The sequence below is a fragment of the Camelina sativa genome, chromosome 7 (assembly GCF_030686135.1).
Source record: "Camelina sativa cultivar CO46 ecotype springtype chromosome 7, ASM3068613v1".
NCBI lineage: Eukaryota > Viridiplantae > Streptophyta > Magnoliopsida > Brassicales > Brassicaceae > Camelina > Camelina sativa.
This window is the reverse complement of record NC_141886.1, coordinates 5,579,084-5,680,184: the sequence shown is the minus strand read 5'-3', so window position 1 is coordinate 5,680,184 and position 101,101 is coordinate 5,579,084. Positions and strand designations below refer to the sequence as shown.

General features: G+C 34.2%; 11 protein-coding genes and 2 pseudogenes across 26 annotated transcripts; 6 read left to right on the top strand and 7 right to left on the bottom strand.

The window, feature by feature from the left end:
• Positions 1-1,684: 1,684 nt before the first annotated feature.
• On the bottom strand, positions 1,685-5,327 carry LOC104700414 (putative 3-hydroxyisobutyryl-CoA hydrolase 3; annotated as a pseudogene). The gene is made up of 13 exons (XR_015562085.1): positions 5,135-5,327; positions 4,989-5,069; positions 4,763-4,895; positions 4,604-4,683; positions 4,437-4,520; positions 4,269-4,353; positions 3,780-3,865; positions 2,821-2,942; positions 2,672-2,732; positions 2,478-2,576; positions 2,310-2,411; positions 2,184-2,221; positions 1,685-2,063 (listed from the first exon to the last, which is right to left on the bottom strand). The product of XR_015562085.1 is annotated as a putative 3-hydroxyisobutyryl-CoA hydrolase 3 (transcript).
• A 9,744-nt stretch (positions 5,328-15,071) lies between these two features.
• Positions 15,072-16,978, top strand: LOC104704346 (callose synthase 2-like). The gene is made up of 7 exons (XM_087459552.1): positions 15,072-15,410; positions 15,550-15,677; positions 15,787-15,925; positions 16,131-16,212; positions 16,313-16,397; positions 16,483-16,596; positions 16,703-16,978. The coding sequence occupies exons 1-7, from the start codon at positions 15,281-15,283 to the stop codon at positions 16,742-16,744; spliced, it is 720 nt and encodes a 239-aa protein (XP_087315678.1). The 5' UTR covers positions 15,072-15,280; the 3' UTR covers positions 16,745-16,978.
• Positions 16,979-17,754: 776 nt separating this feature from the next.
• Positions 17,755-24,170, bottom strand: LOC104704344 (uncharacterized). 7 transcript variants are annotated; one of them, XR_015562431.1, is made up of 9 exons: positions 24,043-24,170; positions 23,755-23,851; positions 23,563-23,651; positions 23,409-23,452; positions 23,240-23,313; positions 23,009-23,117; positions 22,162-22,263; positions 21,665-21,806; positions 17,755-21,044 (listed from the first exon to the last, which is right to left on the bottom strand). XR_015562431.1 is itself a non-coding variant. In XM_087459553.1 (9 exons), exons 2-9 carry the CDS (start codon positions 23,884-23,886, stop codon positions 21,684-21,686), a joined length of 687 nt encoding a protein of 228 aa, XP_087315679.1. In that variant the 5' UTR covers positions 23,887-23,941; positions 24,043-24,157; the 3' UTR covers positions 21,543-21,683. The 7 variants fall into 7 exon arrangements, 1 of the variants encoding a protein (XP_087315679.1); XR_015562428.1 differs by having other exon boundaries at positions 23,755-23,941; positions 24,043-24,157; XR_015562429.1 differs by lacking the exon at positions 17,755-21,044 and adding an exon at positions 22,484-22,547 and having other exon boundaries at positions 21,543-21,806.
• Positions 17,799-21,538, top strand: LOC104704345 (putative myosin-binding protein 4). Of its 2 annotated transcripts, XM_087459548.1 has the most exons (3): positions 17,799-17,939; positions 18,064-19,116; positions 19,210-21,538. In XM_087459548.1, exons 2-3 carry the CDS (start codon positions 18,090-18,092, stop codon positions 20,913-20,915), a joined length of 2,733 nt encoding a protein of 910 aa, XP_087315674.1. In that variant the 5' UTR covers positions 17,799-17,939; positions 18,064-18,089; the 3' UTR covers positions 20,916-21,538. The 2 variants fall into 2 exon arrangements, with proteins under 2 accessions (XP_087315674.1, XP_087315673.1); XM_087459547.1 differs by lacking the exon at positions 17,799-17,939 and having other exon boundaries at positions 17,961-19,116.
• On the bottom strand, positions 24,043-30,191 carry LOC104700411 (putative GPI-anchored protein At1g61900). Of its 3 annotated transcripts, XM_087459549.1 has the most exons (7): positions 29,915-30,161; positions 28,021-28,875; positions 27,686-27,931; positions 27,546-27,563; positions 27,302-27,442; positions 27,166-27,213; positions 26,798-27,067 (listed from the first exon to the last, which is right to left on the bottom strand). In XM_087459549.1, the coding sequence occupies exons 1-7, from the start codon at positions 29,928-29,930 to the stop codon at positions 26,991-26,993; spliced, it is 1,401 nt and encodes a 466-aa protein (XP_087315675.1). In that variant the 5' UTR covers positions 29,931-30,161; the 3' UTR covers positions 26,798-26,990. The 3 variants fall into 3 exon arrangements, with proteins under 3 accessions (XP_087315676.1, XP_087315677.1, XP_087315675.1); XM_087459550.1 differs by lacking the exons at positions 26,798-27,067; positions 27,166-27,213; positions 27,302-27,442; positions 27,546-27,563 and adding an exon at positions 24,043-24,171; XM_087459551.1 differs by lacking the exons at positions 26,798-27,067; positions 27,166-27,213; positions 27,302-27,442; positions 27,546-27,563 and adding an exon at positions 26,646-26,702 and having other exon boundaries at positions 27,655-27,931; positions 29,915-30,191.
• Positions 30,192-30,794: 603 nt separating this feature from the next.
• Positions 30,795-34,109, bottom strand: LOC104700409 (GTPase-activating protein gyp1-like). 2 transcript variants are annotated; one of them, XM_010415926.3, is made up of 10 exons: positions 33,697-34,109; positions 33,440-33,584; positions 33,169-33,349; positions 33,015-33,085; positions 32,632-32,769; positions 32,455-32,546; positions 32,073-32,344; positions 31,536-31,621; positions 31,316-31,417; positions 30,795-31,212 (listed from the first exon to the last, which is right to left on the bottom strand). In XM_010415926.3, the coding sequence occupies exons 1-10, from the start codon at positions 33,768-33,770 to the stop codon at positions 31,051-31,053; spliced, it is 1,323 nt and encodes a 440-aa protein (XP_010414228.2). In that variant the 5' UTR covers positions 33,771-34,109; the 3' UTR covers positions 30,795-31,050. The 2 variants fall into 2 exon arrangements, with proteins under 2 accessions (XP_010414228.2, XP_087314113.1); XM_087457987.1 differs by lacking the exons at positions 33,169-33,349; positions 33,440-33,584; positions 33,697-34,109 and having other exon boundaries at positions 32,632-32,747.
• LOC104700410 (acyl-coenzyme A thioesterase 2, chloroplastic) lies at positions 34,101-36,662 on the bottom strand. The gene is made up of 5 exons (XM_010415929.2): positions 36,003-36,662; positions 35,661-35,832; positions 34,732-35,204; positions 34,497-34,625; positions 34,101-34,405 (listed from the first exon to the last, which is right to left on the bottom strand). The coding sequence occupies exons 1-5, from the start codon at positions 36,474-36,476 to the stop codon at positions 34,256-34,258; spliced, it is 1,398 nt and encodes a 465-aa protein (XP_010414231.2). The 5' UTR covers positions 36,477-36,662; the 3' UTR covers positions 34,101-34,255.
• A 3,335-nt stretch (positions 36,663-39,997) lies between these two features.
• On the top strand, positions 39,998-42,561 carry LOC104704343 (protein CYTOSOLIC ABA RECEPTOR KINASE 8-like). Its single transcript, XM_087457988.1, has 7 exons — positions 39,998-40,606; positions 40,852-41,081; positions 41,166-41,292; positions 41,390-41,663; positions 41,763-41,895; positions 41,966-42,052; positions 42,205-42,561. Exons 1-7 carry the CDS (start codon positions 40,522-40,524, stop codon positions 42,310-42,312), a joined length of 1,044 nt encoding a protein of 347 aa, XP_087314114.1. The 5' UTR covers positions 39,998-40,521; the 3' UTR covers positions 42,313-42,561.
• A 1,209-nt stretch (positions 42,562-43,770) lies between these two features.
• On the top strand, positions 43,771-47,057 carry LOC104700407 (protein CYTOSOLIC ABA RECEPTOR KINASE 8). Of its 4 annotated transcripts, none has more exons than XM_010415920.3 (8): positions 43,771-44,217; positions 44,899-45,023; positions 45,267-45,520; positions 45,605-45,731; positions 45,824-46,097; positions 46,189-46,321; positions 46,414-46,500; positions 46,646-47,057. In XM_010415920.3, the coding sequence occupies exons 2-8, from the start codon at positions 44,930-44,932 to the stop codon at positions 46,769-46,771; spliced, it is 1,095 nt and encodes a 364-aa protein (XP_010414222.2). In that variant the 5' UTR covers positions 43,771-44,217; positions 44,899-44,929; the 3' UTR covers positions 46,772-47,057. The 4 variants fall into 4 exon arrangements, with proteins under 4 accessions (XP_010414222.2, XP_010414223.2, XP_010414226.2 ...); XM_010415921.3 differs by having other exon boundaries at positions 43,862-44,181; XM_010415924.3 differs by lacking the exon at positions 43,771-44,217 and adding an exon at positions 44,251-44,375.
• Positions 47,058-47,585: 528 nt separating this feature from the next.
• LOC104704342 (cytochrome P450 71A12-like) lies at positions 47,586-49,838 on the bottom strand. Its single transcript, XM_087456464.1, has 4 exons — positions 49,256-49,838; positions 48,602-49,093; positions 48,234-48,518; positions 47,586-48,022 (listed from the first exon to the last, which is right to left on the bottom strand). The coding sequence occupies exons 1-4, from the start codon at positions 49,751-49,753 to the stop codon at positions 47,690-47,692; spliced, it is 1,608 nt and encodes a 535-aa protein (XP_087312590.1). The 5' UTR covers positions 49,754-49,838; the 3' UTR covers positions 47,586-47,689.
• A 26,002-nt stretch (positions 49,839-75,840) lies between these two features.
• Positions 75,841-79,458, top strand: LOC104700406 (uncharacterized; annotated as a pseudogene). Its single transcript, XR_015561123.1, has 11 exons — positions 75,841-75,932; positions 76,018-76,253; positions 76,471-76,516; positions 76,595-76,843; positions 77,021-77,251; positions 77,435-77,526; positions 78,037-78,265; positions 78,360-78,571; positions 78,830-78,974; positions 79,060-79,133; positions 79,215-79,458. The product of XR_015561123.1 is annotated as an uncharacterized LOC104700406 (transcript).
• A 9,893-nt stretch (positions 79,459-89,351) lies between these two features.
• Positions 89,352-89,768, top strand: LOC147940905 (uncharacterized). Its single transcript, XM_087456405.1, has one exon. It carries the CDS (start codon positions 89,424-89,426, stop codon positions 89,574-89,576), a length of 153 nt encoding a protein of 50 aa, XP_087312531.1. The 5' UTR covers positions 89,352-89,423; the 3' UTR covers positions 89,577-89,768.
• A 2,041-nt stretch (positions 89,769-91,809) lies between these two features.
• LOC104700401 (cytochrome P450 71A12-like) lies at positions 91,810-94,025 on the bottom strand. The gene is made up of 4 exons (XM_010415917.3): positions 93,509-94,025; positions 92,855-93,346; positions 92,487-92,771; positions 91,810-92,266 (listed from the first exon to the last, which is right to left on the bottom strand). The coding sequence occupies exons 1-4, from the start codon at positions 93,911-93,913 to the stop codon at positions 91,937-91,939; spliced, it is 1,512 nt and encodes a 503-aa protein (XP_010414219.2). The 5' UTR covers positions 93,914-94,025; the 3' UTR covers positions 91,810-91,936.
• Positions 94,026-101,101: the final 7,076 nt, after the last annotated feature.

The following is a 101,101-nucleotide window of genomic DNA, read 5'->3' as shown; positions in this document are numbered from 1 at the left end:
GGCGACTGTAGCAGAGGCAATTTGAATCGTCGTGGAGATTGTATCGGTGGCGATTTGAAGGAGAAGGCGATTCAATTGGAAGAAATTGGATCAATTTGATTGAGAAGGTAAGTTTCTCAGTACAATAGTATGATTAGGTAAATTGTTAGGTTAATGTGATCCAATTTGGTCTGTTTGTGTTCAGTTATTTGGTGTGTTTGTGTTCCGATTTGTTTGTTGGGCATTGATGTTAGCAAATTTATGGTTTACGGCTTTGTGTTGCTTAGTGTGTTGGATCAATAGATCATATGATGTTAAGGTTTTAGATAACGTTAGCTTATGAAATATATATTTTTCATAGGTTGTCTGGTAGCTGTGGAGATTTCTGTTTCTGGGTTTGTTTGTTTTGGGTTCTATCTAGTCATAGCTGAATGCATAGGTTCTTTTGAGTTTCTACTTGGAGTTTGCTACTGGTGAAAGCAGGGATGCATGACTTCATGAGTGTTATGTGTGTCTATTGTCTAGTGTCTTTCAATGTTTCTTATGAACTCTTGTCTGCGATCAAATTATGTAGGTATGGATCATGGTTCTGGTTCTATAGTCTCATTCTATCATTTAGATTTTGGTTATGGTTTTTGCAGCCTCATTTAGATTTTGGTTATGAGAAGAACTCTCATATATCAGTCTTGTACTTTGAACAAAAGTTACAAAACTCTGAATTTGTTCATCGGTTTTGCAGGAAACATTTAGGAGTTTAATTGAGGATGATGACATGGATATGGTACTAGAGGAGGAAAACAACATGTATGCCCTTATAGAAGAAATGTATGGACTGAGGGATGTTAATATTTGGTTCCTCTTTCTCTGTAAGTTGATAATGTTGGAAAGTTCATCTTTTAGCTTTATATGTTAAACACTTTGCTAGCTTGATGATGTTGCAAAGTTCAGCTTTTAGCTTGATTATGTGGAATCTGAATTTGGTTTCATATATTGTTGCAGGAACCGCCCTAAAAGCCAGTTATCATCGAGCCTTGTCTTATGGATTTTCTCTGCAGGCCTGGCTATCATCAATAAACTTGGCCGTTTGTAAGGTTTTTCTACAATTTATTTATTAGAATCCTATGATTTGTGTCAAGTTGAGGCTTTATCTTATGATCGAACTTCACTGCAGGCTATTGATCTGTTGGAAATGCTAAAGAGAGAAGAGGAAATGTTCTCTGCAATAAAGGCAAGACAGTTGAAGGTAGCTTACCTTGGTGTTAGTTCTTTTAAGTTTAAGCTGATTCACATTTTATTTGCTTCTACCACATTTTCTTGCAAGTTCTTTTTGTATGTTTACAAATTAATTAAATGCAATATTTTCCTATTTTTATAAAATCTTAAATGTTTACACATTTATACTACTTCTATTCTATTTAAAATTTTCAAATTTTAAAAATAAGAAACCCAAAATTAGAACTTACCATTGGAGGAGAAAATTTTAACTAAGAGATCATGAGTTCTTATTTACAAAACAATACACAATTAATTCTTAAAAAATTCAAACAGTATATAAGATCCTCAATATATGAACCCCTATTAATCTTGCTCTTAAACCTCTTAACTAAGAAGCACTTCTTACCAATATTCTGATTTTTTATTTAATTTTAATCACACAAAATCTAAGGTCCTGTAAAAGATGCCCTAAGAACAAGAGCACAAATACTTTACCTTTATTTTTGTTTTCTTTTCATTAAATAGGAAATTTAGAAGTACAAGTTCCTACATACATGAAAGAAAATTGCATATAACAAAGGAAGAAACAAGACACGTCTATTTTTTCTTTGCTAACCTAAGCCATAAAGAACTAATTAAAAAGAACAACAATTGTTCAGACACATAATCTTAATATTTCGGGTTGGTCATTGAAGTGGAAAAGAACATCAATCTGCTTTTCCACTTCACAGCTTTGCTGCAATTGCTGACGCACGCAAGTTGTTCCTTGGTGGTAACTTAAGATCCTTCCATTCCTCCTCTTCATCCATTCTCTCAAAATACTGATCTACCATGCTATCCTTCATGTCCTCTAGGCGTCTTGGCTCCCACTATAATTACAGCAATAGGACCTTATATTAACTGTCACTAGTATGACATGATATATATATATATATATATGTATATTTATGTATATATAGAAGAAAAGAAAATGAAGAGATTTGTTATACCTTTGGTTTCCTATGTCTATCAATATGGCTCAACACCCCTGCATAAGTAAGACATGCTGTTGTAGTAATGTCGACAACAACAAGGACAATTTATGAAGAATATACAATCGAGAAAGCTAAATAAACCTCCAAAAAGTCTTTACTGATTTCTCCCTTGAACACATGACATGCCATTCTATACTCACGGATAAGACACTGCCCCACCCCTTGCAATCTTCCTTCTCTTATCTGAAATAATTTATACACACAGTCAGCACTTTCCCATCATTGCATGTGACGCATTGTAGAACTAACCAATCTAAGAGATATTTTAAGGCTTCATGGTGAAGCCTCCTTCAATGCTCGAATGGTGGTTGAGATACAATCATTTGGTTCGTGAGTAGCCTCCCTTTCCTAACCAACATATACGATAGTAGAGTGCATTGTCAATTGTAACTTAGGTTCGTATAAACTCGTAGGTCCAATCTATTAATGAAAAAAACTTATACAAGTGCAGATATAATTTCTTCGACTGTTCTTCTCGAGAAGCACTTATTGATAACATCTAACCTGTTAAAAAAAACGAACGGAAAGAAAAGCAACAGCGGACACAAAGGTACAAGAAAGAGTAAAAGAGATTAAATCATATACACTTAACATGTGGTAAGCACTCTGCTATTTCAGGTGGGGATGCTGAGTGTATGAATTAATAATTGTTGAGACGACGTTTAGATCACTTGAACCAACTTTGCAAAGATCTGCTTCTAATGCACTCAACCTCTGTGAAAAGGACTAACCTTACTCAGTAACAATCCTTGGCGATGAAAACATTGGGCTTAATAGTAGTAGCTAGCTATATGAAAAATTTATAGTAAATAGTAAAAGACACGCAGAGAAACCTTAAACAAAAAGTTTAGCATTACCAGTTGTAGGGGTGATCAGTGATCATTGTACGGGAGGTTTTTTTTTTGGCCCTGGTTTCGGTTTCACTTTTACAAAAATTGAAACCAGATGAAAATCATATGTATCTCTGGTTTTATTTGGTTTCGGTTTGGTTCAAGTGTTTAAAATTATTATATATATATATATATGTAAGTAGACTTAAAATAGAAAAAATACATCAATCAATATGTTAAACATAATTCAAAGAATATAATCTAAATCTAGTTTTATGAAACCAAGTAATATAAACCCAAAAAAAACTAAAAGAATAGAATCCACAAAATATATTCAAATATTTGTAAGACAGTAAATAAAAATTTGAAGAACATTATTAAACACAATAAACTAAACAAATATAATTATTCCAAATTTTAAAGAAAACCCAAAAAAAAAAAGCATTCGGTTTTCTGGTTTTTAATACCTAAACCGAAAAAATTAATGAAAATGACAACTAAATGGGGTTTTAGGCTAAACATAACCAAACTAACTTATTTCTATATGTTTAGTTTGGTTCGGTTTTTGTGTTATGGTTTTTTACTCTCTTTTTTTTCACCCCTACCAGCTGTCACAGACCACTTGTTCCAAAAATAAAATTAAAAAGACATTTTTGTTTTACCATCTTGTTAAGTTGGGGAGTGGGGGGACACTAAATACGTAAGCAAAAGAATTTCTTACCATTGAAGGCACAAAATGAGTAGCAAGCCCACAAGTAAACATTTCCGCGCCATCTAACCTACCTCCTGTGAGGCCAACATACTCTCCTAAACAAGAAGACAAGACGACAAGAACGATGAGAGAGAGGGAGATAGGAACTTTTGTGGACATGCAAAAACCAGGGCCAGCCCTGAAGATAAAGTATCCTAGCTAATGCATTAAAAAAAGAAAGAAAAAAAAAACTTCAGAAACTCAGTAAGAAACAAAGTCAAACAAAAAAAAAACATTTTCCAAAAAATCTATGACATAATATTAGTTTATGTTTTAAGAAGTAGTATTAAAAATTTGACAAGTATTACACTTAAATTGAGGAATGCATTAAAAAATCTGTAGAACAATGTCTACAAACATGGATTTTTGCGAGCTGTCGGCAACGGCCAGCCTTTTGCCAGCTTTAGGCAACGGCCAGCCCTACAAATTATATAAAAACATATGGTTTAATATTGTTACCAAAAAATCCAGGAAGTCTTGACAAAAAGTAGTAGGCGCCTACATCTGGAAAGAGCCCCAAAGCTGTCTGAGGCATTGCAAAAACCTTGGGGAAACTCAAAAGATATATAAGCGTATTTAAAAGCTATCTCTATTTTTCATCCATGTACATGTATAAGAAAAGAATACAGTGTTCTCAGTTGCAATACGAAATCTACCATGGATGGAGAGACCAGCTCCACCTCCCATGACAATACCATTCAAAATTGATACCTATAATTTCAAAACGAACTAATTAACAAAATTGATACACTATGAGTAACTCATCACTAAGAGGACAGTAAATATGATGAGACCTGAGCTTTGCTATACGTTGCCATAACAAAGTTGAGAGTGTACTGATATACTATGAAATCAGCAGCGAGTATCCATTTGCCTAATCCACGCAAAGTTACAGAAATAATACGTAGAAGCTGAAACTCAGCAAAAGGAAAACAAAAAATATATTGATATACCTTGGACGATGTCACGAACAAGAGGTAGAACGTCGCCACCAGCACAAAAGGCTCTTCCCTGACCCTTGAGGATGACAAGTTTCACACTTGGGTCTTCCTCATATGCAAGGAACAGTCGCAGCAACCGAGAGATCTAAAGATGGTTGGTTCAAGCCAATTATGTAATTACTAGCTAGTACACAAAATGGATGAATAAACAAACAAGGGGAAGGATCGGATTCAATACCATGTTACAGGAGAGAGCATTCAGCTGCTTGGGTCTGTTTAATGTCAAGATTCTAACACTTGCTTTCTCTTCCACCAAAACCTGTAAAGTTCATTGAGAGAGAGAGAGAGAGAAGTGATGGTGGCAATAAAGAAGACAAAACAGACCTGTGGGTGAGAGGCCATCTCAACTGCTCTCGTCTCCTTCTTCTCTTTTTCTTCGCCTTTTAATCCTCCTGGGCATACATACAAACCTTAGACTGTGAGAGCATCGACAGGATCCATGGAAAGTTTTTTCAAAAAAAAAAATTTCTTCTCCTTAGTAAATTATTTTTTAGAATCAAAATAAATATATTTAGAATCAAAATAAATATATAAGATAAGCACATATATAAGCATTAAATAATTACTTTCATCCTCGGGAAAATATTGAGTTTTTTATTTTTCTTGACATCATTTAGTGTTTTTTTGGTTTGTCTCTTTTAAATAAATAAGTTAACTCTTGTAGTAAACAATGAACTAATAGTTAAACGTCTTTGAGTAGACCGACAAGTCAACCTTCATTTCTCCTCCGCCTCCGTCGCTAACAGTGGTAAAATCAATGAAGGCACCCTTGGCGTTGGATGCATCTCTCCTTAAAGAGTGGACAATACTAACTCTAATAAATGAATTCAGATAAATAATGTTATCTAATCATATTGTTGCACGAGTTATCTCCATGTAGAAAAAAAATTCTTTGAATATTTCTAGTTTAATCCTGTTTTTCCTTTTTCTTCCATTGAAATATAATATTATTAAAATAATAATAATAATAATAATAATAATATTATTTGGAAAAAAATATATGTTTTCGTCTCTTCAACTACTTAATTCTACATCTTTTTAAAAATTATTATTTAAATAATTAAGAAGTGTTTGCCCACGTCCATAGGCCGGAGCCAAAAAAATTTACATAATTTTTTTCTCAAGTACCAACTCGACTCAGTGGTCTTTAGACTTTGACTAATATAAAGTATACTTTATTAGATGAGTAACTTAATCTTACTACATCAAAAATGGAGACATTGGACCAGCCTTGATATCATGATAATAATTTCCTCGCATTCCGAGACATCTTTTAGACTTATAATTGATATGGGAGCAAAACAAAAGCAGGTAACTAGTTATGGATAATCATAGCTAATTCAAATAAATCAAAACACCAAACCTGAAACAAAACCCAAAACCAAAAGAAATAGACTTGAACGCTACATTACAACCGCACACAAGTCTCAGCTCAAGTCAAGCGTGTGGCTTATAGGAGAAACAATTGACAATGAGACCTCCATCAACACAAATATGAATCTTCTCCCTTTAAGTAGTACGATACATATTTAATAATTTCAAACTATTTGAGATCAAACACGTTTATATATGAATCTTTTCCATATATATTGTGCTTCCAAAGTTATATATCTATTCGAGTATATTTGCAGCAGTTTTTGCTCAAAAATCAGTTTTGAAAAGTTTTTACATTTAATGCATTAACTTTAATATTAGTTACTAAAAAATTCCAAATTATTTATAAGTAAGATTTAAAAAAAATAAGGAAATATTTCTACCTCATTAAAACATAAATATATGATTACTTTTCATTTTTATTTGAATTTATATTTAAATTATCTTGAAATATTCTATAATACATTTAGTTAATAAAAATTGTGATTTTTTCTGCATATGATGTAATATAAATTTTTAGAACAGACATATATTACTCAATTTACGGATACAATATCCCACAACGCCTAAAAAGTTGGGCAATGGTTCAGAGTCATACTATAAAAGAGATCAAAATGATTCATAATACAAAAAGCTTGATTTATTAGACATTCAAACTTAAAAAAAAATTATTTAGTATATTCCGATTCTTTATTAAAGATTTTAAAAATTTAAATATTATAAATATTTATATTTTATAAAAAGTAGAAATATTATAAATATTTCTATTTTTTAGAAAGTTAAACTTTATAAAATGTTAAAAATATTAATAATATTTTCACGTTTATGAAGTTTCAAATTTATAAAGTATAAATATTATAAATATTTCAACTTTTTAAAATATAGAAAACCTTTAAAATATTAGTAATATATTTAAACTTTTATGAAACTTCAAATATGAGAAATACTCAACCATTTTAAGAATTCTAAGTATTATAAATATTTAAACTTTATAAAAAGCGCCAGTTTTATAAAATTTAAATGGTTACAATCTAATAAATAACATATCAGCTCAAGCTAATATTTATAATATAAAACAATAAATATTAAAAACTAAGATGATATAATGCGAGTTAAAATATCTTGGGACGGATGAGTTTGTTGATATTTATATAAATTTAAAATATTATTAATTTGGTGTTACACGGGTAAAACATACTTTTATTATTTTGTTAACACTATCGGTATTAGAGAATAGACATATCTAATTAAATTGATTAGATAAATATTATGTAAAAAACAAATTATATTGTGGTATTATATGGTTTAAACTTTAAACCATATAATTAAAAATTATTATATAATTATATTATATTTAAACAACAAATACAATTTATAATTTAACTTTTTTAGTTATAAATAATTTGCCCCGCGGTACACCGCCGATCCTAGTGTATATATATATATATATAGATGTTTTTTAAAGAACTAAATACAATCTTTGTTTACTGTCTCAAAATGATTACTTTTCAAATCATCAAGATTTGCTCTTCATATGAGTAAATAAACTCATTTTGGGTGTGAACATAATCTCAAATTTGTTCCATCACCTCTTTATGTGGGATTCATGAATTCTCCCCCTCGAGATGATGACACTTCATGTCTATCAATCTCGATTTGAATCCCACTCTGTAATCAATAACATCCTCAAATTGGGTCATGTTTATATCTTAGACCTTTTTAACTTTGAGACTAATTTGGAGTTATAACACACTAATATCAAATTGTGTTCCCATAGACAATAGTATATATATACTCTTCAAGAGTTTTCAATACTTTTTCTACTACTTTTTAATATTATAGTAGAATAGTGTAAACCACTTCTAGCATAAAGTCATATTTACTTCAAAGAATAGACCAGCCCAATAGGATGTGATTCACATCAACATCTCATAATTTTACTCATTCACAAATAACAAGATTATAAAAATTTTAAAATATATTTTTCACTATATTGTGTCTACATGACAACAATATTTTGTGACTAATATAATGTATATATTATCTAATATCTTTTCATAAATGATAATATTTTCTATTATATAATCTTGGTATAATTGGAAAGAAATTAATTTGTATATATTCTCTTGTAGACTTTTAGTCATTTACTTTCTTTATATTATTCTACAATTTTATAATCAAATACTTTGATTTAAACCTCCTCATAAGTGATGGCAAGAAAATATAATCAAACTACATAGTTTATAAATGAAATAATTTAATAATCATCACTAATGACTTGGTAGTTCACGGTTTAAATTGGTTAGTTAACTAACCATTAATCTTTAGATTAATATACATGCAACACACATACACGTTTGACATGTATACATGTACAACTTGAATATACATATAATCCATTCAAAAGATGTTTACTATTTTTAAATTATCATTACATTAAACTAGATGTTTAATTAATCACAACATCATAAGTTTTTAATAAAAACGTCAATGATCAGAGATCAAACAATCGTCAAAACAATAAACTTAACTTAAATATTCAATAGTTTATTTGTATTAAGCCATTGAACTAGGTTCTTGATAAATTAATTCAGTTCACCAAACGAGATGAAAAAAAATAAATATAGTTTCAAATGTTGTGATGAAATTTAAACTATTAAACTTTTACTAGTAGCCAGTTAGATCTTAACTTCTTATAATCGGAGATTTTCGCATAGGACATCCAAAACAGAGATGAAGTGAACATCCGATGATAATAATTTGTTTGGTCCTCTAGATTATACTCCCTCCGTTTCAAAATATAGGATGCTTTAACTAAAACATGCAGATTAAGAAGTTTTTATTTTTAATAAGTTCAACCAATCAGAAACAATACTGCATAATATAAAATACTAAACTAATCTAAAAGTTGCATAGAAAATTGAAAACAACCTATATTATGAAACAAAAAATTTCTCTAAAACATTTTATATTTTGAAACGGAGGGAGTATATCATATTGAACGATAACTACAATATGTCACGAATGAACCAATCAAATATAATTAATATGGTGGAAAGAATAAACTTATCTTTATAATTTGAGAGATCATTAGAAGAGATCCAAAACAGAGATGAAGTAGTCGATTGTGACAATCACTTGCTCTGTTTGTCCATATCAAATCCAGAGACATGAGATGAGAAACGTGCGAGATCTGGAGAGACAAGACACGAGAGACGTCCGAGGCGGTGACGGCTGCTACTCAACTCGGCGGCTAGGGTTTATTTTTTTTTTTTTTCTTAAAACGGCTAGGGTTAGAGACTCGTGCTGATAACGTGTTATAACAAGAAGTTTAGGGAATTGTTCTCTTGTTATTATTAATCTATCCCATAGGATATAACATATATATAGTGATACAACTTTAGGGTTTAGGGTTTACACTAATGAGCCGATAACGGGCATCCACATAATACAATATATTTATAACAAAAAAAACTATATGTAGGGATATTTTTATGATCAAAACTATATGTAAAATTATTAAGATAAAAAATATATGTAAAATCATCAACTATGGGGGGGGGGGGTATTGAACTTGTATTTTAAGGAATTTGGTGGGATTTTAATATTTTAGGATTTTGCAAGATTCTATTGAGCTTTTAGAAGATTTTTGGTTATTTGTTAGAGTTTATATATATATCTTTAAAAAATACTTTGTGATTTGGATAGATTCTCGTTTCAGATTTTGGGAGATTTTAGGATACTTTATAACAAAAAAAAAATTGTCTTTAGAACTCTAATGACGATGATAGATGCTCTCGACTTCTCATCAATTTTTCATGAGACTGACCGTCATTCAATCATTAAATTCATCGCTTACCTTGTCTATTGGAAGAAGATGAAGTCTGTAAGAGCCTAAGAAGCAAATGTTAGAGAAAAACCAAGGTGGAAGTATCGAAACATAGGTAAATGATGGAGGTGTTGTCTTTTGTACGCATTGCTCTAGCTTCATTCAACAGACCGTTTGCTATCTTCTCTGCAACATTCTATGTCCCTCTTTCTCTTTCATCTGTTCCATTTGTTTTATACATAGACACTACATTAGATCCAGGTTCTAAGACATACTACTAACAAATGTATTGATGATTCAAAAAAAATTGTTTACCTGAAGTACAAGCTGCGCAGCTTTCTTCAGACTTACCACATCCCATAACCCATCACAACAGAATTTCTTTTTTTTTTGGTTTAATGTTAAATTCATCACTACAGATTTTTTTTCTTTCAGTTACTGAAATAAGCAAAAAATAATGAGAACAAGGGATGTGGTAAGTCTGAAGAAATTGATTGAAAGCAGAGTCATATATAAGCGTATTTGCCCATGCCTAAATGTTTTACCGTAATCACTTGTGAATCTCCGTAGGCGGAACGTACACAGAGACAAGGAGGTATGGTGATGTGTGCGTCTGTTCTTGTCATCGTCTGCTTCATCATGCTAGTACTCTTAATCCTAAAGGAAATTCTCTTGTGACCCAAGAAAAAATGTGATAATTCATCATTATCCTATGTTTTAATTCTTATTTGTTTTATACCAGCGATCACTTGCTACTGATCTCCAAAACCTTTCTATGGAGCTTCGCAAGAAATAGTCTACATATTTGAAACGCTTGAGACAGCAAAAAGAGGTATGTTATGACTCTCTGTACATTTCCTATGCTTGAGCGAGCCTTAACTATTTGTGACGCTGAAGTTGCTCATTTGTCGAGTCTCTTGTTCTATTCTTCACCTGCACTTTTGTTTATATGAACTTTATTATGCTCTTGTTAGTTAGGCATGAACACTTATTAATGTTAAACCCACGCTAAATACGCTTAAACATTTACGCATGAGCAAATACGCTTATAAACAAACTGAGCAAAACGTTTATGTGTTTAACTAGTCAACTGAGAAAATACGCTATATATGACTCTGCGAAGAGCTAGAAGATGTGTCGAAGTGAGACTTCAATTTTGATTTCCTAGGAAATACAGTTTTTTCTTTTTTATGAAATCCTGTAAAATTCTACTTTAAAGGGTATGATTTTGAGTGAGAGTATTTTTAACTAAAAAACAAATCAAAAATCTCCTAAAATCATTCAAAGTAGTAGTTTTTAAAAAAGTTGTGATATTTTGAATAACAAGTGATTTTAAGAATACTCTAAAATCTTCTAAAATACCAAGTTCAATACCCCTCCTATATGTAAATATTGTATTTCCAAAGTGTAATTAGATTTTTATTCTTAAAACAAGTATAAAATTTATTCTTAACATTTAATGAACAAAAACCATTAATTTAAGTGAAGACATATTTGGAGCCACTTGCTTTAATTCTTTTCTTCTTGTGTTTATATATTATCTAGCTATCACCGTATGTTATTTACGTTTTTGTTTTCTTATATCGTTCTTAGTGGTCTTCAAGGATACATGGGGAAACATCCATCTACTCTTGACTCCAAACCTCTTCAAGTAGCCCTTTCATCTTAATCAGTTGTGCATATTAGTTTTTTGGTGGTCTTGCCTATGATAATGGTGATTGGCCTTGAGAAGGGATTCCCTAGAGCATTGTTTGATGCAGAGCAACTGGTCGTGGTTTTCGTAAGAAATTATTTGTTGCATGTTAGATATTTCATAAGAAATTGGTAAGATTCGTAGGAATTAGACAATAATTCCCTACCATATTTCCAACTACAAACTTTTCAATTTCCTACAAATATTATACAATTATTGTTTAATATGTAATCTGAAGACATTTTTCCATCAACTTTTTTCCACATTATTTTCTTTCATTTTGCTTATGTTTTGCTTAGAAAATTTCCTACAATTTTTTATACCATTTTTATATGTTATTAATTCCTATTTCCTATGAACACTAATTTTTGTCAAAATTAAGTAGGTTTTTGGTAGGCAAATTTTCCTAACAAATCTTTCGTTTGACAATACATAGGAAAACATGATGTTTTAAGGAGCGTCAATCTCATTGTATTCCTTGTAGTTTTTGCAAGTCTCCTCACCATAACAGTTTTGAATGTACTAACTTTGAACACATCTTCATTTGCGTGAGTAAATTCATTTCAACTGGATAGGGAATCAACTTGTAAGTCCTCTAGTTTCTATCTCTTCTATACTTTTGAGAGTTTTATTGTATCTTGTTAAAAACCTATAATACATGTGTCTCTCATTCCTTGAAGATTGCACAAGTATGTAAGCCATTAAGTCAAATGACTAGGGCTCTGGTCATTCATGAGGACTCTTGTTTGCTTTGGTAGCTTTATTGGCATGGTTCTCGTTCATGTCTGAAATCCAAACAATGATACTCTTTAACCAAGACTTTAGCCGAGGTTTACAAATTTCTTACATCTTTGGTGGCCATACCCCTAGCGGAGTGTGAAAACTGATTCGCCACTTTTATTCACTGTGTTTATGTGTTTGTTTGACATATCGACAATTGCACGCTATATATTTGATACAAAGGTTATTATCATATTAATCTATTGCTTACGTATTATTATTGTTTTAATATTGGTACCTAAGGTTAGATAAAAGACTAATTATTAATTTGCGGTACCCTTCGAAACAAGTTATTCGTAACTAAAAAAAAAATTAACATGTATCTGTTTGCTTTGTTTAGTATTTAGTATTTAATATTGTATAATTATATTTTGATTGTTACATATATGATTAAATCCACAATATACTACAAAAAAATTTGTTTTTTTACATAATATTAATGTAATCAATTTAATTAGTTATATTTGTTACTCTAATATTGATACTATTCACAAAAGAAAAAATACTTAGGTTCACCCGTAGGGGTGAACCTTTGTATTCACCCTCTTCCTTCTCAACCAATTAGAATGTTTTATCTAATATCTTATTTAAAAAATAAATCATAACTAAATTAAAAAGCAAAACTAATTAAGGAAACAAATTCTGTATACTTTTTTTAAAGAAAGTTAAATATTGTCTTGGTTTAGATTTTACAATTAAACGAGGTTATATATCGGTTTGGGTTTATAAATGAGAATTAGGGTTTAGATTTTATAATTAAAATGAAATTATATGTCGGTTTGGGTTTACAAATGAGGTGGTTAGGGTTTAGATTTTACAATTAGAACAAAATTATATGTCGGTTTGGGTTTATAAATGAGATGGTTAGGGTTTAAATTTAACAATTAGAACGAAAGTATATGTCGGTTTGGGTTTACAAATGAGATGGTTTGGGTTTACAAATGAGATAGTTAGGGTTTAGATTTTACAATTACAACGAAATTATATATCGGTTTGGGTTTATAAAAGAGCATTTTAAATTTTTAATTTTATAACAAATGTGTACATATTTTATTTCCTTATTTTATAAGGAGGTGAATGAAGAGGTTCGCCTCTAGGGGTGAACCCAAGTATTACTCTTCACAAAATACTATTCACTACTAGATTTGGACCCGTGCTAGTGCACGGGTTGAAATTCCATTTATTTATATTATAATTTCAAAATAAAATATAATTTACAAAACGGTTTAGTATTGTAAACTGAGAAACGATTATTATTATTTTTTGTATGAATATGAGAGATGTATTTTGGTGAATGGGGATCTGAATGATTTATTTCAATGTTTTTTAACCATGACCGGACCGGCCGGTCGGTTCGATCCAACCACAACCAGATAGGTATTCCGGTCCAGGTAACCTCTATCTAACAAATAAAACCCGGCGGGTCGGACCGGGTTGTCGGTCTCAAATTAAAATATTTTATTTTGGTCACACTTTAAACTCAAACCAAATTAAAAATAAATGTCGTTATTTATAAAAGAATCAATTAGTTATTTTATCTAATCATTTAAAAGTTTAATTTTAGTTGTTTAGTACTTAACTATGTATGTTTTGTTCATATATTTATAGAAAAGTAAATGTTATATTCATAAAATGTAATCAAACTAATAAACCAATTGACCCTTAATTCAATATGTCCGACTTGTTGACCCAGTGACCCGAAAAATTTCTGGTTCACCTTCCGGTCCGGTTTTAAAGACATTGATTTATATTAAAAGCTTGGAAGGGTGTTAGATCAGAATTTATTTTGAAATCCACAATAAAATATCGGAAATCACGATTAACTGTGATTAATTGCCAAGATTTTATTTCTTCTTACGCCTAACACTATATTTTTATGCCTAACACTATATATGGTGTAACAATATATGGAATAATCAAGATGTTTTTTTGAAATTGTATAAATCATTGGAATATTATCTTTAAGAGGATTCTTTGAGATATTCTTAAGTGTATTCGTAATTTCATATAGCCCACGAATTTCATCTATAACTTTTTTTTGCAACCAACCTATATTTAATATATTATCTATTTTGTAACCAACTTATAAAAATTAATACTCTACAAAAAAAAGTTGTATAGTACCGTTTTATTATACCAAAAAAAAGTTGTGTACTTTCTTTTTATGATTGAGAGTATTTTTTTATCCCCTTTAATAATTTAGTTAACGTTGTGGTCTATCAATAAAATCTCAAGAAAATAAATTGGTAATATTGTGATTGTAAATTTTTGGAAACAACGTGATCTTCCGAAAATAAAGTTTGGAATATCTATGAACTATCAATTTAGAATACCCCGTTTAAGATTTTCTGTTACAATTAAGGTTTTATTTGTTACTATTAATATTTTAATATATGAGTTATGAACTTATAACCAATTAATATATGGATTAATCTATAACCTATGTATAACCTATTTGTAACCATTTATAACCATTTATTAAAATTATAAAGTCTACCAAAACAATGTTGTGTACTTCCCTTTTGTTAATAGAGGATTCTTGGTATGTAGATAATAAAGCTGCGGAGATTCATATATCAATTCCTAAGTCGAGAATATTTGACTTGTATCGTCAATGCAAATTATTTATAACATAACCGGATTCCGTGAGACACGAGAAGGAAGAACCCTCTTCCCTTTTCCCCCTTTTGCAAACCCTATGATCTAAACCTTAGATGGATTCTGTGAGAAGCACATATTAGAGAGAAACCCCCCGCCTTTCCCTTTTGCGAACCCTATTAGATCTAAAGCAAGGATGTCAACAGAGACGACGACTTGTCTTCCGCCGGATAGTGAGATGGTACCATCGTCTCATACCTCGTGTACTCCGATCCTTGACCTGGCCCATCGCTTCCATCTCACCCATCCTCGGATTGGTTATCTATGTGAGTTTGGAACATATCTCTCCAAGAGTACTGATATAATAGGCTTGCGCATGTTAAATCTCATATATATAAGATCATTAGTAAACACCCATATACAGTATTGTTTGTTTGATGAGATGGATGCCCTTCTATGATCAAGGTGTTCATGGTGCCCATGAGGAGTCACAAAGGCTTTACCCCACATCACGCATGAGTGACATATTACGTTTTCCTTCAGGTGGTGGTGTTCTAAAATTTAACTTTACCCTTACGTATTGGATCAGAAGGGTAAGTACACATATAATCTCTCTTCGTTTTTTTATATCATCCACCTTGTTGTTTTCTCAACATCTTTCTCTCTGTATTTATATTTTCATCATTTTCCTTTCTGACTTAGAATGATGAAACAAGTGAACAAGGGCAGTTTCAGCCTCATACCGATTTACCTCATTTGCAAAGTTTCTGTCTAGACTTTTACGAGAAAAACATCATAGCTGTGATCAAGATCATTGGCAACCAATATACATATTTGAAAGGTAAAGATTTATCTATTTTTGCATTGTCCCTTGATCATTTGGCAGGTCTAGGAATACTCTTATAATTCTCTTATTATTATATGATCTATATATATATATATATATATATAAAAAACAAATTAAGAATGTATCATCCTACAAGTTTATCATAAAAGCAATATGTGGAATCTTCTCTTAATGGTTTTCACTATGCTTTTTTCAACAGAAAATGATCATTCAAGAGGAGACGCTGCTTACCATGCCCTCAAGGCCGCCTTTCCCACTTATGAGTGTCGTAGATCTATCGAGTTTGTGCTTATTAATAATTTTACAAGTATCGTTTGTTCAAATTTCTCTAGCTTCTTCTTAAATTTCTTTCTCTTCTACTTTTTTTTTTTTTTTTTTTAGTCACATTACAGATGCATGTGAAACTGCTCGTGATCTCTTCAAAGTCTTGGAGCTTCTTTCCAAAGATATACAACTGCCTTCTGAGGTATTAGCATATATATACTGTCGCATAGATTACCAAAAATATATACTGCTTTTCAATAATTTGTCTTACTTTAATTTTGCTGTAGATTTTGGAAGCCCATACTGAAGTGAAACAACTAGCTAAATTCTTTAGGCCTTACAACATAATTCCATGCAATATTTTCTCAGATGACTACCCTTCAATAAAGAGACTACCTGAGGTTATTTTCAGAGACTTTAAGTTTGCTCTCTTTGTTTGGGTGTGAATTTCTCTTTTGTTTATATAATTTGAGTCTAAAGTGAACAAATATTTGTATAATTTTGCAGCTTCCAGCTGCTGTGACCGCACTAGCTGCATATGGATGGTGAAACAGGTTGATATAATATAACCCCAGCCCTGCCCGAAACACCGCGGAAAGTCCAAGCTTGCTGTGTACTAAAAACATAAGACTTCCGTTATGCCCAGATTATAATTATTATTTCTTTCTTCAGTACTATGTTTTCTTCTTTTCTTTTTTTTCAACATACGTATTGGTTGTAATTTTAGTTGTATAATAATTCTGCGCTTAATTTTGACGTGATTAAAAAGGTGTCGTTTAAACCTTTTTTCAGCATTGGTTGTATGACTGCAGAGTAGAGTGCCAAGAAAAGAAAAAAAACAGCATCTAGAAAGCATAACTAATCCACGAAGAGTAAACTCACATGTAACAAATATGAGATTCCTACCATCAAGTTTGAAACTCAAAAAGGTATCGTTTAACGACTATGTAAACCTTTTGTATGACTACAATTCAACGTCTCATATTATTTCAATAGGAAAACAGATTTGAGTGCCACCCAAAAACAGAGCATCAAGAAATTAAGAAGGACTCGCTCTCTTCCTTGATCCTATTATGAACTCATCATCCCTTACCCTTAGCCTATTCAGCTCCAGTGCATTCCCTTGTAATCCCACAATGAGATGCATAAGTCATGCACGAAGAGTTAAAACTCACATATGTTACAAATATGAGACTCCTATGTAACGTAACAAATAGGAGACTCCTATGAGACTCCTGCACTGCAGTACCAATCAATACATAAGTTTGAAATAGCAGTACTTGGTAAATAGAACAATAGAAAAAATAAATGAAAACTAAACATTTTAAGAAAAACATGTGGGCTTGAAAGCAACAATGACTCTTTTTTAATATTTTAGAGAATTTAGTTACATTTCCTTCCATAATAATTTGTTTGTATGTGAGGTAAGAAAATTACATTTCCATAATAATTTCCATTGTTAATCTTGACCTATAAAATAATAAAGCTCAAGTTTATGGTAATTCCATAAAATCTGGTCGACCTTTTTCCTCATAGGAAATATGAAAAAAAAAAAAAAACGTGGAGAAAGGTAACAATTATTTAGGCAAACTCATAACAAATCGTTGAACACTAATTTAGGCAAACTCAAAAACAAATCATTGAACGAGTTTTTGTTGATGTTACCGTGGAACAAGGAAGAGTCTTCATTTTCCCAGATTCATCCTCCTCTCTTCTCTCTTTTGACCAAACCTCCATTTCCCGGGTAAAACTTCTCTCAAGTTTTATGATACCTTCACGTTTTCGCTTCCATGCAAATCTCAGACGCAAGATTCTGAGTTTTGCCCACATTTGCTCCTTTTTTTTAGATGAGTTTCAATGTTTTTCAGGATTCATCATCATCACCAGTTTGAAGATGGATTCATATGTTATATTTGATCAAAAGGTCACAAACGGGTTCACGCCTGTGTTAACGTACGCAGCCTGCGAATGGTTTCTCATATTCCTCATGTTCATCGATGCTCTTCTCTCCTATCTTCTCGTCTGGTTCGCTCGTTACTGCAGATTGCAGATGCCATGTTTCCTCTGTTCCAAGCTTCTTCACCCTCTACATTGGAGATTCTTGCTCTGCAGAAACCACAGATCAGAGGTTTCATCTTACATGTCGTGTCAGAATCACGGCAACAACCTTGCTGATTGTCGAGGCATGTGCGACGATTGTCTCTTGTCGTTCACCAAAATGACTGGTCCGAATCCAGACATGAACAGATTGCTTCTTGGTAAATTAGGGTATGATCTGCTCTCTAAAAGCCATTTTGCTCACCCTAGATCATGTTCTTGTTGCAATAAACCATGGAGGACGAGGCATCATACACAGAGACTGATCCGGTTAGGATCTCGGGGAAGAAACTCCTCCGGTAAGCCTAACATTCCCGCTCCAAGGCATCTTAGTCGCCGAGGAAGCAGTGGAAGCTTGAAGAAGATGAGAGATCACAAGGCAACAAGTGGTGCTGAGTATGTTGATGTAGGAAGCCGCAGTGATGGCATGGCTCATGTGGGTTACTCAGAGCTGAAGATTTACTCGGACTCTGATTCCGAGTTCCTGTTTTCAGATGATGATGCATTCCTCCAAATAGCAGATTTCAATGCTGAGCCATCTGAGAAACGTGTTCACAACTCTCGATCTCGGAAATCGTTTGAAGACAAGAAGATGTCGTATCATAAACAGCCTGATTTGCGAGAAGACAACCAGGATAAGCACATAAGGAAGACATCTTCAATGCTTGAGCATAATCTGGTAAACAAGACTCGGCAGGAACGACCTGTTAAAGCAAAGAGGCATGATGATGCCCTCTCTGAGCTTATAAGTATGAGTGAAGCTCGTCCGTTTTTACTTGGTTCACCTAAAAAATTGTATGCTGTAGGAGCAGCACCACGATATGGTATGCTTATTATTTTGGCTTTGCACGAACGCTTATGTCTGAATATATGCAACGTTTTATATTGGTCTTTAATTTTGATCTTGTTTCTTACAGAAAATGAAGCCGAGGTAAGTGGCAAGTCATCTCCTGCTGGTGGGGAATTCTTGAGTCCTTCTGGAGATAACGGTACCTATCGTGAAATCCAGAATCAAGAGCACGATGATTCGGCAGATTTTGCTCAAAACATCCCCAGTTCAGCCGTGGAGACAGAAGAATTTGAGGCAGCTATGGATGTGTCTGGTTTTGTTGAAAATGAACCTTCTAGTGATGAGGAGAATGGAGTTGAAGGAGACTCCAAGACTTTGGCGTCGAATGACATGTCAGATTCTTTGGAACAGGAACAGTCAAGTGAGGAAGAAAATGAGGTTAAGGAAAACAATGTTGCAGAAGAATACTTCAGTAATGAAGGAGAGGATGAGGCCAGTGGGCATTTCGAGCCATTGACATCAAAAAATGTGTCTGTTTCATCTGTTGAAGAACAATCCAGTGACGAAGAAGGAGCAAGTGATGGCTATTCGAATGCAAAAGACCATTCTAGTATTGAAGAGGAGGTGGATAATGAAGAATCTGGGGTAGTGACATCAAACAATGTGACTGGTTCTGTCACAGACCAATCCAGTGAGGAAGAAGAAGCAAGTGATGGCTATTCGAATGCAAAAGACCATTCCAGTAAAGAGGACGTGGGTAATGAAGAATCTGAGCTAGTGACATCAGACAATGTGACTGGCTCTGTCACAGAACGCTCGGCTGAAGAAGAGCATGGAGATCGTAAAGAGACTGAACCTTTGACGTCACCAAAAATATCCAAAGAAGAATCTGAGCTAGCGACATCAGACAATGTGACTGGTTCTGTCACAGAACGCTCGGCTGAAGAAGAGCATGGAGATCATAAAGAGACTGAACCTTTGACGTCACCAAAAATATCCAAAGAAGAATCTGAGCTAGTGACATCAAACAATGTGACTGGTTCTGTCACAGACCGCTCGGCTGAAGAAGAACATGGATATCAGAAAGAGACTGAACCTTTGACGTCACCAAAGATATCCAAAGAAGAATCTGAGCTAGTGACATCAAACAATGTGACTGGTTCTGTCACAGAACGCTCGGCTGAAGAAGAGCATGGAGATCATAAAGAGACTGAGCCTTTGACGTCACCAAGAATATCCAAAGAAGAATCTTCATTAGAGCACAGTGATAGAGATTCCTCGAAGGTAACAGAGACTCGTAATACTTCAAATGAATCACCGGAACTAAAACACTCTGCCTCTGTAGAATCTTTTGTAAGCATCAGCAGTGACATCGAAGGCGAAAACCGTGTTAATTTGTTAAAGCAACAACTAGAACATGACAGGAAATGCCTAAGGGAAGTGACTAAAGAATTAGAGGAGGAGAGAAGTGCCTCAGCTATTGCTACAAACCAAGCAATGGCAATGATCACACGGTTGCAAGAGGAGAAAGCAGCTCTTCATATGGAAGCTTTACAGTACCTGAGAATGATGGATGAGCAAGCAGAGCACGACGTTGATGCACTTGAGAGGGCAAACGATGTCTTGGCTGATAGGGAAAAGGAGATACAAGATCTTGAGATGGAGTTAGAATATTATAGAGCAAAGTATCCAGATGAGCCAAGAGACGAAATTCTCGCTAGCATGGGAATTCTCGGTAATATAGAAGAAACAAGTGGCGCCTCAACTGATGAGACCAGCAATAAAGCTTCAGCAAACACCAAAATTACCGGTTCTCCCACGGCAGGAAATTAAGAAAGAATACACATTTCAGAAGCTACATCAACTTGCTGGAGGAAGGATACCCAAGAGTGCTGAAAATGGATTTCTCAGGCTTGAGAGGCCTTTAGTAGTTGATGGTCACAGGAGACCCAACAAAATAATCTGCAGAGGCACAAAGATGATATACCAGCATTACTGCGGAAACATATGGTGAAGAAAGCAATTCCCAACATGGAAAGTGATTCTTTTGAGCATAGTACTCACAGTAAGGGCAAGAATGAGTGGATTACCTTAGCAAATCAACGGTAGAGAAACATTTAGAGACACAAAAGACAGAGCTTGTGTTTGTAATAATAGGAAAATGAAAAGGGGTAGAGTTAGTTGAAAAGATAGCTTGGGGGGCTGCAGGAGTCACACAATCGTGGGATAGTAAGAAGATGATTGATTGCCTGATAGGCTGTTACCATGGAGTGCAGATGCGGTTGGAAAATTCTATCGTCTATGCAAGAAGAGAACTAAACATGATCCATGTTAGGAAGTGTAACCGAATCATTCATTAATCGTTTGTCGTTTTAGTTATATCATTTGTGTGGCTACCTTATTTTTTTGGAGAACCCACCAATCATATCATCAAAACTACAAGATTTTAGGAACAAGATATAACTGAAGTTTCAAACTTTTATTACCAGAAGCTTAATCCAAATGTGATTATCCTTTCCTACTCGACATGAAATCTAATTGATACCGGAGAAGGTAAAAAGACAAATCACAATGATAAGTACCTTAGGATCAACGCTTTCTTCAACTCACTTCTTGAAGCTTTATTATAGCATCGAAGCTGAAACTCTCACCAGGTTCAAATGTTTCTTCAAGATCTTCATAGCTTTGCTCAACAGTCAACTCTTTGCCAACCTTCAGGTCTTCCTACGAAAGCATCAGCAACCGCAATCAAACCTAAGGCTGTTAATGATGATTCCAATTCTAGTAGCTAAATCTGATTGTGAGGGGTGATCATTTCATATATTTACATTCCAAGGAATGTAGTCAAAACTAAGGCCTTACTTAACAGGTTGGCTTCAGATCAATCCTCATTCCTCAAACAGCATTAGATCTAGAGTGTTTCTAATTATGAAAAGTTCTTTAGGTTCACATTTCACTAAAAGAAAGCTCCAGCATTAAGCACCTAACCGATAATATTTAGACGAGAATTCTATTTATTGAATTTACAATGTTGCCATCTGAAATATAATCTACTGAGAAGCTTGAGCTTATGAAATACCTGTTTAACATAGTCTTCAATAGCAGAATTGATTAATCTCTTTATCACCTGCCTATAGACTTTAGAATATCCAAGGATCTCTAGCAAAATATCTCTGGGTATCTGCAAATATAAGGAAAGGGGGAACTTAAGCACAGGCCAAACAACAAATCAATGAATGTATTTAAAGTGAGTTTGCCAGCATATCATATCAATGCAAGAACTCCAAACCTACGAGTGTCACTACAGTGCGTCCGCATGATCTTTTGCAGATAAGTCCAATCCCATAGGATAAAAATACAGGTTCCATCGCCAAAACCACTTGATGGTTAAATTATTTTACCTTAATGCTAAACTAATGGGTTCTCTAAGATACACTGAAGCAAGATTTACATTTGGGGTTTTTCCTGGAGTTCCAAGGTTGATAAGCAGATGCAGGAGAGAAAAAAAAAGAAAACAGCAATAACAAAGAGTTAGATTAGCTACTAGTCATCAGTAACAAACCATATTAACTACAAAAAAAAAAAAAAAAAAAAAAAAAAAAAAAAGGAGATTTTCCAGAACTTTGTGTTATATCTATGAGCATTGTTATAACGTATATGTCCACCCTATTTATTGAAATCTTTCTAAAGCCAATAACGAAATTACAAAGTGCAGAGAGTTGAAAGAAACATGCAATCTAACTAACTCTATATCAAACAATTTGCACCCTCAGAGTAAGCTAGAAAGACACCAAAACATGTTTCAAAGCCTATAATCTATCCAGAATAAATGAAGTACGGATTGAGAGCCCCAACTTAGACAATAAAGTTTATCGAAAGTAAGTTTACAAGATCCCATAGCTAGTACGGTATTTGTGATGCCGTACCTCCTTTGACTCTTCGGAACCCTGGAATCGGCTGAGCTGCAGCAACCATTCTCTCAAATACATTATTGAATACAGTTTGAGTCTTCTCTCCTGATACTTGTACATGCACCTACACTCAGCCAACAAAGGAAACATAAAGTGGAAAGCATCAAAGTCTCAAACACACAGATTAAATCACCTTGTAGTTCCCACTAATCATACTTTTTTAGCGCAGAAACAACAAAAGCATACCTTAACTTCATTGATGTTTGTAGTCTCCACTTTCGTAATCAAAACTGATTCATCCTTAGAAGAAGTCTCTACATCTACGAAAAAGAAACCACATGTTCATGTCAAAGAAGCTAAAAAAAAAAAAAAAAAAAGTAGAGAATCATATTATTATAATTATAAAGTTAAGAACCTGATGGTGCTGCACAAACTGCGATAAACTGTTTATTGGTAGCTCTGTAAAATAATAGTTTGATTACAAAAACAGACATCAACAATTGAATATTGTATTAATCTCAATTAGGTCTGGAAAATTGTATAGTTGTTGAAAAATATAAACTTTTTACCTTGTACAGAGTTTGTGTTGCAGTGAATAAGTTGGAGGAGGAAGAGTAACAAAAGAAGAAACTTGAAATGTTGGCTTTGGATCAATCATCTGCAAAAATTAAACAAAAATGTTGGAACAAAATTACACAATTCCGAACTCAAAAAGAACAGTGGAAGAGATAGTATAAGAAGAAGAAGAAAGGGGGCTTAACGGTGGAGTTAATGCGACAAAACGAGAGATTGTGGATGATGATTGTCTGCATTATCGATTTAGCTTTGTTTGTTGCTTCTATCTGTCGTCTTTTTGCGCTAATAAGATTGAAGAAGAAGAAGAACAAACCCATTACGAAAGATTTGGTAAATTACTTGTTTTCTTTTGTTTGCCCGGAATTTTGAAAACTGCAGCGGAGGAGTTCGCCAGAAGTTTGTACAGAAGCGTAGAGTATAAAAAATTGATACGAGATTGAGAGAGAGAGAGAGAGAGATGAGAGAGAGATCACCTTTGTGTTGAGTGGAAAGCGAAACGCACAGTTCGTTCTTCTGAGAGACTTCGGAAGACGAAGATAATAATATAAACTCTCACTCAGGGAACGATGACGGAATAATTCTATCTTTTTCTTCATAAGCCCCTTTTGAGTTTTGAATAATTACGACTTTAGTCAAAAAAAAATAAAAAAACATAATATTCACCAAAAATCTATATAATAATAACAATCCGAATAAATGCGACTAACAGTTGTGTTTTTTCAATCACACATTTTGGATATTTTCTGAAAAGTCATGATTGATCATTGAAACGGTTATTTATGAAAAGTTACAACTGTTCACTGTAAAGTTATGTTGATTGGAACATTCATATCTTTTGAAATCTATATATATTTGTGTGTTTGAACTGTTTTCATTTTTTTCCATGACACAAAATCAACTAAAATTTCAATCTTAACGGTTTATATATTTTTCTAAATTATTTTCTAGCATTCATTTTTTTAAAAGTCAAGAACTCCTCTAATTCTTGATTTAACAAAAGATTTTTGGAATGATGAATCTAATTTACATCTTTTAGTTAATTTTAAATATAAAAGTTTAATGAAAATACCTAAAGTGTTTTTCCAAGAGTTAGATGGATTACATAGTGAGTTATTGGATTTGACTTTTCAATATGGTAACAATCCGAATAAATGCCACCAAAAATTGTGTTTTTCAATCGTACCTTTTGGATAATCTTCCAAAAAATCTGTAGAAAAATTTAAATTATGTGTTTAACAAAAAGTTGCGATTGTTCATTGTAACGTTTTTTTTGTAAAGTTGCAACTACTCATTGTAGAGCTGTGTCTATCCGAATATTCATATCTTTTGAAATATATATATTTGTCTGTTTGAACTGTTTTTATTTTTTTTGTCATGACACAAAATACTATAAAATTTCAATCTCAACGGTTTTTACAGATCTCTAGATTATTCTCTAGCATTCATTCTTTTAAAAGTAAGAAATTCCTCAAATTCTTGATTTAACAAAAGATTTTTGTAAATATGAATCTAATTTACAACTTTTAGTTAATTTTATATAAAAAATTAATGAAAATACCTATATATAATAACAATCCGAATAAATGTCACCAAAGTTGTGTTTTTTTCAATCGTACTTTTTGGATAATTTTCCAAAAAAAATCTATAGAAAATTTAAATTGTGTGTTTTACACAAAGTTGCGATTGTTCATTGTAACAATTTTTTTGTAAAATTGCAACGGTTCATTGTAGAGTTGTGTCTATTCGAATATTCGTATCTTTTGAAATATATATATATATATATATATTTGTTTGTTTGAACTGTTTTCATTTTTTTTGCCATGACACCAAATAATATAAAATTTCAATCTCAAGGGTTTTTACAGCTCTCTAAATTATTCTCTAGCATTCGTTCTTTTAACTTTCCGTTAAAAAAAATAATTTAATATTTAGAAATAATAATAACAATCTGAATAAATAAGAAAAACAATTGAGACTTTTCGTAGTACTTTTTTGTAAAAAAATTAGTTTTATTTGTTCTTTTTTAAAAACTCAAACAGTTATATTTGTTCATTGTAGAGTTTTGTCTTTTCACTATATTTTATTCATATTTTTTCATCACAATTTTTCGTTCTAATAGGTGTGTCTATTTAAATAGTCATATATTTTGAACTCTCTATATATTTGTCTCTTCATCAATAACTAACAAATCATTGTTGTTGAAACAATTTTTTCATTTTATGTTAAATCTAAATAAATTGAATATTAATATCTAATATTCAATGTTATTCTATAATCTAACTAAAATTTTAGAAATGATTATAGTAATATAGAAATTTAATAAAACTTAATATAGAATTTACAGTTGTGTCTATTTATCATCACTTTTCGATAAAAACTATTTTAATATTTAAAATTTATTTTATTTTGTTCCTAAGAGTTGTGTATTTTAATTTTAATTTTCCATTGATACCGTTTCACTCATTATTAGATATATATTTAATTATAGTTATTTAATAGAAAATTACATTACTCATTATAACCATTAGTTCAATATTCTCAGTAAGAATCACTTCGTCATAATGATTTTTTTTAGTTGTAGCTCTTTACCATAATTCTTTATAAAAATATCTTATATTTAAAATACTTTAAACAATATGTTTTGCAAAGTTGCATTCATTCTACATAATCTTTTTTGTTATAAGTTTTCATTTTGATGATTGTGTTTTTAGTAGCAGGTTATGTATTCAAACTATTCTATTACATTCAAATAATCTCATAATATTTTTAAATTTTAAATTTAAATTATTTTTTTTTCTAAAATACGTCTCCCGCGATTAAATTATTAATCGCGGAGGTCTGAGTCCTAGTATATATAGAGATTAAATTAGAAAAATCTGTATCACTCAAGAATATTTACTCAATTTTCTCTAAATTTTACTTGTATTTGGCTATTTATGTTTTGATTCCAATTTCAAGTTTGATGTTTGCTTAGATTTTTTTCTTTTTATTTTATCGTTTAATTTTGAATAAGGTTTTAAAACTTCAAATATCCATTTTGTTAGTCTCATCTGAGAAATTGACTAATAGGCTTTGGTTGGATTGGAATAGATTCATTGTTCTGTTTTTGCTACGTTTTTCTCAAAGGACAAAGCTTTTCGGCTTCGGATAGGTTCAGAATCTGATCTTCAATTCCAAAAGTGCAAATGAATAACCCAAACGCTTAAAAAGAAAAAAAAAACATAGAACTTTGGAGAAACAAAAGCAGAGAAATAAAAACTGCTACTATACATGAGACTGAGAAAAGATATTACTACTACATTACCCTTGCCCTATTAAGATTACATATACAGAAGAAAATTGAGCATGCCATTGTTTTTTTTATCCAAAGTTTCCTTACTGACTACCAAAAACAAAAAAACCCTCCTCCTAATTCTCAATTTTAATGTCTCATAACAGCATACAGTAGAAATACCAAACTAATGAGCCGCAACGCTCCAAACCCACCATCGCGACACCCTGCAAATTACGAGTAACAAATGCAGATCTTTGAGTCCTCTTCTTGAAATTTTTACTAGTAAGACTAGAGATTACACATCCAAGGAAACTACACATACCGTGATTTTTAAGAGTCTGGGATGTTGGCAAGGCAGGTAATGACATCTCTGCATATTTAAAAGCAATCTAATTTTTTAGTTTTCTGGTAGTTCCAACAATTGAGCAAGAAGAGAACAGGTAGAGAGAAATGATTACCAGGAGCACACAGAGACAAAGATGACATTGATGATGAAGATGGCCATGGAGCTGCAATGTTGTCTGTCAAATCACATGTAAAACTGTAGCCTGTTGTGTTGTCAAATATCAAGTCTGCAGGATAGCTTCTGAGAAGACAACCTATATTCACATTGTTATACAAAAAAGATCGTTAACACTTTTGCTTAATCTGGGGAAATAACTATCAAAACACCTTTGGAATATAAGATGAATCGATGCAAACCTTGTTGCATTCCATATGCTACTTATTTGCCCACAAGCATACCCAGAAACAGAAAAAGAGGGCAAATGTCAGGAAGGAATTCAATAAAAGGTAGAGGATTAGACGATACAGTTAACTTGGGAGTCTAAAACAAAAGTTACCTTGGACACTGAAATCTTTAAGATCGACATCACAAAGCTCATAGATATTTGTCATAACACCACCTTTCCGCAACATGGAACCAATGACTGTTGCACAGACTATGGCCTGCTTGTTTGTTATTAGCATTTGGTTCTGTATCCCAGAAATGTATGCATTCAACGAGCTACAGCAAGAAGGGCTTGGAGCAGCCACATTACGGCAAGCCTTGATTACTTCGGTTGGCTCCTTAAATTCCAACGGGCAAGCTGTAACCACAATGTACACTCAGAATAATTTCCAAGACTATCCAAGGAAGATCAATGTTAAAGATAATAGGATACAGTTAAGAAAGTACCTTTGTTAACTTTGCAGGACGATAAAATTCGAAATGCAGCGTTTGCTTTGTCTGCCGGAAGCTTCCTGGAAAGATATGAATAGACCACATTTTTGCAGTCATTAATTGCGTTGAGGTTACTTGATCCTCCTAAAGGGAGCTTATCACCAACTGTCATTTGGTGTCCCGAAATAAGAAGCGCAGCTTCCATAATTGCAGGTTGGCAAATTGGCCTACAACACTCCTTAAGAGGATCAACAGTGCGACATGCATCCAGTAATTTGCTACTGTTAACAACTTTCTCCAACGTTGTGACATCTGTTACTGGACAGGAACCTCCAGTTAGATTTGACGATGTTACAGAGCAAAGTGCAGGTATTGTCATGTTGGCTCTTCTGCTGACCAGGATACTAACGATATCTGAAAAACAATCTGTAGCAACTGCATCAGGAAGAACCAACTTATCTGACTTCACGTTGTGCTGTCCTTGGAAAATATGAAGTAAGCTTATAAACTGTGGACAACAGATCACGTTCCCAACAAGTGCAGCGAAAGGTTGGGAACAATCAGAAGCTGCTGTATCGATAACACTTGAAATTGCTTGAAAGTCTGTAGGACAATTGCCGGTTAACTTAGGTTCATATGTATCAGGAAAAGTAGGGTACATTGGTGGAGTCCAAGGTAGAGCAGGGGATGCATATTTGGGGATGACTGACGGCGATACTTGAATGGGACCAGATACTTCAATACCAGGTGGATTTGCCAACTCAGAAGTTGTCGATCTACTACTATGCTCATTAAGCTTATCATGCGCAGCTACATCTTGGAAGCTTGATAACCAGATAATAAATAACAAGAAGCGATAAACCAAATAGCCTGATAAGAGAAGCAAAGTAACCCATTAACAAACAGCTTTATACAGTATAATATTTACATACTCCAGGAACTCATTTACAAAACCACATTATTGCGATCACAGAGTTTGAATCAAGTTAGAGAAACGATCTCCCAAGCAACAAGAAATGTGTAGTGTTGTTGCTTTGGGAAAACATTGCCAACATAAAACTATCAAACTCATTCCACCAAGGCTGAAAAATATAATTAATCGTTATGGAAACCCAAAAAAAAACAGTTCGTGAACCTACTCTAATGATTCTTGTTAGCTGCTCAAAACATAAACTTTGTCTCACGACACAAACAAGAATCAAAACTCAACATGAAAGAAAATGAGAACTAAACTTAACCCCCCTTAAGCCAACAAACAGTTTCTAAAGAGTCCATAGCTAACTTGCCCCGCGGCATTATTTAGTATCATCAAAGGCACAATACAGTAGTCAGACAAAAGCCATGACCAGTACCAAGGCTAGCAAAAAAAAAACAACCTTCAGGAGAAAGAACAAACCCAAAAAAAAAAGTAAGTGACTTTCAATGAACCCATTCGAGACAATGAAACTAATGGACAATTGGACATATATACAAGGAATAGGCAAACCACATCACTCTATACACCTCTCTTCTTATTGATGATACCAACGAACATTTGGGGTCTTATAAAGTATTCCTCCAACTAGTAAAGAACATAAAAGAATCCAAACCCTCCAACATATAAAAATAACATAAAAAAGAATCTATAAATCTAGTCTTCTTCCACCAACTATTTTATTTTTATTTTTTGGCATCTAACAAACCATTTGCTCTTTTTGTATTCAAGATCCTAAGTTATTCCGATCCACCCAAAAAAAAAAAAAAAACTAAAAATTTCTGTACTACACAGGGAAAAAAAAACTTAAGACGCTCCAAATTTGACTACGAATTAGACCATTTCATGTAACGAAACTATAAAATTACTCGAATTGGCACTGATTTCAAATCCCTAATAGAAGAAAGCGATGGCTAAAGGAAGAAGAAACTATACCTGCAAATTTCACCATCTCTGAAAAAAAAATCAAACCATTTTTCTCTGAGCAAAAAGGTAGAGAAACTAAGTGGGTAAAAGGAGCTTTTTTCCCCCCCAGTAGAAACACTTCCTCGAGAAAACCGAAACGATGGCGAAGAAGAAGAAGGAGGAAGACTGAGAGATGATAAACCACACAAAAGGGAAAGCAAAAGAAAAGAAAAAAAACTTGAGAGTTCTTTCTTTACTTTACCTTTCTCTCTCTCTTAACCCTTTCTCCTCACTGTGTTTTTTATGTATTTTTTTTTTATTTCCTCAAAACTCCTTTTTTCATTTTACCGTAATTAGGCATGGGCTTAAAAAAAGTGATGACTCATCATCACAATATTTTTACGATTTTATTTCTCTGAATAGAATACTTTTACTATAAATAGTGAACATAATGCTCAAGTTTATATTGCGTAACATAACTTTTAAATTTACTAGAAATAATAAAGTACTCCTATATCTGGTTTTTTTTTGGGTGTGTTGTTTAGTTTGTTAGAAAATTATATTCCTTTGACAAAAAATAAAATAAAAAATTATATTCCTTATCAAATGTATAAAGACAATCATACCACAAAGGTTAAATAATAAAAAGATGCAAATAATCGACCAAAATTTTGATTGATGTTGACTTTAAAAAATATATATTATTATGCTTAGGAATCCAAGACAAAAGACATCATCTCTTTTTTTAAGTAGATTTGTTGACAACGTTGCTCATTGTCCACATTCTATGTTGAATTTTTAGCTTAATTAATCATTAATCTTTGTATTTATCTCCTCCTACACAAAATAAACAAATGCAAATTGCGAACGATATAATCGGGTCGGGCGGGTTGAGTCGGATTGGCATGGATGGATACAAAGCAAATAAATTAGTGAGAAAGCTACAAAAAAACATATTACAACACACACAAACTGATGACAGATTCAACAAGTGCGGCATGAAAACCATACATAAACTAATAACAATTAACAAGACAATAATGTTAGCATTTACCATGAAAAAAAAACACAAAAACACCAAACGCTGATTTCGACAAGAAGAAGAAGAAGAAGATAATATAACCAAGGAAAAAAACAGCATCGTCATGATGGAGGAAAAAGTCATTTCAGCTAGCCAAATGGTTTGGGGAATTATTGAACATACTATGCCACATGTAAGCTCTTGACAATACCATTTCGAGCTCTTGGTCTGACCAGCTATGTGTAGGAAGGTGTTGCAGGAACATTACCATTTCTTGAAAATCTAGCTTCTTCAGCTCATCAGACCACTGCAAAATGTTCACCAACACAACTTGCATTTGATTCTCACGGTGGAAAGAAGAAAACAATTCCAAAAATAACGAAACTTGTATTTGATTCAGTGTTTCTTACCGTCAAGAGAAAGCTAGCATATATATAAACTAGGAAGTCTGGCAACGCATCTCCTTCAGCAAGATAAGTGTCCCATAGGCGGTTGATGAGATTGAAAGTGATCTAGAAGGTTCAAAGGTTTTGTCAGTTACCCATAAATAAAATAAAACTCTGCCAAGAGTTAACCGGGATTTACGAATCTGTGGAATTATATTAGTAGGAGTTCAAAACGGTGTTTAACCTCACGAATCAGAAGACAGTTATACCACCGGAAAGCAAACTGAAGAAACTCCAGCCCATGCTCTTCCATGTGTCTTGAAACAGGTTCTAGTACATAACAAAGCCAGGGAAAATGAGACAGTGTTAACTCTATATCATAAAATAATACTCAGTACTAAATTGGAAGATAGGCGGTTGGTTAATTTTGAATTCATGCACTAGAACATGAAGTACAATCGCATCAAGCGCCATGACAAGCTAATTAGCATCCCTAGATCTTATCACTCTATGACATCAACGGGTCAAAAGATTGCATATAAGCGAAAGCGTGATTACACTAAGCCAAACTCAACACAAACACTGTTAAAGACACAAACTTCAAATTTAAATGCAGAAGATGTAATTTCAGAACTAAATGGTAAACAAGATGGTAAACGAACGGACTCAATGCAGGTAAAAATGATTTTGTAAAGTGAGTTCGTGTATGCCATAAGTTGTTCTGCTCAAACAATCACCAAAGACACTACCAATTACAAGAGCAAGCTAAGCAGGAACCTACCATCAATACGCCTGACCAGTTCCTTTAGCTTAAACACAAGTCTCTGGATTCCAGGTTGAGCAAACGTGTAATGATCTTGCATACCATCAAGTAGCTTTGTTAAGCACCAGTAGCAATCAGCTTCTACATCTGAGACTTTTTCAGCAGATAAATCAGACATTGTCCAACTTTCTACACCACCATCTAGATATTCTGACAAGAAAATAACTAGAAAGGGGGTGACCAGGTCATTTATTCCTTGAACGTATCCACTCGCCGGGTGCCTAATGGCCCTGCAAACTCAGCAATTAAATTTTCAGATTTAGCTTTCAACTTAATTTTCCAACTGGTTGTAATTTGATCCGAAGAACAACTATAATTATGGCCTGCACTCCTAACTCACCACGTGTAAAGAATACGCTCCAGTGATTTCTGCACCTGTTCTTGCTGAAAGAAACTTACATCTGGTACAGTCCTAGGACAGTCAACAGCAATCTGAAAAAGAATACAGTTTCTAAGAGATATTTTTACCAACTGTTGTACGTTGTGTTAGAGAATCAGTGAGGGTAAGAGGAAAAACCTGGCGAAGCATATTGATCTCATCATCAGAACGTTCGGAATCTGGAAGGTCATAAAACTGGCCAACAGATTCAAGATATTCAAGACGTTTTCTTCTCAGAACAGCCTCCCTTCTATCTGAATTAGGTGGTGCATATCCCTGTTGTCAGTTTATATTTAAATTCAAATAGACAAAATAAACCAAAAACAAAAATAGTTGCTACAGAGAATGCTGATGGGAAGAGCTAACAACATAAATTATTTGACTAGTGCAAGTGTGCCCTCTTTCTGAACTTATATAAGCGAACATACTCTAATTGTATATAATCAGACAAACGGATTACAAGTCAAAATGTTCAGAAGTTTAACACTGGCTATGCTTATAAATGAAGTCCTAAAACATACCAAAAGAAGCCGCCAGACATCAGGTCGCATATAGTGTGGGACACCATTCCACGCTAGCTCCCGCAGTTTCTCTGCAGGTAACAAGAGAAGATTTAAAAATCCATATCATAGTAAAACAGAGTCAATCATAGAGCTAAGTGAAAAGTAAGAGTACCTAAAATGACAGTTGTTTCAGAAAGAACTTTGTTGAACTTCATAACTCTAGCAGAGTCACCTGATCTAACACCAATCTTCAAGTTTTGAACTTCTTTCACACTCCTTTCAGCACTAGAGTTTGATCGTAGCTTACCAGCATATGTATTATCATGTTTCTTGCTTGAATTATGATCTTCCACCTACAAATAAGCTCTCTTCAATTTCTCAATTTCATTTTCATACTATAAAATCTCAAAGTCATTTCCCACAAACAAGTAGTATTATATTACCTTGACGGATTCCTCGAATCGTTCGTTTCTCCCGGCGTCATTCTCAGATAAGCTCCGTTGATATGTTGGAGAGATTGGGTAAGGAGGAGGATCTGATCTCCTAGTCAACAATACCTTACCAGGAATACTCCTGCCTTTAAGAAACCTATACCAAAAACAATGAAATCCCAAGAAAGTTACAGATCTAAGACATTGAAAATCGGAAATAAGAAATGCAAGATCCGAGGAGGAGGAGGAGGAGATTGATTTTTGTTTACCCTTGGACGTTCTTGAGAGTTTGATTGAATCTGGAATCGTCGCGCTTTTGTTGCTCGTCTTCTCTCTTCTCCATGGTTTCCGATGATCAACAACAAGACAGCTTCGTGCCCAGAGAAGTGAACAAAGATACTTTCTTCTTCGATTGAGAATTTTTTTGGATTTTATTGCTTTCCATCGATTTCAATGTCTAAAGGCAAAAAGCGATTGCTGCTGATTAAAAACCATTTCTTAGCCAACAAAATTATGATTTTAGTAATCGCAAATGATAGATTTAGGTGTTAATTTAATTTACTGTATATTCAGTAATAAAAAGCAATTTGAAGGTGACTTTTCTTATATGGTTTGGGTTGGTCACACCGTATGATAGTGGAGGTTAGTTAAGAGCAGAACTAGCACACGAGTGTTTGTCGAAAACATTTCTCTTTGATTGAAAAAAATATATATATTAGAAGGTTCATCAAATGATTAGAAGTTTTATTCTGTCGTATTAATTAATCCTTTCTTATTCATAATTTTAGATAGATTGGGGTTTTTCTCTTGGTTCTTTTAATGAGGTGATCAAGGCAATGAGATTGGTCTCTCTGCGTCCATACGCTCGATCACTCTTCTAGCTTCTTCTTCTGTCGCTGGTACCACATTTCTTATTCTCAATCCATCTTTCATGGCCTCAGGTCTTACACTGAAGGTGAAGTAGAACCTGTTGGATACCTACCACACCAAAAATCACATCACCATAAACCCCCTTTCACAACCTGAAAATGATATGTGCATAGTTCGAAATATATTTGTGTACACTTACTTCGCTGGACCTGAGCTCTGGACTTGTAACGTGAGCTACAACCTCGATGTTTATCAATGGTTCAGCTGAATTGTTAGCTTCTGTGTACAATACGCGTGACTTGAAACGAAGGAAGTTTCCAACATCCACCTGCATTGTAAGAAAAACGCCCCCTCAATCGATTTCTTCTATGACTACACTGTTTTTCTTTTCAACATTTCACATTAATTAAATGAAAAATTGAGGATAGACTCACTGGTTTGATAAAATCAACACGATCAACTTCAAGAAAACGTGGTGAAACTCCAGCAAAGGTGTAAGCATTGGAGAAGGCCAGCTCAAAAGCTTTGCGCATCAAAAAGCCTCCAAAAATTCTACCATGAATATTTCGTTGCTGTGGCTGGCATATCAATGAGTATTCATGGGAAGTATCTTTAATTAGGATGCTGTTCCGATCCGCAAGAGCTGGCATGTCCAGGAAAACTCGTCCTTCTGCTAATAACTCATCTAGCCTCTCTAAGTCCTTCAACTTCTCATGCTCTTGTTTAATTTCGGTTCTCTTTTGTTTTCGTAGTTTGTTCCTTTCTTCTGCTTCTTTCCATAGCAATTTTTCATGTTCAGTCTCTGGCGAGACGGGGTTAATTGGAGTTGACTTGCCTGTCTTTGCATCCCGAGCCACAAATGTAAAGTTTGCTTCAAGGGCAATCGACTCTGAGGAGTCACTGGCATCTGCAAAACCATTGTGAGAAGGAAGATTCAGCAAAGCATGAGGCCCGTTCGACATGTCGATGATTGTTAGTGGGTTTTACCAAAGTTTGAGAGGGAAAAAAACCCATAACTTAACAAAAGCTATCACTTTCATTGAATGAAACAGAGATATACTGAGTTGAAAATGTATCATGAAAGTAATAATTTGTTCCAATGATGGCAGAATGTCAGTGAGCTGTCTACCATACAAGATATATGTAGTTCAAATTCAAATACATCTCACAATGCTTCAACTGGTATTCAAAACTATATGTATTTGTCCGCACCTCATTTAACAGTTAAAGCATGACCTTTCTATATAATTTGAAACAGTGAAGCAAGCCTCCCAACCTAACATCAATCAGATTTTCATTCTTTCTTCCTAGCAAAACGAAGTACCAACAACTCGAATGTAGTTTACAGGGGAAAAAATGATACCTTGACTTTGAATTACTTGTAATTGCATCTCCATGGATGATCTTCCAACCCATGTTACAGCACCAACAATACTGAGGTCAACATCCACACGAATTGGCCTTTTCATGATAATCCTATCCACTGAAGCAGTCACCAAAATCATTGATCTTGCACTGCTGTCACCACCGCAATGCTGTTCAGTAAACGCATTCAAAATACTCAGGATTACAAACACATATGTAAAGATCAATGGTACTACTATACTAGAATAAAGTCTCCTCACTGACTTATCATCAAGGTTAAATCTTTTCATAATCCATACACTAAGCCAGAAACATACAAAGCCAAAATCAGAATAAGAACCTTAAAGGAGATAGTTCCAGCAAGAGCATCAAGATCTTCAACCAATTTACCAGTACGAATCTCATTCCAAGGATTCCTATACTGTTCTCTAAGCACAAAATCAGAAGAGAACTTATAGAGAATCGAAGTCCGGCTCCGGGACGGAGACTTAGCCGTCAATTTAGAATGAGACGACTCATCTCCGTTAGGGTTTTCGAACATATGACGTCGAGCTTCCCAAAGCGCATTAGTCACCGGAGAATGATACATCCCAGGCCACAAACTAACTGGTTTCCGCATTGAAGATCCTGCATCGATCGAGTTTTTATCGGAATTTTCGTCTGACGACGGTGGTATTACTGTTGTAGAGCTCCACATCTTCTGAGACCCGCACGACGTAGCCGGAATCCGAAACCCATCGCCACCTCCGGGAACAAATTTCCCGCGGTTTCTCAAACGTGAGAGAAGGAGAAGCTTTCCGGTTGAAGATCTCATGGATCTACGACGACGGTGGATTCAAAGAATTCGGCTTTTTTAACGGATCGAATTACCCATTTGGTTTCTCCTTTTTTTGGCTTTTCAGTGTTTGTGATCTTCTTCTTCTCTCAGCGTGCTTTAGCTTACTACTATTAGTGCTAATCACGCTACAGTGATTTTTTTTTAACTAAGTCTGAATAGTACAATGGTATGGAAAACATTAATAAAATAAAGAGAAAATTAAAAATAAAGGATAAATTATTAAATTATTATTTACTATGATTTACCTGTGTATAGTCTATTCGTTTTCATAAATCATTTAAATAGGTTAGTATACTAATATAATCATGTTTTTTAGTTAGTTAATATAAATATTACAATATTATATATACGTTGTTGTATTTGCAAAATTTATCCCATAGTAAATTTTTTTGTTTTGTAATATCAATATTACACTATTATATATATTTTGATGTTTTTACAATAATTGACAGTACTTGTTAATAAAATTATATGGGTTGACTTTGAAAGAACAATAAATATGTGTACTTTAAAAAATACAATGAACTATGATTGAAATCAAATTTGCTAAAATAACTATATGAATAAATTACATTTGTATTTGTAAATATATTTAGATTTTAAATAAATATAAATTTTTGTATTGTTAATATATCTATATGTCCGTAACATTATTAAACTATAATAGATTATATTTAATTTATAAGGAAGAAAAACCTTTATACAATTTTTACAAACACAAAATATAACAAATATTTGGCGGTTCTCTATTCCAAATGCATGATTCTCTCCATGTTAGTAGATCCTAAATAGTAACCAACCATGTATGCCAACTTCAACGGGTTGTCTTGTCTCCAAGTAAATAATCCACCTACCATACACAAATCAGTTGATGGATTTTAATTTTACCAAAAAAAAGAAAATCAGTTGATAGATCGATTTTTTTGGCTTAGAAATAGATTTATTAGAACCAGAATATTACCATACCTAGTATATCTTCAATATTGTTTTTTATTTCGACTAACATAATTAATAAAAACGATTACGACATTTTTGGCAATAATATACTTTTGGAATGAAAATATAATCCAAGTTTTAATCATTTATGTTTTCGATTAATGGGATCCGATTCACTACTTTCGGGTTGTAACATATAAAATTAAACCGACCCGTTTTTGATAATTAACCTTAATGATTTTAGATTAATAGTGTTTAAGACCATGGTTTTTTGGAAAATCGTTTAAAAAAAATTATTGCACAAAACTATACTTCAAAAATGTTAAGATAGATTTTTAAAATATATATCCGTTTATAAAAATTCAAATCACATCATATGCTGAAAAAATCTAATATTTATTAACATTATGTATTAAATAGTAATTCAAATAATTAAATATAATATTAAATTAAAGTGAAAGGAGAAATATATTTTAATCTAACATATTGCTTTAAATTAGGTGGATAGATTTTAAGAAATTTAAAATTAAATATTATCAAAGAAGGAAATGATTGTGTTTGATTGTAAGCATTGTAGAGAATTTAGTTGGGACTTGTTTGGATACCAAAGATAATAAAAGATGGCACAAAAATGTACTCCAAAAATGTAAAGATAGATGTATGTATTCTATATTTATGTTTGGTCATACATGCTTTAATATCAATCAAAATCAGTTATATCTTTATATTTTAAAAAATCTTGTGGGACTCTTAAAATTTTATAAAAGAATTCATTTATTTTGAAAAACATTTTGGACAATATATAGGGCCAAAAAAAAATTACACTTTAGTAAACCCTCTATAAATAATAATGTTGGGACCATGATATTTTTTTTAATATATAGTGATATTAATTTTTTTTTGGTTCAAAAGATATTAATATTAATTTATAAAAGTATTTTTTAATTTTTAAAATTCTTGAAATATATGAATTGAAAAAAATTCTAAACAATAAGATTAGTATTTGTATGTTCTAAACTTTTTAGTTTTGGAATTAGATTTTTAATATTTAGAAAAAAGTTATTGACCAAAAATTACGAATACAATAGATAAATTCACTTATATACATGATTTAGTGACTTCAATTGTCGTATTTTAAAAATCTATAAGACTTTCAAAATGAAATTTACATATTTTTGTAGAATTTGAATTTTTAAAGAAAATTTTGATTATTTTTGTGACATGTTATAGAGTATACTACAAGATTATAGTTTGAAAATAACAAAACAATTTTTTTGATTCTCCTGCTTACAAAACTTGAGCTTTCATATAATTGTTTTATCCTCTCAAATAAGTCCAAATCAAATATTTTTCCTTCAATCTATTTGTTTTATAGTCTTCTTTTATAACTGTTATATAATTTTAAATTACATAGAATTTGTTTTTTTTTTTGTAGAATATATAGAAAATTTTAAAAAAATGCTTTCTAACAATTTAGAACATGAGTAAATGTTATATAATATATTCTAATTTTAATAGATAAAAAGCAAATAATAAAATATGTATTCTAAATTTCGTAGAAATTAGTATTCTAATATCCGTAACATAAATAATTTTTATATTTCGTCCAAGATGTAAAGTGTGTAGAATACTTTATCTAAATTTTGTAAATTATGTACAATGTATAGAATACACATTCTAAATTTAGAATATGTATTCTAAACTTTATAGATAATATTTTATCCATTCAACACGACAACAAAAGCAACATATTTTTGACATTACAAGGATTCTAATGTCTTCTTCATCAATTTTGTACAAGAATATCTGTTTTTTTTTTGAAAAAATTGGCTAAATCAATGGTTATAGTTGACATATAGTTATAGAATGCATAAATGGACAATAAGTCAATTATATATCATTTATTTCCAATTTCCCCTAAAATAAATGGACACTATTCAATATTTCAGAAAAGAAAAAAAAATTGAAGAATTTAAAATCATTTATCAAGAGAGAAATTTCAATTTAGAATGTTGAATTATTGATACAAATTTCAAGCAATGAATAAATATGACTTTTGGTATCAATAAATTATGATAAACTTTTGAATAATAATGAGTTATAGTAGTTTGCACATGGTGGAATCAAATTTGTGTCTTTTTTACGAATTTAGCTTTTTTATTGATTGTTATTTATTTTTTTTCAAATCAGATTTTTCTTAAATAATATATTTTAAAGTAGATAAATTTTTAATTTTGTTTCTTCTAAATTGGTATAAAAATGGTTATAGCTAGTTCAATATATGAATGACCTTAATCAATAAAGATATTATACTTAAGGTAAATTTAAAATGGATAAGTATACTTTAAATATGATAATATTGTAATCTATAAATATGATGAAATAAATCCTTGCACATGGTGGAATTAAATCTGTGTCTTTTTAACAAATTTAGCTTTTTATTGACTGTTATTTAATTTTTTCAGATCTGATTTTTCTTTAAAATTATTTTTAAGTAGATAAAAATTTATTTTATTTTCTTATAAATTGGTATAAAAATGGTTATAGCTAGTTCAATAGATGAATGGCATTAATCAATAAAGAAATTATACTTAAGGTAAATTTAAAATGGATAAGTATACTTTAAATATGATAATATTGTAATCTATTAATATGATGAAATAAATCCTTGCACATGGTGGAATCAAATCTGTGTCTTTTTAACAAATTTAGCTTTTTATTGATTGTTATTTAATTTTTTCAGATCTGATTTTTCTTTTAAATTATTTTAAAGTAGATAAAATTTTATTTTTTTCTTCTAAATTGGTATAAAAATGGTTATAGCTAGTTCAATATATGAATGACATAAATCAACAACATAAAATGATATTTTTGAAAAGTGACACAGGGAAAGGAGTATTTTTGAAAATCCCCTACTTTAAAATATGATAATATTGTAATCTATTATTAATATGATGAAATAAATCCTTGTAAAAGCTGAAAGATTATGCCTTTCACAAAAAAAAAAAAAAAAAACTGAAAGATTAATTTGAAGCGTTGAGATTTGCGATAAGAAATCTATAGTTTTCACGATAATAGAACAAGGATGCGGAAGTGGATTTGTTGTGCACCTAAACAAAAAGTCTCGGATTCGTCAAATGATGGGTTACATCTGAAAAGTCCAAATCATGGTATGTTGTAGACAAAGAGATCACCTAACTTACTGGATAGTTCCTGTCTATGTATGGTTAATTTGATGATCTATCTTGGGTTGTATTGTTCGTGTACTTAAGCTTTCAGGCTTTGTATTATTTGTATCATAATAAGCGCACTTAAGGAATAGGAGTAGAGACTGTTTTGAAAGAGGGAACTTGAATGTTTTTTGGAAGTTTCTAATAAGAAAACGTTTTGTTTGTTTGTACATGACCGTAATTAGCTGCTGCGAAGCCTGAGGAGGCACAAAGGGAGCCTCTTCCCATTCAAGTTCCTCGCTTGTCAATAGATGAGGTTAAAGAAAAAACTGATAATTTTGGATCAAAGTCATTGATTGGTGAGGGATCATATGGAAGGGTATATTATGCAACTCTAAATGATGGCAATTCAGTTGCTTTAAAGAAACTCGATGTTGATCCGGAAGCTGAAACAAACGCCAAGTTCTTGAGTCAGGTTATAAATTTTGCTTCAATCCCTCTTCCCTCCTTTGTCATTCAAGAATCATAACATGCATGTCTTTACATCCTTTTTTCTTAGGTTTCCATGGTTTCAAGACTGAAGCATAAGAATTTCATTCAACTGGTTGGTTATTGTGTTGGTGAAAACCTTCGTGTCCTTGCTTATGAGTTTGCACCTTTGGGATCACTGCACGACATTTTGCATGGTATAGCTATAATGACTTCCCTTATGAAACTATTTTTTTTTTTTTTGTTAGAATTTATCATATCTCTCCATGGTTGTGTAATGTGCTATTATTACAGGCAGGAAGGGAGTCCGAGGTGCACAGCCAGGTCCAACACTAGACTGGATAACGAGGGTGAAGATAGCTGTTGAGGCAGCTAGGGGTTTAGAATACCTTCATGAGAAGGTTCAGCCTCCTGTAATGCATAGAGACATAAGATCTAGCAATGTTCTTCTATTTGAAGACTATCAAGCAAAAATTGCTGATTTTAATCTCTCAAATCAAGATCCTGATAATGCTGCTCGTCTTCAATCTACAAGAATCTTGGGAACCTTTGGTTATCACGCTCCAGAGTAAATCTTCTATAGTTCCATAAACATCTTTTTTTTTTTTGGTATCAAGATGATAGTATGAAGGAGCTAGGCAGCTAAAATGTGTCATCCCATTTGTAGATATGCTATGACTGGACAATTGACACAGAAGAGTGATGTGTATAGCTTTGGGGTTGTCCTTCTAGAGCTTTTGACAGGGAGGAAGCCTTTAGATCGTACAATGCCACGAGGCCAACAAAGTCTTGTAACTTGGGTATGTGTTTTTTTATATGTGCCTTGTCCAAATATGTATCTTGCTTTGTTTTTAACGTTTATTTATTTAGGCAACACCGAGACTCAGTCAAGATAACGTGATGCAGTGTGTTGATCCAAAGCTAAAAGGAGAATATCCTCCTAAATCAGTTGCTAAGGTAAACTATATATATATGTTACATCTCACAGGTACCTTTAATTATTTGAACATTGAGATAATATAACTTAATTATAAAACTTCATGTTTTTGGCCTTTGTTAATCGGAAAAGATGATCTGAAATTTATGAATCTGTAATGTGATCAACGCAGCTAGCAACAGTGGCAGCATTGTGTGTGCAATACGAATCTGAGTGTAGACCAACGATGAGTACAATTGTAAAAGCTTTGCAGAACCTTCTTAAACCTCGAGTACCATAACAGTGTTGGATTCTTTGTTCTTTCAAAGTGAGATATAGCCCTGGGCATTTGGGTATCTGATCGAGTTTAGGTTCGGATGTTTGAGTTTTCGGATTTTCGGATGTAAAGATATATAACCCGATTGGGTATTTTATAATATCGGGTCGGATTCGGATCATATGTCTTTGGGTTTGGGTAATTTCGGGTATACCCGAATTCATAAAAAAAAAAAAATCTTCTGTCCTGGAAAAAAAAGTACCTTCTACCTTCCTTTTCTTGTCTCTTTCTTCATCTCTCTTCTTCTTGACCACTACTTCAAGAATCAAATCCTTCAAATTTTCAAACAAATCTAACAATATCTATAATAAATTGTATGATATGATTAATATTTATCTTCCAACCTCACTCACTCCTCAAACCCCACAAAGTATCATTCTTTTTTCTGTAGATTTGCTTGTCATGTTTCTAGTAAAATTGATCTGGATACTTCAAAAATTAAAACGATTATGGATTCTTTTGAAAAAATAAGTCAATTTTAGAATATATACAAATACTTATTTTTTTATACTATGATAAATAATCAGGGTGGCAAAATGGTATATGATGCACCAATTAATGTCTAATGTACTAGGTTCAAACCTACTTAGATGCATTTTTGTATTTATTTCGGGTTAATTCGTATCTACGTCGAATATCGGGTAATACCAGTTCGGATTTAGTTTTTAATACCATCCGAATCAAAACCGAACTGCCTATTTCGGGTTGGGTTCGGGTTTCAGATTCGGTTAAAATGCCTAGGCCTAGTGAGATATACTCTAATTTGGGAGAAAGAAAAAAAAGAGTGGTGTATAAGATCAAATCTATGATGATCTATCTATTAGGAATATAATATACTATATATTACATAATATGTCATTAGTTGATAGTTAAACTAACTAAATTAAGAAATAACATCATTGTCTTCAAAATTAGTTAAGATTTTTTTTCTTTTACTGTCCATTTTATCAAGGGTCAATTTGCCTGATAGCCAAAATCTTAAATAAAATTAAGAATATAGCACATAATTTTAAAAATTTAGGAAAACAAGATCAGGGATATTAAAAATTACTAGTGGTGGTGGTGGTGGCTGGAAGTGGCCGGCGACCGGAGGTAAAGGTGTTGGCCGGGTGAACAGCAGTCGACGGTCAGAGATGGAGGTGGTGGACGGCGGCCGGTGGCTGGATGGAGGTCGGAGGTAGTGGTTGTGGGTGGTGGCTGGACAGAGGTCGGAGGTGGTGGTGGCCGACGGCCGGTAGCTGGAGTTGGCTAGAGTTGGCCGGCAACCGGTGGTTGACGGCTGAACGGCGGCTGGTGGCTGGCCGAAGTCCGGTGGTGGTGGTGGCTGGAGATGGTGGTAATTAAAGGTAGAAGGTGGTGGTTTATGATTAGTTTTGAGAATATTAGGGAAAATATAGATAATATAATCTTTTAATAGTTAGTATAGTCTGTCACTGAATTATTAATTTTTTTTTGGTTATACGCTGCGATTCCTCTTTTATAAATATTATACCCATAAAATATATATTAGTATAATTTTTTTAAATTTAAAAAAATGATTTTGAGCTATGCTTCATCAAAAATTAGGTTACATATATAAGATTTAAAAGTTTTAATATGTGAGTGATTGAAGTTCTCAATTATAAGGTTTCACTTTTGGTAGTTTTATAATCTCTTCCCCGCGTTTTGCCCATCTGTCGTCTCTCTCTCTCTCTCTCCGTCTTCATCATCAAGCAAAGCCCTCTTCTTTCTCCCACTCACTCTCTCTCTCTAATCCCACAGACGATACTCTCATCATAAGCAACGAACCCTAGAGAGAAAGATCCAGACAAGTCAAAAAAAGAAGAAGCTGAAGTACGTTTTTGGAAAGCCTAGATTTTTTTTTTACTGGTATCAATTCTCTTACCCTTTTTTATTTTATTTAGGGATTCTTCTTTGATTCGTTCCCACTTTTGACCCATCTCTTTGCTTTCTTTACTTCTTGATTTCGATTTCGATTCCTGTATCCTTGTTTTTGACGATCTTCCTTTTCCAACGCGATTCTCAGTGTATGATTTTTTTTTACAAAACCCAAACCAAAAAAAAAAAGAGTGAATTTGAGTACTTTTTCTCAAATCTGATTTGAAATTTTGAATCTTTTTTTTTTTTTTTTTTTTTTAGTAGTTGACTATTGCGCCGACCTTATCTGTCGGCAAAAGTTTGTATTTTGTAATCCTGCAGTAATGTTTTAATGTGGATTTGTTGATTGAGAATTGTATTTCGAGAGTTTACCAACTCATTGTTTCCAACAACCTTGTTGTGGTTTTGTTATGATGGTAATTTGAATCATTGATACTAGGGGACATCTGTATTTATTTACTTGTTTGTAAATTTAGAGGTAGTGAATGAGCTGTGAAAGCAATAGCTTGAGATTAGACTATTTCATAGGGTAGCTGCATTTCTTTAAACTTTGTTTTACTTTTTTACTCTGGGATTGGTCTAGATTTGGTGTTTTGGAATCAATAGTGTCACGAGCTTATAGAAGATTGATTGTTTCGCATATCCATATTCAGTTGCTGTGATTGGTTTCAGGAACTATTAGCTGTGAGGATCTAGAACGAGGATGAGGAGGTGGATCTGTTGTGGTGATAAAAATGGAGAATCAGATTTAGCTAATGAGGAGGTACATCTGAAAACTCCATGGCAGCAATCTGACGGTATGTTGCAGACATGAATTCACTCAAACTAAACTGAAATTTCTTGTCTTTTTATGGTTCTGACTGCTGAGAGTGGATCTGGTAGTCTATTACCTTACTTACTAAACAGAGGTTTCAACTTTGAGGTTTTTCTTTATGAATAGGAGTTGACTGTTTATTAGGAGTGAACTTGAAATATTTGATGTAATTCTTTTATCTCTTTAAGGATGAGTTTTTTTCCCTGTCATCATATAATGTATGTAGCAAATCAGAAGAATCAAAAACCGCAAGCTGTTGCAAACCCTGAGACTCAGAAGGAAGCTCTTCCCATTGAAGTTCCTCCTTTGTCTGTGGATGACGTTAAAGAAAAGACAGACAATTTTGGATCAAAGTCATTGATTGGTGAGGGATCTTATGGAAGGGTATACTATGCAACTCTGAATGATGGGAAAGCAGTTGCTTTGAAGAAACTAGATGTTGCCGCTGAAGCTGAAACAAACGCTGAGTTCTTGAGTCAGGTCAGAAATTTTGCTCCAATTTTGCTTCCCTTCCATCCTCTTCAAGAAACTTGTTTTTACGTTTTCTTGCTTCCTTCTCTTTAGGTTTCCATGGTTTCAAGACTGAAGCATGAAAATCTCATTCAACTGGTCGGTTATTGTGTTGATGAAAACCTCCGTGTTCTTGCTTATGAGTTTGCAACAATGGGATCACTGCATGACATTCTACATGGTATGTTGAACGTCCTCACCCGTTCTTCTTGCTTGGTAAAATATAGAAATAGAATTGATTTGTCGATAGATGTAATGTGTTATTTATTACAGGTAGGAAGGGAGTTCAAGGTGCACAGCCAGGTCCAACTCTTGACTGGTTAACGAGAGTGAAGATAGCTGTTGAGGCAGCTAGGGGTTTAGAATACCTTCATGAGAAGGTTCAGCCTCCTGTAATACATAGAGACATAAGATCTAGCAATGTTCTTCTATTTGAAGACTATCAAGCAAAGGTTGCTGATTTTAACCTCTCCAATCAAGCTCCTGATAATGCTGCTCGTCTTCACTCTACGAGAGTCTTGGGCACCTTTGGTTATCATGCTCCAGAGTAATCTTCTTTAACACCTTAAAGATTTTTTTTGCATCCACATGAAAGCTTGAACGAGCTAGGCAGCTAAAATGTGTCTTCCCGTTTGTAGATATGCTATGACTGGACAGCTGACACAAAAGAGTGATGTGTATAGCTTTGGGGTTGTCCTTCTAGAGCTTTTGACAGGGAGGAAACCTGTAGATCATACAATGCCACGTGGCCAACAAAGTCTTGTAACCTGGGTATGCTTATTATATGTGCTCTGTCCAAATCTATAACCTTCTCTGTTTCTATTCTTCTGTCTTAGAGTTGAAGTTTGCTGTCTATTATTCAGGCTACACCGAGACTCAGTGAAGATAAAGTGAAGCAGTGTGTTGACCCAAAGCTAAAAGGAGAATATCCTCCTAAGTCAGTAGCTAAGGTACACTAACTTCATCCCACAAGTATCTAAGTATTTGAAGATTGGAGTAATAATTCATGTTGCATAGAAACATTACATGTCTTTTGTTTTTTTTAAAATCGCAAACATTATCTGAACCTTTTGAATCTGTAATGTGGCAACGCAGCTAGCAGCGGTAGCAGCATTGTGTGTGCAATACGAATCTGAGTTTAGACCGAATATGAGTATAGTTGTAAAAGCTTTGCAGCCACTTCTCAAACCTCCAGCGCCAGTCCCAGTACCTGAATCCTGAGTTTATGGGCCTTTTAAATACCCCCGGTGTCTTCTTCGTGTAACAGAGTTAGATTCTTTGTTCATACAAAGTGAGAATTTTACTCTGCTTTGGGAAAGAACAGAAAAGTATAATAAGATCATAACTATGTTTTTTTTTTTTTGAGGGGATGGAGTTATTAGTCGGCATTTTGGTTTGAAACAAGAGTACATTCATATTTTGCATTTTGTTTATGTGCTGTATTGGAAACAGGCTTTGCTTGATTGGCGTGGAGAACAAAAGATGTATTGCAATTTGTGTTCTTTCTTTTTCCTTTCTAGATAAGTACAGCCATTTTGAGTTTTGGTCCCTTTACAGTCAACAGAGGGCCTAACAAGTTGTGTATAATATTCAAGTTGTGCATAATAAGTTTTTCTTTTTTGTCCTGGGTCAAGTTTATATGGATCAATGATCTAGCGGTGAGAAACATGATCTAAGACAAAAACAAAAGATATCTTGATAGGTTCTCTGTTGACTGTGTAAAGGGACAAAAAAAATCTTGCTAGGTTCTCTGTTGACGGAGTAAAGGGACAAAAAAAGTACCTTTCAAAAGGTATTGTCAGGTCAACTAAAAGAAAATATACTCTTAGGAGTTTGGAAATTACTTTTAGGACCTTGGAATCGACTTAACATTTTTGATTGTGTCCTCTCAAAATTACTCCCAACGCTTAAGACTACATCATATATTTGCCTACGTATCTATTAGGAATTCGATATATTTTTTGTTCAACTAAAAGAACTTTGCTTCTATAAATATATACACAGGAAAAAATCTCTTTGGTTGACTTGAGACACGTAAAAAAACACATGTTTATTAATTGTAGAATATATATATTTTTGGTTTCCAAAAGGAAAGAGTTATTTAATTCTTACAAACTCTCTTCTAAAAGAGAAAGCATATTACATAACAGAAGATGGAAACGCAATGAGAGGGAACTTGCGGCAAATATCAAGACCATGTGATTCAGCTAGATCAGGTTGATGATCACCATTTGGACCAGCCTCTACCTTCCAGTCAAATCGGCCTACAAGGTTGGCCACTGTCACCTCTACCAAACCCAAAGCAAGTCCTATGCCTGGACATATCCTTCTCCCTGATCCGAATGGAATGAAGTTCAAATCTTTTCCATGATAATCCAAATCTGAGTTTAAGTGTCTCTCTGGTTTAAACTCTTCTGCATCTGGTCCCCATACCGCAGTGTCTCTTTGGATTGCCCAAGCATTGATGATCACCTAGACGCCAAACATGATTTTTTTTTCAGTTAATAACCATGACTTGAGAGTTGAGAAGTATTCACGTATATATTTAAAAAGTTATGTGTGCACAAGTTGACTACTAGGTTAAGAACATATTTTCTTTTGCAAATGATAACCATGATAAAAAACTATATAAAGATTTATTATTCAAATACGAAGTTGATTTTGTAGAAATTAGCTAGTGTACCTCTGTCCCTGCGGCAATGTCATATCCCTTTACTTTGACATCTTCACTTAATAGTCTTGGAAGTATGAGAGGAAGAGGAGGATGCACCCTGAGCACCTCTTTAACCACGGCGTTTAGGTATTTCATATGCGCAACTTCTTTTTCTTTCACGTATGTAGTATTTGGCGTCATGGTTGACCGAATCTCGTCTTGGAGTTTCTTCATACACTCTGGATTTCTGATCAGCTCCGTCATTATCCATTCTAGTAGAGTTGAACTTGTTGACGTCCCTCCGATAAACATATCCTGATATAATGTAATGAAAAGTTACTTGTCAATACCCAAAATATATAAAAATGTGACGCTATAGTTGTTAATAAATGACCTACCAAGATCATAAATTTGATGTCGTCTCTTTGAGCTTTTAATCCAATACTCTTCTCGCTTTCGATTGATAAGAGTATATCGACGAAATCCTCTTTATGATTACCTGCCTCTACATGTTCTTGTATCACTTTGTCCATAAGATCGCTAAAACCTTGACTCACTTCCTTGATTCTATTATTGAAACCGTTGATCCTATCTATCCATGCCAATTCCGGGATATAGTCCCCGATCGGGAACTCGCCTAAAAGCTCCATGATCTGCCTCACTCGCTTTTTGAGAGCCCTTGCAGTTTCGTCCGCGCTATGTTTCCTTCCCAAGGCAACTCTACTTGTAACATCGCTTGTTATAGCAATAAATATTTCACTCAGATTTTCTGATGAAGAAGAAACACTTGCTTTCTCCAGCTTCTTCAACATCTCCTTCAACTCCTCTTCTCGTACCGTCTCAAAGGACGCAACCATTTTGTTGGTGAGCAGATTCAGAATGCATACACTCTTCATCCAAAACAAGATTTAAAACCATCATTAATTGATTACAAAAATGTACATTTAAAAAATATAAATAATACTAAAATATAATATGTTAGTGCATGAGTGGGTGCAACTTGTAGATTAAAAAAATATATAAAGAGGAATTTAAAAGTAGTAGTGAGGTACCTTCATCTGTCTCCAATACTCTCCATAGGGACCAAACACCACATCACGACCACCGTTAAAAAGCCCATGAACGGCTTTTGACTTAGGTCGGTTGGCAAACTTAAGATCGTGTGTTTTCAATATCTCATGGGCTGCTTCGCTGGAGGAGACTACGAGTATGGGGGCACGACCAAAATGAAGGAGCATGAGTGGTCCATACCGGAGGCTGAGGGATTTGAGGGCACGGTGAGGGTGGAGGCTGAGCTGGTGGAGGTTACCAATCAATGGTAGTCGCCATGGAGATGGTGGTCGGTTCACTTTGGTTGCGGTTCCTTTGAGGAATTTTCTAAGCAAGAAAAGGGTTAAGAGGGTCGTTACGCACAAAGAGATCATCAATATCATTTCCATTTCTTGAATATTGCTCATGTAGGAAAGTGTTGGATTGGTGATTTGTAACTCATCCGCTCCTTGTAATTTATAGGAGGAACTCATCGTCTTTTGTTGACAAGTATGACCCATTATTTTAGTTTACATACAATAATGCATATAGTACTAGTTTGATTTGATGCTTGCTTCCTTGAAACTTAATAATATTATATTTAGTTTGTAACCGGTGGAAGTCTATACCTCTTGTCTTTTTTGACTAACTAGAGTTTGCAATTCGGTCCTATTATTTGAAAGTACACAATTAAAACTTTTTGCTTATTATCTTTAAACAGTTCCATTATGATTATGAGCATCATTTTTACTTGTATCTTTTTTTTTTTTTTTTTTTTTGCATTTCTGTTTGTATAGAAAAATAATAGACTAAAATTAGTTTTTGGATTAGACGCAATTTTCCTTCATACAACTAGCTAGTATTCGAATATTAAAAATCTAATTATTGGTGATAGCTATATAATATAAATTAGAGCAATTGAGGATAACTTTTGTGTATAAGAACCTTCTTATTATCAGAATCATTTTAGCTACAAATGATAATGTAATAAAATTGAATTTGATTATATTTTTTTTACATAGAAAATAATAAAATATTGAAGCTAGTTTTATATATTTTGATCATGTGATAAAAATAAATCATAAATTTTAGATTAATGAATTTTATATATTTATAATTTTTTGTTACCAACTTATCATTAAAATCAATTTAGAAGTTAAGTATGGCGTTTGTTCAAAAAAAAAAGAAGAAGTTAAGTATGGCCTATTTCCGTAGTTAACATCGATGCAGTTAATAATAATATATATCTTATGTTGTACGTAGTTGTATTTTAATATTTTGATGAAATTGTAAAGATATTCCAAAGTTAAGTATTGAAAAACTAAATGCTTTCAAATTTAGAACTTAGTTTTTAAATAAGTCAAACATATATGATGGTCAGAATAGGATTTGACTCGGGATGTAAAAAACTGGATGGTGACACATATCCTATTTTCTTGTAAGCTTTTAATCTCTTTCGTTGAAAGACTCAAAAGGAGTATATGAGAGGATGTCACAATGGTCTTTGTACATACAATGTCTTTCTTTTTTTTGGTTTGAGAACATTGTCACAATAATCTTTTGTATAAAAGAATCCAGCAAAAGTATCATATTTATATTCTTACATAAAACCTGATTTCGACGATTTTCACCTTCTTTTCTATTAAATTTATTTAATTCGGTTTTGAGTCTAATAAAGTAAGAAAATCAGAAATGGCAAATGGTCAAATACAGTTTTTCTTTTTAATTTGGTTTTCAGTCAAAATGAGTTTGCTTGAAAGAGATACTTAGAAAATAAGCTACTCTCGCTACAGCTACATGGCTCGACGATATGGCTTGTGTATGTGGTTTGGCTCTCGATCGTATGTGCCTCTTGCTCTGTTTTTCTCCAATTGCTTTGTTTCTGTTTTTTTTTTCAGCTTTTTTTTAATAAGTGAAAGGATGCATATAATGTAAACTGGGTTTTTTTTGGGTTGAATAAATTTTTCATTCATTTAAAAATAAAAGATACTTAAAAATAGTTAAGGTGTTTGAGTCCATAAGTTGGTGATGAACTTAGACGGTTTTCAATAGGCTTGCGACTTTGGTTTGTTCGGATAATTCGGTTCGGTTTGTTCGGTTTTTCGGTTTAATCGGAAATTGAAAACTCTACCGAAACTAACCGAATAAAATTATGGTTCGGGTCGGTTCGGGTTCGGTTAATTTCGGTTTTAATCGAAATTATCCAAAGTTTTTTGAGTTTCGGCGACCGATAGTGAAAATCGCTGTAATCCATGAGTCACTCTGCTCAAGCAGAAGAAAGGAAACTAGAATATTCAAGTAGAAGAATAATTATAATTTGAAGAGTGTAGATATGAGAAAAAAGAAGAAAAAGAACAGCGAAGAAGGGGAGGAATGAAGACGAACTGCAACGAACAGAGAAGCAAAAAGAATGGGATATTTCTTTTAATTTTTTAGGGTTTGAATTTTATATGGGTTTGAAATAAACTGGGCCTTTGTTAGGTATAGCCCAAATTTAATACAGTTTTTTCACCTAATTAAAACAGTAGAAATTAACTGGTTCACTTTACTTGGGTTTTTTCTTCTTTTTCTGGCTTTTATATCATATACATATATAATATATATGTATTTTCTTCTTTGTCGAGATATTAAACCTAGGTTAAAAGATGCAGAGACACCGGCGGCTCGACCACAATCGTGGAAAACAGATGTTGAGAATTACGATGGTGAAGACGAAGACGTCGGCTGAGGAAGATGGTGAAGTGATTCATATCTTTCGGTTAACCGTTCGGATATGATGAACCGAACCGAATCGAAGCGATAACCGAACTTGATTTATAAAGCTGCCGATCGGTTCAGCTCTCTTCACTAAAGCCAACCCGAAAACCGAGAATTTCGGTTCGGTTCGATTCGGTATTCTCGGTTTGGGTAATTATCGCAGGCCTAGTTTTCAAAGTAATATTGATGAACTTAGACGGTTTTCAAAGTAATATTGATGAACTTAGACGGTTTTTAAAGTAATATTGTTGAACTTAAGACTGGTTTTCAGATTTCTTTTTTTATTATTAGTAATTGTATATTCTGAAATTTTATAAAGGTGTTATTGACTTATTGTATTATCACTTGATAAAAAATTAGCTGTTCAGTTTTTTTTTTGACAACATAAGTTAATATTAGTAATAAGTTAATTTTAGATCTTGAAATGGTTCACCTACGGTACTATTTTTTTTTTGTTAACAGCAATTACTAGATCAGCTTGAAAAGAGTTAATTAGGAAAAAAATTGTCTACAAAAATAACACTAGGTGTATTAGAGAATCCGTCTTGACATTTGCACTCCAAATAACTAGTGAAAAAGAAAAAGAAAAAGAATCAAACTCTTTCTTATATAAAATAAAATAAGCAAATATTTGAAAACTGATATTAATTTGTTAGATATTAATTTTTGGGGATTTTCAAAAATACCTTTTTTTCTATATCACTTTTTAAAAATACTCTTTCATGTTGGTTATTTTTAAAAATACCCATTTTCTATGAATAAAATCACTAAATTCTAAATCCTAAACTCCAAATACTAAACTCTAACCCCTTAAAACTATATCCTAAATGCAAAATGAGAACCCAAACCTAAAAAAAAAATTCTAAAAATCAATTTAACATACTGAAATTATGTAAAAGAGGGTAAAAATAAAAATGTTCAAAAAATGGTATTTTTGAAAAGGGGTATCCCAAGAAAGGTATTTTTAACAAATTCTCTTAATTTGGGGGATTTTCAAAAATACCCTTTTTCCTATATCACTTTTTAAAAATACTCTTTCATTTGGTCATTTTCAAAAATACCTCTTTTCTATGAATAAAATCACTAAATTCTAAATCCTAAATTCCAAATATTAAACCCTAACCCCTTAAAACTATATCCTAAATGCAAAATGAGAACCCAAACCTAAAAAAAAATTCTAAAAATCAATTTCACATACTGAAATTATGTAAAAGATGGTAAAAATAAAAATGTTCAAAAATAGGGTATTTTTGAAAAGGGGTATCCCAAAAAGGATATTTTTTACAAATTTTCTTAATTTAGGGGATTTTCAAAAATACTCTTTTTTCTATATCACTTTTTAAAAAAATCCTTTCATGTTGGTCATTTTCAAAAATACTTTTTTCTATGAATAAAATCACTAAATTCTAAATCCGAAACTCTAAATACTAAACCCTAACCCCTTAAAACTATATCCTAAATGCAAAATTCTTCCACCACTTTTAAAAAAATTTTTTTGTCAAAGTTTTCTTCCGAGACTTGCCGTCATTAAATTCACATGCAACGAATGTACCTAGCAGTTACCTTTGCAAGAGTAATACTATTGACTTCAGGTTCAATTGACCATAAACACTTCATATCTTCTTCTTTTTTATTCTTTTTTTTTTTGTCAAAAAATGTATAAACTATAAACACATCATAATTGTTAGTATGTACTTATTTGAGAAATGTTTTCTCAAAATGTTTGATGTATTACTCCCTCATGTTTTCTGAATATAAAAAATGATAAAAACCATTACGTTTTTTCAAAAAAATACTAGAAAATAACCGTACTACATGCTAGTATTTTTCTAATAACAAGCCAAACAAATATTTGTGATCCATAATGTGTTTAGGAAAATGCATATATGAAATAGAATATATTTGCCTAACAACATATACATGTAATATATGATTTTATAAATTTAGATGAGTATCTATGTTTTTAGAATATATAAAACCATTACACAACAATTGCAAATTTGACCCGAATGAGGACACTGTAATAAGGCATGGTTAATATGTTTAACCATTACCAAATGGTTTTTCTTACGATTTGGTGTACTCGAATTTGGATTTCATTTTTTAGAGGGACGGCCCCCATTTAAGTGATTAGGAGAAGCACCTTCAATTTTATTGAATATTATAGTCTTTGGAAAGATAGGAATAAAAAGGTTTTCCAAGGTTAGCAGCTAGAGCTTTATGAGATTATCACTTAGGCTTTGAGTGAAAAATTATTGTGGGAGGAGGTGCAGTCCTTGCCAATGGTTCACCTGGCTTCTTCCGATTCTTTGGCAAACCAGGTTCAGTCATCAGGTTGATGACTTTTGGAAAACAACGGACATAAATTCAGGTTTGGGTTGGTGGTATTATATCTGGGCGAACCAGACTTTTCTGTTGGGAGCAAAATGTATTAGGCAGAGTCCTTCCCCTCTTCATTCGGAACTAGACACACTTCTTTGGGCCATAGAGAGTATTCTAGCCAGAGGTGCTGTTTGTCATAACTTCGAGACAGATTGTGCTGATTTAGTCGCGATGGTGCAGGTCCTTGAAGATTGGCCAGCATTTTCCATTCTGCTAGATGATTTTCTCTTGCTACGTGCTTCCTTCCCGTACTTTACCATGTTGAAGATCCCTCCTACGTCCAATTTGAGGACGGATTGCCTTGTTCGGTTTTCCATATCGATATTGTCTCAAATCTCTTTTGTAAACTTTACCCTCCGGTTTGGGTTACCAATCTTTCAGTTTTGTTTTATGAATGTTTGGTTAGAAAACAAATATTACAGAACTAATCATATCTTTGATTTTAGAAAGTATTGTCAAATCTTTATATACTTATTTAAGCAATGTTATTAGAAGTTTAACCCTACTATCATGTCGCATATTACAAAAAAGGTCATTGCATTTTAATTAATTTAATAACTAACAAAAGAAAAACTTATATTGGTTTATAAAATAAAAAAATAATATTTTTGAAATTATTTAATATAATTATTTAACAGATTCCATTTATTGTTTCCGAAATTATAGGAAACAATAATAAACTAAATAGAAAAATTATAAAACTTAATTTTATTTATAAAACTAATATTAAATATTTGCATCCCTAAATCGTTTAACAATGACACATATATATTAAAACTAAGATACAACATTCCTTCTATTTTAAAAATAAAAATAATTTATCTAATTTATTAAATATATTTTCACACTGCACATCAACAGTGACATCTTATTAAAATCTAAGAAATCACAAATGTTATATTTTATTTAATATAGTATATACACCTAAACATCAAAAATTTAAGTCGAGATTTCTAAACACGAACGTTATAATACGAATTTTGTTTTATATTTCTGGATTTTACTAAAATTATATAATTCATGGATTTGAACATTTTATCATGTACCAAAGACGGATTGAATTAGAGCATGAAACTAAGTTAACTTAGTTGTAAAAGTTTATAAAATGTATGCAGTAAATCAATTGAAACTTCTACTATTATTTTATAACTAACAAACTACGGTAAAGTTATAACTAACAAACTACAGTAAAGTTATAACTAACAAACTACAGTAAAATTTATGCAAATAATATATATGATTAATTAACTAATTATCAAATAGTAAATACTACTTTTTTGGAAAATAGTTAATACTAGTTAAACTCTATTGTGTAATTCGTTTATTAATTGATTGTTGGATTTTAAATAGATATGAAGAGAAAGATAGAACCCATGCATGCTATTTCAAAACCCATGTGTAATTTTCAAATCCATATGAAATAGAATTTAAACCGCATGAAAAATTCATTTATCCCTATATAAGTAAAAGAGAAGTACAAAATCGATTATGGGTCGGGTCAATTTCCAAAAATTACCTGAAATTATGAAATCGGATTCGGGTGCAAAATATCCGCTGGGTTTATAGTGGGTTATCGGGTTATAATTTAAAATTAAAATTTAAATAGATTTTCCATAAGTGAACCACATTAGTTACGTGAATATTTTGCGTTCCTGTAATTTAGGAAACTATCAATAATTATCGATTAATATTTAATCCGACAAGAACTTTACCAAAATTTGCAAATTGAATCAAACTAAATATAGCATATACCATAAATAACTTCTAATTAAAATTAAAATATTAATATATAATAGATTCCTGTATGAAATTTTTAAAAAATGAAATTATTATTTTATATAAGAAAAAATATTTGATATAAAAAAAATATAAAAGGCATATACATATATAGCAAAGTTTAACATTATTTTAATATATAAAAATTAAAATTATTATAGATATTATTATTATTAAAATATTTACCATTAATTTTGTTAATTTCCTAATATTTAAAATTTTTACTATCATTATTTGGATATGAATAGAAACCGGAAAAATGAAAACAACAGTAATATTATTAAATTTCCTATAATAAAATCGTATAACAATTACAAGGAAGTTACTATTTTTATGGGAAAAAATCTTTTATACTAATTGTCACAATTAATAACCAATTTTTATGGTAATTTTTCATATTAATTTCTCCTAATAAATGTGCATATTTTGAAAATATATAATTATATTTAAAATTAATAATAAATTGTTGGATACACTTTAATTGCTCCTTATAAATAAAGAGATGTGTCAATATACTTTCATGATGGAAACATATTCTTTTCTTCTCTCCCTCTCTCTTAGTCTCTTATCATACATTATAATATTACCTCTTCCTCATTTTTAATATGATGGTTGTTCATCTATATCATATTGTAAATTATCATATGGATTTTTAATAGCAATATAGGATTTGCATATTTTCAATCAATTTGGATAGCTATTTGTTTAATAGAGCAAATCGATCTATGTGTGTTTACAATAACAAAATATGCAGTTCTATAAAACTCACATGTTATTATGCAATCTGGGTATGTATACAATTTCATCAATATTATTTATGGTTTCATATACATTAATTATAATCATATATTTTATAATATAAATATTATTTAAAATATCATGATATTTTTAAGAATACACAGAATGGTTTGCAAAACTCACAATCATATTATAGAGCGGGTTTGTCCAAAATAAAAGAAAGAGCGGGTTAGTAATATTTTTTTGCCGATGTAATTTTTTACAAATTGATCCGTCAAAACATATATTATATGTTGTACTTTTAACAAATAAATTATTTTACAATATTTTAAGTTTATTGCTACTTTTAGTATAAATATTCCCCGCGCTGTAGCGCGGATCCGCTTCTAGTTAGTTTCTATATAATAGTTTACTATCTATACTAGTATTTTTGCAGCAGTTTTTGTCAATTAAATCGGTTTTGGAAAGTTTAAGCATTTATTGTCATTGCATTAAATCGATCCCATTCATTTTTATGGGCCAATGTTTGATCATAATCGATGTCCTTATTTGTAAAAAATAAAATAAAAATTTGTCTGACAGTGTACCGCAGATCCTGATCTAGTTTATTAGCTATAATTTATAATTAAAAGATATATCTATGAATATTTATTACGGTTAAGGAAACAAATTAAACTGAATAAAAATTATTAAAATTTGGACACATGTTAAATCAAATTTTTATATCTTTGAAACACTATCCTTACCCGATATGGAACATTCATTTCATAGTTTTACTTAATTGATTGAGTAAGTTATGTTTGTTTAAAAAATTCGATTCACCACATATGTGAAAACAAAAATACATGTTAATGTATTATATGAACTATTTATTTATTCAAATGTTTTCAGAATACGGTTGAACAAAGACGGGAGAAGAATTTGAATAACATTTTGGGAAAGAAAATAACAATCATTTTGATATAATATTATAATTTAAAATCACGTCGTGATTTGTATGGACGGTAAACGTTTTTAAAATCTCCTGGACGCAACAAACCAACTGTCAGATACAAATAAGCTCACGGACTGAGAGTAAACGTGGGGTCCACTAAACAAAGTATGTCTATAGACTGGGAGTAGACATGGACTGTAACATCCGCGAACCAGAAATTTGATTTCTGGTAGGGGTGTCGATCGACACTCCTGGTGGTGTCGGTCGACAACATTCGTGGTTGGTCAAATCGGTTCGATTTTAATCTTCTAGTTTGCATGGTTGGTTTGGGGAAGCCCTAAACTCGACTATTAAAATGAAAAGTCGACTTCTTCTTTCTTCTTTAGCCATTTAGTTGCAGAGAGAAGAAGAAAGAGAGAGAGAAGCTTTCCAGTGAGTTTTGTGAGGTTCTTTGCTTGTTTTTGAGAGATCTGTGCTTGGGGAGTGAGATCTAAAGCTAAGAACGTGGAAAGAGCTTGTTGTGGAGGTTTCTGGTCGTGGGTTGGTCGTTTTCCTCATTGATTGGCAAAGGTGAGTGCATGACCATGGCTTATCTAAGTCTGAGAATCCTTTGTTTGCTTGTTTTGTGGTTGTTTGTGTTGTATTCTTTTGACTTTGTGGTCGGTTGGTGGTTTCCAGGAGTTTTGGATGGTTTTGGACGACTCGGAGGATTTGGGAAGCAGACCTTCGACTTTTGGCTTCATGCAGATCATGTTGTAGAGTCGGTGACAGATCGACACTAGGTGGGTGTCGCTCGACACCAACTTGTCTGTTGCGTGGTTTCCTGGTTTGCTGTGTTGTTTTGTGGTTTGTTAAACATTGGAATCTCAGTTGCTTATGTGTATAGCCCAATAGATGGGAGGATTGCCTCACTAAGTATTTATGATAATACTTACGCATCTAAATTATTGTTTTTGGTGTGCAAGTATGTGATGTGGAATCATGGCGATGAGGAGGAGGATGATCTAGGATCTCGTTTGTGTGTTGTTGGATATATTGTTTATGTTGGAACCTTAGCTAGTGTTATGCTAGGTTGGTGGATAGAATGGTTAGGAATGTTATTGTATTGATGATGTATTGGTTTTGTATTGTTGGTATGTTTCCGCTGTGCATATTGGTTGTTATTGGTTTAATGAGGAGTTGTGGTTTGGGTTGGTTTAATTAAGTAGTATGGGATGCTTAATTATATATTTTATTTATTATTAAAAAAACTGGGTCGGGTTGTTTCAGTTTGGTATCAGAGCCCTTACGGTTCTAGGATGGTTAACTGGATGGTTTAGAGCGGTTTTGGAATTTAATTGGTTGAATTATTTTCCTGTTGTTAGATGCATGTTGTTCTGTGATAGAATTGTCTATGAGTAGTTAGTCAATTTGTTTGTGGTATGGAGTCCTAGTATCATCCTCTTCGAGCCTACTTTGTGATTCCACGATGAGTTGGGTTCTTTGCGTAGTTAGGATCGTTTTGTTTGCTTAGCCTTCTGTTCTTGGTGGTACATATGGTTAGAGGTGTGGGAGCTGCTGGTTGTGGGCGTGGTCGTGGTCGTGGGCGTGGCCGTGGCTGTAGCCGTGAGCGGGGACGGATTCCCGAGGTCACTGAGAGTGTTACCCAGAGCATGGCCAGTGAGGAGGTGGCAGAGTCGCAGGTTCATCCTAGTGTGTCTGGAGACCTAGCTGGTGGTGGTATCGGCAGGGTGGATGGGCCCGATGTCGGCCACGGTGTTGCCCTAGGTGTGGGGGTTGTAGCGGAGGGTGTTCCAGGTAGAAAGGATGTCTTGGCAGACTTGCTACCTCACGTTTTGGCGCGGCTTCCAGCATTTGTGCCGCCAGTGGATGGTGGGCAGGTTCCAGTTATGCCGCCAATGGATGGTGGGCAGGTTCTAGTTGTGCCGTCAGTGGTTGGTGGGCGAGGTCCAGTGATGCAACCTGTAGCTGGAGTGCAGGCAGGCGTGCAACCAGGAGCCGAGATAGTGGATGCTGAGTAGGTTCAAATGCTGGTGCAGTTACGGCATGTGGGAGCGGGATTTTACCCAAAAGACACAGATCCGAGTGCAGCGGATGAGGAGAGAGAGGGGATGGAGGATATTTTCCAGTCGCTCTGTTGTCCCGACCATTATCGGGTGGACTAGGCAGCACACTACCTTTTGGGGGATGCAAGGGTCTGGTGGAGGTCGGTGACGGCACAGAGGGTGCAGCGTGAGGTGATTTGGATGGACTTTGTGAGAGAGTTAAACACTAAGTACTTTCCACAGGTTGCACTTGATCGCATGGAGGTGCGGTTCTTGAGGTTGTCTCAGGGTAACCGTACTGTGCAGGAGCTAGACGCGGAGTTTAGTCGGCTTGTATTGTATGCAGGTCGGGCTTTGGAACCAGAATCGGCTCAAGTGCGGAGGTTCTTGTTGGCTCTGCGTGACGATCTGAGGACTCGGTGTAGGGTGAGGAGTTACACTACTAGAGCGGAGCTGGTAGAGGTTGCAGTTGGGATAGAGAATGACTTGAGGTCACATGTAGGGATGGTTAACCCTACTGTGCAGATAGAAGAGATATTGGGGAAAAGCATTTCGGGCAAGGATAGCAAGTCGGAGCAAGGGCATAAGAGGAAGCGAGAGGACATGTCAGTAACAAACCAAGGTGGGCAGGGATGCTATGGGTGCGGGAGCATGGATCAAAGGTTGGTAGGCTGTCCCAAGAGGAGCGGGCGGCAATATGACATTCCAGTGTGCTTTTAGTGCAAGGAGGTGGGACATATCAGACCATAGTGTCCGAGGTTGCAGCAGTTGACAGTGGGAGAGGTGCAGTCGAAGGAAGGCCCGGGCACCAATCCCGGAGTTTAGATTCTTTATGTTTTGTTTGGTTTTGTTAAGTTTTTCTTTTATTTTGGAGCTGTAAGCGTTTATTGGACTTGAGGATTTAATAAGATGAGTATTTCTTCATTTTGGCTCGTGTTTTCATTGAAAAGAGAAATAGCTCGAGTTTCTATAATTGGAAGTTTCCATAAATAGAAAGTTTCCATAAAAAGGAGGTTTCCATAATTAGAAAGTTTCTAAAAATGGAAAGTTTTGTGGAAAATGTGGCGATCTTTGTGATGATCCTGCGGGATGTGTGCATGGGTGGTGGTCTTTGTGACGTTTAGTATCATGGTATTGAGTGGTCTTGGAGACGCTTGTGCCTTGATAGGGGTCTTAGTGACAGTTTGTACCTTGACAGTGGTCCCGGTGACAGAGTTCTTGGTGACACTTGTCAGCTATAGTGTTCTTGATGATGTGGGGGTACCCTGGCAGTGGTCTTGCTGACAGAGATCTTGGTGACGCTTGCCAGTGGTAATGTTTCTATGTGATGTTTCGTGTCCTGACAGTGGTCTTGGTGATAGAGATCTTGGTGACGCTTGTCAGTGGTAGGGCGTTCTTTGTGATATTTTGTGCCCTGACGGTGGTTTTGGTGACCGAGTTCTTGGTGACGCCAGTCAGTAGTACTGGTCTTAGTGACGTCGGATACCTTGGTGGTGGTCTTAGTGACGCTGGGTACCATGGTGGCGGTCTCGGTGACGTTTGTAGCCTTTGTGGCGGTCTTTTTGGACATTTTTTGTGGCCTTAGTGGCGGTCCTGTGGGACGTTTGTGTGGTCTTCGTGACGTGTTTAGAGTCTTTGTGACATGTTTAGGGTTTTTGTGACGTTTTGGTAGCCTTAGTGGCGAGTGTTGGCCGTGGGACATTGCGATGTTCCAGCGAGAGCCATATAGGTAGTTCTGGTCAGCGTGGTACTCGGTCGAGCTCTGAATTATTGCTCTAGAGATATGAGATCTCGAACAACTCATGAGGGGACGGTTAGGTTACTGTGTATCGTTATCTCGAAGGACTTTTTGGCCTAAGGGTATAACTGGTATATCGACTTCTGGTGACGATCCGAAGGCGTGTTGTAGGGTGATAGCCCGAGAGCTAGATTCGACTTCCTGATACCATAGCTGGAGGGCTGAGGCCCGATGGCGAGCCAGTAAGACTCGAAGGTTGAGACTGAGAGCAAGGGAGATGCATGAGTTGAGAGCGTATAATGTCAAAGACGCGGTTATTGGCCAGATTGAATCCTCATAGGTAGTCGGAGGATGTGCGGGCCATAGTGTTGGTTGCACGGGAGATCCTTGACTGTTGGTTTGGTGCTAGATTCGGGGACGAATCTATGCTGGTGGGGGAGAATTGTAACATCCGCGAACCAGAAATTTGATTTCTGGTAGGGGTGTCGATCGACACTCATGGTGGTGTCGGTCGACACCATTCGTGGTTTGTCAAATCGGTTCAATTTCAATCATCTGGTTTGCGTGGTTGGTTTGGGGAAGCCTTAAACTTGACTATTAAAAGGAAAAGTCGACTTCATCTTTCTTCTGTAGCCGTTTCGTTGCAGAGAGAAGAAGAAAGAGAGAGAGAAGCTTTCCAGTGAGTTTTTGTGAGGTTCCTTGCTTGGGGAGTGAGATCTAAGGCTAAGAACGTGGAAGGAGCTTGCTGTGGAGGTTTCTGGTCGTGGGTTGGTCGTTTTCCTCATTGATTGGCAAAGGTGAGTGCATGACCATGGTTTATCTAAGTTTGAGAATCCTTTGTTTGCTTGTTTTGTGGTTGTTTGTGTTGTATTCTTGTGTCTTTGTGGTTGGTTGGTGGTTTCCATGAGTTTCCAGGAGTTTTGGATGGTTTGGACGATTTGGAGGATTTGGGAAGCGAACCTTCGACTTTCGGCTTCATGCAGATCGACACCAGGTAGGTGTCGGTCGACACCATGTTGGGGTCAGTGTCGGTCGACACCATGTTGGGGTCAGTGTCGATCGACACCAGAGTGGTTTCCTGGTTTGCTCTATTGTTTTGTGGTTTTTTAATTATTGGAATCTCAATTGCTTGTGTGTATAGCCCAGTAGATGGGAGGATTGTCTCACTAAGTATTTATGATAATACTTACGCATCTCAATTGTTGTTTGTGGTGTGCAGGTAGGTGATGTGGAATCATGACGATGAAGAGGAGGATGATTTAGGGTCTCGTTTGTGTGTTGTTGGATATATTGTTTATGTTGGAACCTATGTTAGTGTTATGATAGGTTGATGGATAGAATGGTTAGGAATTTTATTTTATTGATGATCTATTGGTTTTGTATTGTTGGTTTGTTTCCGCTGTGTATATTGGTTGTTATTGGTTTAATGAGGAGTTGTGGTTTGAATTGGTTTAATTAAGTAGTATGGGATGATTAATTATATATTGTATTTATTATTAAAAAAACGGTTCGGGTTGTTTCATGAACCCATTGAAAAATGCCAGTCGGTACGTTACAATATATATCTAATTTTTAAAAATTATCAAAATGTAACCCATCTTTAACAATATTAAAATTTATTAATTAACAAACTAAGAAAACTACTAAGTTATATATTAACTGAATAATCAAAATGTTGACTACTTAGGTTAAAATAACTTACACGATGTAACCTAGTTATCGAATGGGTCAGTCAATTTTGTAAGTCATAGTCCTCTTCAGAATTGACTACTTATATTCAAAGTCCTCGTATATTTTTATATATACTGAAAAGCATTATGTTCACGTTATTCGTTTTCGAAGACTATCAAGCCAAATTTGTTGATTTTTAGTCTCTATAATGAAGCATTGTGCTTCTATTAGAAGACTATTAAGCAAAAGTTGCAGATCTTTAATCTTGAAAATCAAGAATTTGGGCACCTGACTATCTAAAAGTATCATTTGAATAGTTGGTGTTAACTACATCCTATAGTCTATATGAAACTACTCTTTTTAAGGTTATTTTGATTTTACCATTTAATATTCTTACTATTTTTTTTCCTTTTACAAATTTGAGAGTAACACAGTGCAGACTGTCCAAGCTTGAACATAAGAAAATAGGACGGAACATAAGAAAAGTCATCCTAACATTTACACCCAAAAAGAGTTACCTAAGAAAAACCTATAGACTATCATACATTCTATAGACTATCATTATAAATCCAAAAAAATTTCAAATCGACCAACATGTATAAGCAGACATTTCAGAAGCCGCTACTCATAAAGCTAAAGAGTACAAATCACTATTAAAAATAGTAACTCACACTTGCTAATGCCTTTATAAGACAATATTCACAATACAGTCTTCAGTGAAAATTAAATCACTATCCATCATTATACAAATTCAAATAATAAACTCAACATACTAAACCATTTCTAATAAAGAGAGTTCAGAAGCATAGTCTCATATAATAAAACTTTGAAGATTTCATCAAAAGATCCAAAATAAGTTATGCAAATCTCTAATTGAGATAATTCAAATGCATCATAGAAAGTTGTACAACATAGACAATTGTCGAGGATATACTCAACAACTGTTGAAAAGTAAATAAAGAAAGAGATTATTGCATATCCGCAAATACCACCCTCACCTTAGCCTTAACTTGTTGGAGACTTACAACTTGGTTTTCCATTAACAAAAACATATATTCATGCATCACATTACTTCTGCTGAGCTTCAGCTCAATCCAACCTCGTCTGCCAAACCAAACAGTGCAACTTGTCACAATTTATTTTACTCTGCCAAATCAGTCTCTGAAACATACAAATAAATGAAGAACTAACCGTTGGAAAGCAATCCTACCGTTCATTATCTATTCAGTAGTATCTATTCGGAATACTCTCGGGCCTCCAAATGTGTTCCTGAAGTTTCTACAATAGTACTGTTTTTTTTTTTGGATTCCTGCAATTACTTTACCAGGAAGAAATTTACATAACTTCTTGAATTTGATTCCGATTGATTATCCGTCAGCGACTGTAGATTCTTGACAGCAAGACCTTTCTAAAGCCACTTTATTTGTGATCTGAGTCCTTCTGGCTCGATGAGAATCTATTTCACAAAACACGAACTCATATATGCCTCTTTTTGCTTATTTCTCTTCCTTATTCTTTCTTTTGCTTCTCTCCTCTAGTACTGATACCAGTAAGAAAATGGAAGTCAAAATTTGATTAGTTAACACCATTAAATATTTTAAAAATTGTAAGACAACAAAAATCAAGTCATAGATAGAGGTAACACTTCTACAACTTCTGCTTCTCCTGACAAACCAAATCAAATTACGTCTAATGTAAAACAAGTCACTCTCTAAATAGTTAACAAAAATTTACTATGTCTAGATTTTTTTATCATTCACCGGTATTTGGTTTATTTATCTTCATCATTATCTTTATTCTCTCTGGTGTTAGGCCGCCTCAACTCATTGCTTTTAATGAAACATATTGGTTGACTATATCTATCCTTTTTCTCGAGAAATACAATGACACAAAGACTTGTTCATGACTGTTCTTTATTCAGCAACTCTCATGGCCTCTTCTCGAGTTTTTCTTGAGTCAATGTGGATTTTACCCAGCAGGCACCTGGAATCCATGGACACTCAGGGAAATTTCAAAGAAGAAAACATACATTCTTCTGTTATTTATTGTGGAAGTTAGTAGGCCAAGTTGAGGAACCCATACCTTTGAACTGTTTTTTCAGTTTTTACTGAGGACTGATCCCATACTTGTAGAGTTCACACTTCCACTACTAAAATCAGATTCAATAAAAACATAACTATCTCACTTCCAAATTACAAGACCTACGAATTGAGCTACAAACCCTTACTCTTTCAAAAACCCAATTCGAAACGAAACACAAAAACAATATAACCAAGGAGGAAGAGGAATAAATCTGAATAATAAAAAACAAAACTTTGATAAAACCCATAAGAGCAAATTTGGGGAAGAAAGTAAAGTAGGGTTAAACAATTAACCTTGAAGAACTTGAGAGATGAAATGGAAGATCTGTTCATGAATCCAGAATTCATTGTAAGAGATAAAGAAACCCGGAAAAGTAAAAATGATCTTTGGCTTCATATTTGTCAGTGACCTAGAGCAGATGGGAAAAAGAAGAAGAAGATATCGGGTTTTTTTTTTTGGGGTTTGGGATGTTTACACAAACAAAACCCTTAACTTATTTTCTTCCTTTGTGGGTTGGATTAAAAAAATTGTGAAAGGTGTTTGATTTTGCCTTGCTTCTGTTTGTTTCGGTAATTTCCTAGGGTTGATCGTGTATTCGGGTTTACGAGTAGATATTTTCAATTGAAGTCGGTAAGTTCTCAATACTTTGTTGTTTCGTTACTTTAGTTTTTGATATGTGTAATCTTTGTAAGTGTTCTAATATTTTTTAATGTTTTGTGGCTACACCACTTCACGTGGCAAGAATCTTTTAGTTATAGGGTAAGTGAGAAGAGTGCCATGGATGAATTCAAGAAGCAGAAGAAGATGGTAAATTTCGTGTGGAGACCTATCTCCACTCAATCCTCTTCAATTATTCCAGGCTAGCATCTTTTACTTAGGCTGTTTAATTGTATGGTTTTGTTCAGATTTAAAAACATTCCATCTTATATTGCATTCTTATGATGAGACAGAAGCTGGAAATGACGTCTGAGAAGCAGCTCAGTGTAGCAAATCAAGTGATATTTCTGAATAAGTTATTGAAGGAGGAAGGAGTGAGACAACCTCAGTTGTATCCGCTGGAAAGCATTCAGCTACTTGAAGTTTCTTGTAGCCTCTTGTTTCAGTTACTTTAACTGACTTTTTTGTAACTGGTTTTAGGTTGGGGCTTCTTTGATTAAGTTCATTAGAGGAAAAGAGTAAGATTTCTAGTCCCGGCGTATCAAGAGCAGCGTCGGACATCAGCTTCGCTATATATTCAAACAAATGTGACACATTCATTTAGTATTTAGACCCATTAAATGTTACAAATCACGAAAATATTTAGATTTATTTTAACTACACGTCTACGAACCGTAAGCAATAGCAGAACCAACACCAGCGAAAACAAAGAGCAAAGTGGAGATTATCTCAGCGAGGTACACTCTTAGAGAAGCCAAGCTGAAGGAATCACCAAAAGAACCAAAGGCAACTCCAGCCATTGTTGTAGAGGAAAGAAGAAAATGCTATAAGTTTTTTTTGGTTAATGAAGGAGATGATAAGACCTGTTGCATGCCCTTCTCTTTATATAGGAGATTCTTCATATATTCATGCATAATCTATCTTAACATTTTTGAAGTACATTTTTTTAACATCCTCTCTTATCTTTTATCCAAACAAGTCTCAACTAAATTCTCTACAATCGTTACAACCAAACATAATCATTTTCTTATTTGATAATATGGATTTCCTAAAATATATCTATCTAATTTAAATCAATATGTTAGATTAAAATATAATTCTCCTTTCATTTTTATTTAATCTTATATTTAATTATTTTAATTACTATTTAATACATAAAGTTAATAAAATTTTAGATTTTTTTCAGCATATAATGTGATTTGAATTTTTATAAACGAATATATATTAAAAATTGTCTTAGGATATTTGTAACCAAACAAATATATCCACATATAGAGCTCGAAATACATTTTTGGAGTACAATAGGGTGCCATCACTTTTTGCCAACTTCGGGTCGAAGTTTAACTAAAATTATAACCGATTCAATTATCTGGATCCTTCTTAAGATTGCAAAATATTTTGGGCCGGTTTTTAATCTATAGCGTACTTATTTACATCCAATTAATGTCAATTAATGCTCATTGTATCTTAGGAAAGATCTAATTTGCATGCCGAATTTTTAGGGCCGAGTTTGACAAAAAGAATTGATAACCCAAATTATGTAATCAAATCCTCTTAATCACATCCCTATAATATAACAAATAATTCAAGATGAGTACATCTTAGGAAATATCTAATTTGCGTTAAATAAACGATTACATATTTAGTAAGATCTTATTAGCTTTAAATGTACACTATTAATCTAATAATATCAATTGAGAATCATAATAAGAATATGTCAGATTATTTATTCCTAAATCATAACTAACAAATCGTAAAATGTATATTCTCAACTTACGAATCAAGAGTTTCTACAAAACTCTACCTACAACCATTAATAATATATATATCAATAAAATAATATACCCGTGGTGTACCATACTCTAAAACGTAGTTTAAACTATAAAGCTACTGTCCTTAATGAGTTTTTTGTGGTGGGGTTGGAAACGACTTAATAAATGATTTCATGTGTTGCCGTTTTACTCTACATCTATTCGTGATTTGGGTTAGGAAGGTGCTTACGAAAGCTAAAGTAATGACATTTTACGTAAAACAAACAAACTCAAATTCTTTGTATTATACATTTTTGCTTAGGTGTATTAATGTTTTAATTTGATAGGCTACTGTTTTTTTATGTGTCAACACCATGTTCATGTTCAATGTTCATGCTGATGTGTCAACACCATAAAAAAAACGTTCTACTTTTATTGTATTGATCCCTATTAAGTTGTTCAACTAAATTATTAACAAAAGAAAATATATAAATAAAGAATCTTGTTTAAAAAAACCATCTCACCTAAACAAATAATGGAAACACTCCTCAATTAAAGTTTGTTAACATTACCAAAAAAAAAAATACTAAAGTTTGTTTAAAAATGAAAAACAACTTCTAACCTTAAATAATTATCGTGAATTTGTTAACTACATTTTAGTTTGTTAACTTGAGAATTTGAAATGTAACCAAAAACAATAGCTCAATTGGTAAAGAAAAATTTGACAAAAATTAAGAAATTAAATCGCTGGTTGGAATGACTATGTATAATCTGCTCTTGTTTTGGAGCTGAGATAATATACGGGTTTCGGCTAAAATATTGTCTTATATTTGACATACCCTGTCCCTTATTTGTTTTTGTTTATATCTTTCTTTTATGCGTAACGACTAACGACCAATCAGAATTCTATTTGTCTCGTCATATCACAAAAACTATATAACGTGTGTATCTAATTTACCTAAAAAGGTACTCTATATATGGATTTATTTCCTTTTTTATTCATATATAGAGTGGTCAGCGTTCATTCTATATAACTAAACAACCAAATTCAATGTAATAAATTCAACTCAAGTTTACGGTAACTAAATTTATAGGACGGACCGGCATGCCTTTATAACATGCCCAAATCTACTAAACATCTTATAGGAGAATAGATCTTAGACATATATCAAGATGGAAACCCCTAATCTATTATTTGATTTTGGTCACATGGTTAATTTATCAATTAGTCAAACAAACTAATCACTATTACTACTAGTCGATCGATTACTAAATCTGAAAAAGAACAAAAAAAATAAAAAGCGTTTAATAAGGGAAGATATTGACTGAAACACTTTCAAAGTGTGGTCGAACATAAAATAATTATAATAAGAGTTACAGAATTTATAGTTATATATTACAAAGATTGTGACACATGAATTGCAATTTGACATACACATGAATTACAAATCGGCTAAAATCGGTGTCGAATTTTTTGAAAATTTCACGTCAAATTAAATATTCAACATATATATATATATATATATATATATATATATATAAATAAAGTTAACTTTGCTCACTTCTGCTTCCTCTGCATCAGCATCCACCTAATCATTTTTTTGGGAATAAAAAATACTATTTTTAATATTCATTCATTGCATATTTATTATTTATAATTAATAATAGTAAAAAATAAATAAAAACTGAATTAACTAAAATTAATTAAATTTTAAAATAGTATAAACAATAATATAATTTTTAAGTAAGTAATAAAAATAATAACTATCTAAATAAATTAAGTAAAATAAATGAAAATTTTAAAATAGTAAAAAATAATACTATATATTTGTTTTAGTAATAATGTTATTATTAAAATTATAACCAAAATGATTATATTCCAAAATTTAGAATGGGTTAATGAGTTTTTAGTATGTAAGTAAGATTTTAATGCATGGTGGAGTAAAAATACAAGTTATGTAATTGTATTTATAAAAATCTAAACATGAAAATAAAATTGAAGTGAAACATTAGTTTCTAAGAAACATATACTATAAAGATTTATTATTAAATTTTACTTACAAGAAAGAAAAGATTAATTATTTAACTTAACTTAACTTAACTTAATTTAAAAATTTTGATCTAAAACAAAGACATTGTAAGGGGCACATCTTTTTTTGGGAAAACTATGAAAAATAATTTTGAAAAAATAATCTATCTAAAAAAATTAATTCAATGTTTAGGAAATATAGAAAAAATGATTTTAGAAAAATATGTAACTTGGATTAGTGAATAGATATTCATTGTGGGGTTTAAACGTTTCATCATTTAAGCATTCTTGACTTAGTCAGAAATTCTATTATGACAGATGATGCATTTGGACAACCTCATTGTAGCGACATAACACTAAAACTGTTCATGAAACTTTGTATATTCGCATTTAATATAGGATATCGATATGTTTAAATGGTCTCTATAATTAGGTCAACGATTGACATTGACGTTAGAATTTTTAAAATTATGAATATGGAATGAACTCTTTTAAAGATAAAAAGTCAGAAGATTGTCTACAATATTATTACGACACTAGACAATATATGTTATATATAGATTAGTAAAATAAGTACGACATTTATATAGATTTATCTTTTAATCTTCAAATTATATTCATATTCAATGATTTTTATTGATAAAAAATTTAACTAAAATCCCACGTAAAATCGCAAATAGATATAACAAATAAATATTATCTTTAAAAATATGTATGTTGTATATCACTGAGTAAAGTAAGTTTAGTATTTATATAGATTTATACTCAAAAATTGAAATAATTATATTTGACCTCAACAAATTCTATTGATAAGAAATATTTTAAATTATACAAATTCTAGTCTCAAATATAATAAAACTAAGATGTCGAATGATTATTTACACTTTACACGGGTTTGAAATTGTAAATCAACATTAAAGATTGTTGAAATTTAATGTTGTTTTAAAACAATATACTCCCTATGTATCATAATAAATAATTTTCTAGGATTTTCACCAAGATTAAGAAAATAATAAATGTTGTATTATTATTATTAAGTATTTTTGTTTTATATTCTTTTTAATACTCATTTACTCATACTTTTCTCACATTTATCATTCAAGTGCATGTATATATTTAATTATTCATTATAAAAGTAATAACATTAATTACTGATTTGATTTTAAGAATAAAAATACATTAAATACACTAAAAAATCATCCTTCCTGATACAAAGAAAAATTCTAGAACATCATCTTTTATAATACAGAGAGAGTATTTAGAAAAACAAAAATGTAAAATATCAATTCAACATTATATGTTTAGGCGAAATTATAGTGGGAAGGAGGTTTTAGCAATTTTTTGCTTAAGGGTTTTTTTTTAATTATAATTTAGTTGACTTTAACATTGAAGAAGCTTCTGAAAAATTGTTTCATTATAAGATGTGTACGACATCTCAATTAAGAGAATATAAATTTATTTAAATCGAAAAAATGGTTTCGCATAGTGACATACACCCACAAATATAAGTTATTCAACCAAAATCATAAATAACTAGATTAAGACCCGTGCTAAAGCATATGTTGAAATTCCTTTTATTTATATTGTAATTTTTATATAAAATATAATTTATGTTATTGTTTTTAAAAGTGATTGTGAATAAAAAATTATGTTAAATATGAGGACTTGCATTTTTTTTTGAGATTTCTTAATTTTTTTTGAGACTTTTGTAGATTAGCCTATTTTTTTGAGACTTCCGCAGATTAGCCTTTTTTTTTTTGAAATTTATCAAATCAATCATAATAAACATTATTTCTGTTATTTTGATATATAGTTGCTAATATAATCGAAAATCACTCTTAATCCGCGGAAGAGTGATTAATTTTTGAGATTTTGTTGCCTATATATTGTTAATTAAATATTCTGTGGACATTTTATTTCATTTTTTTAGAATATACTTTTTAAAAGGATCTAAATTCACCAATCAAAATACAACAAAACGTCATGTCATATTTTATTTATAAAATAAATCAAAATTAAAAAAAAAACAAAACAAATTAAGGAAACAAATTCTGCAGAGGTTTTTATTAAGGAAAATATATTGGTTTAGGTTTATAAAAGAGAATTAGGATTAAATTTTACAACTAAACAAAATTATATGTCGGTTTGGGTTTACAAAAAAGTGGTTAGGGTTTAGATTTTATAATTAAACGAAATTATATGTCGGTTTGGGTTTACAAAAGAGTGGTTAGGGTTTAGATTTTATAATCAAAAGAAATTATATGTAGGTTTGCGTTTTACAAAAGAGTGGTTAGGGTTTAGATTTTATAGTTAAACGAAATTATATGTCGGTTTGGGTTTACAGAAGAGTGGTTAGGGTTTAGATTTTAAAATTAAAAAAATTATATGTCGGTTTGTGTTTACAAAAGAGTGGTTAGGGTTTAGATTTTATAATCAAACGAAATTATATATCGGTTTGGGTTCACAAAAGAATGGTTAGGGTTTAGATTTTATAATTAAATAAATTTGTATTTCAATTTGTGTTTATAAAAAAGTGACTTCGGTTTAGATGTTATAATTAAAAACTACAATATAATGTATAGAATTAATAATTTTAAAATTAATTGATATACAAAATTTGTTTTTTAAATTAAAATTTTGTGTCCATAATTGAGAGGGGGTGAATAAGAGAGGTTCACCCCTAGGGGTGAACCCAAGAATTGTCCTAATTTATATAACCTATCAAATAATCAAATAATTAATTTTATAACCCATATTATATAGTCTACAAAAAAAATTGTGTACTTCCGTTTTATAATATAAGAAATAATAATAATAGCCAATTGTGTAATTTTTTTACTTACTATCCATGGACCATTTTCTTGGATTTGTAAAAATATTTGTTATCTATACCAAAATATAACTACATCCCAACTACGTTAATATACAAGTACCCTCACCAAGATATAAATTAACAGGTAGTAACATATAAGACCAACTCCAATGGTTTGCTTTATTTTTTGCTTTAAAATAGAGCAAAGATTTACTCCAATAGTTGGTTATATTTATTACTTTTAAAAAGTTAATTCAATATTTTTTTTATTAAATGTTTTATTTCAACTTTTACTATAGTCCCCTAATTTTAAAATTTACAAATTCAACCCACTTAGTTTGTTTTAAATAAATATCTAATAAAACTATAATATTTTAAAAAATACAATTTTATTACAAAACATAAATAGAAGATACAATGATTAATAGATATTTATTTAACAACATCATTAGTATACTTTTCCCACAAATGATCAACTAATTTTTATGTTATACTAAAACTCATTATATAATTTTGTTTAAGTAAAAGATGATAAGATATTAAAATTGGAATAGGACTTTGTAAATAAAAAAGTTATGCTTCAAAAATAGAGAAATGAATATTGTTACTTCAAAAATAGAGTTTGGAGCAAGATTTGAAGCACTATTGGAGTTGCTCTAATAACACAGATTAGGCAACAAATGCCAATAGGTCAATTGGTAACTCTTAGTTATTCTTTTAATATTTTTTTCTAAATGTTATTTTTTGTATAATTTAATATTATATTGATAATGTTTTCTCTTGTATGGATTTATACCGTTTAAACCTCGATTGAAGGTGTAAGAGGTAATGTTGGGTTAAGTTAGCGCTTAACATTTTCTTAATCAATACAATAAAAGTAGAATGTGCGTTTTTCCAGTTGACACCTCAATATTTTGGAGAATCTTGGAACTGACACCTCAATTAAAACAGGTAGCCAATCAAATTATTATTATTATTATTATTATTTTTTTTGGACAACCATAAATTTTCATTCAAATTAAAACCCATAAAGGATTGTGTTCTTACAGCATAAAACCAAATAGACATAGAGAGCTAAAGATAGGGGCTCCATGAGCTTAACAAAATGATTTTCACATTGAAAAGGTTTTGAGAAGTCTATTGGAACCAGGGCGGATTCGTTCTTGAAGTCAGGCTTCACGAAATCCTCAACCAACGGGTGGTCATGAGCGGCTCTAGCGGATGGCACCGATGAGCTTTTAAAAGGGTGTTCCACGGAGGAAACGCTTGAGGGTTTTTCCGCCAGCCTGAAAGGGTTCAAGGGCATGGGATAGTTTAAGCTTTGAAGAGCAAACCTCATGGTTGTAGATGAAGCTGTATTCGGGGATCGCAGGCAGAGGGTATCAAAACATAACAAAGCAGGTGGGTCATCTCTCTCATGGCAATGGAGGTAAATGAAATCCACACAAAGCTTGTAATCAGTTTGGACCTGGAAAGTGGAAACAGACCCAAGCTTCCGATCTAATGGCAGTCGGTGGTACAAGGGTTCAACGATTTTTGTCGCCAACCTGAGAGGGTTCAATCGCATGGGATACTTAAAGCTTTGAAGAACATACCTCATAGTTGTAGATGAAGCTATAATCGGGGATCGCAGGAAGAGGGTGTCAAACTGTAACAAAGCAGGTGGGTCATCCCTCACATGGCAATGGAGGTAAATGTATTCCACACAAAGCTTGTAGTCAGTTTGGTCCTGGAAAGTTTCAACAGACCCAAGCAATCGATCTACTGGTGGTAGGTGGTACAAGGGGTCAAAGGGTTTAAGCAAGGGGTTCAAGCAAGCTATCGGATCCGATTCATAACTATGGTTATACAAAACCGGCATCCAGACAAAGCTACTAAGCTGACCTCGACAAACAGATTTATCAAGCAGTTCTGAAGACACCAACATTCTGCTACCGAGGGAAACTCGACTTGATCCAGCAGAGACTATTGATACTAAAGAACTGGAACTTGACTTAAGCATCTCAATAACAGGTTTAGGTAGATAAATTCTAACATTAAGCAAGCATTGTCGACAATGGAACAGCAATTGGGCCTCAAAAGATGGAAACAGGGATCGTTGGCTTTGGTAGTAGGCCGAGATGAGGTTACTGGGCCTAACAATGGATACAAATCCATTAACAGAAACCCTAGGAAACCACCGGTTGAGCAGGGGGTGGCGATGGAAAGGCGGCGTGGTGACAAGTAGCTTTTCCGACTGGATCCACTGGACACCGGGAGGGGCATGGACAGCAGAGATCTGGAGTCCTGAGGCTTCGCGGTGGGAGAGGTATTGAAGAGTAGAAAAGTAGCTTCGTTATCTCAGCTTCTCGCGGACATGAGTTTCTTAGCCAGAAGGCGACACCACCGAGAGTCGTCGTCTTACACCCCGGACATAGAAATTCAGGCAAGGCGAGGATTTGTTCGGATCTGTACACTGAGAGAGGGGTCAGGTCTACTAGCCGCATCATGGGATTTGGGGAGAGGGGTTGATTCGGGCTGAGGGTCAGCAGAGCGATCCCTCGCCGTCTGATTTTGGATGAGTATCGGATAAGAAGACTTTCCAACTTTGGAGAGGAGACTTGAGGATGAAACTGAGGGAGACTGATTGATTGAGATAGACACCAACACAGAATTAAAAGGAAACAGGACAAGTAAACAGAAGCAGAAAGAAGACGAAGTACCCGACGCCGGCAAGCCGGAGCTTTACCGGCGTCGGAGCAGAATTCGCTTGAGGGGCTCTCGATATTTGTCCTTGAGAGAAAAAAGGTTTTATTTGGAGAAATTCCACGTAGCCAATCAAATTATAAGAATTAATAAAACTCAACTTTGATATCCAATAATATTCATCTCTCCTTCCATGTCACTTTTTTTAGTTAATTTGCTGCATTTTAAAAAATGGTCCAAGTCTAACAAGCTAATAGCAAAATACAATGACATAGGAATCTAATTGTACTCATAATTAAAAGCCAAATAAATAGCCCAAATCGTAGAAAGATAAAATAAGTGAAGAAATGGTTGTCGTTCAATTACTCAGCAAACCGAAAAATTGTGAGAACATCCAATATTCGATCTCTCCTTGTGATTAATTGTGAGAACTACGGTGAAGTTTGTTGTCCGTGAGTTTTGGCTATTTAGGGATCTGTATTTAATCTCTGTCAAAATTAATCATCTTTATCATTTGTTGTACTACAGAAAGGTTCACAGAAAAGTATGCGTTGAGTCACCTGGAGGACATGAGCTTCAGCTTTCTGACTCATGCATGTCCTTTGGGAGCAATTCAATAAAGATAGATGTCTCAAATCTACAGGTTTTAATTTGTAATGTTTTCTCTTTTGTTTTAATATTCTTTGGCTTGTCCTTCATTTAGCATCTACATACTTTTCTTTCTGTAGCCTATTCATCTGAAAGCCGAGAAATATCTTCTCAAAGGTCTGATAAATGTGGAATCTAGTTCAACCGAGATTGTGTCTGAATTGCCAGAGAATTTCATTGTTGATATTCAAGACAAGGAAGGACATGTTATCAACAGTATTGCTGCCAAACTTTCATCTGATGGGCGTGGCGTTTATGAGTACTATACCTGGGCCAGCCTTGGTGAAAAGATAAGCTTTGTTCCTCGAGATTCTAGGTATGATCTGCTTATTACGATGCCAGGGGAACTGTGAACTAGACTTCATATAGTTGGAGTCAAATGTCTCAGGAATGCATCATAGTTCATAGAAGAGAAATTCTTATTTCAAAGTCCAACAACCAAAAGAGTGTTTGGGTGTTTGAATTTTTCTCTAATATGTTTGAAGCCATTTTTATTTTCAAGTTACTTCAGCTATAGCTGTATTCTGTTGCAGGGGCAATGTGGAGAAGAAGATGTTGTTTTATCCTAAAAAGTATCATGTAAGTTTTAACTAGTAATGCTAGCCATAAAAGATTCTATAATGGGAACATTAAGCTTAATTTATGTTTGTCTAATAGGCTGTAGTGTCAAATGGCGGATACCAAGCTTCAGTTTCTCCATTTACTGGTCGGCTTGGTCTTTACATACAAGGATCGGTCTCTCCTCCTCTTCCTGGTGTTAATATCAAGGTTTCCGCTGCAAAAGACAGCCTGATTTCTTCACTTAAGAAAGGTGAAGTAGCTATTGAAACAAGCATGTCAGCAGATGGTTCATTTGTTGCCGGGCCATTGTATGATGATATAACATATGCCACAGAGGCTTCATAGGTAGGTGTATATTATACTGATAAATATTTCGTGCTCATGCAAATGGACCTCGAGATGATGTTTTGCTTCACTTTTCTAATCTTAGTTTAGATCTCATGCATCTTGTTACGCTATGAATCTCACTTGCATTCATTTGTTCTGAACGAATGTGTTCCTGATCTTGGCTTACATGTGCAGCCTGGCTACCATATTAAAAGGCTAGGACCATATTCCTTCTCCTGCCAAAAGCTTGGTCAGATCTCTGTGCGCGTATACTCAAAGGACAATGGCGAGACGTTAATCCCTTCGTTGTTGTTATCATTAAGTGGCGATCATGGTTACAGAAATAATTCTATATCTGGCGCTGGTGGACAATTTGTATTTGATAGCCTATTCCCTAGAAATTTCTACTTGCGTCCCCTTCTTAAGGTAATTAAACCACGCCCCTGCATTCTTAGCAAAGAAATGTTTTTAACTGCTATGACTGGCTATGATCTGATATAGAAATCAGCAGCTTTCATTGGGAACATTCTTAAATGGCTTTCTCAAAACGTAAAAGTTGCCCAAAAGAAATAAAGGATGAACTTTCTGAGTATATATCGTTGTCCTCAGGAATATTCTTTCAAACCTTCAACAATGGCAATAGAACTGGGTTCTGGGGAGTCCAGTGAAGCTGTATTTGAGGCTACTCGTGTTGCCTACAGGTTTGATCTTCTTCTAAATTATCATTTCCCAATATTAGTTCCTGGTTTTACTTACGTCAAAAGAAATTGTTGCCTTAGTTAGACTGGAATAAGTTGTTTTCGGGGTCCTAAAACTTTCCCGGCTCATTTCTCTTAAGTATATATGATTGCACCAGGGCTCACTTCTCTGCTATAAAATTAGAGCAAAACACTTTCTTTGAAACTTGTACGGTTGTAACAATTCATAATGACCACGTAATATCGCTCACTTTAAAATTCAGTTGAGATACGGTTGTACCAATTCATAGTGACCAACTAAAACTGGTCACTTCTAAGTTTCAACTGAGATCTCATAGATCTCCACTATCAGCACATTCTGATTTTGGAGGTTTAGATTTTGGTCCTAAACTTCATTTTTGCTGAACCATTCTCTTGCTATTTGAACCCTTAAAGCATATTTCTAGGTTTAGACTACATTCGATATAACCTTTTTTATTTCTGTAACAATATACCTTGTCAATTTGTTTGCAGTGCAATTGGTAGAGTTGCTCTCCTATCTGGCCAGCCACAAGAAGGTGTTGCGATTGAAGCTCGCTCTGACTCCAAAGGATACTATGAGGAGACTACAAGCGATATTAATGGAAATTATCGACTGAGAGGGTTACATCCAGATGCAACATATGTAATCAAAGTGTCGAAAAAAATTGGTTCAGGCAACAACAAAATTGAACGTGCATCTCCAGAGTCGGTTTCTCTTAAGGTTTGTTTCTGTTTGTCCAAATAATATTGATTCTCATCATCCCCAATTTCAACAACAGAATTTACCTGACAATTTTCTTATCATAGATTGGTAGATTGGTTACGAGGATATCAATGGGCTCGACTTTTTGGTATTTGAACAACCAGAAACGACCATATTAGCATGCCATGTTGAAGGAAAACAAAACGAAGAACTAAACTCGAATCTACTAGTGGAGATCAGATCAGCCATTGATAAATCTAAGATAGAGAATGTCTTCCCGCTACCACTCTCGAACTTCTTCCAAGTGAAAGGCTTACCTAGAGGTAAACTGATAAGAGAGCACATGTGAGAGGCACATGTTAAGAGTAAAGAGAGGATAGAGTATAAATAGAGCTAGAGAGGAAAAATATAGGACAATCCATTGTGATCAATATTGTGAGGTTGTTAGATCAGAGTTGTGTCTCTGTTCATGGTGATAAGAGAGGAGAACTGTAACTCCAATCTTATCAGTTAGGGTTCATAGTTTGTATTGGGGAATTGAGAAGAGATAAGAGAGAAGGGCTCTTACCTTCAAACTTATCATAAACACCTTGTGCAGCTTAAATCCAGCCGTCCTCTTATCTCACACAAAATAGAATCAGAGATTATTGAAGTTGATTTCGAGACAAATGCCCAAATCCATATCGGTCCACTTCGGTACAACATCGTGGCGGATGATCAGAGTCAGGTAAATATATAATTCACAGAAAAAAGTCTTCCACATATTCATTAGACTAAATTTCTCATTGTGGTTTGATTTGTATCGGGTTTAGGAAGTGACACCTGCGGCTATTTTGCCACTGGTCATTGGCGTTTCAGCAATTGCTCTGTTCCTCAGCATCCCAAGGTAATAATAATTACAAAATTGTAACATTTGTAATATGAATACATGTCCATGATTAGTAATCCACATGCTTATCAAAACAAGGTTGAAAGACATATACCAAGCCACGGTTGGGATTTCGTCTCCCGGGTTCACTGCATCTGCCAAGAGAGAGCCTCGAAAAGCTGTTGCTAGAAAGACGACGTTCTGAAGAAATATTATTTTAATCTTCGGTTTTTTTCCTTCTTCTTTGTTTTGTTACATATCTTTAGAGTGAATTTATTCGAAACTTGCAGAACAATGGATACTCCTCTAATCCATTTAAATTTTAGAGAAACATTTTGCTCAACGGTTAATTTAGTCTTTTTGTTTCTTTTACCCATTTCATTTCTTTTAAAATGTGATTTGTGCTAGAATCCTTTACTCTCTTACTATTTCCACTCTTATCAGTTTCTCTCCATTACTCTGTAAGTCGGTAATACATGAAATAATTATTTAAATTTTAAATTTAGTTTCTAATTATTATTTTTATTAACTAATTTCAACAACTTTTCTCTTGTACTATATGTCGTTTCTTATTTTAGTAAATATTATACCAAAAACAATTTGTTAGGATAAATAATTAGATACCAAAAGTTCTTTTTAATCAGAATTTATTTAGTTGAAAATTTATAACATTAAGTTTCAATTAAAAAATTGTTATCAAATCATCCAAAATAATTATTATGTTAAAATTTTCTTTGGTAGTATTAAAGATAAAGATATATATATATATATATATATATATATATATTAATTTATTTATTTATTTTCATAATTATACATCAAACAGTATTGTACTGTTTTGGAAGTCATTAATTAATACTGAATCCCTAATAGTATGATATATATATATACTGATTTATTAATTTCTTTATTTCATAATTTCACATAAATTAATATTACTTTTTTTGAAAGACATTAATAAACTCAATCCCTAATAGTTGAAAATTGATGATTAGATCCCTAGATCATATTTTTATTATATACATAGCTGTTAAATTAATATATTTTTTAAAAGTCATTAATTAATGCTTAATCCCTTATGATTGAAAACTGATGATTAGATCACAAGATCCTATTCTTTCTTAAATAAATATATATATATATATATATATATATATATATATGTGTGTGTGTGTATTTTCATAATTTAAGATTCTACTTTTTCAAAGTCATTAATTAACTCAATCCCTAATAGTTGAAAACTGATGATTAGACCACCAGATTATAGTTTTTTATTATATATATATATATATATATATAGCTGATTTATTTATTTATTTACATAATTTTACATAAATTGATATTGTACTTTTTTCAAAAGTCAATAATTAATGCTCAATCCCTTATAATTAAAAAGTTTTCAATGAAAATTGATGATGTATATATATATATATATATATATATATACACTAGATTTATAACCCGCGCTTTACGCGGGACTTTTTAATTATTAGTACAAACCGTTAAATATAATTATAATTATTCAATATGGAAGTATAAATCTATATATATGTCAAATTTATTTTATTAAGTGATATATAACTTATCTTTTTTTTACATTTTCACAATTAATTTTTTCTTTATTTTCCGGTATACATTCGTCATCTCTTCTCTTGCATCTACTCTCTTTTTACATTATATTATTTCACTTATAATATATTGATTATTAAGACATATCGTAACTATTTTTCATCTTTCAATACTTTTTTTGATCGGTTGAGTGATCATTACTTACTAACATAGACATAAAAATTTTCAGAGAATATATATACCCAATCTTTGTCGCAAAGTTTCATTAAAAGTGTTATATACTACACGTAAGTTTTGCTTCCTAGTAATTAGACTTGTTTTTATCCATAAACATCATATTATAACATCAAATATTGCATTTTAACTTAACTGTTTGACAAAAGAAAAATTATGTTCACATATATAAGTTTTTTTACTTTAAAATATGTATAGTCTACTATGGTCTATATAGTGTTCTTTTATTTTGATTCTTCTAAATCTACAAACTCATAAGATTATTCTAACTTTTAAATACATGTATTTATCCAAAAATAGAATTGTTTTTAAGTTTTAATTAAAATTCTACAATCTACCACTATTATCGTATTTTTTTATTACAAATGCCTTTTTTAAATTCCTTCTTAGTATTTTGTTACTATTTTTTTGGTGTATGTAATGTTCATGATAAATTTTCTTTAATAAATTTTATTTCAAGTAACCTTCTGAAACAACCCGACCTTTTTCTTTTTTAATATAATAATAAATACAATATATAATTAAGTATCCCATACTAATTAATTAAACCAACCCAAACCACCACTCAACATTAAACCAGCAACAATCATTATGCACAACGGAAACATACCAATAATACAGAAACAATACATCATCAATACAATAACGTTCCTAACCATTCTATCCAGCAACCTAAGATAACTCTAACCAAGGTTCCAACATAAATATTATAACCAACATCACACAAACGAAACCCTAGATCATCCTCCTCCTCATCGCCATGATTCTACGTCACATACCTGCACACCACAAAAAACAATTGAGATGCGTAAGTATTATTACAAATACTTAGTGAGGCAATCCTCCCATCTACTGGGCTATACACTCAAGCAACTGAGATCCAATGTTTAACAAACAACAAATAAACACAACCAACCAGGAAACCACACACAACACACAAGTTCGTGTCGACCGACACCACCCCACATACACGTTCAGCTCGAAACCGATCATCGAATCTTCGTTTCCAAACATCTTCAATCCGTCCCAAACTCACCCAAAAGCTTCAGGTACCTATAAGAACCATAACACAACCAACCACAAGCAAAAACAACACCAAAAAACACAACAAATCAAGCAAACAAAGGATTCTCAGACTTAGATAAGCCATGGTCATGCACTCACCTCTTTTGCAGGAAGATTCTGACTCAACAACGACGAATCCAACCCTTAGAAGCCTTCTCCTTTGTTCCTAGTACCAGATCTCCACTCCTCAGCAACAGATCTCACCACACAAGCCAAAAATCTCTCCAAAAGCCTCCAAACTCTCAAGAACACCTTTGTTTTCTCTTTTCTCTTAGAACGGCCAAGACAACCTCTTTTCACGACCTAGGTCGAGTTTTCCCTTATATACATGGTTTAGACAACCCAATTAAATCAAACCAAACCAGAAACGACAATTAAAAACTACCTGGTCGAACCAAACATTGATGGTGTCGATCGACACTCTCCTTGGTGTCGATCGACACCCCTTCCCAATAACCAGAAATTGGTTCGCGGGTGTTACAATTCTCCCCCTCTAACAAAAGATTTGTCCTCGAATCTCCAACACACCGCCACTAGACCGTAAAACTCATCCAACCACCGCCGCAACAGTTCACACCATCCAACCATCTAGTCTGCCACAACCATGAAACCACTAGTCCACACAATCCTGACCCCACCGGTCAACAAAGTCCTGACCCCACCGGTCAATCCAAACCATACTCTCCCAATCATCACCACTCTGGTCCCCCCGACCAGCATACACCTGACCCTCCCGGTCAACACATAGAAAACTCCGAGATTGAATCCCCATCAACCCCGAGATCCGCATCCGATCTCAACCGTAACCCTGAGATTGAACAGCCATCAATCTCATAAATCCACATCCGGTTACCATGCTTATCCCCACGTCCTTGACACTTTAGCCACCAACTCATCTGCTCATAAGTCGCAACCTTCAAGCCATACCGATCACACTCTCAGACCCCCCGTCTTCGAGCCATACCGTCTCACCCTCAGATCGTCAGCTTCGAGATCTCGGTACCAGGAGAACCCCATCTCCTCTGCCATCCTCATGACTGTAATCCTTCGAGCTATCGGTATCTAAGGAACCCCCCTGTCCCCTCAGGAGAACCCTCATCTCCTAATGAGTTGTTCAGGACCCCCCGTCCCTCTAGCAAACGGTCATAACGTCTATAAGCATTTCTCCAACCAGAACCACCCCCATGATCCGCGTAGAAGATCTCGATGTCCTACTAATACCATATTCTCTCCCAGAATATCATCACCACCATGGCCACCCCCCCCCCCCCCCCCCCAAGGCCTCACTCTAAACATCCCAAACACTTTGGTGTTTATAAACACCCTCTCCAAAAATAGACAAGTTCTAACTTGTCACAGAACTTTCTATTTGTTTGCAAACACACTTTCCATAAATAGGCAAGCTTTAGCTATCCATAAAACTTTCTATTTTTAGAGCCTGCATGTTCTATTAACACCGTGACATCACCAATCAAAACAAAACTCCTTGAGAACTGATCATCTCATCTGCAACCACTTTGCAGGTCAACCTCTAAGCATTCCCGCCACTCCGGCATTTCACATCCCCTTTCCAAAAATAGACAAGTCCTAACTATTCATAGAACTTTCCATTTTTAGAAACTTTACATTTTTAGAAACTTTTCATTTTTAGAAACTTTCTATTTATGGTAACTTTCCATTTATAGAACTCTCGAGTGATTTCCTTTTCCACAAAATCCACAAATTCCAAAAACCAAATAACTCCATTTTAGTAAATCCTCAAGTGAAATAAACGTTTACGAAATCCAAACGAAAATACATAGCTGAAATAAAAAGAAACAGAAGCCAACTAAACTTCGGGTTAAGCACCCGGTCCTCCCTTCGGTTGTGCCGCACCCCTCCATCATCTGCCTCCATTTAGGACAGAAAGGCCTGATGTGCCCCTCCTCTCCACAATGGTAACACGATCGACGATATTCCTATGGATCACCTTTCTCGGACAGTCTGCCAACCTATGGTTCCTGCTTCTACATCCAAAGCACCCTCGCCCACCTTGCTGCATACCTGATGTATCTTCCCGCTTCCTCTTATGCCTTTGCTCGGACTTGTTACCCTTGCTCGGATTGTTCTGCTCCAAAGTCTCCTCTGTTTGAACCGCTGGACTGACCACCACTACCTGTGACCTCAAGTCATCCTCTATCTACGCTGCAGTCTCCACCAGATCTGCCCCCGTAGCATAACTCCTCCCTCTGCAGACCCTCAAGTCCTCACGAAGCGCCCTCATAAACCTCCTGATCTGAGCCACCTCGGACTCCATCGCCTGACTCCCATAAGACAGGAGTCGACTGAACTCTAAGTCCAGGTCCCGCACTGATCGAGTCCCCTGAGATAGCTGAAGAAACTGCACCTTCAATCGGTCTAGCGCCTCTCTCGGAAAATACTTGCGGTTGAACTCCTCCACAAAGTCAGCCCAAGTCATCTCCCTCTGCACTCTCCTAGCAGCCACTGATCTCCACCACACCTGAGCATCACCAACCAAATTGTCGACCCCTATGTCCACCCAAAACTCCTCAGGACATCTCAGAGTTTGGAAGTTACGTTCCATACTCGTCCTCCACGCATCTGCAGCGATAGGATCCGTACCACCCGAAAACCGCGCAGTATCAAGTTTATGCATCTCCTTTAGCATAGACAAATAACGAGCATGAGCTCTCACATCTGCAGCCACTAGCTGCTGCTCCTCTGCCACCACTGGTGGCACTACCTGAGACTGAGCCAGACCCACTCCCGGTATCCGCTCCAACAGCTGTGTCAACAAGCCCGCTAGGTCCACACCTCCCACAGGGGCTCCACCTGCTGGGATTTCCACACCCGGAACCCTAGCACCACCGGCCACTCGGACATCGACACCGCCCGCACCGACCCCCTCAGCGCCTACGGTCCTATCAGTACCACCATCGGCCACACTCATGGACCCCTCCTGGAAGTCCTGCGACTCGCCGACACCTTCAGCTGTCACACTCTGCTCAACAGACTCACTCACTACTAGGACTTTGCCCCTACCACGACCATGACCGCGTCCCCGACCACGTCCGCGTCCACGACCAGCAACAGCTCCAACCTTAACCATCTGCACTACCCAGGACAGAAAGCTAAGTACACAAATCAAACCGCACACAAACACACATCTTACCGTGTAATCTCATTGAAGGCTCAAAGAGGATGATACTAGGACTCCATACCGCATGCAAATTGACTAACTACTCATAATCAATTCCATCACACAACATCATGCATCAAGCAAAAATGAAAATAATTCATTCCTAACCGCTCTAACCATCCACTTAACCATCCTAGAACCGTAAAAGCTCTGATACCAAACTGAAACAACCCGATCCTTTTTTTTAATATAATAATAAATACAATATATAATTAAATATCACATACTACTTAATTAAACCTACCCAAACCACCACTCAACATTAAACCATCAACAATCATTACGCACAGCGGAAACATACCAATAATACAGAAACAATACATCATCAATACAATAACGTTCCTAACCATTCTATCCAGCAACCTAAGATAACTCTAACCAAGGTTCCAACATAAATATTATAACCAACATCACAGAAACGAAACCCTAGATCACCCTCCTCCTCATCGCCATGATTCTATGTCACATACCTGCACACCACAAAAAACAATTAAGATGCGTAAGTATTATTACAAATACTTAGTGAGGCAATCCTCCCATCTACTGGGCTATACACTCAAGCAACTGAGATCCAATGTTTAACAAACAACATATAAACACAACCAACCAGGAAACCACACACAACACACTAGGCCTAGAATGGTGTCGATCGACACCGCCCCGCAGACACGTTCTGCTCAAAACCGATCATCGAATCTCCATTTCCAAACATCTACAATCCGTCCCAAACTCACCCAAAAGCTTCAAGAACCTATAAGAACCATAACACAACCAACCACAAGCAAAAACAACACCACAAAACACAACAAATCAAGCAAACAAAGGATTCTCAGACTTAGATAAGCCATGGTCATGCACTCACCTCTTTTGCAGGAAGATTCTGACTCAGCAACGGTGAATCCAACCCTTAGAAGCCTTCTCCTTTGTTCCTAGCACCAGATCTCCACTCCTCAGCAACAGATCTCACCACACAAGCCAAGAATCTCTCCAAAAGCCTCCAAACTCTCAAGAACACCTTTGTTTTCTCTTTTCTCTTAGAACGGCCAAGACAACCTCTTAGAACGACCTAGGTCGAGTTTTCCCTTATATACATGGTTTAGATAACCCAATTAAATCAAACCAAACCAGAAACGACTATTAAAAACTACCTGGTCGAACCAAACATTGATGGTGTCGATCGACACTCCCCTTGGTGTTAATCGACACCCCTTCCCAATAACCATAAATTGGTTTGCGGGTGTTGGAGATCAATTGGTGACAGCTTGTCCTTTGGAAAGGTTGTTAAAAGGTGGGGACCAGGGTTCGAGGAACGTCTGGCGCACCAATAACCTACTGGTGGATTGGGATATCCACAGTGATGGGTTAAGATCGATGCCCTGCAGGGCCAGCTTGGGATCCGTTGGGACGACTAGCGGGGGGCTAGCAGGGTCCACGGACGGTCCGTTGAGGCAACTAGCGGGGGGGGGGGGCTAGTGGGGTCCATAGGACGGGTTGTTACACTTTCTTCATTTCTCTTACATATATATAATTATATATATATATATATATTATTTTAATTTTTGAGCACTTAATTAATATTTTATTTCTTTAATATATATATATTTGTAGGGTGCGCTTCTCGCCAGTGTTGAAACTTCAGTATTTTGGAGAATCCAGGAGCTGACACCTCAGTTAAAACAGGTAGCCAATCAAATTATAAGAATTAATACAACTCAATTTTGATATCCAATAACATTCATCTCTCTTTCCATGTCACTTTTTTTAGTTAATTTGCTGCATTTTAAAAAATGGTCCAAGCCTAACAAGCTAATAGCAAAATACAATTACATAGGAATCTAACTGTACTCATAATTCAAAGCCAAATAAATAGCCTAAATCGTAGAAATATAAAATATGTGAAGAAATGGTTGTCGTTCAATTACTCAGCAAACCAAAAAATTGTGAGAACATCCAATTTTCGATCTCTGCTTGTGATTAATTGTGAGAACTACGGTGAAGTTTGTTGTTCCTTTCCCTCCACATCGCTTTCCATTTTCTACTCTAAAATACTTTACCTTAACAGAGACAGTAGGAAATATTGGAATATTAGATGTTCATTGGACATAACAAAGTAATCAGCCAAAATGACGATGTTGCTTTGTATTTTTCGGAGACGCACTTTGAATCCAGTAAGAGATACGGTAAACCACACGGCTTCAATAGAAAGATAATTATCTCTAGCAATAGAAAGATAATGAGAGGTAAGAGTATGCACACCGTGGGAAAGCTACAACGAGAAGATATAGTTAAAGTATATAGTAAGAGTCAACACTATACAAAATTTATCCTCAAAATAATTAAAATAAAACAATTGAAAAAACATTCCTGTGGTATAGCGCGGACACAATCCTAGTTAGTATAAAGAGTCTAGGGGAGTTCTAAATAACATTTCCTTCTAGTTTTATTCCAACTAGGCCTGGGCAAAATACCCAGATCCGAATATCTGATCTGAACCCGATCCGAAAATCCAACCCGAATCGGTATTCAAAATTGTAAAATATTCGAACGAGTTCTAAGTCTCTAAATCCGAAAACCCGAACCCGAACCCGAACCCTATATGAACCGAAATCCTAACGGATATCCGAATATACCTACATTATTAATATAGTAGTAATATCTTAGTAATATTTATCATTTTAATAATATAAGTGCCCAAAATATTCAAAATTTTAGACATTTTCAAGTATTTAAACTATATTTTAGTAAATTTAATTAGGTAAAAAATATTCTAAATTTTTAGATAGATTAGATATTTTTGAATAATTTAGATTAAATTGGATATTAAAATTTTGAGTTTTGTAAACTTTGAGTAATCCGAATCCAAATCCGAAATACCCGATCCAAACCCAAACGGATATCCAAACGTTTAGGTCTAGTTCCAACCATCCTAGTTTTTGCTCAACCATTTGAGCATTCACAAAGCCCACTCTCTCTATAAGAAGCTTCCGGTCCAATTAAATCAAAATCGAGCCCAAAATTAATGAGATAGTGAACCGGACTCAAACCTTAAAGTAATACTCTTAAATATAAAACCCCACATACATATATATAATTAAGTTAACGAAACCCCACATACATATATATAATTAAGTTAACGTTGACTCAATTCTCCATAAGATATTATTCGAATTACAGTAGCCAACATAGTAGAAAGAGTGAAAGACTAAGACACGAGCTTTAGGGTTTTATGCTTTAAAAAGCATCCCCAAAAGCTAGATATAAAGTATAAATGAGGTCATTATTCACACACACATATAAAGAACCTACTTATGTAGATGTCGTACATGTATAGACAGATAGCAAGAAGGCGCATGGCGAGGCAACGTGAGAGTGTGCATGAACTGTTCCCACCACGTGTAAAACGTTAGCTGCGACAAACTTCCATGAGGTTGGCTCACGTGCGGGCCATGACGTGCCACGTTATCCAAACTTGTGGTCATAACCGTGGCCAGGTCACTTTGCACTCTCTTAGCTTTTCACAAAGGGCAAAGAAACCAAAAGATGTCGTCGTAGATAGAGAGAAACAAAAGGAATATGATTTTTTTCTTTTTGGTATTTCACTTGTCGTTTTATGTGTCTAATTAAGCATGTTGATAATCAATTCAATGTGGTGCCTTGATTGTGTATAAATTATGTGTCTTTTTTATTCATTGTGTGACCAAAACATGTGTGTCTAGCTATGACTACATATAAAAATGCAGATTGACTCATATCAAGAATTATGTCAGTGTAATTAGCAACAAATATAATTGAGTCAATGTTAGTTCAACTTTAATGAGACAATGGTTTTGACCTCTTTACGTTTATTTTCTTAAAGACTTATCAGATCAAAAATTCTTAAACCGTGAAATTTTACACGTTTTCATTAGAGAGCTAGAGAGAGTAAATATTTTGCTCTGAACTTGTCCTATCTATAGAAAATCTATACAATAAGCTAATATTTTTTTCTAATAATTTGTGATCAACACCTACTTTTTCCATATAACGATTCCTAATAATAATTAGATTGGGCATAACTGATAGCTTCATGATCACGTGACTAGATATTAACCTTAGAAAACGCGTGTGCTGTTGATAATTATTCTTGGAGAATCTAGGTATACCTGAAATTGCTATAAATACAGAGGCAGTATCATGAGCTCTATAACGCCAACCAACACTAAATCAGAAACAAACACACAAAGTTCCCGGATAGATTAGCAATGGCAGTGTTGACAGTGAGTCGCAATAACAACGGAGAAGGCAGGCTGTACGAGTCAACTCGGACTCAGCCGATTCCTTACTTACAAAATGGTGGCCAAGAGAACGGAGGAGACGATGACGACGACGATTGTGACGTTGCTCCAGCGGCTTGATCATGTGCATATTGTCGTATGCTACTATAAACTTAATTAACAGTCAATTAATTAAGTAGTAATATTGTGCTTCTTGTCATAAAACCACACATAGATATTTCTATATAGCTGAAGTAGTAGATTAAAATATATCTGTATTTTATCCATGTCGTAAGCAGCTTTTATTATTTGCTAGATAAACAACATTTTTGACTCTGGAGTGTTGAGAGACTTAGCAATAAGCCTATAAGTAACAACATAATGTATCATGTGTTTGTTAATGATGAATGATATTACATTATGGACACAAAATTTGTGGTTATAAGTATGGATATATATATATATATATATATATATAGCCGTATATATTTCTTACGTTCATTTAAAATTTGTCAAGAAATGGTTTGTTCTCATCTTCCTTTGCTCACCTTTCAGTGGCCTTTACATCTTAGGACCACTTAATACAAATTTTAGCAAATCAACATATATGACTAGCTAAAATGTGAGGTACTGTACGTATATTGCGAAATGAGTTTGTTAAAAATTACTTGGACTTGTATACTTAGAATTTGAGAAATAAATACAGTTGATGTTATATTAACCTTAAAAGTGCAGAACATTGTTAATTTCTTGAACAGCTGTTAATTAGCAACATCGAAGAGGCGACCGCACACGGCTTGGCTCATTATCAGTTGATCTCTTGAAGAAGTACTTTATCAACTTGCTAGTCGAGCACGAGATGATCATAAGCATTCAGCACCAGCTGCGATGCACCATTATCTTGTTATCCCAATTTGTAAGTACACACACACACACACACACAGCTATCAACTTTTCTAGTTAGTTATGCTATTATATTAGAAAATTAGTATTCGTAAATCGTCATTATAAATAGTGCTTTTCATTTTCTGTATGATCACCTAATGCCTAGCTAGCTAGGTGCAAAGCATAGCTACCGAATAGGCTAATACACAGTCGTCAAGTCCAAATAAAAGGAGAAAGTGACGTCACTTGGGTTTGAGGCTTTGAGCTCACTTAGAAGTTAGAATTAAATTCATTAGATTGTAGCCCTTATTTACTAGTACCCATCAAGCACAAAATATGGAAACCATAGGGCATCACATTTATGGTTGCTGATAATCTACTATCGTAGATAAGCATTGTGTGCTTTCAATTTTTTTTTTAATATCTTTTCTTGTCTAAATAATTTAGGGAATTAGGGGTCTATTCAATCAAACATTTGAAGGGATTTGTTAACATATAACAAATCTTATGTTATTCACAACATTTGAAGGAACTTTAAATTTCACAAAAGAACTTTAAAAAGTCTTCCACAATCTAGTGTTTTAACTAGTGATTCAGAAAAGAACTTTAAAATCTAGTATTTTTGGAAAGATTTTAATTAGTATTGGAATTTTAATGACTTTGAGAAACTTTAGAGAATTATTTTGTTAAAAATACAAAAATCTAATAAGTTTCATGGTTTTAATGTTTGTAATAACTGACAGTACACATCCTACTAACATAAACTTATAGGAACATAGTCCTGATTCTGAACTAGTGCTCAAACCACCATCCTAACACTAAAAACAAAAACAAAAGCAAAATGAAAAAAAAAAACTTTAATCGCGTCTTTGCAGACTCCTCCAATTAAGTATGTGTGAAAGAGAATGCCAGTCATTTCCTTGAGTTTTTTGCATTCCATTAGGAAAGATATTGTCGTCTTTTCATGCTTTATCATACATTAGTATTTCCAAATCCGTGTGCAAAATGAAAAGACTGTTGCGGAGGTTCCTAGCTCCAATAATAGATAACCTCACTGATGAGTACAAACCCAGTTAAACCTGAAAAATATTAGTCTCTTTCTATGCCGCATGAATAGAACATATATGTGTAGCCATGAAAACTTCAGTTTATATAATAGAGCGTTGCTCAACGTTTTCCATTGTCTACTTTTGTACTTGTAGATTTTTCCAAACTGTTGCTCACTCTCCGCAATACTAACATTTTTGCACTTATCTATTGCATAAAAAATCTGAAGATTATGTGCCGTCCAAACCTTATCACTATGTGCTTTTTACATCTTAATTAGAAAGTATATTTATTTTATTAAAAATACATGTGATTGATTAGTGTGAGAAGAATTTATATATAGTAGGTGTTAATCACGAAGATTTATTTTACTAAATAAAAACAAATAATTAGTACAATAAAATTTTATATTTGCAGATGAAAATAAACATATAAAAAATAATTGTAGTAGAAATTTTATTGTACTAATTATTTGTTCTAAAAGAAAGAGTTACTTATCTCTTAACAAGGTAAAAGAGAAACTCTTCTTAATTATTAATATATCATAACAAGGTAAAAGAGAAAGCATATTACATAACAGACGATGGAAATGCAATGAGAGGGAACTTGCGGCAAATATCAAGACCAACAGATTCAGTTAGATCAGGTTGATCCCCATTTGGACCAGCCTCTACCCTCCAGTCAAATCGGCCTACAAGGTTGGCCACTGTCACCTCTACCAAACCCAAAGCAAGTCCTATCCCTGGGCATATCCTTCTCCCTGATCCGAATGGAATGAAGTTCAAATCTTTTCCATGATAATCCAAATCTGAGTTTAAGTGTCTCTCTGGTTTAAACTCTTCTGCATCTGGTCCCCATACCGCAGTGTCTCTTTGGATTGCCCAAGCATTGATGATCACCTAGACGCGAAACATGATTTTTTTTTTTTTTTTTTCAGTTAATAACCATGACTTGAGAGTTGAGAAGTATTCACGTATATATTTAAAAAGTTATGTGTGCACAAGTTGACTACTAGGTTAAGAACATATTTTCTTTTGCAAATGATAACCATGATAAAAAACTATATAAGGATTTATTTTTCAAATACGAAGTTGATTTTGTAGAAATTAGCTAGTGTACCTCTGTCCCTGCGGCAATGTCATATCCCTTTACTTTGACATCTTCACTTAATAGTCTTGGAAGCATGAGAGGAAGAGGAGGATGCACCCTGAGCACCTCTTTAACCACGGCGTTTAGGTATTTCATATGCGCAACTTCTTTTTCTTTCACGTATGTAGTATTTGGCGTCATGGTTGACCGAATCTCGTCTTGGAGTTTCTTCATACACTCTGGATTTCTGATCAGCTCCGTCATTATCCATTCTAGTAGAGTTGAACTTGTTGACGTCCCTCCGATAAACATATCCTGATATAATGTAATGAAAAGTTACTTGTCAATACCCAAAATATATAAAAATGTGACGCTATAGTTGTTAATAAATGACCTACCAAGATCATAAATTTGATGTCGTCTCTTTGAGCTTTTAATCCAATACTCTTCTCGCTTTCGATTGATAAGAGTATATCGACGAAATCCTCTTTATGATTACCTGCCTCTACATGTTCTTGTATCACTTTGTCCATAAGATCGCTAAAACCTTGACTCACTTCCTTGATTCTATTATTGAAACCGTTGATCCTATCTATCCATGCCAATTCCGGGATATAGTCCCCGATCGGGAACTCGCCTAAAAGCTCCATGATCTGCCTCACTCGCTTTTTGAGAGCCCTTGCAGTTTCGTCCGCGCTATGTTTCCTTCCCAAGGCAACTCTACTTGTAACATCGCTTGTTATAGCAATAAATATTTCACTCAGATTTTCTGATGAAGAAGAAACACTTGCTTTCTCCAGCTTCTTCAACATCTCCTTCAACTCCTCTTCTCGTACCGTCTCAAAGGACGCAACCATTTTGTTGGTGAGCAGATTCAGAATGCATACACTCTTCATCCAAAACAAGATTTAAAACCATCATTAATTGATTACAAAAATGTACATTTAAAAAATATAAATAATACTAAAATATAATATGTTAGTGCATGAGTGGGTGCAACTTGTAGATTAAAAAAATATATAAAGAGGAATTTAAAAGTAGTAGTGAGGTACCTTCATCTGTCTCCAATACTCTCCATAGGGACCAAACACCACATCACGACCACCGTTAAAAAGCCCATGAACGGCTTTTGACTTAGGTCGGTTGGCAAACTTAAGATCGTGTGTTTTCAATATCTCATGGGCTGCTTCGCTGGAGGAGACTACGAGTATGGGGGCACGACCAAAATGAAGGAGCATGAGTGGTCCATACCGGAGGCTGAGGGATTTGAGGGCACGGTGAGGGTGGAGGCTGAGCTGGTGGAGGTTACCAATCAATGGTAGTCGCCATGGAGATGGTGGTCGGTTCACTTTGGTTGCGGTTCCTTTGAGGAATTTTCTAAGCAAGAAAAGGGTTAAGAGGGTCGTTACGCACAAAGAGATCATCAATATCATTTCCATTTCTTGAATATTGCTCATGTAGGAAAGTGTTGGATTGGTGATTTGTAACTCATCCGCTCCTTGTAATTTATAGGCTTTATTGTCAACAAGTACGACCCCAATGACACAAATATGCAATTAAATTTTTGTTTACGTATATTAATTTGTTTGTTGAAATATAATAGAGAATACGATATCTAGTCTTTTTTAACAACTAGTCTCTGCATTTTGGTCGTATATTATATATTGATTTTTAATTATCATGGAAAATAACTTTTTTTTTTCATCAGACAGTGTTCGATTATGATCATGAGCATCATTTTAGCCGACCTATGATAATTAATAGTTATAATTATTAATTAGAATCCAATTTTCGGAGTTAGACGTAAACATTCTTTTTAAGTAGATAGTTATAAAAATAAAGCGTATAGTTGATAGATATATATATATATATTCAATTTTTTATTACTGGATTCACTTTGAAAGTTAATTGTTCTGTTAACGTCGATCCAATTTTAATGACATTATAATATATTGTAGTTGTATAATAATTAACATTTTGAGAAATTTTGTGAAGATACTCCAAAGTATTGAAAAACTAACTCATGTTTTGAAATTTAGATATTCTTTTTTTTAAGTTGGAAATTACCAGAGTTTTGTTAAACAAGGATTTGACTATAGGATGCTGACACATACTGTATATGATTTAATTTTTATTTTATTTTTGTCAAACATTGACTATTCTTCCACGACTTTCATGTTATTTCTTCGTCAATTTCTCATCATACATGCCATCATTGATTTTCTTTCCATGAGTCAGTCAAATTTTTTAATCTAACTAAATCAAAGTCATCGTGTATTTTCATATATGCTGAAACTAAAATGCTCTTCAACTGTAACTAACATTTTGGTTATCATCAGCTTCAAGGAAGGTTCGGTCTTTTCTTTTCAAGACTATCAAGCCAAAGTTGTTGATTTTAATCTCTCAAATCAATGCGCCGTGTCTTCACTTTCAAGAGTTTAGGGGACCTTTGGCTATGTCACACATTAGAGTAATCTTCCGCAAAATATGAAGAGTGGGATCTCATGTTGCATACAAAAAAAATCTACATGCTTTTGTCGTTTTTAATCAAAATTAAGTAAATAACATATAACTTTTTTTAATCTGTCATATGGCAGGAGGTGACTAGATCGATTATCTAGCAAAATGTAGATTTTGTAATCTGTCATTGTGCTTTTGTGTAACATTCGGGAAAAAAATGTGAGTTTTGGGGATGGGAGTCAACCGACACCAAAAGTGGATCGACACCAATAATTCTGGTTCGACAAAATTATTTTAAATCGTCGTCTTGGCACGGTTTGGTTTAAGTGGAATCCCAAACCGAGGTATTTAAGTGAGAAATCGACTTGAGAGTTTCAGGATTATCACTTTTAGCCACTACAAAGAAAGGTTAGAGAGAAAAGAGATAAGAGAGTGCGTTTTTGGGAGATTGTGGAGATTCAAGGCTTGTTGGCTGAGATCTGTCTCTGAGGAGTGGAGATTTTGTGCTAGGAACAAAGGAGAAGACTTCTAAGGATTGGATTCATCGTTGTTAGGTCAGAACTTTCTGCAAAAGAGGTGAGTGCATGATCATGGCTTATCTAAGTCTGTGAATCCTTTGTTTGCTTGATTTGTTGTGTTTTGTTGCGTTGTTCTTGCTTGTGGTGGTTGTGTTATGGTTCTTATAGGTTCTTGAAGCTTTTGGGTGAGTTTGGGACGGATTGGAGATGATTGGAAACGGAGATTCGATGATCGGCTTCGAGCAGAACGTGTCTGCTGGGTCGGTGTCGGTCGACACCATGTTGGGGCTAGTGTCAATCGATGCCACTTCGGTGTAGGTCGACACCAACTTGTCTGTCGCGTGTTTTTCCTGGTTTGTTGTGTTTTGTTTGTTGTTTGTTAAATATTGGAATCTCAGTTGTTTGTGTGTATAGTCCATTAGATAGGAGGATTGCCTCACTAAGTATTTATGATATACTTACGCATCTCAATTGTTGTTTGTGGTGTGCAGGTTTGTGAGGTGGAATCATGGCGATGAGGAGGAGGATGATCTAGGGTCTCGTTTGTGTTATGTTGGTTATGTTATTGGAACCTCGGATAGAGTTATGCTAGGTTGATGGATAGAATGGTTAGGAAGCTAATTGTGTTGATGATGTATTTGTTTTGTGTTATTGGTATGTTTCCGCTGTGTATAATGGTTATGACGGTTTAATGATGAGTTGTGGTTTAGGTTGGTTTAATTAAGTAGTATGGGATGTTTAATTATATGTTGTATTTAATAAAAAACGGGTCGGGTCTTTTCAGTTTGGTATCAGATCCCTTACAGTTCTAGGATGGTTAAGTGGATAGTTTAAAGCGGTTTATGGATTAAATTGGTTGAATTGATCTCTATGTTGGTTGATGCATGATGTGTGTGATGGAATTGATTATGAGTAGTTAGTCAATTTGTTTGTGGTATGGAGTCCTAGTATCATCCTCTTCGAGCCTTCAATGAGATTCTACGGTAAGATGTGTGTTTTGTGTTTGATTTTGAATTGTGTGCTTAGATTTCTGTTCTGGGCAGATGGTTAAGGGTAGAGCTGTTGCAGGTCGTGGACGCGGACGTGATCGGTAAGCGGTCGTGGTCGTGGTAGGGGCATAGTTCCAGCAGTTAGTGAGTTTGTTGAACAGAGTATGACAGCTGAGGGTGTTGGCGAGTCGCAGGACATCCAAGAGGGGTCCACAAGTGTGGCCGGTGGTGGTACTGATAGGACCGTAGGCGCCGAAGGGTCGGTGTGGGCGGAATCGGTGCTCGAGTGGTCGGTGGTGCTAGGGTTCCTGATACAGCGCATCTCAAAGACAAATGTGTCATTCATCACATTTGAGCTAGTTCGGTATTTGGGTTTAGTTTCTCGTGGGCTTAATGTTTATTTGGGTTTATAATGTTTGTATTCGTTTGCTTCCTTTTTAGATTCGGGTTTTCATTCTCTTTCTCTTATTTAAAGAGACATAACTCATTATTGTAATTATGAATCGATTATTGAATAAAGAAGTTTTACGAGAGCTTTGTGTAAAGCCTAGAGAGGAGGACTCTCAACCCTAAGAGTTTGTGTTCAAGCCCTGCAAGGAGGACTTGCAAAGCCACGTCGATATCGTTTCCGATCTCGGCCTTATCTTTATTGCTTCTTCTTCAAGTTACGACGTTTTAAGCAAGATCCGTTCGTGAATTCGAGTTCTCCTCGAGATCTAGTGTTCTCGTCCGTTAATTAAGCTTTCGCTCTCTATCAACTATTGAATCTTCAAGACTGAGTGTTGAGTGTTCTTCCATCTCTCTACCTACCTCTGACGAAAACGAGATATGTTCGTTCCTCATCGACAAAACCAAGTTCTGTTTGTTCTTTGCTTGCTTGAGTAGTCTTTTCCAATCAATCTCCAACAAGAGCAAGCTCGGTTTTGTTCTCCACGTGTGCAGTTCAAAGATGGAGTTTATTAATTTGTTTTTTCGAGAAAAAAGCAAAAGAAAACGTTGTTCGTGTTGGCAAAGTGACGTTTTCAATGCAGAGGCATATCTCATTGGAACATGGAATACAAATCAGAGGCATATGGTTGATTCATGTGTTGAAAATAAAATAATTATAATGCTCTTTTCACGTGAATGTGGTACGTTGAAGATGTCTTCTGCTGGTTATAATAATGTAGGAGAAGAAGAAAAATCAAGCTTTATTCTAGGTTGTTGTGTTGAGTGTCTCATTCGCTTTGACAGAGTATTGAAAATCATGGGAAATAGTCACGATAAATTTTTGCCTTCTTGTCTCCATTCACATGCGGGAGATACCAATATTTATGGTTGGATCGTTTCGTTTCAGATGTTGGCTGATGCTCTGTTTCGGGTATAATTTCCACCGTTATTTTCAGCGTGATAATAAGGTGTTCTCATTTGGTCACATTTTTTTTGCTCCACCGCCTTCACTCTCTTGGTTACCTGTTTTCCAATGGATCGTGTTGGACACACGACAACGACAGTTTCTTGGGCTCTTTGTTGAATTCACAGGTGAGACTATCAAGTTTTCTTACAACGAAGAAAACATTGAGGATTTGTTTGAGAATTCCACTAATAGCGAGTATGGTCAACTTTTGGGTTCTTTTGGCGTCCTGCTTATTGTTGCGGCTGCGTCGGAGGTCCAAATTTTTTCACTAGAACTTTTTCGATGTGCAGGCCACAATCAGATCAGTGTGGAGTTTCTGCATGGTTAAGCTGTTTGTTATTTGGATTCTTGTCGTCGATCCAATACATTAATTTATGGGAGTAAAGTTGCTTGTGACACAAGCAAGGTTTTGACCTATGGGAAGTTCAGCTTCATCTTGGATTGTTTCTCTCAAATGACTCATATTTTATTCGACATGATCATGGAAGTGAACAGTGTGGCGTTTTTGTGGAAGTTACTTGACACAAACATGAATCTGGAGTCAACATATCATACTCACACAAAGATCACACGTAGAGCATTGGGAAACATCAAACGTTGGGATGTAAAGTATTGTTGGACCAAATTTGCAAACACGGACAGTTATGTCTTTAACGACAACCTCTTTTTTCGTCCATTTCGGGATAAAAGATCTAGGGAAAAAGAGGATCTCTTGGTCACACGCTTTCAAGCAAGCTTGGAAGCCATAATTGTTTTAACAAAGGCTCTATATGGAGGAAGTTCTAACAAGTTGCACTTGAATCAGAAAAGAAAATGGCATGAAGTACTTAAGCGGAAGTATTATGAATTGGTGGACAAAGATATCTTCGAAGATTTAAGATTCGGGTCGAATCTTTCTAATCCGGAGGGACTGATGGAGCGCATCTCGAAGACAAATGTGTCATTCATCACATTTGAGGTAGTTCGGTATTTGGGTTTAGTTTCTCGTGGGCTTAATGTTTATTTGGGTTTATAATGTTTGTATTCGTTTGCTTCCTTTTTAGATTAGAGTTTTCGTTCTCTTTCTCTTATTTAAATAGACATAACTCATTATTGTAATTATGAATCGATTATTGAATAAAGAAGTTTTACGAGAGTTTTGTGTAAAGCCTAGAGAGGAGGACTCTCAACCCTAAGAAGTTGTGTTCAAACCCTGCAAGGAGGACTTGCAAAACCACGTCTATATTGTTTCCGATCTCGGCCTTATCTTTATTGCTTCTTCGTCAAGTTACGACGTTCTAAGCAAGATCCGTTCATGAATTCGAGTTCTCTTGTAGATCTAGTGTTCTCGTCTGTTAATTAAGTTTTCGCTCTCTATCAGTTCCGGGTGTGGGAGTCCCAGCAGGTGGAGCCCCTGTAGGAGGTGTTGATCTGGCAGGCTATTTATGGAAAGTGGCATTGCAAAAGGAAAATAGAAAGTCTCTAAAATGGAAATGGGATGTATAATGCCGGAGTGGCGGGAATGTTTAGAGGTTGACCTGAAGAGTGGTCACAGATGGATGATCAGTTCTCAAGGATTTTGTTTTGATTGGTGATGTCATGGTGTTAACAGAATATGCGGTTCCTAAAAATAGGAAGTTTTATGATTAGTTAAAGCTTACCTATTTATGGAAAGTGCGTTTGCAAACAAATAGAAGGTTCTATGAAAAGTGGGAACTTGTCTATTTTTGGAAAGAGTGTGTGTGAACACCAAATTTTTTGAGATGTTTGGAGTGAGGCCTGGGGGTGGTCATGGTAGGGGTGATATTCTGAGAGAGTTTATAGTGTTGGTAGGATATTGAGATATTCTACGCAGATCACGGGGGTGGTTCCGGTTGGAAAAGATGCTTTTAGACGTTATGATTGTTTGCTATAGGGACGGGGGTCCTGAACAACTCATGAGGAGATGGGGGTTCTCCTGAGGGGACGGGGGTTCCCTAGATACCGATAGCTCGAGGAACTGCGGTCCCGAGGGTGGCAGAGGAGATGGGGGTTCTCCTGGTACCAAGATCCCGAGGGTGACGACCTGAGGGTGAGACGGTATGACTCAAAGATGGGGGGTCTGAGAGTGAGATCAGTATGACTTGAAGGTGACGACCTAAGAGCAGGAGAGTTGGTGGCAAAAGTGTCAAGGACGTGGGGATAAACAGTGTGATCGGATGCGGATTTAGGAGATTAATGGGGGTTCAATCTCATATTTCCCGCTATGATCGGGTGCGGGTTTAGGAGATTGATGGGGGTTCAATCTCAAATTTCCTGTTGCGATCGGATGCAGATTTCGGAGATTAATGAGGGTTCAATCTCAGACTTCTTGCTGTGATCGGGGGCGGTTTAGGAGATTGATGGGGGTTCAATCTCGGATTTCCTGTTGTGATCGTATACGGATCTCGGGGATGATGGTGGTTCATCCTCGGAGTTTCTATGTGTTGACTGGGAGGGTCATGTTTATGCTGGTCGGGGGGGGGGGCCAGAGTTGTGATGGTTGGTAGAGTCTTGTTTTGGTTGACCGGTGGGGTATGAGTTGTGTTGACCAGTAAGGTCGGGGTTATGTGGACTGTTGGGACACGTGGATGTGCGGACTGTTGCAGCAGTTGCACGGGAAGCCTTGTTGGTGGTGTTTAGTTTGGTTAGAGGATGTGGGGGCCGTGGTGATGGTTGCACGGTAGTCCTTGGCGGATGGACGATGTTGCGGGATTTGAGGACGAATCCTAGTTGGTGGGGGAGAATTGTAACATCCGCGAACCAAAATGTGAGTTTTGGGGATGGGTGTCAATCGACACCAAGGGTGGTGTCGGTCGACACCAATAATTCTGGTTCGACGTAATTGTTCTAAATCGTCATCTTGGCACGGTTTGGTTTAAGTGGGATCCCAAACCGAGGTATTTAAGTGAGAAATCGACCTGAGGGTTTCGGAATTATCACTTTTAGCCGCTACAAAGAAAGGTTAGAGAGAAGAGAGTGTGTTCTTGGGAGATTTTGGAGATTCAAGGCTTGTTTGGTGAGATCTGTCTATGAGGAGTGGAGATCTTGTGCTAGGAACAAAGGAGAAGGCTTCTAAGGGTTGGATTCGTCGCTGTTGGGTCATAACTTTCTGCAAAAGAGGTGAGTGCATACCCATGGCTTATCTAAGTATGGTAATCTTTTGTTTGCTTGATTTGTTGTATCTTGTGGTGTTTTTCTTGCTTGTGGTGGTTGTGTTATGGTTCTTATAGGTTTCTGAATCTTTTGGGTGAGTTTGGGATGGATTGGAGATGATTAGAAACG

What these genes read in the sequence shown, in the direction of transcription:
- LOC104704342 (XM_087456464.1), bottom strand. Translation starts at nt 49,753, where the DNA reads ATGGGTCATACTTGTCAACAAAAGACGATGAGTTCCTCCTATAAATTA. An exon ending in AGTATTGGAGACAGATGAAG is followed by an intron (nt 49,094 to 49,255) that starts GTACCTCACTAC and finishes TTTTGGATGAAG; the next exon opens with AGTGTATGCATTCTGAATCT. An exon ending in ACATTGCCGCAGGGACAGAG is followed by an intron (nt 48,023 to 48,233) that starts GTACACTAGCTA and finishes TTTGGCGTCTAG; the next exon opens with GTGATCATCAATGCTTGGGC.
- LOC147940905 (XM_087456405.1), top strand. Translation starts at nt 89,424, where the DNA reads ATGGCAGTGTTGACAGTGAGTCGCAATAACAACGGAGAAGGCAGGCTG.
- LOC104700407 (XM_010415920.3), top strand. Translation starts at nt 44,930, where the DNA reads ATGAGGAGGTGGATCTGTTGTGGTGATAAAAATGGAGAATCAGATTTA. An exon ending in ACGCTGAGTTCTTGAGTCAG is followed by an intron (nt 45,521 to 45,604) that starts GTCAGAAATTTT and finishes CCTTCTCTTTAG; the next exon opens with GTTTCCATGGTTTCAAGACT. An exon ending in ACTGCATGACATTCTACATG is followed by an intron (nt 45,732 to 45,823) that starts GTATGTTGAACG and finishes TATTTATTACAG; the next exon opens with GTAGGAAGGGAGTTCAAGGT.
- LOC104704345 (XM_087459547.1), top strand. Translation starts at nt 17,961, where the DNA reads ATGATACCTTCACGTTTTCGCTTCCATGCAAATCTCAGACGCAAGATT. An exon ending in AGGAGCAGCACCACGATATG is followed by an intron (nt 19,117 to 19,209) that starts GTATGCTTATTA and finishes TGTTTCTTACAG; the next exon opens with AAAATGAAGCCGAGGTAAGT.
- LOC104700409 (XM_010415926.3), bottom strand. Translation starts at nt 33,770, where the DNA reads ATGGAGAAGAGAGAAGACGAGCAACAAAAGCGCGACGATTCCAGATTC. An exon ending in ACTCTCAAGAACGTCCAAGG is followed by an intron (nt 33,585 to 33,696) that starts GTAAACAAAAAT and finishes TTTTTGGTATAG; the next exon opens with GTTTCTTAAAGGCAGGAGTA. An exon ending in ATGTCTGGCGGCTTCTTTTG is followed by an intron (nt 32,770 to 33,014) that starts GTATGTTTTAGG and finishes AACTGACAACAG; the next exon opens with GGATATGCACCACCTAATTC.
- LOC104700410 (XM_010415929.2), bottom strand. Translation starts at nt 36,476, where the DNA reads ATGAGATCTTCAACCGGAAAGCTTCTCCTTCTCTCACGTTTGAGAAAC. An exon ending in CTGGAACTATCTCCTTTAAG is followed by an intron (nt 35,833 to 36,002) that starts GTTCTTATTCTG and finishes TTTACTGAACAG; the next exon opens with CATTGCGGTGGTGACAGCAG. An exon ending in GTGTTGATTTTATCAAACCA is followed by an intron (nt 34,626 to 34,731) that starts GTGAGTCTATCC and finishes CTTACAATGCAG; the next exon opens with GTGGATGTTGGAAACTTCCT.
- LOC104700411 (XM_087459549.1), bottom strand. An exon ending in GTCCTGCAAAGTTAACAAAG is followed by an intron (nt 27,932 to 28,020) that starts GTACTTTCTTAA and finishes TTGTGGTTACAG; the next exon opens with CTTGCCCGTTGGAATTTAAG. An exon ending in TTTGTCTCTGTGTGCTCCTG is followed by an intron (nt 27,214 to 27,301) that starts GTAATCATTTCT and finishes TTAAATATGCAG; the next exon opens with AGATGTCATTACCTGCCTTG.
- LOC104700401 (XM_010415917.3), bottom strand. Translation starts at nt 93,913, where the DNA reads ATGAGCAATATTCAAGAAATGGAAATGATATTGATGATCTCTTTGTGC. An exon ending in ACATCAAATTTATGATCTTG is followed by an intron (nt 92,772 to 92,854) that starts GTAGGTCATTTA and finishes ACATTATATCAG; the next exon opens with GATATGTTTATCGGAGGGAC. An exon ending in ACATTGCCGCAGGGACAGAG is followed by an intron (nt 92,267 to 92,486) that starts GTACACTAGCTA and finishes TTTCGCGTCTAG; the next exon opens with GTGATCATCAATGCTTGGGC.
- LOC104704346 (XM_087459552.1), top strand. Translation starts at nt 15,281, where the DNA reads ATGTCAACAGAGACGACGACTTGTCTTCCGCCGGATAGTGAGATGGTA. An exon ending in TTACGTATTGGATCAGAAGG is followed by an intron (nt 15,678 to 15,786) that starts GTAAGTACACAT and finishes TTTCTGACTTAG; the next exon opens with AATGATGAAACAAGTGAACA. An exon ending in CCAATATACATATTTGAAAG is followed by an intron (nt 15,926 to 16,130) that starts GTAAAGATTTAT and finishes TTTTTTCAACAG; the next exon opens with AAAATGATCATTCAAGAGGA.
- LOC104704343 (XM_087457988.1), top strand. Translation starts at nt 40,522, where the DNA reads ATGCGGAAGTGGATTTGTTGTGCACCTAAACAAAAAGTCTCGGATTCG. An exon ending in TCTGAAAAGTCCAAATCATG is followed by an intron (nt 40,607 to 40,851) that starts GTATGTTGTAGA and finishes GACCGTAATTAG; the next exon opens with CTGCTGCGAAGCCTGAGGAG. An exon ending in TTTGGTTATCACGCTCCAGA is followed by an intron (nt 41,664 to 41,762) that starts GTAAATCTTCTA and finishes TCCCATTTGTAG; the next exon opens with ATATGCTATGACTGGACAAT.
- LOC104704344 (XM_087459553.1), bottom strand. Translation starts at nt 23,886, where the DNA reads ATGGGTTTGTTCTTCTTCTTCTTCAATCTTATTAGCGCAAAAAGACGA. An exon ending in TTTGTCGCATTAACTCCACC is followed by an intron (nt 23,652 to 23,754) that starts GTTAAGCCCCCT and finishes TAATTTTTGCAG; the next exon opens with ATGATTGATCCAAAGCCAAC. An exon ending in CAAACATCAATGAAGTTAAG is followed by an intron (nt 23,118 to 23,239) that starts GTATGCTTTTGT and finishes GGCTGAGTGTAG; the next exon opens with GTGCATGTACAAGTATCAGG.